Here is a 136670-nt window from a genome sequence, read left to right as displayed (position 1 = left end):
AAAGTGGCAGTGGCTTAATAGGACACTAAAGTTGGGGTCACCCTTAATATTCTATAGCTTGCATTACAATCACATAAATATTAATGCCTGCAATGTACAGCAGAAAGCATTTCCATGAGAGCATCCACCTAATGACCCAGGCACAGTTACCACAAAAAACAGCAAAATTTTCCCAGATGGGGTATTAAAAATGAACATATTTCCTGCTTTTGAGAAAAAAAAAAAATACGTACAAACAGCGTTCTGTGCTGTCCATTGTCAGCTGCCTTTGTCGATCTAGCACCAACCGTAAGGAATTACACCAAGTCACACAAGTGGACTTATAAAGGCCAAGGGTTACTTACCTATTTGTTTCTGCCCTTTCGAATGTGGAGAATCATCAATATCCATGACGAATGCCGGTGTGTAATAGGAAGCATTGCAGCCCAAGCGTGAATTTTAATCCACTGCGCTCTCTTATCGCACCCAAACAGCCTAATTTTAAGTGGAAAATCCTAGTGGTTGCACCCCCCCACACACTCCCCACCTGAATGTAGTTTAATTTTAAATACATGGCCCAAGGTTCCTCCAAAGAAGATTTACTAAGAATAAGATTGATTTGTCTTGGAATAAATCGATTGTGCTTGGCTTCTTGCCCTTGCTATTTATACTTGATTAATTAACGGGAGAATATACGTGAGCAGGGCCATGTGTGAAATTTGTGTTTGTCTCGGTATCATCACAGCATACCAGGTTGTCTTCAACTGATTTCACTGCTTCACAGGTAAACACACTCAAACAACACAGTTATTCTTGTAATTCTCAGATCCAGAGAGTGTGAGCTGGGCAGCACAGGATTACATGATAAAGACCATGATGTCTCATAACTGCTCTTTTTAAAACCCAGAATCTCAAGGTGACACGGTAACCTGGTTACCTACCAGCTGGATTCCTCTGAGTTCTTATAAACATGCACCTTAGAGATATCTCCTGGCTTAGTGGCAAATATGATGCCATGTGACCTTTCCAATTCAGGCACTTGTGAGACTTTGTCATTTCTCTTCGTAATCCCCTGTGATTGCCTTTACCAGGGTCCTCTCATGATATGAAACGTGGGAGATGAGTTATGAAAACTAAACATTGGCTAGGAGTCCTTAAAGGTGGTAAAGTCAGTCCTAAGCCAAACAGTAAACTCATTCTGTCCAAGACTCCTTGTGGCAGAAGGGGAAATGGGAACGAGATTATGTCAGAGCCTGCATTGATTTTTGCATCATACGGATAAAGCACTTTTGAAACTAAGATGAAAGGATTGATTGTGCTCTTCTCTTACATGAACGGTGTTTCTCCACACTCTGGTGTTATGGTGTTGGAGACTTCCATGCTTTCTATCAAGGCATTCAGCTTCAGAGTACTAAGGCAGTATGCAAGTCTAAGGAATATATATCCCCAAAGTGCCAATGCCTGCCTATGACATTGTAACAGAATTGATTCTCCCCCCCCCCCCCCCCCCCCCCCCGAGTAAGAGAACTCAGTAATACAGTCTTTCAGCAACAAGAAGTCAGTATGTTTCCCATAGCAGTTTAATTGAAAAATATTAAGAGAAAGAGAATGTTTTAGTGGCACTGTAGTCAATTAGAAAATCAATGATCAAAACATAGCAGTGGACATTTTTGAGGGTTTCATGCTGCATACATTTTGTGCAGATTGCAATATAATCCAAATGACTCATGCCCTCCACTATGCCAGCCATATCAGCCATTCTACCCAGCATAGTTATCAGCAAATTGTTACCACAGAGCCTTGCACATCACAGGGCCATTGAACACTTACATGGTGTACCGCAATGCAAAAAAAATAACCACAGTGCACCACAATGCTCTTCAAACTGACCACAATACCCACAAAAGAACCGTGATGAGAAACATCACGATGATACACTTTGTAAAGCAATCAAATAGCTAGCTTGTGTACTTGAAATATGACTATATGCATTTTGGTGGTTCCATTTTATTTAATCAATCAGAACTACAGCACATGCCACTGAGTAGTAATAGTAGAAGTAAGAACTGGAGTATCAGGAGTACTAGTGGTACTATTAGTATAAGTGGGAGAGCTCAGGTTATTATAATACTAATAACAGTAGTTCTTGTTGTTGTCTTACTGTAGCAGTGTCACGTGAATAATGCAAAACAAAAAGAAAAAGTACATGAACTCTTACACAGAGGCAGAAACAACAGAGTAGAGTAATGACTGTCTCTTGGTGTGAGATGCCACAGAGAGCTGCGGGTGTGTACTGTAGATTTCAGCTTCGGGGAATGACACAGAGGACAAAGAGCTCTATGGAGGCTGACAGACTCGGTCAGGGAGTCCCGGGCAGCTCCTCCGGAGCCCTGAAAGGAGAGGATCTCTCTGACATGGAGCAAAACAACTGCACGTCAGCCATGATCCAGGGAGTCTGTCAGTGAGGTGCTTCCTGTTTCCCAGAATATTCACTCACCTGTCCACAGAACTGGCCTCCAGGCCACTCTCTCACCACCTTAGCAGAGCTCCACGGGTCTGCACGGAAGCCACTGTCAGAACTCGTGGGCCGACACGTCTGTAAAACGACAGGGCCTGTTTCAGGGCTTTACCGTGGAGGTCAGAGCATTCTGATTGGCCGGCAAGACTCGTGAAAGGTCTCCCGGGGATTTCCATTCTCGACTTATTTACCTTCACACATTCATGTTTACCTAGAATGTTCCCCAGGTCATCAGCGCTTTCCCTGTCTTTGGGAAAGCACGGAAGCTAAAGTCTAACATGCAATAAATGAATCCTACTGTGACATCAGACGGGAAACACACAGCATCTAGTTTCGAGATGTCCAAATGGTCTACATTTCATAACAGGTTTGCTGTGCATGTGTAGGTAGGAGAACAGAAAGTGCCTTTACCAGAACCAGACATCGCAGGTCATCCCTACTGTTTCAAAATATATTTCGCATGCCACCATTCACCCACCACATGTTTCCCTCATCTAGCCACCCCAAGTGTCCCTCCCCTTGCCACAGTGCCTGTTTTTCACCTTTTCCGGGAACCGTCACAGTTGAGCAAAGCTTGCACTGAGGTGAGGCTGTAGGTTTCCGGGGGAAATCGGAAAGTGTATTTGCTACCTTTGTTAGCTTTGAGACATTTGCCTCGCTTGTACACTCCCCAAGACAGGCTGTCTGTGGCAGACCAAAGAGAAAAGCATAGCCCCCATCCAACCCCCCCCCCCCCCCCCTTGCATGTGTCTTTCAGGTTTCTCTTTGTCTATTCTTACTCCCACAAACCATTTGTCAAACGCTCTGTGAAATCAGCTTCAGAATATTTTTTGCTAATGTCTCAGTAACATAATTACCATTTCTGAAAAGTTTTCAAGTGTCCGCAAAGCATGCAACATTTACAAGACAAACAGAGTAAGACCTTTTAGGAATGTTTCAAACACAGAAATGCTGAAAAAAATTAAAACATTTTGTGCAGTGGACATGGCTATCCTCACATGGGGCACCATTTAATCTAGTTGATATGGCTGTCCTCACATGAAGCACTAGTTAATGAGGTGAATATAATATTCCTCATGAATATAAGTAGTCAGTCCTAAATTATGGCAGCACTGTTTCAGGAATTTCACCTAAACATTTAAAGGATTTATTCAAATTAGGAATTAATCTGAAGGGAGAGGACAATAAATTTGTGGAGCAATAAGACATCACATTTCATAAGAACAAACATTTATTAACAAACAGTTATTTACAAAGTACAATGTAAATGGTAGTGTGGTGAATCAGTGTTGTTAAAGATAAAGAGAAGGAGTTAAAGCCATTGAGAATCTTTCAGATTTCAGATATTTCACTATTATATTCAGACTTTGTCAGGCTGTCTCCTCAGTTGAGCACAGCGGGAAGTCTCGTATGGCACGCCCGTCTCTGCATGCTGGGTAAGGTTGGATTGTTGGTCTGGCTCTTCAGTGTGGGCAGGAGTAGGACACAGCTGGGTCCTTGTTCTTTGTCACTCTCTTACCAGGAGGCTGGATTCTTCTTCTGTTGATGTTTATGGTCCGTTTTAGTTACAGGCAGTGCTCTGTGTCTGTTGGAGGTCTAAGGAGCTACAGTTCATGTCTAACTTTTCACTGAAGCTAGAATGCTTCAATGAACAGAGGTTGGCACAGTTTCACTTGAAGCTTTCTACTGCAAGTTTTCAAGACTCTGGTTTTCCACTTTGTTCACCAGATCCCTGTTTCTTGTTCAGGAGACAAAGGAAACACTCACTATGTGCTGAGGACTAGGTCAATGTTTTCAAATGTTTCATAATCATTTCTTCTCTTTACTTGCTTGGGAATCAGATTTCCACATAAAGAATATGTAAAGATACACCTTTTCTAATCTGGTTTCCTATTGTTTGTGCAAGACTGAACCAACCTGTGGCTGCAGTAGCCTTGTACATATGTCAGGGATAAACCTCGATATCTGTGTAGTTTGTGATATCATGGTATGTTTAGGTATCTATTGGGAAGTCCTTTCTGTTCAAATATTAACCATTGTGGGCAATTGCTTATATTAATCATTTGGGAACTCCTAACATTTTGTTTACCCTACCAGTTGGGGGTGAGGAGTGCCACACTGGGCTACTCCATGCAGTAGATGTCTGAAATTGAAGTTGCTGGTCCAGAGCAAAGGGAAGACAGGTGCCTGTGTTGATACTGTGGGAGTCAGCCACCCTTCAGAAGATAAGGAGGCAGGAGAGCGAGAGTGTGTGAGATCAGTCTTTCCATCCTTATCCTTTCCTGGAAGATGGGCAGAATTATCATGAAGGTGTTCATTTGTTCCCAATAGACCAATCAAACTGCACCTTTTGTGATTAAGCAGCCCCAGAGCTCTCCTCAGAAGGTGATTTGGAAGGAAATGACTAACTGTAATCCAGACCATATCACAAATATACAAATTCAGTTTCCTGGTTTAATATTCACTGAAAACTTCAGTTTGTTTTCAGCCCCAAGTGAATATAGAGGAAAAATCACACCTGCTTGCATTTGATTTTGTGAGCGCCGTCTGTTTGTTGTACCCATTAATGTGATTGTGTTTTGACTTTCTATTTTTTTTCTATGTGTATAATTATCAATGAGAGTTAGTGAGATTTGAGGCTTTGCCAGATTCACTCATGCTGTTTACTCAAGGACCCCCAACTGCAGTTTCCTGGGGTAAATATCAACAGTATACACGCTGAACAGTGAATACATATAATTTTAGATTCAAGAAGAAAAAATTCTGGTTCAAAGAGAAGCGCTTGTTTTTGAATGGCTGCAGCTTTACAAACCATCTTGGAATCATTTTGAGATTTGCCGAGGCTCGTTTAATTTTAAGTGCTGCCTTAAGTGTCCTTGTATATTATACTGTATCATGGATGAAAGAGGGATTATTATTCCTCTTTACTTTCACTTATAGAGGGAGATACTGAGAAAACAAAAATGTATAGCCTTCATTCACTTAACTGGTGCCATTTTAATAGGCTTAATTTTCATACATTTTACTCTGTTTCTGGCTTGTGAGTATAACACCAGTGTCACATCCAAAATTCAAAGCTGAAAATATGTAGCTATCAACACAGGTCCATAACTACTCCATCATACTGCAAGGCTGCAGTAAAGGAAGGGTTCAGAATAATAAGGTAAAACAGGGAGCGAGTGGTTCAAGGAAAAACAGTAAAATACACACACAGAATGATTGCTAAATGCCGCCAGCATGTTTGGTAACGTGTACTGCAATGATGATGCCAGGGCCACCCACGGCATCTCAAGTTGAAATGTACCTTGGATTTTTTACAAAACCCCGCAAACCAAGGCTCGAGCGTGAACCGAGGCTTGGGCATGTTCCTCACGGGAAAAAAACGGCGTGGCCTTGTTTATTTATAGCCAGAGAACTGCATCGTGTCACTTCCTCGGTATGAATACAAATAACCCAGCCTTGCTGGGGAGCGCCAGCATAAAGCAGCTCTCCGGTCGCAACGACCGCTCAAGTTATGAAGTTTTCTGCAATTTAAAGCCCCTCGGCAGGGCAGCCATGAATCATAACCCCCCCCACACACACACACACCCCCCAAACGTCGCAGCGTGACTGCAAGAGCCGGGAAAGCAGCCTTATTAATTGCACTTGTTTGTGCAGCAGGGTGATCGATGAAGCCGGAGATCTACTTGCGGCCCTCTGTTATTGACAGCGGGCATATACAGTACTGGTCCTGGAAGCCAACCATACATTTTTTTGAGCTTTACTGCTCGTACGGGGAGACACAGCCCACAAAAAAGATTGAGGATGTCTCTGGTGGGAGTTTGTGGATTTAAGAGTGCGCACTTGACAAAGTTACTTCAACAAGCTAAAGTTCCAGACTCATTACTGAGGCCTGAAGCTGAATGGGTTGTTAATAAATCTCTCACCCGTCTGTAACATGTCCTTGAGAATGTGCGATTCCTGCACTTGCCGTACAACACAGTCGACTCATTTTCTATGCTCGCGGGTGCTGAGATGACAACTCCACTTTAGAATCGGCTTACAGCCACTTCCTCATAATTTACAGTACTGTGTAGCAGTGTCTCAGAAATGCTTAGCCAACAGGTTTCTCTGCTCGTTTCTCTGTCTTGACCTTAATCATCCCCCACTCTGTAACCAAAATTCCGGTTCTGCCCGCAGGGGTGCTACTCCCATCCCTCTAAAAAAAGAAAATGTCTACCCTTCAGTCCTTCTCAAATGTTTTTTTTTTAATGGACTTTTTTAAGGGTCCATCTCTTCTGGTCTCGTGATTCAACCACCATGGTCTCAGTGATTGGAAAATGAAAAGCTTTCTTTTTAGGATTTATTTTTCTGCCTCCCTGCAGTTGGTACTGAAATTTGGTGCAGGCAACCTCTGGAGAAATTTCATCTTATGTGGTATAAAAAGTAATAAGCAATAATAAAAGAAATATTAATCAAGCCTCACCCTTAATCAAACCTCCATATGATCACTCTTTGGGTGTTGAATAGGCCTGTCAAGATAATCTATTACTTTTAATATTAAAATGAAAACACTGACTTGACTGATTGATTGACGTGTACTATTAATTTGGACACGCACCATTATTGCTGTCGACTCTCACTGCAGGATTTGTGAATTCATAGCAGTCAATTTTCTCCCGATGATTAAACTGGCAGAGATATTTGACACACCATCAATTCAGATCCACTTTTTGTCTTTGTAGCCGACCGCTCTTTCGGCCCAGTTCTAATGGCCTTGACAGGGGAGGAGATAGGATTATTTCTTCCAGGCCGTGATGTAGCTCGCAAATCAGCCCATCACTTGATCAATCACATCATATTTCCTCTGCTGTGGGATCGCCACAGAGTCCTTTATTCTTCCCAACTGCATCCAGAGGAGAGATGTCCAACAAGCCACACACACAGTCCCAGAACTCAATATCCAATAGAATGCCTAGAGAACTTATTGCACAATCAATTAACTGCATAAACTTATTGCACAATAGAATATAAGTGTATCCTTTCAACTTGAATGGATACACTTATGTTCTGTTGTGCTGGAAGTCGCTCTGGATAAGAGCATTTGCTAAATGAATGTTAATGTAATGTAATGTAATCAGTACAGTGAGATGAAGAAAACATTTATGCCTGTCTGATAAGTCTCACAGTATAGTGCAATGTAGAAAAGTAAAGTAGAGCTGGGTAGGGTATAGCAGGGTGGAGAGGAGCATAATAGGATCTAGTATAGGTGGGTAGCGTAGGGTTTAGTAGGACAAAGAACAGCAGGGATTTAGGGCAAGGATATTCCACTAGACACAGCTTGGCAAAGACTTCCTGTTGGCCATTGCATCAGGCTGAAACAAACAAAAAATATATACTTACTAATATACATCAAATCTGATATGTCCTTGGAACTCCAGTGTGACCTTATTCTATGAACCTGGGATACTGTAAAATATAGCATATCAAATACAATCTGTAATATAATAGTTTTTCAGTTTTGAGTGAAAGCTGTGAACTGTTGTACATTTAGCTTTTACCTCACAAGTTATCACATGTAATGAGCATGCTTTATTATGAATATGAAGGCTGTTAACACCAAATATGCATATGTTGAATTGTGCATTGTTTGCAATCATTGTATTGCATGAATGCATTAGATGCATCTTCCCGAACATACTTGCCCTTTCTGACAGCCAACAAGGTGCATTCCTTTGAGTCAAACACATGCAGATGAAACGCAGACACAATTATTTTGATCATAATCAAATTCTCCCTGAAGTTTCAGACCTGAATCCACAGCATTCTTTTTTTGAGAGCATATTTACTTATACGAGGTGTTACCGACCTAGTCCAAAACACACAGGACACAGAATGAGATGACATCACCATTCTAGCTCCAAATAAGGGGGATGACATCACGACGTGAGTCATCGAAGTGCACCTCAGTGGCTTTTGGGCTAAAACTCCCACAGCAATCTCCAGGACCGTTAAAGAGGCCTGCGAAACTTCCCTGGCATTTTTGTGGGAGAAGGTTGATTAACAGGACGGCTAATGAGAGGAACAATGACAATTTTAATTACTTTTGTGGGAACCAGCACAAACCGAGGGAGGCGGATTACCGGGGCATTGACGTATCTCTCCCCCACCCCCACCCCCAAACCCACCCCCTCCTTGGGTGTCACTGACCTCACAGAAAGGAGTGACTCAGTGAATAGGCACTCATCAGATACCATTACTCAGCATGATTCAGACATTAGCACTACAGCAGATTGCTCATTACAATTGGACTGGCAGTTTGAAAGTTTCTGTGATATGGCTGTAGAGCCTATAACCTCCGAGCAACACCATTGTCCTCTGATGTAAAAAACATGCAGTAATATACTCATCAACATTTCTCATCATGATTCAGACATTAATATCGCAATCACATATCAAAGTGGACTGGTAGCTTGGAAGTCCCAGAAGCCATCAATCCCTATCAACACAACTGTCATCAGACAAAAACATTACTATGCTGGTCAACATTTCTTCCAACACATTAAATTAATATATGGAACAGCATGAGGCAGCCTAGTCAGACTTGGGCCTCAAGTATCACGTATACATAGTTTTAAATAAATGTTGATTTAAATTTCAGAGATATCTATCCAACCTAAGGAACCAGCTCTTAAAGAACAGAGTTTCCAAAGCACTAAAAAGTGTACCTACATTTATTATTTACAACATAATCCTGTCTGTCTGCTCTTAACAGCATGGTGCTTTTCCACAAATAGTAGTAATTGCTTGCTAAGTGTAATCACTACCTAAATGCTGTAGCCGGACACCTACCCTCCAGCTGTAATCCCCTGCATATCCAACTCATTTTAGGGTGAGAACCAAAGTGTACAAAAAGGTATTTGAAAAATAGTTACTCTACACAAAACAAACATGTAGCTACAGCAATGTATTTTGCGCATCCAAATGTCTTACAATATGGTGATACACCATTTAAGTGTATATCAAAGCATAATGGCACTGCAATTTAGGATGCTCACCTGTAAAGACACTAAATGTTCATGACATTAAGAGTGTTATTGTTCCTTTGATATCTTTCCTCATGAGGAAAAGCTTTGACTAATGATTTCTTCCAGCAGTGCAGAAATTTCATTTTCTTCAACAGATCTCTCATGGGCAGTGAATTCATTCCTCAGGAGGGTTGAGCTAAATTCCACTTCAATTCAGTCGGTTCAGGGAATTAATTGAAATTGAATTCATTAATTGGAAATACCCATTCTTCTGAAGATTTTTCCATTTCAATTCATTTCTTCTGAATGGAATTGATCCCAACTCTAATTCACAATTCTAACTCTGTCCTCAAATAAGAGTTATTCTTTTGTAAATAAAATAACCACAAACGAAGACATTTTTATAAATAGTAATAAACATGATAACTGTTAAGTGCTTCCTTTCCCCCTCCTTTTCGGGTAATTTGGTGTTGTAATACACGTATACAAAAATCTGCTCAGGCGTTAGAAGGCATCTTGAGCAGCATGCCACCAGCGGATTCGTGCATCTGTCTGCTGCTTGCTGCTTTTTAAAAATTGATGGGAGAACAGGACGTATCGATCGGTGGATTCCTGTTTTCCCCAAAGCTCTAACCTTACTCAACACTCTCTTCCTTTCCGGCCTCCCCTGCTGCCTTCGGTCATGTGACCGCTCCTTCTGGGAGGCACCCGCTCAGCAATGCAGAGCACCGGTCTCCGTGGAGACCCATCAAACTGACGCACGGCCACTGTAGAAGGGACACCTTCATGTAACCAACCACCCCGCCACACACACGCACACACACACACACACACACACACATGTGCGTGCACACACACATGCCAGGTTCTGGGTTCACACATGCACACGTGGACTTTGAGCTACACATCTCGGTTGGGGTTGTGATTCATGCATGATGGCCACTGGATATGAATGCTGTATCAGGGAAATGTGCAGTCATTGCTTCCTGCACTGAGGATGCTGAAGTAATACTTCTGTGATATTTTGTAATCACTAGCTTTGTCTTTTTCCTGGAGTTTGAGTAATCACGTGTTTGGTACTGTAGACTAAGTAAATAACAATATAGGTCTTTGTTTGGTCCTGGACTCAAAGGATATATCAAAACTGAAATAAAAAAAATACAGTTACTTACTGCTGTGTGTCACCCATTTTTGATAAAAGACTATGTTGGTCAACATTTCAGTTGAAGGCATTATTAGGAATATTTGGTTTAGTGCTGCAGACTGCATACAACTTATAACCAGCAAATAAAAAAATGTATTCTCCTGTTCCAATTAAATTACCTGACCTAGATATAAACAGAAGTAGATGAGCAGCCTTGGTAACTATTGACAGTAAGCAGAGTTGTGGGTCAATGCACCACCATTATTTAAGCATATTTCTCCCCTGGGGCAAGTGGATGTCATCTGGAACAAGAAAAGTGGCTCCAGCCCAGATCTAAATTTGGAACCTAGACATAAAAAGGAGTTGGCCGTATCCCCTATGGTTTTTAACTTTGCTACTCAGGTGCGTTAGGGGGAGCTTGCAGTTTCTGTGAAACAGAGGACACCACTCTGTCAGAAGCAGACCTCTGCCCGAACACAGCACACCTGAGTCCCTACAGATGTCTCTGCTGGGAAGGTTTATTTGAAGCTCCATCTTGATTTTCAGTTCATTGACCCTGGACTCCCTGTACCATGTCTGTGCCTTTCAAAACCTTAAGGAGTCCCAAGTGTCTGGGCCAATTCACTCTGCTGTTGAAGATGCACACTCTTATTATCAAAAGAGCAAGAAAAAAATGTTCGCAGATGTTCATTCTTTTAAATAAAGACAGCCGGAGATATGGCTTAGAGACAAAGCTACATAGATTTATTAACTTGTGTATGTAAGCGTAGCAGAAAATAAAGAGTCTTTGTCAGTGCTTCCGGAATGATGACTTCACCTTGTTTCCAATAACAGCCACCCCCTCTTGCACAATCAAAAATAACTGCACCTCAGTGGAAAGAAGTGGGAGGGTTTGTCTATACAAATGATGAAACTGCTTGTTTATGGTCATTTTACTGTGCATCTCTCTTGCAAAGTACACAAATTAACTGCATTTCACAGAAATCAGCAGCTACCTATAAAGGTAGCATAATCAAGTACAGCTCCATTCGGACTGCCAGTTATTATTATACATTATTACATTATTATTATGCATTATTTACACTTCACATTCTTACATCAGGCCAAGTCTTGTCTTTTCATCTTAGCCATCAAAATGCATATATCAAGTATGCTGCATGCAACACATAAATAATGGATTGTCCGTGCAGCTCTGGGAGATGGACTTACCAGTTTGATTTATCAAATGTTTGTGGGGTTTAACACTCACAAACCCTGCTAAGCAAAGCACAGAGTCTGAGGGTCTTCCTAAGCCTGAAAATTTAAATCATAACCATATGACAAGTGAGAGTAAACGCAGAGAACATGTTTATTGTTTGCTTGCCTGTATCATCTATGCGCTTTAATTTATACATTCATACAATTTTTGCCACTGTGACACCATCAAGAAAGACTTAGCAATTTACTGTGCTATGTAAGCAGCTGCGTGCCTCATCGTGGCATGATTTTTGCAGAAATGCAGCAGGCGAGTTTTGGGTGACAGGCCTCAGCTACAGGTTATCTGAGAAAGACTCACTTTGGGGAATGTCCACTGGAAGCTGCACTGGAAAATGTGCAAAGGTCATCTGTGAAAGCATGAAAAAGACCACTACTACTATGCTTCAAAATGTGTCTCAAATAATTAAGAAAACACTGTTGAGGGTTAGAAGGAAATTTATATCGATTGCATATTGATCTTCATATGAAACTTGCTCACCCATTCAAATGAGGAAACCTGTTATTGTGTATGTTACTGGTATGTGCTTTGATATTAAAGAGGTAAAATGCAGCTTGATTCATGCACTTAAGCTGAAAAAAAATGTGCTGCAGTGGCAAATCTGCTGTCATCCCAAAGTATGTAGCTACACAGCCCATACTTTGCTGTATACCTCTGGGATAGGCGGTGATTGACAGTTGTTTCAGAGAAACAACTGGCTAGACAGTTCTCCTCCCAATGACTATCCCTATAGTTGGTTTCACTTTAAGTAGTCTACACATCAGGGTTGGCTGAAGCCCCTTTAAGGGGTGGGCATTACATGGATGGCCATTTAACTACGATTACAGTTCCACCTTGCTGCTCAACAAATAAAGGACTCTACTTTCTAATCATTGGTGCCTTCTTTGGAAAAGATGCTTGAGCACTTTCACTTCCTTTGCACTCTGTTTTGAAAAGAATGGGAGGAACAGCACGGCAAATTGGAACATCTGATTCACTTAGAGAGGACAGGTCTTTGTTGGAGTAACCAGGTGTGAATTATTCATCGCTTTGCAGGCACTCCATTTTTCCAGCTTGGTGCGACTTTCTTTGCAGCAGAACAGACAATATTTTATTCATCTTCTTCATTCAACTTTCATGCTACAGACAGAGAAAGAAATCGGGGAGGAAATCCATTATGATCATTTCCAACGATGGGCTACCACTGTGGCAAAATTGAATGGAAAGGAATGAGAATCTGCTGTTACATTGCTTGGTTTTGGTTCAGGTGAAACAAAAAATTCTTGCAGTTCTGTCCTAACATAGATAGAAGTAAAACCTGACATCCAAATTGGGCGGAACTACAGCAAAATAGACAAACAGGCAGCGACCCTTTTTAGGACTCTATTGGTACTATTGACTCCATCTCCTGCCTGATTATCAATGAGAGGCAGCATAGGCAAATGTGAACACTGGCAGACAGCACTTAACTCTTGTTACAGACTTTTCAAAGGCTTAATCTGAGAAGGCCCCTGAAAGCAGCAGTTTTAACTCGACTCAGCACTTCTTCATGGGAAGAATATTCATGGATGTTGACATGCACGTGCCATTGGACACTGCCCCCCCCCCCCCCCCACCTCCCCCCATAGTTTGGGGAGGGGTCTTAGAGGTCTGGGGAAAATCCTCAGGGAGCGATCATGTGTGTTTTTGCTGCTGATGCCAAGCTCGATACATTAATGTCAATGGGTTTGTGAGCCAAAATGCATGAGTGAGGCAAACCGTTCTTTGGCGCATCTGCTGCTTCAGTTCCGTTTAAAGTGTTGAATGAAATGACTCCAAAAGACCCTCTGTGTACTGTATTTATGATTGGCCATATATTAAAAATCTGCTATGTAGCTATGGATTTGCTGTACTTGTGAGGACACTTTTTTATTAGATAACCTGCAGAATTTACTGAGATCTTAAGTCATCTCTATTATTCATCTTACAGGTGACAGCCGGTAAATGAAATACATAGCCAGGTGCTTAAGCGTAAAATTAATGGACATCACCATGCTGGGGCAATTTTTGAGATGGGATGCGTTCAATGATTTAGGCTCCCATGAATCACTTCCATACATGGGCCACATCTGCAGCTAATATGAAAAATGACCTGTGATGCACTTCTAGCTGGGGGACTCAGGGGTTGACATGGCAGGGTTTGGTTAACAATGCATTGATTCAAAGTAAATGCGAAATGAACCCTTCAAGCAAAGTGCAGGTATAGAGCCCGCACACATCAGAATGATGACCAAGTCTGACAGTCGAGACATGTCCGCTGAGAGTGTTAGTCTGGTAGAAAGGAAAAATCCACCAAGTACAGTTAACTCTGCAGGTCAAAGCTTTGATGCGAGGAATAAGCAATTAGCAGACTAGAGACTGATTAGTAGGCATGTCATTGTATCAGCAATGACAACACTTCAGCTTGTATTCAACAAGGTCAGCAGATACAGGAGTAGCCTGTGCCACTGAGTGTGACAGGAGTCCATTGATAGCATGCCTGGAGCTCACTTGTATCTGCTCTTACAGTATTACTTGCTTTAAAATGGCAAATAATATCCATTCTAAAGTAATTTGCTATTCAGCCCTATGGCAAGGTGATGAGCCATTCCGAGTCTCCTGTAGGCAAAATGTTAAAAAAAAAAATCTCCAAGACCTTCCTTATATGCCTTCCCAAATTGCCTCAGAAATGTTTTTAAGAAGTTTTAGCAATGTCAAGCCATTGTTTTGATGTGACAGCAACCTCAGAGGAATGATTCAGGCAACTTGTGTGTTAGCCCGGGTGACTCGCTAAAGGAATATTTGTTGTGACAAGAGTAACCATTCCATTTGTTTGCCCGCATCTGGTAATGCGATTCTGGCTCCATTCCTTGCCTCTCCACCTCTTCAACGGCCCCTAACACTGACTGACCAGCAGTAAATAAAGAAAACATTCAGCGCCGAACCCACTGGACTAGATTCAGGGTGGGTTTTTATGAGGCCTAATGGAGTCTGACTCCCCAGCCGCCAAAGGCTATGGAGGAGACCCCTCCCAGCAACGGCTGGCTACATAATGCACTCACCATGGGGGTATCAATTCCGGAGTTAACAGCCTTGTTGGCAAGGGACCAATTTGACAAAGAGCTCGCATTCTCGCGCCATGGTTGACGCCCACAGTGCCACACCCAGTAGGAGAGGAAGAGGGCGATTCACAGAAAATGGGGCCACTCACTAAATACAAAACAATAACAATAAGAAGTTGGGGTGATGAGAGATGGGGCAGAGTGATTCAAGTAGTGAAATTCAACAGGTCAAAGTTTCAGCAGGTCAGACGTTATAAGCTGCCCATTGCATTCATTCTTTCCATTCTAATGTAGTACTTGCTGTTCATTTTACATGTAATATTAGAATGTGTTACCTTAGGGTAGGGCTTGTATAGTGTTATGCTCACACTCACTGGTCTGGGAGTGTTGTTAGCCTGGTCTGACACTGTTGCTCATTTAAATTGAATGGATACTTATGTTCTATTCTGCTGAAAGTCGCTCTGGATAACAGCGTCTGCTAAATGAATGTAATGTAATGTAATGTTTTGAGGGCATCAATTGCTCTACTTGAAGATTTTACTGTCAGAGCACTTTCATAACCCAATTGCCCACTCTTCCAATCACCTGAACACTCATTTCACTGTGCTCAGACCCAGATTGCTATTGCAGAGTGCTTTGTCCTTAACTTAGACTTAGAGCAACACATCTATGCAAGTGACCTTCTTTTCATTTTCCATACAATTCATATTTGATGACGAAAGTGTTTGGAGATGGACAAAAAGCTAGAGGTACGTGGAAAAATCTCCTGGGCTGATCCCAATTTCAGTTACAGTTATTCCAATTGTGTCACGGCTGTGTGTTTGATTCACTTGCAAGTACAGTGAAATTGCATTCCTTGTTCTTCCTAGCAACACAGTCATCTAAGTATGGGTAGCAAACAGAATCAATCCAAGAATGATATTGTGTACTGCAGCAACTTTAATTAAGCATCAAACAGAAACATTTGTATAATCTATGTTTCCTGCTCCCTTGTCATTTCCTAACTAGTTCAGTAAAGTGGATCTACTGGCACAGTAAAAGCAAGCAGATATCAAACTCGAGCTATCCAAGATAACTCTGCTTATTACATAAAAAAAAAAAAAATCATTCTGAATAAATTAACACATTGTATTGAAAGGATTCATATCGTGGTATCCTACTTATTCATTTTTTGACATTTCTCCCAGCAATTTGGTGTTCATGAATAATTTTACAGTCAACAAGCTTAGCTACACATGTTAAGATGTTAAGAATTTTAAATGTTTCTAACCTGTGAAATGCAAATGAAGTATTCTCAACTGTAGCTGAAATGCCAGACCGCTGGGCATGTGAACACTGCCTTTAGCGGTTTGGTACATTTAACCGCCACCCTGCAGTTAATCGTGATGTGGGTATAGAGAGACGCTGGAGATATAAATGTGTTTTGAAGAGCTCCCCGCTGAAACCTCATCTATGGCTGTGAGCAAATGGACGTGCACAGAAGCGACATTCCAGGGGATGCCGCTTCTGAGAGAAGCTGTCTGCTACAGTGGGCTTCCCTGCACCCCTTAAGGTCGCATCAAATGGGTGATAATCCAGGATGCTAAATTCCACAGCTTTTGTCGTGTTTCTTTTGCCTTCGGATTGCTTCTGTCCAAGCTTCTGACAGTGAAGCAATCGTCGCAGCACAAACAGCTGTGCTGTTCTTTTACTGTGAACAAGTATGGTAGAAGAGCTTTTTTACTTCTGTCTTGTGTTTTTCATGCTCATCTGGGTGATCGATCAACTGGGGGCTTAATCAACATGGTATAAACTTTTCTGAAGCTCTTTTCTCCATGAGAGGGTTATACATTGGACCCTGCAGATTGGTTGCTGCTGTCTGTCACTTTTACAAACATACACACAACTGACATGCTTCAATTAGCCACCTAGAGCTTACACAGTGCCTGTTCTCTGGTTAATTTCATCAATTTCAGAGATAATTAACATATTCTGTAGGAATGTTTGCCTCATACTTTACCTGTAATCAAATCTCAATATTAGCCTATAACAGGGAAAATGAATAAATATCGCTAGACAATAGCCAGTGCTGCATTTTTTACTGAGCCAATGGCTGCACTCCTAAAAGTAAAAACAGGAACTCAAATTCGTTAATAAAAAGGTGTGGACAAAGTGCTTTGTCATTGAGCCATTTACCATGTGGGGGAGCTACATCACCTCAGTTTCAGTCCAGAGGCAAGCTTGAAAGTCTTCCTGTAGAGGGGTCAGGACAGTGAGGCCACCTGTCAATGCCCTTGCCAGAGGTTACAGCTCACTAAGTGGCTCTCGCCCATTCCATGCGCTGTCTGGAGCAGAAGCCCAGTCTCCTACCCCCAGGCTCCAAAAACAGTTGGGGGCAAGTGGGGCCTCTAAGCCCAGTTCTGTTCTCCCCATCTGCCACCGGGGTCTGTCGACAAAGGACTCCTTCACCGCCAGCAACAGAATGCTCACTCGCTGTCATGGCGACAGAGAGAGAAGGCGACCAAGCGGGAGAGGTGTGCCAGCAATGTTGGGAAGTCCCCGTGCAGTGTGTCCTTGAGGGAGGAAAGCAAGGGACGCACCAGGGACAGATTGACAAAGGACGGGTTTATAACAAACCTACCTTCCATCATTTTCCTTCACTGTAGTTATTTCTATGACCTTGTCCTGCAAGGCTACAAGTGTTCCTGACTCTAGCTGACCCAAGTGACTATCTCCACAAGAGCTGTCCTCGGGGAAAGTCTTTCCATCACACCCCCGCACCTCATTTCGGGCTTCCTAAAAAACTTTGACACTTTCGTGATAAATAACTCCCCTCTTGTTCCACTTTCGCAGCTCTGCTTGTTTGCAAGCGTCAGTTCAGAGCAGGTGCCGTGCAGAGCAAATGATCTTTAAATCATCTGGACAGGCTGATGGTGTATATTAACAAAGAGAGTGACACATCCATGTAATATAAAGACAAGTGGATCTGCATAGGGGCTGATCAGAACTGATGCCAGTGGACTGGCTGAATTGATGTGGGGGTCACCTTTAACTTTAACTTTAGTCAACATGCCATGCCCTCTGAGAAATAAGAGGCAATGAACTGTGCTGGCATCCGTATGTCTGAGACAGGTGACCCGCTGGGGATCTTGACCATCAAGGTTAAGTGTCTACCTCGCAAGAGTGACAAACGGCATATATGAGTGATTTTGACATGTGTGACCCACCCCCATAAATATCTTTTTCTTTCATTAGAACATGAAACTGTTGCACCTTCTGATCAGAGAGTATCTGCAGGCCATATGAGTTCTGATGTCTGAAACTACAGTATGCTAATTCCTAATCATGACTCCAAAAAATCCAGTTAGCATACAGTAACAAACCAAACTGAATTAATAATCACACTCCATATTTGCTCTGGGACTTATGAGAGCAGTTTCCCAAAGTCATTGACTTTTGTAATAAAACAGTTGTGTGTTTAAACTGTATCAAGAATGACAGGTGCAGTAAACCATATTTAGGGTGTGTGCATTCAAGGCCACAGAGTTGAAGTTTATTAACTTGGATTTGTATCTATTCACTTTCAGACAAAGTGGCTTCAGCTTGTATCTTTAGGATCTCAGATAGGCCCTTTTCAAGATGCACAGCTTAACATCAACCACCCATGACAAGGAAAACGAAACCTGTGCAGCAAATAATGAATAATATCAAGGGGTGCATTGGATCCCCGCAGTGACCGGCTCCTGTTGAGAGACACCTAATCTCATGGAAGGAGAAACCGTGGGGGGGGGCGTGGTGGCCATCAGCCACTTGAATAGCAGTCAGCCCACTGTGACCCCCCCTCAGTCCCTGGATCTATCCATCTTCCATCTTCCGGGAGATGAGGGTGGAGAGCCATCCAGACCGGGGAGGTCAGGAGGTGGGCAGGTCACGTGGATGGAGCGGCAGTGGGAGAATCGCACCTGGCAGGTGGAGCGAGGCTTCCTGCACGAGTCACCGGCGCGCCGATAAATCAAAGTGACAGGCTTGGGGCCTACGGAGACGCCCAGTGCAGCGGAAACAATCCCTCATAATGGGCAGGACACAGAGTAATGAAATTCCTTAGCGTGTATTCCCATTCGAATAATACAGCCATCACGACAAGAGGGTCTCCAGGGGGAATTTTGGGGTGGGGTTAAGAGGATTTTTAGAGCTGGAATACAGTCATTAAGTACCAGGTTCTTCACAGGTCCCAGGGATGATAATGGTGCTTTTAGAGGACATATTTGTAAGGTCAGAGGTGTTGGAGCTGCTGGATATTCATCGCTGTGAACATGATGGTGGTAGAATGCTTTCTCAGTACCAGATAACCTTACCCTGGGATTCAGGTTGATGGCTTATTATGAACATGTCTTCAAACACACACACACACACACACACACACACACACAATCACCCTGCATTAAACTCCAGCATAACCAGTTAGAATGATCATGTTCCTCATTTCACTGTAGCTTTATGCTTGTAGAATAACTCCGATAATAGGATCCTTTTAAATTAACCTCCTTCTTAAAACAGAAAATGGCTAAGTGAATCAAAAAGAAAGCTAAAAATATGGATGTTAATTGTGGCACCCTTTTCTGCATCAGCTAAAATACACCACTTGGAAATAGAGCAAAAATGCTACCAGCTGATTGGTCAGAAGACATTTTGCTCAGAGTCTTCCATCCAGAGGGATTACTCTCAGCATCTAGACATACCCTAAAAGGAGATTCACCCTCACATATTGCAGTGCACTCCGTGGGACAACATGGCTGAACACTGTGTGTCTCACATCAATAATTCATCAACATGTCATGTTTTTTCACTAAGATCCCTTAAAACTAGCTTCACGTGTCTTAGGCATTAAGCACAATGGCGGAGCGTTACTAGAAGTGACCCATGACTGTTCTCTAAAAAAAAAAAAAGACTTAGTCTGTCTAAAATCACTTAATATAAAAATCTGCTTGGAGGTTGAAATTAATTGTTATGGTTTAGAGCTTTACAGCATACCTGTATGTGTGCCTTTTAAATAGTCTGGACTGGTCTGATTGCATTATGTTCTCAAAATGTGTGTCTCAAAATCTACCTGCGATGCACTTCAATTTCAATGTAGTTTCGTGTTTTTTTTTTTTTTTTTCCTCGTTGCTTTAACGACATTTTTGTTATAAAATTCAGCAACCGCCACAGTGGAAACTTTTTGCAAGTAAGTAAAATAATCATTTGTCAGAGATACTTAGAGTTTACAAAGCAAAAATATCGCCGTTTAAATAAATATGGGTCATTTTTGTTCATGAATATCCTTCAAATTTAACAAACGCCAGAGTAATATTCAATATTGTTAAATGGGGTGGGAAACGGCTTCTCTAAATGTAATTGGTCAACTTGTTCTAATTTATTTGCTTCCTGGCATCCAGTAACTAATCTGGGCAATCGTTTTTCAAGCCCTGTCATAATTGTTTTATTGACCCCATTATGCTGTTAAATGAATCAGAAACAACACAGATGCAAAGTGTGTTATCTTTATAGTCTCAGAGTCACCGAGCAGAGTAGACAGAGTAGACCGAGCATTTGCATTATTTACGAATGAAGCAGGAAATGCGTTTGACACTTACGCCTGCAACTTCCAATGCTAAGCGATTTACTCTTCCGACCACACCGGTATTCTTGATTTAATGTGTGCAACTCTGCAGATGTCCAAAATGGTCACCAATTATGGAAGCTATTTTATGAGAACACCAGGCGAACAGGAAGCGTGTGTCATTAACCATTACACGTATAACTTGCACATTTTATATCTTAATGTGAACTCGTAAATCAAATGTGAAATTAAAGAGTTAACGTCAGGTTTTGCAGTCAACCCTGTGAAAATTCACTGCCATTTGGGGACATATTCTACAAAAAAAGTGTGTGGGCGTGTGGGGATTCATGATCATGTCACTTAACAGGAATCAGGCAATGAGTAAAGGGAATTGAGACGTACCAGGTTTACTACAGGTGATCTGTGGGATTTTTGCTCTCTCCCTCGTCTCCCCGGAGCGAGTACCTGCACGGCTGTGGCTGAAGGTCATGCGTGACGGAGACAGTTGGCATGAAATAAGGTCCACAGGGACAGGAGGTGTACTCACACGTGCTGATGCGCGCTGGAACATTGCCTGGCACACGGTGAGTAATGTGCAAATAAAGCTGTCGATCCTGCCTCGCCCGGAGTGAGAAAACAGCCCTCGTGGGTTTGAAATTTATAACCACTTTGCTTTAAACTCAAAACATGCTCCGCCCCTCCTCCTCCTGACTCACTGTAAATATTTACCATAAATATTACAACTTTCCTCGTTTTTAAAGAGTTTTAGAGACTTTAGAGGAGCAATCCAGGTAACAGAATCGACACAGCCTTGGATAGCCTCAGTCTCAACGACTGCTTACAGTGTGCGTGCGTGTTCATATTTGTGTTTCCTTATCGTTTGTGCTATAGGACTCCGTGAAAACGGGAAACATGAAATCAATTCCAAGACATCAAGAGTGATGAAATATTCGCGTGTTCCTGTTTTCTTCATTGTTTTTATCTGCGCGACACTTGAGATGCTACATTATTAGAATGTTTGCGTTGCCAGATTTTAATTCTCATTCTCTTCAGCTATTAAGTCTCATTTCCTGGTGAATTACAACGACCTTTTGCTGTGGTTCCATACCCCTCAACACTGCAGGACACAAGACCGGCATTCTCTCTATTCATCTCCACTGCGATTCTTGAGCTAGTGGCCACACAAATGCTGTCAGTAGTTTATAATGTGGAATACCTGAGGTGGCTGCCTTATACCGGCCCTATGAAAGCAGCGACGGGGGTTGATGGGATCAATCATAATACGCACTGACACCAATGTGAGAAGCTATTATCGCGGCAGACGTGATGAGCGCATCCGTCCGTCACCCCAGATCGCTTTTTGGCAACATGTCCTTGCGCGCTCCGAAGGTCATGGAGGGAGACGGGGTGCGACGAGGCCAGGGGAGACGGGGAGTCCGCCATTTGCTCTGTCCGCGATTTTCCCGCTAGACGCGGGAGCGAAGCATCCACGGCAAACAGGAGACAGACAGGAGGAAACGCGATCCCCACACTGCGGCGGGAGCTCGTTTAAACAGCGGGCTCCGCAAACGCTGAATCATTGATATGAAAATCACATCCAGATGAGACGGCTCGTGTTACCCATGCAGTCATTTGCGGAATCAATTTTACAAAACGGGCATCATCGACAGACGGCACTGTGGGTATTTATGGGTGCTACAACTTATGTGGTCCCACAGAGCCCACCAGAGGGAATAGCGTCAATAAATGCTCCGCTGCCTTGCAATCCATTAAGTGCCACTTATCATTTTACTAGAGCAAGACGTAACACCACTCACCAGTGCCTGTGTCCATTTCAGACAAGTCTGTGACTATTATTAAGTTCTGAAATGGCTGAGCTGCCCAAGGTAATGCACCTGAGCACTGATCCAGGACCAGTTCACTGAAGCTTAATCTTAACCCCCAGCATTATGTTGAAAAATCTGAAGCCAATACAGAGGAAGGATTTGATGCATTTTATACAACCTTGAGATTCAGTGAAGTCTTTTATTTGCATCTGGGACCAGTTAACAATTCGGTGTGTGTGTGTATGTGCATGTGTGTGTGTATGTGTGTGTTTAACCCTAGGAAATGTGTTTCCAGTGTAAACAGTGAATCTGTTGTGCTTTTTATAAAAAGATAATAGCGAGACAGATACAGACAGACAGGTAAATAGATAAATATACGCATAGATACATGCATACAGATGGAAAAAATAGTTTCATACATGCAAAGAGGGAGATAAATACTCTGCTGTATGGGACTCGACTGACTATCACTGCAGCTGTCTCCGGTTTCTGCTGCTTGTCATAAAGAAGTACTGTAGACTAACAGCCGCATTATTGAGTGCCATGAATTCCCAGCCACTGCCGCTGATGCAAAGGTGAACCCAGGAGGGGGGTGAAGGACAGAGCACCAGGCCTGACTGCCACGGGCCCGTCCTGCCAGAAGTGCTGATATAACTGTCTCACTCACACCCCCATGAATTATGCATCCTCCTCTCCATTGATTAAAGCTTCTGTTTTGACTTGGCACTGATGAGCAGCACGTGGCAATGGCCCCGCAAACGTGATCTTGTAAACATGACATAAATGATCACGGCTCAAAATGACCAGGGAGACGACATGGGTTTACGGCATCATCATAGGGTGACACAGAGCCTTTGATATGTTTACTGTCCTGCCCCGATACTGGATGAAGGGTGCCCCCCTCATAAACTGGCTTGCCACTTCGGGAATGCCTCTCAGAATTGCAAGCAATCAGTCTGACTGAAAACTGCACTGTGAAAATGTAAGCCGCGAGAGATGTTCTTTACAATCTATCAGATGACAAGCATTCTCTTTTTATACTTCCAGAAATGGGACAACTGTCAGTGAGCTAAATTTGCCCACGAGTCTTTGTTTGATGCTGTTTCCAGATCTTTTTCACCTTTTACATTGCATTATTGTTATGTTTAGTGGATGCTCTTATCCAGGGTGACTTACATAGGTTTCAGTTTTACATGTTATTCATTTACAGCTGAATATTTACCGGGGCATTTGTAGGGTAAGTACCTAGCCCAAGGGTACAACAGCAGTGCCGCAGCAGGGAATCAAACCAACAACCTTTCAGTTATGAGCCCTGCTCCTTACCACTACTCTACACTGCTGCTTACTAAAGAATATCCTTGCCTAAAGAACAGTGGTGTGGCTATTATGTGGCCCAGTGCATCTATGAAATACCCTACTGTGGTGGGACTTCTGGTTTGTGAAAGATAAAGGCTTTCATTTCTGAAACAATAATCTATCATAAGTGAAAAGTTGTTAATTAGGGGAAAGGCTGGGGTGAGGAGGACCACCCTGGCTGCTTAGGACGGCAGTTTATCACAAGAACAAGTCCTCCAGTTGCAGAGGGCCGACAACAGAGAGTCATAAAACAAAGAGCAGTTGGTGCGATGAGGAGGCACGATTTCAAACCACCAATTGGACAACTCTCACAGAAAAAGGAGGAAAGTTAATATGGGTTCACAAAATACCAAAGAAAGTCTTTCAAAGTGCACTGATACTTTGTTCTGACAGGAGCAGCTCCTTTTGATACAGCCTCGCTTTGTTTGTGCATCAGGGGTTAGTCTGAAAATTCGCCTGGACAAGCTTCGGGAGGGGGTTACGCGGCTTGAGTGAAAAACATCAGAAGGAAAAAAGTGACGCAGAGGGCGAGCCCCATTTCCAACAATTGCTCTCTGCAACAAAGTGGTTCAATGTGTGCGCTGCTTGCTGCACTCCACATCACAAAGACTCCACTGATGAAAAGCACAGACACGAGCACTAGTAGTCTATTGTATGTTGGATGTGGGCAGGTATTCCTGACTGCTGCAGATGAATCCAGATAATATTCCCTCACTTAATGTCACACCCACTCGAAATCAAAGCAAGATGTTTAAAAGCACTTGACCTGCCCCAACATGCCAATCATGATGTTTGTGGACTGCCCAGCTATTAAAAATGCAAGCTTTAACTAAAAACACTCTTAGACAGAGGGACATTTTGCATAGCCTGTCACAGGCTGTCAGTGGGTGGTCTTCACTGCATTTCTGAACCTCTAGGAGGCAGCCATTTGCTGATTTTCCTCAGGAAAGAATGCACAGCTCTGGCCCAAAGACAAAGAGAACACTAGATTCTGTCATTTTGACAGATTGATTACACCAAAGTAGTAATTTAAAGTTTGTATAAATTATGTGTGCATATTTCATTTATTTCATGCATTAATGAAAAAAGATTTTGTTGAGATATGCACAAATACTGTGCATTGTATAGCTGTGCATGGTAGAATTCTAGCTGGTTCTTCAGATGGATTATGTATACAATTTTACATCAAGGGTAAACTGCTTCATTCAGCAATTTAAGTAGCTTAATTACAGCAAACATCTTCTAGTCTTAAATTAATATTAATATATATTAATTATATATATTATATATATTAATTATATTCTAATTAACAATATTGGAAAGAGAAACTTGAACACACTGATAGACTTTGTACTAGCCAAAAATATATTTGTTATTAAATGTCTATTTCTATGTATAAAAGTATTAAATTACAGAGCATTGTTATTTTCATTTAACATTTCTGTTTGATGTACAACAGGAAAACAGACTCAACTACTATTAGGGATTGTGAAAATAAGTGGATTACTGAGTGTCTGTAGCTTTCTCTCTATCAGATAGACAATGACGATTTGTACAGTCCACTTACACATTACACTAAAAATATGAGGCTTTTGGTGTGTTGACAAATGTGAGCAAATCTCTGTCATATTAAAGGTGGAACCTCAGGGTCATCCTCAAAGTCTTCAGACTGGCATTTCGCCTGAGCTGCCTGGTGTAACTTCAGAGGGCCTTGAGTGGTAGGCTTCTCCCTCTGTACGATATTAGCCAGATCTACACTGGAGTGTTTGCTGGGGTCCACTTCCAGTTTCTCAGGTCCTTTTAACTTCCTGGAGAAAGAGGAGTCACATCATCAGACACTGCACACGTAATGGAATTTACCTTTGACTAATGGGTATTACCATCAACTGAGGATATTAAACAGACAGCTCATACCAATGCATTTGCGGAGTCATTATAGATGAGATGACATTTATTTTTAACTGGGACATAACATTTTAAGCATCGTTTCCCAATGAGTGTTTTCCACTTTAAAAATCACTCTTATGTGCAGTTCATCCTGAATGTCACCAGGAAATAACGCTGATGTACGGTGCACGGTGAAATATTCCTTTTACATACTTTCAAATCTTTTTGCAGAAGAGTTATACGCCATTACAGGAATCGCTTTCGTCCCATTAACCACTATTGATCCCACCGTTCCATACATCACAGCCTCATCCTCAAGATGCCTCACATGATGAGGTTATTCCCATCTCCCAGTTAGGCAATTAATGTCACTTACTTCCTAGCCCCTAAGTAGCCATGTTTAAAAGTCGATCAAACATGGAAGAGCGCCTTTTTTTTTCATTTCGCTTGGTAGCAGGGCTAGCAGCTAATGGACAGCCTGCACTTAAATGCAGATTACAGCTCTGATTGTGTTTTTTAAGTGACGGGGGGGAGGCATCCCAGCTAACAACAGCGAATGGGCGGAGCTTCCTGAACCTCCCACACGAGAGTCATGTGGACTGCACTTGTTCAATGCTCTTCCTCACAGAGTCAGCACATTTGCATAGTCTGTGTAAATCAAAGTGATATATTCAGGCTTGGGGTAATTATACTAAAAAAGATGGCCTAATGTTTGCCACCTGTGTGTACATAAATGCTCCCTAGAGACACTATGTTTTTTTTTCTTCATCTTCTTTGAAGCCTGGATTGTGGCTGTAATTACTTCTTTGTTTAACATTCATCACCCTCACCGTCAAACAGCTTCCAGTCAGCATTCTCGCCATCATGAAACTAATTGCAAGGACGACAGGTGCAAAGACCATGTAACAACAAAAAACGAAGCGCAGCTAGAGTTTAGCAGTTTGAAAGACATGTCAGGGTGCTTCTGATTGTGCAGACAACTAGGAAACAGACAGTGGGTCACTTATAAGTAGATCCTGTGTCTGTCACAATTAAAGGAAATAAACTCCCACGCACGATTCTGCCACAAGCTTATTAGAGTTTCTGAGAAAGGCTTTGGACTACAGGTTTCAAACAACTCATCTTTACTTACTGTATTTTTTTTTTTTTACCAATTAAGTCCACAGCCTCTACAGGAAATAAGGTATGAATACAAATGAATCATGTTAACTCTCATTTGATAGAGCACATCTTATTTCATGGCACTTGCGGTAGGTCTTCCAAGGTAAGTGTCAACATTTGCTCAAGAAAATACCACCCTGTTAGGGCTTAATCGTATTCTTTAATTCATACCTTTATCTGCTGCCTGACATTTTAACGCCTATTCTGTTTGAAAATAAATCAAAAGGAAATTTAATTAAATGCTAAGTATGTGTCTGATTGCCTGAATCATTGCGGAGATAACAATGCAAAAAAACATGCAATGGCCTTAACCTTTTCAAAGTTAACTAGCGTTGGAAGTCATCCTCCTGGCCTTTTCTTTTGAAGGTCGTCATTTGCCAGCGGGACACAGCCAGCATGATTCAGGAAAATGAAAGGCATAATTTACTGCTGGGTAACATAATTATGTTTAATCTCACTGAGGAGCTCCAATAACAAGTACATAGCAACTCTGTATAAATACCAGTAAGGGCCAAGCTACAGACTAAAGCAAGAGTGAGAGCATATCAATTTGCATTTTGAAACTCATTTTTGAAAGGAAATCAGGCCTGGAAAAGAAGCCCTAGTTCCAGTTATGTCAGCGCAGATTGATACTAATGTCTGCAGTGTAATGAAAGGGCTGCAATTACCGCATCATAAAGTCACTTAGGACCTTGAATGGAGTGCCTATTCAATTACGCCCTTAATTACTATTCAAAAACAAATATTATTTTCATTTTTGTTCCTTAACGACTTTGACCCCCTGTGTGTTATGCACAAAATTTAATTTGCAAAGCGATGAATTGAGCTGTCTCAGTGTCACAACAGCCCTCACAGACACTGGCCAGAGTGCCACATGCTCAGACTAGAGTACAATTTTCCTGTTTTGCGGTTTGGTGTAACTATGATTAATGAATTCAAAATATTTATGTATAATATATATAATAATACATTTTGTAATAACTGTATTTTGTAATAATATGTATTTTATGTAATTTGTTTTTACTTTTAAAACATTTGGCTCACAATATAATGAAATGCTACCTAAATAACAAAAATGTCAGCACTTATTTTATACAAAGTAAAGGCCTTACTTTAGCAAAAGACATTCCAAAAAGCAAAAAAGGGCAGGATTCTGACCTTATTCAACTCTGTGAGCACTGTTTCATGACAGAAACTGTCACACTTCAGGAAAAATGCGGGCAACACCAAAAGAACACACAAGGACCTGACAGGGCCCCTAAAGATTACTTAACATTATTTACACGCTATTCCTTCCCATTATTATGTTCCCCAAATCGAAAAAATTAAACGAATGAAGAATGATAATCCATTTTCAGTTCATTATCAGCCTTCTGCAAGATTGACGACACCTGTAAGAGTGGCCTAAGTTTAGCCACTCTCATCTTTGCAAAGGATGGGTAAACCTAACCGTCAGCAGTTTCCTCTGTGAGATGGATGAAGCCATTAGTTTGAGAAATCTATGAATGTTATCCCCACTAAAAAGGCAGAAGCCCATGATCTTGTGTAATAAGTAATTCTCATAGACAGTGGTATGGCTACTTACCCTTTTGCTCATTCTCTACATTGGTGATCATTGACATAAAATTAGGTTTTCGGTTCATTAACTCAGACCTCTCTTGCCTCGTGGACCTTTTCTTTAATGCAGTAATACCAATCACAATGAGTAAAGTTAGAACACAATCCAATATTTCTATGATTAATTAAGAAGTATCTTGAAAAGCTCAATAACCATAGTTTATTTGTTTTTGGTTTACCCCATTCTGGGATCACGGGATGCAAGACAATCATCTTGGCATTTTCTTTTTGTTCTTTCATTAACTGCCAAAGAGAAACCCATAACTGTGATAATCTGCACTTGTCATAGGATTCAATTGGCTCTTCACAGACAATAACACCTTTATTTTATGAAACGTTGGGTTTTTTTCCCAGAACACTTCCAAAGTTTTAAAAAATAAGAAAACCACGTTGACCCACGTGGGACATTAAGTGCTAGTGGTGCCAGTGTAGGGGTTTTATCTGTCAGGATGCACCTAATTTGGTTCCAGGGGAGGCCACAGATGCTGACTGCATAATTTGTAGTAAGGAGCGGGTGGGTCAAAGGTTTGCTTTAATCAGGCACAAATAATGTAATAACTCAGTTTACTGTAACATGTTCACACATCGCACTATATCAGCATTACGTCTCTTAGCATTTTTATTGAATGTTTAATTTAAGTGTACAAATTACGACCTGACCTTCGCTCGGCGAGCGGTATTAATGGGGCCACCTGAAGGACGGGGAGCGACACGTGGGTCGTAAAATGGTAATGTGACACTTTGTCAGAGTGCCGCACCTCCAGGGCAAGGCGGGGGAGCCAGGCTAGCCTTTTGCTGGATACTGCAGAAGGACACATGAAGTTCAAGCCTTAATGAAGGAGGTACGGGGTCTGAATCATTGGACAAGTCAGTGAGCAAATGGCGATGGTGAAGCGGTGCATGCGCCTATCCCTGCCAAAACGCGCCATGTAGCTATGTCACATAATAAATCAATTGCTGATACAGCATAATGGTACAAATAACTCTGGTTAAGTATATCACATGCTCTGATATGTATTTTTATGCATAATTTGTGAAGTACATTCAACATTATTTGTGATTGAACAATGTGTTCTACAGTGTACTCTACAATGAACTAAACTGCATTTATGAAAGTGCGAATAACTGATACATTTGTGAGCATATGCCATATATCAAAGTGTGATGATGACAAAATCTTTACAATTATGGACAATTATGGACTCATGAACCTGAATTTTCAGAACCTGACTTTTCAAAGTTTACAAACATCACAATGTGTATATATATATAGAAGCTTTTTTATTGTCAGGTTCACCTTCAGCAGTTTAAAAGCATGAGAATATGTGTGTGAATACCTGAGGCATTGGATAATTAGTTAATTTCTTTATTGATTGGCCACACCCATCAGGTGATAAAAATGAGAGGCGGGGCATGAGGGGAAGAGCAAAGATACAGCATGGTTCTGTTCGTTTTATTATTTTATGGGGCTTTTAAAGACATATTTTAGTCCTTGTTCTAAAAAAGATTCCCCCATGTGCACAAGAGTATGCTGTGCAGATGTACATTAATGCATTTAACGTGAAATAAAAGCAGCCGTAATTGCTGCTGCTTTGAGAAGGTGATGATTCTCTCTTCTCCTGTGCTGTCTTTAATTGAGCTCACTTGGATTGACTTTATTGTGCTTCTTTATTCATTTAGCTGTTTCTGTCTTAACTTACTAATGTGCTAGTAGGTGCCAAGAGCTTTCATGAATGCTGCACAGAGACAGGGCATTTAATGCAAGAACAGGTCCAAGCAAAAATGTGTAAATACATCAATAGTGAGAAAACCATTTCACAAGTGTGCAAGACTGGGCTATGATAACTGCCTACCCTGCCACATGGAAGCTATGATGTTCAATAAAATAAAACTTTTTCATGTTCTCTATGCTTCCCGTATAAAACCTATACAACCTCATAGAGTGCTTATTGCATGATGACCTGGTCAAGGTTACCTGTCCCTGCCGCAAATGCACTCATTAAAAGGCCCATTTTCATCACCGCTGCTCATATGAATCTTCACAGGGTGATCCTGACAAACAGCTCACTCCAGCAAACAGAACAACAGCCATTTGTGTAAAAGCAAACAGCGACCTTAACCTGGACCTACAGAGGTTAAGAGATTGGACTGAGGAGGGACACCTTGTAATCACATAAACCTACCAGATGGGTCTGGAACCACTGTAGCCTGTCAAAAGCCAAGGCAAGGGCACAGAGTGGACAATTTATGAATTGTTGGTAAGGCATTCATATGGGCAGTTTCACAACTAAGTCCAATTCACTAAACACACACCCAGTGAACCCTAGATAAAATATAGAATATAGATATATATAGAATATATAATTGAAAAGTTGGAGTAAGTATTATGCTCAAACAGCTGTCATTTGTTATGAGCAGGTCAATGCTTTACAGAATCCTGTCCCTGCTTCAGGAATTTACCCTGGTGTTTTGCCTGTTCATACACTGGCTATCGGATAGGTAAAAACATTCGGGTGCTTTGTCGTTTTATGGTAAGCTAGTCAATTAGCCAATCATGCACATGAAACAAGGATACAAGTACCGCCTTGTCAAAACAGAAAATTTTGAGGAGAATGGACGAACTTTCTTCTGGTTTCATATATTTTCTGGGGACTGTCCAAATTACTTATGTTTGCTAGTAATGTCCTCCATGCATACAGAGATTGCAAAATTTAAACAGTGAGAAAAAGGCATCAAACAAAGACACAAGATCTTACCATCCAGCTATGGAGTTGTGACATTGAGAACACACCAAAAAACCTTCATGTAATTACCTTGTTTTCTCAGCAGGTGCATCACCGTTCTGCAATGGTCTGGACAGACAAGGGACCCTAGTTTTTGCTTTAACTTCCCCTTTGGCCTGAAAAAAAAAACATAAAATTTTACATTAATTTGCTCTTTGAGGTTTTCATGAAGTTGGAAAGCACTACTTATCAAACATTCTGAAGTAACTTGGTGGCATTGGCAAACTTATTATCACTACGCTCTACTACATCATAGTACAAACCCTGACTGAATTTCCTCCTCAAAATTCTGAGATTTTTCAAATTATCTCAATATCTTTGAATCAGTTACTAGAAACTTCCAGTTCTTTGTTAATCTGTTGCTAAACCTTCCTTTCTTTACCTCACAAGTAGAAGAATGAACATAAGACAACATCAGAATCAGTCTCCTATTATTCAAACCTTCCTTCTCCATTTTATGTCCACTTCTAGTCATTTTATGGATATATTGTCTTTGATCACATATGTATCTTCTGAATAACCTGTCATACTTCCCTTCCAAATACAGTTCATCGGTTTGTTTGTAATCTAAACCTAATCCAATTGTAGTGTACCCAGATCACTATGTGCAAGTATACTACATGCAGCAAGGCAAAGCATATACAAAGAAATGCTATAAACTGTGCCATTTACACTTGAGAAGAACATGCCTGGATTACATTGGACTTTACCATACCACATACCACACAACAGTGATTACTATCATTTCATGCTCTTGCTTTTTCTCTAAAATAGGTGGCCAATCGAACTGTAAACAGATCTTCCTCAACCATCACTCCACTGGTCTGTAAATCAATCACAGAAAATCTAGAAAATCACATTTCGCTTTGCTCACTCTATTCCTTAGAACTATGTAACTAACATATAATCAATTCATAAAGCTGGATGTTTACTGTAGCGTTTTGGGTCAAGTACCTTGCTCAAGAATACAACTCCTACAGCCCAGCTGGGATTCAATCATGCATTCCTCTGATTACAACTCGAGTTCCCTGACCAATAGAATACATTTCTATGTGATTGTTGCTCTTGTCAGGGTAGTAATTTGCCCTAAAATACAACAGAAACAGAAAAACAGAAACAATAGGAATTTTTAAATATATATTTAAAAATTTCTACTGTTTATATATATATGATATAATATAATATGATATATTATATAAACACTCAAATTCAAATTAATGTAGCAGCTATTCACGGTTTCCTTCAGTGGTCATCACAGAAAAACACAGTAACCGACACACGGTGTGGAGGGCAGTTATTACTTTTTTCACATTTTATTCATGAGCAGCAATTGCTTCATGGGGATGGAAGTAATGAACTGCTGATTATTTCATTGGATCCATGTGTTACTCTACACTAAATCAACTAAATCAACAGATTTCATAAACAGGGCAATGAGTAGTATGGCCATGCTGTATTGGTACAGGGCCCGGCTTGCACCAGCGAACCATGTAAAGGGTCCGCTGCACCTTTTTTTCTTTCCCTTTCTTTTGCTCATTCTTTCCTTCATTCTTTCTCTGTGTCGTGAACAATCTCATACGTACATTTGTGGTTGGATTTTTTTTTTTTTTTACCTTTGTTAATGTTCTCATTGATGATCCTAGGAAATCTGATATTGTGCAGAACACATCCACTAAAAGCAGTAGAGTAACAATAACTTGAGTATATGACAGTAATGATGTCCCTCAGTGTGATATAGTGGTTATGGAACTGTCTTAATCCTGGGGCGAGGGGCTGATTTTATGTCCTTGGCCAGAGCACTTAACCTGGATCTCCTCACTGGCAATCACTGCCACACTGCTGTGCTCAGCGGTGATGCTGCCCAAGCGACCATGACTGTTCTGGGAACAGTAGTAGTAGTAGTATTAGTAGTAATTTAATCATTAAACAATGCACTGTGAAATGCCAATGATGCATTATATTAAACACTAGCAAACACCCCTATGACAATAATTACACTGTGAGAACAGACCCCGGCTCGCTTTTGATTATTTGGCCCTATTGTATTGTAAATTAACTATTGATTTCACTTTAAGCGCACTGGTTCTACCCCAGACCCCAAACACCACCAAATTAATCTATGTTAATCCTACAAATACGAAATGTCAAATTCTTGCCCAAGACTTTTCTATCTCCATTAAAACCCCAGGGGGAGGCATCGTTTATCATGGGTCTTGCTGCTGAGCCAGGACTGCTGGGGTCAAAGGGCATCCATACAACCAGAGCAAACCTCAAAGTATAGGGCATGCACTTAAAGCAAGCAATCTCATTGAAATCACCAGCACAATATTAAGCTAAAACACTGTAAATGTGATCATTAAACCTGCTGCTCGTAACTGTTCATATGTTGATTGACTGAGTTCATGTCCTGGCCACTGACAGTTTTCAGATATTACAATGTGCTATTGATGTATTGGATAACATGAAATGGTTTTTTATGCTTTTGTGGGTGTAGGGTAGAGTAACCTTGGAATTGTATTGCGCTGAGAAATGTCAAGCACAGTACTATAAAACAGAAGTGTTCTGTACAAGGCTCCTTGTTATGTGAAGGATAAGCTTATGTGACAACCAATCAACTCAACCACTTCATACACTAAATATGCATATTTAGTCTCTGTGAAATGACCCATTTTCATTTCTATATCCAAGAAATAGTATGAACACAATGAAATGAATAAATAAATATAATCAACAGGCAAGACCAAACGTCTTGCATAAGAGTAAGAGAAGACTTTGCCATTCACACAAGTGGAAAATTTACATTCAATCTGGGAGTCCATAAACAGGTGATGTGCAGATTTTTTCGCAGAGGTAGGCGCTCTTGCAAAGGCCTGACCTTGCAGAGGGAGTGTACCTTTGGCATGGTGACAACCAGGTGTCCGGTAGTCTGAGACCTCTTTGCTGTGGAGCTGTCAGGCTTCACTTCTGCAGGAAGTACCAGCTGAAAAGTCTGCAAGATAAATTCCTTATTGTAAGGACCACTGCACTGCTCCTATACTCCTATACTCTCGGGCTTAGCAAAAGACTTGGAGAGTACTTGGTACAAGTGAACACTTTCCCTAGGTTTCAGTATAAACTACTTACCTGTTTTTTCTTTTGAGTGACCTTACAATGAATTTCATACCTCAGTTAGACACACATATTAAATGATGAACTGAATAGTAAGTAACTGGCTTTCACAAAAGACAGAGGTTCCCTTCAAGAATGGTTAACGAAGGGACAGAAGGCAGCGTAAGCCTTAACTCTTAAAAATGTACTGTCTCCTCAAATGCAGTGGGATGAAACATTTTGTGTGAAATTAACTTCGCTTCATTGACAAAGCATTTTTTTATTTAAAATGATTGTCTCTGAACGAGGCTAAATAAATAAACCTATTCATTCAAAAACAGTTACGCACAGACTATCTCTGTGGCAGCATGTGGAAGTGTGTGTAATGCTGATAACAGCTGTTCTTATGAAATCATTAAGGTCTGAGGTGACGTAATACATCAGCCCTCATAAGACCTTGAAGAAAAGCAAGTAGACCATAAAAGGGAGCCCAAAAACGCTGCACCAGCAAATGCTGCCCTTTTTGCAGCCCCGCATCACAATGGCCACCACCAGAGAAAAGCTGTATAACTGCCAAAGTGTAACAGGTGCCCAAACGGGCAGGGCAGACTTGATTTACAAATCATGAATGACCTCCTTGATTAATTTCACCGCCGTGAAATGAGTTCATATTAATAAGGGATTTTAACGCCCTCCATCATCTTGAAGTTGATATATAAAGGTATAAATCCCGCGGTCTAATCTGAGAAGCACTGGCATAAAACATAGATCCATAAAATAACGTGACAGCCGAAGCACACAGATGACATTCTCAACTTGGGATATCTTCGCCAGACCAGCTGGAGTGCAAAATATCAAATGGAAACATTTAACCATATTAGAAGAGCAGGCTTGCCACGCGAATGTATTTTGCTCATGAGCGAAAACAAAACAAGTGTGAATTTACTGCCTGCGAATCTGCTGGTTAATGAAGCTTTAAGGTCACGTCAAACGGTTCATCAAAATCATGGTCTCCAGCGACAGGAGAGGAAGTAAATGTTCCCAGCTTGTGCATTAAGATAAAGAATATTGTGTGAAAAAAGTGAAGTTCTTCAAGTTGCAGATTGATATATGCTGACTGAATGGCTGTTATTCGCTAGATTGAACTTCTGCATTTGTGGACAAGAAACTCTGCAACATCCGAGACCAGAGTGGGTCTGCATTCAGAATGCTTACACACTCATGTGATAATTAATTAATTAATTTCACACTTGTCTTAAAACCTTTTCAACTGCTACGTTTTCTGAAACATTATGTTTGACAGTCATTAAAATGCAGGATTTTAAAAGAAAAGGGAAAAAAAAAACAATGAGATGTGCTTAAGTTTGTTACTGTTAAGGACAATGCGCTTTGCCGTTAAGATAAATGGAGCCAAAATAAGGGAAAGAAAGGGAAAACAGCCAAAGCAACTGCCACAATATAGACAATTTAAAGCTAATTAGAGTAAGTATTTGTATTTGTATGATGGAGAACTGCAACAGCGCTCTTAGCCAAAGCAAGAGAGAAAAGTGCACCCAATGAAGCTGCAGGAAAAACGGTTTGCTTAGGACACAGCTGACCACCTTTGAGGTCAGAGGGACGAGCTCACGTGTCTCACCAGCTCTGTCGCACTCAAAGAAAAAGCTGCGCAGCGCCCGGGTGGATTTACAGCTCGCAGAAATATCGGCGGCCTGCAATAATTCAAAATGTAATTCCGGATCTGGGCTCCCCGCCGACAGGCTTCCTGGCAACGCGCCCGTTGTTTCTCGCTGAAAAGTGTAGGTTTAGCTGTTGCGGTTATCACGTGCAGCGTGCCCGACACTCTTCCATGGGGTGAGACTATTACGGTACACACTTCCACGTGCCATCACAGAGACAGCCTATGTTTCTGAGTACCCCTGCTGTAAACATATGATCTGTGTAAGGGAAATATACGCACATTAATAATACAGCAAAGGGCAGCTGGCCAAAAGATATGGCTCATTAAGACCCCGTCAGACACTGCTTTGCCAAGAAAGGAATGACAAAGAGTGATTCCTAATGGAGAATGTACGTGTACCCGCTAGTAGAATGCATATAAGTATAATTAACACACTTTTGCCACGGCCTTCAATTACCTTTTACATTAATGTCACCATTTACAGGAGGCTTATGATGAAGTGTAAAGTATATATAATACATAATCTAAAACACAGGGATGTATAGGCAGTCCCTGTTACACAACAATCTGGTTTGCAATGATCTATGTTTACAACATTTACACCATCTTTTTTTTTACACCAGACTTAAATTAATTGGAGATTCCCTCAGAAGTATTTTAGTTGGTGTTTTAGTATTTTAGTTTTCATTGAGTGAGCTCATATTTTGGAGCTAAAGATTTCTTCATTTCATCTCTAGAGAGCTCACACTGTCTCACTTGCCCTGTAAATAAATATCTGTCCAAAGACTGTCATTGCATCTCAATGTTCATGTCCTGCATTCTCAAAACGGTATGCAGTGTGAGTCACTGAATATTTCTACATTATAAATGTTCTGCGATATATACAATATTGATATCTTATGAAATTTTGACCTAATTCCATATTTATCTGGCTTTTTAATGAAATACTGGATCTTCTGACTGTGTTCAAGAATGTAACCCCTGCTTATAACACTAAGTCTATGGAAAAATAGAATTTAATTCCCGTCAGTCTAAATTTATAACACATTTTCCAAAAACACATTGTGCTGTAAAAGTTGGGACCACCAGTATTTCAAATATTTCTCAAAATATCAAAAAATAAAATAATAGCACTTTCTTGCATGTCATTTCTGCACGCTGCATATTGTACGATGTATGGTAAAATTGCCTTCATTGCAAAATATACAATATGCAGAAATATGCATTTATGAAAGTAGTAATTGGTGTTTCATAAAATATTCATTCTGTATGTTCTTGATTTCACTTTAATTTATAGAATTCCATATTTAAACAAACACAAAGTCATAAGGGAAGAGAAGACTGTAGCTGAGATTTTCAAACAGCCAAGAATATAAAAATGTACTTTTCAATTACCTTTCCTTTGACCGTCACTCTTATGTACGTTGGTTGCACATCAACATCCAAGAGGGACGTGTCCATATGTCTGTAAGTCAAACCAAGATGATTGCAAGATGATATAATGATCACTGTTCCCTTTGGTGGACTGATTCCTAGTTTTCTTTTTCCCTATAGAGACAAATTCGAAAGTGCATGCATGCGGAATAGCTCACCTATAAACTGCCAAATCCAGGACGATGTTGTTTTCCTCGTCATTTTCAGACAAGCAGAAATCCAGCCTATGAGAGACAAAGCATCAGAACTTAAGAGACTATGGTAATGTGAACAAGTCATTCACCCTGTCTTAGCTTTCCATCACCTTGTAAACCAATATGAATCTGCCAAAATGCAGAGTATGGTCTTGAAGGAATCCAAAATCTATGAATTCACATAAAATTCTGGAAAGCTATTGCAGTTGTAATTCTCTGTGTGAAAAAAAATCTTTCATATAGTATACAAGGAATTTACAGTTACATGACTTCTACCTTTGTCATCTGGTTCTGTTCAAAGAACTTAATGCTATCTCTGTGGTTTACCTTGACCCTTAACAAGACTGATATCTGCTTATTCTGACACCACTTGCAATCTTTCAAGAAGTTTCTCACGCCAGTAGTCAAACTGCAAATGATAGATGTGCCTCTTGTGCAACACTGTCCATGTGAAGTAAAAATATTAAAGAGCTCAACTTCATCAAATCTGTGAACATACAGTATATGCAATTCTATAGCTATCTTACATATATGTTATGATCATATTGTTTCTTTAGAACCATTGCATCATGTGTAGCATGGAGTGCAGACTTAAGATTCCACAATGCAGGCAAATAGCACATGCCCTTTTTTTCCCCACTTCAGCATCTCTTCACCCTTACTGTGAAATTTTTCCCTTGAAATTCACTTCAGTCCAACATATGGAAACATACAAATTCTGACAGCTTCTGAATTTATGCATTTCAATGATCAATGATGGCTTCTGGCTTTTCCAGATTTTGACGTGACTAACTAAGCTAAAAGTGAATTCCATAGGTCAAGCTCCTTATCAAAAACCATTTAAAGGTTTAAAAAAAATCAATCTGGTGCCACAGATGAAGAATGAAGGACACAATTTACCAATCAGTGTTGCTGGTGGCTTTTTAGTCTGGCCCAACAGCCATGCCTTTTCGCTCTTGGGAGCAAACAGCCAAACGATCGGAGTGCAGCAAAACAGGACAAGGTGAGGCGTGACCTTTCGAATTTTACTGAAAGCATGGACAGCATCCAGTGATTGGCCACACTTCAGTTTCTCTCCATTCTTGCAGCATAGCTGAGAATAGCACCTTTTGCCCACCGGTGCCAATTATAGAGTGAGTTCTCCAGAAATTGAGTATGACCTCCACAGACTACAGCCCATTACTGCCACCTTCTCAGGACATTAGAGGACTCGCTTCCAAACAGTCAAGTTTCCTATTAACAGTGGCTGAGCTGAAACGACCATGATTCAGTTGCGCGCAATGTCAGGAAAAAGGAATCACATTTGCCTGCTATCCTGCCTGCTGTAAATGCCCCCAGCTATGCCAGGAGAATGGGTTTATGAACTGGAAAAATCTGAATGGCTAACAGCTACTTAATTTCCTTTCAGTAGCTATGCTATAAAATCACAGGCTTTCCAGAACATTTCCCCTACACCAACAATATATTCCCTTCATTATTTTTACTGCAGTCAATCAAACCTAAAATGCCCCTTCTTGATATATGATAATTCTTAATTGAAATATGAAGCAATCCTAAACTGCAATAAACTCAAAGTCACTCAAAAACGGCAAGTGCTAATTAACCACTGCACTTTAGGCACAAGGTTGTTATTATCTCAGATTACTCTACAACCCCCGACAGCCAGAGATAATTGCCACTTGTTGCATAAATATACCACAGTGATCGCATCTGATTTGGTGCACGTGCACTTGATTCCCGCGGCCGGCCTCCATGTGACACCTACTTGGGTTCATTGACATTCAGGACCCGTCCCTCCGCTGTGATCAGTGTCCTTGGTGCCTTGGCCTTCTCGTCTTTTTCCCTGAAAGAGGAATCGCGGGACGAACAATATGAGCTCTCCACCACAAATCACATCTTGGAATTATGGGCCATCGGTGTGGAAGCTGAGCCCCATGGGCACGATGCCAACCATGTTTGCAGAGTGATATTTCAACACCACAGATGGTACGCCATGCGCACTGTGGGAAGAATCAGCATTCTACACAACGAATCTAAAAGGCCGACTTTTTACTTGCAAAAGTGTACATAAGTGATTAAGACGGAGGTCTTTCTTAATCACTTACCTAAGCCTTTTTTAGTCGGGACTCTGCTCAATCTAACCATAATGCAATGTGTTTTGGATTTTGTGATCTAGTGACTGGAATGTATGATAGTATACTTGGCTTCCCTTGTCTAGTCAGGTTGCACAAGTTAACTTGTGGTAGGGCTTGAAAGTCTTCTGCTCACACTCACTGGTCTGGGAGTGTTGTTAGTGGTCTGACACTGTTGCTCATTCAACTTGAATGAATAAACTTATGTTCTATTGTGCTGAAAGTCACTCTGGATAGGAGTTCATGCTAAATTAATGAAAGGCAAGGTAATGTAATGTAATGTAATAATGCACTTTGTCCCTAATGCTAAGTAAAGAATTTAAAGAGGAGGAAAACCAAATTTCAACCAGGTTTGAAATGACACACAATAGGATAAAAAAAAACCCCACTGATGACATGTTAGTAGCTTAAATGAAGATGATGCTTCCTTCTTTCCTTCTCTTGGAGTTGTGACCTAGGCCCAGTGAGCTACAGCTAATACAGGGACTTAGCATTTAGAGACCTGGTAGTGGGTCACAGCAGTGCATTCATTAATATTTTAGCTCTTCTTTTGGTAAGGCACATTTCAAAACTGTGGTAATGGGTGAGATTTTTATAAGATCAGCATCAATCACACGTCACCTACTTCTCTTTTTTTCATCTGCAGGTCTTGCAGAGAAAGGTCATGCAGAGAAAAATCTAGATTTTAGACACAGGTGACACACAGCAGTAGATATACCAGAACTTATGGGAAGACTGTAATCGGTTGTCACTGACATTAATGAATGTGAATAATGTGTAAACAATTACAAAACACATTGCTTACATATGTCACTCAGACATAACAATAAATACTGAAGCATCAATCAAGGCCTCTTTGTTTCAATATTATAAGATATCATCTCTCATGGACATGAAATCTGTACCAGCTATCTCTACCTTTAAGTTGCATATGTGCCTGTCTCTTGCATTCCTACATTCATACAAAGTTAACAAAAACCAATGAATGGCTAAGAACATGGGGCCTGAGTACAGTCATCCTCAGTGATGTTCCAGCAGATGCTTCCACTCTTAGAATGGCAGTATCTAATCAAGACACTCTTAACACTAAGCACCTAAATGTTCTCCTTTAGGACCCTACTGGGAGATGGTCATTAGAGGTATTACCATGGTAAATCACTGCTCTGGAAGAGGACAGCATCCTCCCGGTGACAGCTCCTTACCGCCAGCGCTCCTTCATTCATCAGCCTCTCGGATTTTACAATTACAGAATTTGCTTCTTCATTAATGCGGAGGATCTTTAGCTCCCCGTGGGTCATTGCTCATTTCTCATTGCATGGGTGCGGGGGGGAAAATACCCTATAAATAGATTCACCTTGAAGTTTGTTCGATATTAATAGATATCATGCTCTCCTCTCCCACACTTTCCTTCCCTGTGATCCATGAGTGTGATCCACACATGTCAGCCTCCCGGAGGTTAAAGTGAGGTAAGCGCAGCTCTAAAAACCTTCCCGCTCAAGTTATGGGCCCGCGTGTCCGTCAAGCCCAATGAGCTAGAGGGACATTAGTCTTGACAGCACTGGCAGCTCAGTGAGTATGACTTAAGAGTACAGCTCGTCCAGACAGTTACCTAATTACGTCCTTGGGTTATGCGAAGAGGGTTTGCCGGAGGATGTGTTCGTTGTTCCTTATTGCTGAATAACCTGCAGAATCGTACATCCATCTGAATATTGTGCTCGGTGAAACAAACTTTGGAGCCGTTTTACAAGTGCCTCCTCGTTCTTTGCTCCAGTAAGTCAAGGGGAAAGTTTAAAACTTGTGCAACCCTTCCATTTCATAACAGAAAGTTGTGAAATATCTATGACTTCCAAGCGTATCAATACTATACAAGTAATAACAAAACTGAAGGATACTGATTGATAAATAGAAAGCACTTTCATTGTACTGAAACATTGTTTTTCCAGATAATAACCAGATGTACATATCAATAATCTGCAAAATAAGGATAATATGGAGTATCTGGAAATAAAGACTTTACATAAGATGCCCTAGATAAGGACATCCACATAAAACACGTAATTATGAAGGTGTACAATGTTATATTTGTCATTAATTTAAATAAGCTCTGAGGTTCCACTGGACCTCTGCAGCATGCCACTGGTGATAGTCAAAAAAGCTTCCCATGTCATGTTTGCGGTCAGATTCTAAAACACATATAGACATGAGGGAAAACATGCTGTCCTGACTGAGCTCAGTTAAACACTATTAGCAGCTCGATTTACGAATCCAAGAGCCTTTTCTGTAACTTAAAGCCGAACTAAGCCTGGGAAGTCTCCTCCATATCAATATGCATTAAAATCTACATCCGCCACTGCAGTGCTTCAGAGAGCAACATGGCGCCTCCCTGTCCTGGGAAAACATCCTCCGTCAGCACAAGATCCTAAACTTTAAGGTGCAAACATGCATGTATGATTTATTATTTTTAAAACAGGGAATTAAAATGGCTGTCTTAGTCCATGAGTTCAATATGGAATTTTCTTTCTCCCCTGAGTGGAAATCCAAGGAGATTTATCAAGACCCCCCCTCATTACCATGCAAAAAAAACAGAATGCCTTACCTTCAGATAGAATTATGCTGGTACACACAATATCAGGTGTTATATTACAGTTACTTAGCAGAAACTGTTATCCAGAGAAACTTGCGTAGCTTTTTTTTTTACATTTTATCCATTTATACAGCTGGATATTCTACAGGGGCAATTCGGGTTAAGTACCATGCCCAGGGATACAACATCAGCAGCCCTGGGAATTGAATCACCAACCTGCCGACTATGAGCCCTGATCCTTCCCACCATGACACACTTTCTAATGACAGCTCACAGCTATGCTTCGAAAGAATCACAGGGATTTTCCCTTTCAATGGACAGTCCTTTAGGCAGCTGTTTATATCTAATGCATAACTCAAGGTAACCTTCAAAGAATTACTCTGGTGATTATTGAATCACTGTAAATGCCCTTCTTATTAAGAACGTCCCTTTGGGCATTTTCCAACATTATGAGAATTTTGCAGGCATTCTGGTTCCATTCCAGTATTTCAGAGATCATTCAGAGCTTACTTTGGACAGGGTATACTTAAACACTCAGTGAAGTTTCCTTTTCTTACTGTAGCCTTTTCGCAAGTTACTATGAAGACCTCAAAGTGATGTCTCCCTCACATCAGAGAAATGACACAAGCCTTGCGTTCTAACCTAGGCAGGTGTAACACAGGGGTTAGGGCACTGCGCTGGTAGGTCTAGGGTCATATCCTCTGTGAGACGTGCAAACACTCAACCCAAAGCTCCTCTGCAAATGTCCAACGGTGCAAATGGAAAACAAGCTAAACGCTAACACGCAGTCAGCCTGTGTTAGTCCTGTTAGCAAGTCCTCCCATTCTGTTTTCCACCAGTCATAGTTTGTGTACAGCCTCACTTGTCATCTGTCCCCGTCCCCGTCCCTGCGGTGAGAGACAGCAGTTGATAAGGGAGGACGAGACAAACACGATGATTAGGGGCTGGGTGGACAGCTGTGAGGAGAGGCGCAGGTAGCCCGGAGACCTCATTACCACATGGCAAGTGGAGCACCTGTAGGCTGAGCACCCTGTAATTAATTAGCGGCAAAGCCAAAATAATTAGGGCCTATTTACCCGCAGAGACTGTGACAATTGTATCTTAAGATTACCTTGAGCACTCTCAGGTTTTGGGAAGAGGCGCGCTTACTTTGGTTTGACAACAGCTAGTTCTGGAGCGTGCTACCCAGGGCAATGACAAAAGACAGGGAGAAGGTGAGGAGAGAGAGAGACCGTGGTGGGAATGGGTGTTTTTTTTTTTTTTAAGATGGCTTGATGGCGAGCAGGTATACTGATGGACAGAAACAGATTGCTGGTAATGAGTGGCCCCTTGTGAAAATTCCCCGCATCTGCTAGGTTGTCAGAACAGGCAAGAATAATCTATAAGCATCAAAAAGGCCAGGAGCACTAACAGCGGGATTCATCTTCAAAGCATTCTTAACCCTTCCACATGGAAAACGCACACAGCTAAACAGAAGAAAAACTAAAATTCAAAACTAAAAACAGCCTAATTAAAAGGCATCTCAAGAACAATCAATGTATCATAGAAAACGCAAAAAAAAACTTAAAGAAAGTGTGGCTAAAATGAAAGAAGATGTTGCCATAAAATCTGTGTTATAGCACCAGCTAGTGGCACAACATCTGTACTGAGCTCTCTCACATTCCATGGAGAGTCTGGTTTCCATAGCATGTTATCATAAGAATATGTGTCAAGGCATGGTGTTAATGTCAAGTCTGGACAAAACATTTTTCATTGCAAGAGAAAGATTGCAAGAGGGCTCTGATTAAATTGGAAATATTACTTGCAGAGGCATTCTGAAGATTAATCGCTCCGCCAGTTAATCTCTCCTCAACCGCACAAAAAATGGTTATTAAACCTTGATTCACAGTCTATAGCCCATTTAATACATCCAGCTTTTCTGGGTAATCATACATCTAAATGACTGCAGATCATAAAATGGAGATCAAGATGGCATGAAATTATGACAAGGTGGCATGATTTTTTTTTTTTCTTTAAGGCCACAGCTGACCGGAAACAGCTCAACCCAAGCATTAGCAAATGATGTCTCCTTTTAAACGAGCTGTACGCGCTTACTGACGAGTAAAACAAAGCTTTGTCACTGCTTTTGCATAATCTAATTACACAAAATTTGGGAAAAATGAAAATCTGTTTGAGGCTATCTTTCTGTAATTGGGGTGATTGGCTAATCGGATTGCTACATCAATTTTAGAGCATTACAGCCCAAGCTCATCTGCCAAGAAATTGAATTCCTGATTAAACACCGCCTTGGAGGAAAATGTGGGGAAAAGAGATTTGTCTGACAACATTAACAGTAATGTCCATTTGTAGTATTCCAGATCAGCTGCATGCGGAACTCCATTCTGTGCGTCTGTGGGGCCGTGTTGAACAATGGTTTGGACACCAGACTCGTGACCAGAGGGTTGTGGGTTAAAACCCATTTGTACTGTATGCCTTGCTCAAGTCCTTTATCAATTACAAGCCCAGCTCAGCCATTTGATGCAAACCCCATGAACTTGCAGCATCTTTAACCAAAGTCTGATGTTCCTAAAACAGCACAATTTGGGTATTCACAGGAAGCTTAATTCATCTGACATTTTGGGGAGAATAAGCCAGTGTTTTTTAGGTACACATCAGTTTTCAGGGTGTTGAAGATACCGTAAACACATTCCCATTTCCCCCCTCACCTAAGAATGGCGAAACAACAATATTGCCATGAAACCAGGACAAATGCGAATGATAGATACTTTGAGAATTACAGACACAACATATAACAAATAACACCTTCTAGACTAGCTGGAGAGGGCTGACAACAGGACTCACTGATCAGAGATACCCAATGAGAGTGCCACTTAGGCAGTCTGAAGCATACCATTACAGTAACAAATTATTTATCAAATTAGTGTATCAAATGGGCAGCAGTCTAGCAGAGTGGTACAGGAGCAGGACTCGTAACTCGTAACAGGACCTTGTAAAGAGGTTGCTGGTTTGATTCCCTGCTGGGGCATTGCTGTTGCACCCATGGGCAAGGTACTTAACCCATAGTTGCCACATGTAAATATCCATGTGAAATTGTACAAGTCACACAATCTATCTAAGTCACTCTGGATAAGAGGGTCTGCTAAGTGACAATAATATAATAACAATAATAATGATAATAATGTAAAATTTCTTCAAAACAGCAGGCTCACAGGGTGTCTGCCAGGCTCATGTGAAGACATGCATCTCACTACAGATCTAACGTAGTGGTTAGCACCAAGGTGTGACTTGAATGCGCAAATGCTGATACAGGTACCTCTCTCTGTCCTTTGCCTTTCGCTTCTCCTCCAGGTGCCGATGGGCCTCCAGTCGGGACTCTGGTGTGTACGCACAGGGCTTTTCCCAGAATTCCTTGTCCTGATCGTCCGTGTGGGGGCCGCTCCTGCTCTCCTCTGTGTCTGGCTTCTCCTGATTCTCTTTGTTTTCTTCTGAGACTGGACTGTAGTAAACAGAACAGAGTGAAACTAACCTGAATATTTTTAACAAAAATTTCCAGTTTGCCAATTATGATTTTTTTTCAATGTCCTATAGAACTCAGTTACTATAATATCACCATAGACACCTACTATTTTTGTTTTGTTTTTTTCAGGGATGAGGGGATTCATGTATACATCTGTAATATTTATTTTATGCCCATAATATTGTTCTTGGAAAATTTTACAGAAATAATATGTGTATCTTATACATTTACATTTACAATTAATCTTGCTTAGCTTACAATTCCTTGGAAGCAGAATATTCCTTAAATATTCCACACAGACATGTTATTGTTCTCCTGTGCTGGTACGTACACAGTGTTGTTTATATCAGTGTACCAGCGGCCATCAAACCCTGGTTTCCGCTCCTTAGCGGTCTCTTCCTCCTTCTTGTGCCTCCCCTGGGCCTCCTCCTTCTCGTGGGCTCTCTTCTCCAGGTACGCCCGCTCCTGCTCCAGGACTCGCTGCCTCACCGCCTCCAGACCCTGCCCCGCCCGGATCCTCTCCGAACGCCTGATCTCCTTGCCGTCCAGCCACTGCCAGCCCGAGACAAAAACCTGCATTTGAGGACTCTGCCTGGACACAGGGCCTGTCACCAAGCAGACCCTTACCAGCAAGGCATACAGCTAATGCTTATGTGTTTCATAGCTATGTTGACAGCTATGAGTTGCTTTCTAAAGTGTGACATTGTTACAGTGAGATTAGAGGTGCAGTTATAAAAACATAGATGATTTATTTACTGCAGTGTTCACAATTCTCTAGTTTAATTTTTAGTTTAATTTTTAAAGACTATCATTTTCAATCACTATCCTACTTTTTATACCACCATGTCTTTACCTAACTATATTTCCCCTGTGTTTGTAAAAGTCCTCTTTATTTACATACAGATGGCGAGAAGAGAAGAGATCAGAAGAGATCTGCAGATGAGCGTGCAATAAGAACGTTCAAATGTGGAACATCGTCTACTTGATTTTGTATCTTATGTCATGTGATTTGTCTTATTGTGTGCCCACTTATTCGCATTGTAGGAAATCACACTTTTAAAAAGCTCATACATTCACTCCCAGGTTGCTAACAGCAGGTTATGCATTCAGTGGCAAAAGCTTTTTATCCACTGCTGTATGTGAGTGTTGTGTTTTTTGTTTTTTTTTTTGTCAGCGTGCTATTGGGAAATCATTTTCATCTTATTTTTACAAATTGGCTGACGTAGGACCTCCATCTGGATTGGTGTTATAGAGGCGAAGACAGAAGACTAGGAATTTGACTAGGAATTCATACAAAATCTGTACCTGCAACTGAGGCAATGAGGACACCACATACTGCCTGTAGCCCTCAAAATCCGTGCAAGGGTTGCCCACCAGAAACAGCTCTCTCAGATGGATGTTGCCTTTCAGAGACTCCACGCTGCTCAGCTGCCCCACAAAGTTCACTGTCAGATCAAGCTTCTGTAAGCTTTCACAGCCTGCAAAACAGAACACGTCTTCTGAACCCCAAACAAAGCGACCTGATCCATCATTACTGCATTGCACAGTTTTAATGGTTTCATCAGGGTTCCTTCTAAAGTGAAATAAGATGATGCGTTCCCTTACCGATAACATCATCCATGGAAAGGATACATAAAAAATGATAAACACATTTCGTGTACGTTAAGTAGTACTTGCACTGATGCAAAAAGCTGACTTTTAAACACACAAAGACAATAAGTTTTCAGAACATACTGCACATGTAAAAAATATAAACAAAGTACTTACCTTCCAGATTTTCAATGACTTCAATATTGTTTAAGGCTAAATTTAAGTACTCCAACTTCTTCAGTTTGCTCACATTTTCTAAAGGAAAAAAAAATCTAATTAAATTAACAAGGTGCAAAACAGAATCGAATAAAAATGTTACTACGCTAAGGGCACGTTGTAATAAACAGACCAATGTAACTGTGCTGCTAGATTATTGCCTCGGCATGCAAACGGTAATTAATAAGTTTGCTCCATGCTCATTTCACTACACCATGAAGGCATGCTGCCAATGTTTAGAAAATCTGCCAGACATGTTGGAAGGAAGACGGAATTTACCGATTCTAGAGATGAGATTATTCTGCAAGTAAAGTATTCTGAGGTCCCTGCACCACCTGTCAACATGTTCAATCTTCTCAATGTCTTGCTGATGCAAAGAAACTTCTTCCAAGGAGAAGATCTCGCAGTTGTTGTGCTCTGCACGGCGACGGATCAAATCTTCGCTTACTACAGTTGGGACACAGATACACGTTATATACGACATTGAATTTAAATCATTATCTAGACAGACACCTGGAGTAAGACTTGCTAGCCCATATGAGTCTATTCAAGCCCATGCGAGAGAAGCAGCCAGGCTGAAATTCACTAAGATAAGCTACAGTAGCTAACAGGACCACTGTCTTGCTGACATACAAACCTGAGTATAACTATCGCTATTTTAACAGCTGAATTAATTTCTCAATAGCTCGCCGCAGTCTGCAGTGTGGGTCGCTTATACAGCAGCTACCTTAGCACCTTTTGTTAACGTTAGCAATCATAATATACAATATATGTAAGCGAACCAACTGTCACGCGTTTACGGAAAGTCGTGCTTGCACACTGAAGAAATTTTTCACAAACTTACTCAGGACCATTCTTTGCTCGGTTATTTTTTGCTGGATACTGTGTACGAGAAGATGTGACACGTTGCTATAGAAACTAGCTAATCTGCACGGAAACTGTGGAGGGCCAAAATACCTTAGGCAACGGCAGCGCACGTTGTCACTGATTTCGCACTGACTTGTCAGGAAAGGAAAAACAGTATTTTCCGATAAATAGCATCAGATTTACTGGACAATATATAGGATTGTTGGTCACATTTAAAACATTTGTGACACTGTTACATTGTGTCCATATTAGGCTAGTCACTATGAACAGTGACTGCTTATCATTGCCCGTACATGCTGATCCTCCAGCCTCTAGATTCCCCAGCCTCAATTCCAACCGTAACCATAATAAACTACTTTTGTCAGAAGATGTGTAACTAGCTAGACTAGTTACATAATGTGGGCTCATGTTTATCTCTAAAAGATATCCCATTTTATGTTTGGTCAAGACGGCAATCGCAAATGCGAAGTGGACATAACAGAAAGGCATGTTAAGGTTAAAATAAGGAGTACATTATTTTATGTATTTTGCACAGCAGGGGAAGGTGATGGCCAAACATATATTGCACTTTTGTTAATTATGGGCTTCTTGTGAGGGAAACCTGAACATGCTTTGCTGAAGAGCTGCCTCCGTGGCATCAGAGGCCATTTGTCCCCTTAGTCTGTTGAAAGAGGGCAGTTGGCATTTCCGTCTTGTATTATTGTTTTCCAAAACGAAGACAAGGGGTCGTGCCATTTATGTTGATCATCTGACAATTTTGACTTATTTGGCTGTAGTGTAGATGACATCACGTTGGCTTTCGATTTTGGAAAAAGCATGGCAACCTCATTTCATACTCCAGTGCAGTAGGTGGCAGTGTACCGAGTGTTGGCGAGGGCGCCGCGTAGAAACACCACTGAAGAGCAATGAGGATGTGGGATGTAGTTCAGTAGCTAGTGTACTGCATGGATGTGACGCGGTTCGTCATAGTATAATTGATTTAATTTTGTTTTATATATTTATCGTTTAAGATATTCGCTGATTGGGAATCGAGTCTGGAAAGAGGACGCGAAGTGACCGTATAACCCGTTCACAATGTCAAATATTTCGACTTTTCATACGCAGCTCTCCTCCATCATGGAGGTACTGGCTAACGCGGCCGTGGCAGAAATTTGCGAACTTGTAGACAATGGCTATGCGGTTTTACATTTGGAAATATCTCGAAACCAGAAGGAAAACAAAGCCCTGAAAAAGAAATTACACATGCTTGAACTAAGGATTGCGCGAGAATCAGAAGAGAGAGAATCACTGGAGACTCCTGTAAAGAGTTGCTCCGAAACTGTTCAGAAATGCGAAGAATCTAGACACACAATGAGAAGTAAGTTACCTAGACATAGGTAGAAGGCATGCAGCTGTTATCAGTTACTAGCTAGCGTTATGGTAGTGGGTTTCGGTCATGTGGCATATTTTCCAGTGCACATCTGTAATTCTTGTTTAGCAGCAGCGGTTAGCAAGCTAAGTATGTTCCTGGTCAGTTAATTTACCTAGCTAGTTGTCCTTGATAACGTTTGCTAGTTGGCTGCTTTGTCGCATTTGAATATTTTCCCTTATTGTTTCAGTGGAAGGTCATTTTCCTGCCACACCGCGAGCCACTGGCAGTCAATCGGGCGTCGGTCTGTGGAGAGGCGGACAGCCCACAGCTGTCAGAGATGAGGAAGAAACTGTAAGAGAGTCTTCAACAGTGGAGCAGGTCAGTTCATGTAGAATCAAAGCTCACCTTTGTTTTAGAAGTGCTGTCATTATCTAATGCATGAGCTAATTTGGCCTGTGGTGGGCAAATGTTGGGATTAATCATAACGTTGCATTTCAACAGACAGCAGATAAAGAAGAGCTAAGGCCCGAATCAGTGCAAATTAAAAAGGAAAAACTGGAAGAGGATGTGGAGAATTGTGACTCAGAGGGGGCACTGAAAATCACAGAGGACAGTAAGTCAAGGGGATGAAATGGTGTCACCAGGCTGCCTTTAAGCATGAGTGTTGCTATTAACTCCAGGTCAACAATGTAGTGTTCAGAAGGTTCACAGGCAGAAGTGTGTGAATTTATACTCCAACATACACTTGTGTGGGATGGGGAGGGGGGGGACTATGAAGGACAAGTACAATTACAATGGTACAACATGTAATGAGAGCAGTATGTGTCAGAATGAATCAGTATGCTGACACACAGTAGTTTCTTAACCAGATGGTTGCAAGGGCTTTCAAAGGTTCTCAGGGCATTTTTACAGTTATTGGTGTTAGTGTGGTATTTTTCCTGCATGTAAACATTTCTTATGCATGAGACAACCAGTACAATGAGAAAATGTTTCCAGATGTTGTTTGTAAATTCTCAATTGAAAACAGTAGTTTTCCCTGTTTTATCTTTCCCTCCAGGAGCTGTAGAGTCAGGATCTGATGGTGGTGATAGGGTTTCCATTGCAGACACACAGACTGCACCTGCTGTAGAAACAGAGGAGCTCACTGAACAGAACAGGACCAGACACAGTGTGTGGGAGGACAGTGGACTAGACACTGCCCTCAAGGCTGAGCCAGAGAACGATAGTGTGTGCCAGAGACTCCAGGATACAGGATGTGAACTCGGTGCAGGAAGACTGAACAGCCTGGGCAATGAGTATGTTTTGTATGAGAGACCTGGTCAGCTGGACACACTCTTTTCACAGAGAAACGCAGAAGCAGAGGCTGAGGGCACAGTGCATTCTTACTCCAGCAAAACCAACTCGGACAACCTGTCTGTTCACCCCGAGCAGCTACTTTGTCAAGCATCAGACACCAGTGTAGATCACCATCTTTCCTCTTTAGGATCTCTTGGTGTGGATATGATTGATTCTGTATCCAGTAAAATGGAGGTCGACATGAGCGCCTCTTGGAGTAAGGAGGCTGTATCAGGAACAGTTCTGAAACAACATAGATATTACAAAGAAGATGGAAAAAGAGGGACACTGCAGCATGAAAATGTTATGAATATCTGTCCCTTAGTAAGAGACGATACAGCAAGCACTGATGTTCCAGACATTATCGGGTATGTCCCCAGTGAGGAAAATCTTAATGCATCAAGAAGTATTCCAACCAGTCAAAGAGTTGGAACAAGGGAGAAGCGGTTCCTCTGTACTTTTTGCTGGAAGAGTTTCACTTGTCCAAAGAATCTTGAAACACACCAGAGAGTTCACACAGGGGAGAAACCATTTGGCTGCACACAGTGTGGAAAGAGGTTTTCTCAGTCTGCACATCTGAAAAAACATCATAGCGTTCACACAGGGGAGAAACCATTCAGATGCACAAAGTGTGGAAAGTGTTTTTCAGATTCAAGTAATCTTAAAAGACATCAGTACGTTCACACCGGAGAGAGACCTTTTCGCTGTACTCAGTGTGGGAAGAGGTTCTCTTTCTTAGGTAATCTTAAGAGACACCAGAGTGTTCACATTGGGAAGAAACCGTTAAGCCACACATCGTGGGAAGAGTTTACCTTTTTCAAGTCTCCCTAAAATGACAGCAGAATTAACAGGGGAGGTATATTGCCAACCTGCACGTTATTAAAGATTCAGTCTGTCATGCACTCTTCAAATGTACCAGTGTTCTGACTGGGGTGAAGCTATTTAAGGTGCACTGTTTTGAATATGTTAATAAGTTGTAACTGTAGTATTGCACGCCAGTATAGCGTGGGCAAATGTCTTTATTCACATACACTACAACATTACCTCTAAAGACAAGAATATTTATCGTGAAGAAAGATGAAAACATTAAGTAAAACTTCAAGTGACACAGTGTGGAAGGAAATGTTGTCATGTAATGGTTTGAACGAATGAATACTCTAGGAAAAAAAAAAGGAATCGTAAAGATTTACGTGACCCAGCAATTTTCTGAATAGGAGTAAATGTTAATCTGAAACAGTAAATTCACTGGTGAACATAAATTTGTGAACTCCAAGATATTTCCTTAAAGGGGAATGTTGGGACATTTTGGAAAAGGACAGCATATGTATGTGCAGTAAGTATTTTTATTGGGACAGTGAAGGAGGACTGATTAAAACAATCAAATAAAGGTCCTCATCTTCCATGCACTCACACAGAGAATACAAGGCTAGGCCATGTGACCTGAGCATTAATGAAAGTACTTCTGATTATGTCCTGTAAAAATCCAGCATTGTGTGTAAAAAAATAAACATTTTGATGTGGAAGCAGTGTAAATGTTTGTGAATGAGACTGTGTACTATACAAATCACTAATGTTCTGAAATGAACACGCTTCTGTGTTGTGAGGTATTCTACTGGTTTCAGCCCTGTTAGATTGATTTGAATTATTTAGTAGTATTAAAACATTAATATATTTGTTATTTTTATAGCATTTATTTAGTAAGGAATGTGTACCTTTGATGAAATTGCAGTGAAATGCTGAATGATTTTCCATTATAAAAAAGTGCAAGGCTCAATCCATGTGACATAGACCCTATACAAACAAGACCAGTTTTCTGGAAGTCCCCAAGGGTACCGATTCTTCACTCACCTCCACAAATGCAATTCAGTGTGAATTTTCCAGGCAGGACAGTTTCCCTGAACATTTCCCCAGACTATTTCTATACTGGATGTTTTAGCACCTCTAAATAATCCCCAAGACTATGTGCAGTTCATGTAGAGTTTGTTCTTCTCTCTGTGGAAAAACAATCAAGCGAAATAATTGTCCCCTACGTTGTTTTGCAGTAAATGGTGAATGGTAATGATCTTTTCCCATGCTTTGCCATTTTCATTCAGGTGTAACTAGTAAGTAAGCATATAGAAAAGGCTCCAGTGTAAATAAAACAAAAATAGGTCCCCCTTCCCTCTCCTGTGCAGTGAAAAATGTCACTGTCTCACAGGACATATTACATGCTTACCTCAAAAATAATTCCTATTTGCAAGAACCCAGTATTTACTTGCTGTGTTGCCAGGATACTTTTCAGTCCCATAAACAGGCCTAATTTTGGTAAACAGATTGTAACCATGCCCTTGTCACATAAAACCCATATGTACCTGGGAAAACCTGCCTTCAACTCCACCTCACAACTAGCTGTGAGTGGAAACGTACCTCTTGGGGTGGGAGCACTGTTCAATTAGAGTTGAGTGTGGCTGAGCAGGAAATGAGCAGGTAATGTTACCACACCTTGCCTACATGCAGTGTAAGGTAGAAAGCTGTATTTGGAGCTTCTCGCTTTCAACCCCATCTCTTCTAGAGTTAGCTGTAAGTGGAAACTTCCTTTTATCATAGTCACCATTCAACCAAAGTTACTTGCAGTCATGGAAACTCATGAAATTTGCTGTTGCCGTTAGGAGTAATCAAGAGTTGAACGTTGAACATATATTGTAGCGTAATGGTTAGTTAAAATATGGAATTCCGTGTGAAATATTTTAAACAATAAATACAATGCAACACGCTGAACTTTTTAGCAATCATAATTACTTGACTGGGTGGCTGAAACTAGAATGTTTACGGTAATACATTAGGGTTGTCACACAGATACCTCCTCTGTCCGGAAGTAAATAGTGCGATCGTTTTGTGTGAGCAGGTAGGTAGGTACCTTTAAACACATGTTTTGCTACCGCGTTGTTTACAGTTAGTTTCCCATCTCAGTTAAGAACTCTGCACTTACTACATCTACAGAGCTTACCCAAAAAGGGTTTTAAACGAAGCGGGGATGTCAAGCAACATGTCGAACTGTGTTGCTCTTCGCTCGCAGCTAGCCTCCATCATGGAGGTATTAGCCAATGCAGCCGTAGCAGAGATTTGCAAACTTGTAGAAGACAGCTATGCGGTTTTACGTTCGGAGATGTCCCGAAGCCAAAAAGAAAACGAAGCCCTGAAGAGGACGTTGTCCATACAGATGCTGGAGCTGAGGATTGCCAGTAAGTGACGATAATGTGGAGCCAAAGAACAGTAGCATGAGGCAGAGAGAGCAAAAATATACAAGTCCCTCTGGTGGATTACAGGTTTGGCATTAGTTGGAAGGAACAGTGAAATGCAACCCCTGCACAGCGACTAATTTGTAACTGTCAAGTTTTGGCCATACTGCATCTGCCTGTCGTTAATAAAAACTGTACATTGCTTTAACTCCCCTGTTATACTCGAGTTAAATCATATGAATAACAACTTTCAATTCACTTCCCGTTATTTCAGAGGAGGGTCATTTTCCAGCCGAAGATAGAGCATTTCACAGCCAAACCATTTCGTGGAGAGATGGAGAGCTAACAACTGTGGAAGAGGAGAACACCACAGTGCAGTCTGTTATGAGGGAGGAGGTGAGTGGATATAGTCAGCTCTTGAAGTTTTCTTTTTGTTGTTTGCGTTAGTATTTGCTAATTAATTTCAGGTAACTATTGCTTTTCTGAAAGAGTGTTGACTGCTTGTCCATGAAGCCATTTGTTCAAACTTCTTGCTCACCTTAAAATTGTGATTTGCATCAGTCCTGTGAATCAGCCTTTCCAAAGGACCTGCCATTTGCAGCCATGTTTCTGTGTCAGAGATGTGGCAGCTATAATACCTGAGAAATCTCCAGTGTGCAATGAACAGTGTGCATACAGTGTGGGATACCTGTCAGTAACATAACCTTTTTGAAAGTAGGGGAGGCTGGCAGATCAGTTGCTCTTGATACCCTAGCTAGAAGGGAGAGCCGTGATACAGTGTAATGACCTCAGTCCTTATACAGTCTGCAGACATGGACAAGAGCATGCCTCAGTCGCTGCTTATCAAAAAGGAGGGACTTGATGAAGACTTAGAGAACAATGATCCACAGAGAGGACTGAAGACCAGAGAAAAGAGTAAGTCTATGCATGAATCAGTCCATGAGTTAAATGCTCTTAAGACAAAAAAATCTAGCGTGTTATTTCTAAAATTTCTTTTGCTCTCAAAAACATTTTCCAAATATGTGTTTTGTATATATCTATCTGCAAGGGCACCAAGGGTTTTCTTTCAAGCAGAAAAGACAAAAAAATCCTCAAGTAATTCTTGAAAATGAACAATCACAGCAAATGAAATTCTCTTTTTAACGCCATAGAAAAGTGATGGAATGATTACATGGACCCACCCCTTTAAGTGCCTGGCTATCAATCATTATGCCTGCTAGCGGTGGTTCTATTTTTTTTTAAAAATCACAATTTGGTAAAAGCTTGGGGTTTATTAAGCTTGCTCATCTTAATTAGCTTATTCTTAGTGAATGGTTTACGGACTGTGTATAGCTGTAATCACACACGTGCAATTGTCCTCAGGGTGTCTCTCAAGCCAGCATCCTAAATAATAATGATTGTCTGTTTCATAATAAGCTCGGCAACTATGAGGCAGATAAGCTTTCTGAGAAACGGTGAGAAATTGTTTTTTAAAAGGCTGCTAACAGTCATTCCTGCACGAGCATACTTAATCTATATTTTCCTTTGAAGATTAAAAGTTGCTTTCAGCTCCTTACAGGATATAGTGTCATTTACTAGATGAGTGCAGTATTTATTATGTGTACTTACAAAATTAATGGTTGTTGTTGTTGGTTCTTACCTCCCCTCCAGGAGCTGAAGATTTGGGTACGGATTGTGGGGAAAGGATTCCTATGGCAGACACACAGACTGCCCCTGCTAAAGACACAGAGGAGCTCACTGAACAGCACAGGACCGGACATAGTGCTTGGGAAGACAGTGGACTGGACACTGTCCTCAAAGCAGAGCCAGAGAACGATGTTGTGGACCAGAGACTCCAGGATACAGGATGTGAACTCCGAGCAGAAAGACTGATCAATCTGAGCTATGAGTATGTTACATATGGGAGATCCAGTCAACAGCAGGCTTTCTTCGGACAAGGGATCACCACAAACGAAGATCCAGCGTGCTCTTATGGCACTGTAACAGATTCTGAGAGCTTGCCGGTTGACTCGGGCCTACGGACTGTTGAAAAGGATGCTAATATCCCCCCTATAGGATCTCTTGATGTGAAACCAGGGGCTGTAATAGTAGACTCTGCACCAAATATGTCAGAGAATGACATGATTTCAGGAACTGTTTACACAAAGCACAGACATTACAAAGAACACAGGGACATTACAAGAACAAGAGAGGAATTACTGGCAGAAAGTGTTACTCTTATGTGTTCACCACATTCAAGAATGACAGTGAAAGAGAACATTGCACTGTCAAAATCAAATGCCCAAGATGTTATTGGATATGCCCTCCATGATGAAAGCTTTACTACATCAAAAAAGGATATGGCCTGCCACAAAGCTAGTGCAAGAGAGAGACGTTTCATTTGTTCATATTGTGGCAAGAGCTTCACGTGTCCAAAAAATCTTGAAACACATCAAAGAGTTCACACAGGAGAAAAACCATTTAGTTGCACTCAGTGTGGGAAGCGATTTTCTGATTCAAGTAACCGCAAAAGACATCAGATTATTCACACTGGAGAGAGACCATACAGTTGCACATTGTGTGGAAAGAGGTTTACTCAGTCAAGCTGTCTAATAGCTCATCAGAGAGTCCACACTGGAGAGAAACCATTTAGCTGTACCCAGTGTGGGAAACGGTTTGCTGACTCAAGTAATCTTAAAAGACATCAGAGTGTTCACATTGGAAAGAAACCATTAAGTTGTACACTCTGGGATGAGTTTAATTGCCTCCAACCATCATAAAATATCACAATTAAGGGAAAGTATTTACTGGTCCATTTTGGGATGAGATCCATACACCACTGTAGCCTCAGCCTTCACTGAAATTGTCAGATGTGACCATTGACAAACTTGTGTTCATTTTCTCCACAGATTATTGGGTTATTTAACATTAAATACAGTGACTCAGCATGTGGACCAAAAACATGCACAGACTAAAAAGCCATAAAGGCTCATAAGTCCCCTCACAACAGAAATAAGCAACAGAGGTTTGCCATTTCTTTGGTAATTACAAAATAAGCATCTCCAAAAACACAGTAATGTTCACACTGGACAGAACTAAAAGGTAGCAATTGTGTAAATATAACTGTTTCCCTGAAGGTAACACCTCCGTTTTTTCCAAAGCTCTTTCCAAATGTAATTTTTTGACTGAGCCTTATTGTTGGATGAATCTGTCAATTTTTTCAAAGGTACAACAAGATGCACCAGAATTTAGCTTTGAAGCTCTGAAAGATTGACCAGTTTCTTGTGAATGCTGCTACACACAATTTGAGCCAAAGTATTTTGTGTAGTGAATGATGGGGTAACAGTTATATTAGGGATGCAGAAAGAACGCACATGTTCAAAGTGATTAATAAGCTCAATAAAGAACATAAAACTGGAGAGCTGGAGCACAGTGGAAACTGTACTTTGTTCTTGGAACATTAGTGGAATGTCCACTGAGGAGGAGAGGATGGCATTCTGTTCTAATGACATCTTAGTTGTGTTTAATTTACATGGGCGAAATGTCTTCCTATCGCCAATTACTACAGTCTCGTCATTGAACAGTGAAAGCACATTAAATTGCCCAGGATTAGAGACTCTGCTAAGCAAGTAATTTAAAGTTGTTATTGTAATCTATATGTTATGTAGATTACATGATTGTCGTATCCATCAGCAAGAGTAGATATGTAAAGGAAGGTTTGCAGTAGTCAGATTTACTGTTACATACCCATTACACCTCAAAACCTGACAGTCAATATATGTATTGTGATTTTTTGTTGCCATTTATTTGATACATGTTGACACATTTTTGTGACTTGGAAGTTTGTAGATTAACATACTTTTGATGTTTGAAATAAAAATGTGTTCGCACATGAAAAAGGAGGATCAAATATTTGTTCTCGTGATTTGCAGTTATGAACGAATGAAGTATTCTAAGTTATTCCAAGTTCATTCTAAGAATGGGTATCTCACTAATTTTTCAACCAAGCACAGCAGGGGGCTTTTTCTCTGTCAGTGCTGATAGAGTGCAGCATGACCTGCCTTCCCTTGTATTGTCTGAATGAACAGAATTAGAGACAATTAGGCCCACTTCTGTTGTACCCTTCGGTAAGGCACTTCCCCAGAATATCCTCAATAAATATCCAGCTGTATAAATGGATAATATGTAAAACTGTAACTTCTGGAAGAGTGTCAGCTAAAGGACAAAAATAATAATAACATCTGGCTTAGGAGTAGGGGAGTAATATCTATTATTCACAAAACAGATCACTGTATATTGTTGTTTTAAATGCCACTTTCTCCAACATCTTGTTCTCTTGCTTCTCATACACATGCATGGTTCATTACACTGCCTGCCTCTCAGAGGGTCGAAAATTTGACTCTGTTGGTGAATAGCAACCAATAAAAACCATCCTGCCTTGATCGCAAAGAGCTGCAGTCAAGCAAACCTTAATTTCAGAGTATTTGAGTAATTACGGTAGGTTAGCAGCATGACCTCGTGACCTAAATATTCCGGAAGTATACGGTCATTCTTAGGTACCCCTTACATCAGGTAGTGTTGGGTACCTTGTGAAGCATGAGGACCATTTTTTGTGTACAGTTTAACTAGCCAAATAATTGCCCTTCTGCTTCACAGCAAGCAATAATTTTGATATTTCGTTTGATCGCTGTAGCCAGCTGTCATTTATTTAAACTGGGGAGTCTTTCTGAAAGACTGCGTAAAGCATTCTGGAAATAATGTCCAGTTGTGTCGTTTTTCACTCTCAGCTAACCTCCATCATGGAGGTTTTAGCGAAAGCCGCTGTGGCAGAAATCTGCAAGCTTGTAGACGACGGCTATGCGGTTTTACGCTTGGAAATATCTCGAAGTGAGAAAGAGAACCAGACACTGAAGCGAAAGCTGCAGATGCTGGAGGTGATGGTTGCACGGGGATATGCAGACGCCGGACTGCGAGACAGCTCTCCCGAGTGCCGTCCTGACGGGGTCCAGGTTTGCGATGCATTAAGAGGTAAGGTAGACAGGTAGACAAGGCAGGTAGACTCACTTTTACAGGTTTAGGTGGTGTAACCTTATTTAGTTGGGGAGAAACACCTGCGCATTGTTTGGGACACAGAAGAAAGCTTGCTGTACTAGCTAACTAAATAAAGCAACGAAGACAGATAACACTCTGTGAACAGCATGCATACAAAACTATTTGGGACCTGTCGTCGTTCAGTGTTCCAGATGTAAGTCAGCTGCTGGACTAAAGGATTGTGGATCTCCGAAGCCACTGTTGGACACGGATGCTGTTTGCATCCTTAATGCAGATGAAATTATTCGACTTCAGCTAGGACTAGGATTCAAACTTCAACTAGGAGCTTACCCAAACTATTTTCACGTTGCTCATCCGTTAGTCCCTTGGAAAAAGGGTGATCAGCGCAGTCAACATATCTAACGAACTAGCCAGCTACGTTATCGAAAGTGATCATGAAACTTGAAACAAGCCAAGTTTACGCAGCTATACCGTACCTTTAAGTAATCGGTCCACCTAGGGTGCAGGGTCTACAGGGTTTTTGCGCCTTAATCTCTGTGTTGTTGAATTCAACTCCCTGTTGGAAATTTACTCACCTGTTGTTCATAGCGTAAGTCACTTACGTATTGAAAGGCAACTCTCAAACCTGTCAAAATGGCCTACACCAGACCAGGATGTGCACATTATTGTTGTGGCCATTAGGTATTTGTTTGTGATGTCAGTGCCTTCAGATGTATCACTCTGTTCATGGTGTGAACATATTTAGCCCAGACAGCTATTACAGACAGTTATTTACTTTCTGGTTCCTTTCCTTATTTTATCAGAGGGACATTTTGCAAATTCAGAGAAAGCCTTTGGCAGCCGGTTGGGCATTGGTCTGTGGAGAGCCAGAGAGCCCACAACTGTGGATGAGGTGGACACTGTAATGCAGTCCATCACTCAGGATGAGGTGAGTTTTTATATGACATCAACACACACATCTTCTCAATATCAGTTCACTTTCAATATCAGTGCAGTACCTTGAATATGAACTGTTTTTTCCCCATTGTGATCTATGTTAATCTTTTAAGAAAGGCTTTTATTTAATATTCATGAAGATGTTTCTGGTTAGTTTCCTACTCATTATGTAAATATTTGATTGATCCAAAAAGGAAATTGCCTTGCCAACAGTCAATTATGTTGAAACAAAGGTACACAGCTTACAATAAACATAGACCATAGGGAAATATGGGCAATAAATAGAGCAATAAATACTGCCACTGTAAACCGCACCATTAAAGTGACAGTGTCCATAGTGTGCTTCTTGCATGTATTGCACTTAATGTATTGCACATGAGTGTTAAGGGGGAGACTTTGAACAGTTTTATGGCCACTGGTAGGAAAGATTGCCTATGACGCTCCGTGGAACACTTTAGAGGGATGAGTCTGTTGCTGAACGTGCTCCTTTGGAGAGCCAGTGTGACGTGGAGGGGGTGATCAGGAATGTGCATGATACTCAGCAGCTTGTGGAGCATCTTCCTCTCAGAGACCTCCACTAGAGAATCCAGCCCTGCTCCCAGGATGCTGCCAGCCCTCCTTAGGAGCTTGTTGATCCAGTTGACATCAGCTGTTTTCATGCTACTCTATCCGTTCAGATGAATGAAACCTTTTGATTCATGTAACTGGCTGTTGAGGAAAGAAATGCATTTTTCAAACGCACGTTGCAGTATATATTAATATGGCATTCAGTATAATATTTCCAGAAAACTGTTAGCTAGGCTAAAGCTATTAGGCTTGCTTGCACGGTAGTTATGATGTTATAAGGTGTGAAACTAGCTAGATATAACCAAGACAATATCATTGTGCAAAGTCCACAATCTGAGCCAACATCATCGGGTATGGTACATGGTAATCACCTTGGCTCTGTACATATGGGCAGTTGAGTAAACGACTCGTGGCCACGGCTCCAGGCCAGTAGTATCCACAGAGATAATGCTCTTGAGAGTAACTAACAGTTGTTATAAACCTGTAATGCTTTTGAGTTTGACAGTTGAAGAGCTGTGATCTAATCACCTGCTTCCTCTGTTTACAGGCTGCAGACATGGAAGAGGGAAGGCCTGAGTCACAGCCCATCAAAGAGGAGGCTCTTGAATGGGATGTAGAGAACAGTGACCCACAAGCACAACTGAAGATCAGTGGAGACAGTAAGTGTGATGGAGGATTGGGGTCCTGTGGAAATCATTAGTGCTTTGAATGACCTTCAGTGAGCAGTCATCATACAGCATTCAAGGGAAAAGTAGATTTGTAACTTCACTGTTTCATCTCCAGCTATGCTACTGTGTCTGGGGATAATGTCTGTGGTGTTTTTTTTTAGTAAAAATATTCAAGCATAGCATGTTTTATTTCTTTACATTATTTCTTTACCTTTTCCACACTCACTGGTTTGGGGGTGTTGTTAGCCTGGTCTGACACTGTTGCTTATTCCATTGTAATGGATATACTTCTGTTCTTTTGTGCTGGAAGTCACTCTAGATAAGAGCGTCTGCGAAATGAATGTAATGTAATGTACATTGACACGTGGAATAAAATGATTATAAAATGTCTTTAATCTTCCCTCCAGGAGCTGTAGTGTCGGATCCTGATGGTAGTGAAAGGGCGGACACACAGACTGCACCTGCTATAGACACAGAAGAGCTCACTGAGCAGCACAGGACTAGACACAGTGTTTGGGAAGACAGTGGACTGGACGCTGTCCTTAAAGCAGAACCAGAAAATGAGACCGTAAACCTCCAGGATGCAGAATCTGAACTTGGTGCCCAGAAACTAAATATTTTGGACTATGAGGACATAATTCATGAGGGACCCTGTCAACAGGAATTTTTCATCACTCAAGGGGTCACAGAGAAAGACAATGAGAATCCAGCAGTCTCTCGCACTACAGAAAGTGACACAGACAACCTGTCTGTTCAGTCAGAGCTGCTTTCTGGGAAAAGTTTACCCTCTTTGGGGTCTCTGGATGTGAAAAGAGAGGAGGAAATGATCGACTCTGAACTCTTGAAAGTGGAAGCTGAGGTGCGTTCTGCCTGGAACAAAGAGATCATGTCAGGAGTAGTTCCCTCACAACACAGCTATTACAACAAAGACTGGGAGAGTGAAGGACTGCAACTTGAAAGTAATAGCAATGTGTGTCCTTCAAATACTGAAATGACAGTTGGGGACAATACTGCTGAGATCAGATTCAATTCCTCAAACATGAATGGATGGGCCTCTTACGGTAGAAGCTTAACAGCATCGAGCAACAATGAGACTCCCTGCACAGATGGCACAAGAGAAGAACGGTTCATTTGTACACAATGTGGAAAAACTTTCAACTGTCAAAATGTTTTAGAAGCACATCAGAGAATTCACTCATTAGATAAACCATTTAATTGCTCACAGTGTGGGAAAAGGTTTGCTCAGTTAAGTAATCTTATCACACATCGTAGAGTACACACAGGAGAGAAACCTTACAGCTGCACACACTGTGGGAAACAGTTTGCTCAGTCACGTTACCTTGTAACACATCTAAGGATCCACACGGGAGAGAAACCATTCAGTTGTACACAGTGCGGAAAGCGGTTTGCTCAGTCCAATAACCTTGTACGACACCAAAGTGTTCACACGGGAAAGAAACCATTCAGGTGCTCGCAGTGTGGGAAGAGTTTCACTACCTCGAGTCACCGGAAAAGACATGAGAGTGTTCATAGGGGAGGGAGACCCTTTGCCTGTACACTGTGAGTGAAGCCTAACATTTGTCATAAAATGTACTGTACTGTACAGACTAGAGTGAAATGTAAGTTTCCCTATTTTTGAGATCCATGTTTCAGTGTAGCCTTTCTTTTGCACCAGTATGTAAATCAGATTTATTTACTGTGTCCATTTACCTCTGAAGACACCACAATATTCACTCTAGACCTGAGGAAACCCCTCAGTTGCACTCATTGTTTGGGGAGGGGGTGAGTCTGTGAAAACATGTAGAGTAATAAAGATTCTTTTGGCAGGATGACTCAAGTGTCCTAACAACTTCAAGCAGAGAAAAACAAAAACAGCTGAACACATTTGGAGTTTTAGACTGTGACATACTTTTAGCAAGCAGAGGACATAGGATGGAAACTGTTTCAGTGGAGGGTGAATTGCATTTTATGATTAAATGACCATGACATTTTACTCTTCCCCTATGTAGATGTAACAGTTTAGATTTGTAGTTACAGAAAGTAATACAAGAGTATACAATATTAAGAATGGACTGCTGTTGTACACTTGAACGGGGTATTTTTCTTAGCTAAAAGCTGAGCTGAATGGACCTCAAAATGAGTCTATATGCATGTAAATTAAATGGCTGTGGATGAGCTCTGCTGATGAAACGAATAATGTATAGTCTTGTGATATGCTTCTATACCGTGTGTTGTTTCATTTAGACACTAAATAATTATCCTGATCATGTTGACCAGCAAGGTTGTCTTTGGACTTTTGTGGAATGTTTGCAATAACCAATGTAGTTTACTTGTAATTAAGACTATATATACTACACTAAATTGGTAACAGGAAAACTAGCATTTAAAAAATCCATAAAATTTCTAAGATGTCTGGTGATAGAAAGGTACACTGCATGGCCAAAAGTATGTGGACACCCCTCCTAATTATTGAGTTCAGGTGTGTCAGCCACACCGATTGTTAACAGGTGAATAAAAACAAGCACATAACTATGCAATCTCCATAGACAAACCTTGGAAGTAGAATGGGTTGTACTGGAGAGCTCAGTGACTCTGGAGCAGTGGAAGCGTGTTCTCTGGAGTGATGAATCACGCTTCACTGTCTGGCAGTCTGATGGACGAATCTGGGTTTGGTGGATGCCAGGAGATCACTACCTACCGGAATGCACAGTGCCTACTGTAAAGTTTGGTGAAGGAGGGATAATGGTCTGGGGCTGTTTTTCAGGGTTTGGGCTAGGCCCTTTAGTTCCAGTGAAGGATAACATTAATGCTACAGCATACAAAGACATTTTAGACAATTGTATGCTTCCCACTTTGTGGCAACAGTTAGGGGAAGGCCCTTTCCTGTTCCAGCATGACTGTGCCCCTGTGCAGAAAGCAACGTCCATAAAGACATGGTTTGACGAGTCTGGTGTGGAGGAGCTCCAGTGGCCTGCACAGAGCGCTGACCTCAACCCCATTGAACACCTTTGGGATGAATTAGAACCAGAGCCAGGCCTTCTCATCCAACATCAGTGTTGACAAATGCTTTACAAATGCTCTTTTGGCTGAATGGGCACAAATTCCCACAGACACACTCCAAAATCTTGTGGAAGACCTTCCGAGAAAAGTGGAGGCTGTTATAACAGCTATGGGCAACTTCATATTAATGCCAATATTAATGGTCAGGTGTCCACATACTTGTGGCCATTAGGTATTTGTTTGTGATGTCAGTGCCTTCAGATGTATCACTCTGTTCATGGTGTGAACATATTTAGCCCAGACAGCTATTACAGACAGTTATTTACTTTCTGGTTCCTTTCCTTATTTTATCAGAGGGACATTTTGCAAATTCAGAGAAAGCCTTTGGCAGCCGGTTGGGCATTGGTCTGTGGAGAGCCAGAGAGCCCACAACTGTGGATGAGGTGGACACTGTAATGCAGTCCATCACTCAGGATGAGGTGAGTTTTTATATGACATCAACACACACATCTTCTCAATATCAGTTCACTTTCAATATCAGTGCAGTACCTTGAATATGAACTGTTTTTTCCCCATTGTGATCTATGTTAATCTTTTAAGAAAGGCTTTTATTTAATATTCATGAAGATGTTTCTGGTTAGTTTCCTACTCATTATGTAAATATTTGATTGATCCAAAAAGGAAATTGCCTTGCCAACAGTCAATTATGTTGAAACAAAGGTACACAGCTTACAATAAACATAGACCATAGGGAAATATGGGCAATAAATAGAGCAATAAATACTGCCACTGTAAACCGCACCATTAAAGTGACAGTGTCCATAGTGTGCTTCTTGCATGTATTGCACTTAATGTATTGCACATGAGTGTTAAGGGGGAGACTTTGAACAGTTTTATGGCCACTGGTAGGAAAGATTGCCTATGACGCTCCATGGAACACTTTGGAGGGATGAGTCTGTTGCTGAAGGTGCTCCTTTGGAGAGCCAGTGTGACGTGGAGGGGGTGATCAGGAATGTGCATGATACTCAGCAGCTTGTGGAGCATCTTCCTCTCAGAGACCTCCACTAGAGAATCCAGCCCTGCTCCCAGGATGCTGCCAGCCCTCCTTAGGAGCTTGTTGATCCAGTTGACATCAGCTGTTTTCATGCTGCTCTATCCGTTCAGATGAATGAAACCTTTTGATTCATGTAACTGGCTGTTGAGGAAAGAAATGCATTTTTCAAACGCACGTTGCAGTATATATTAATATGGCATTCAGTATAATATTTCCAGAAAACTGTTAGCTAGGCTAAAGCTATTAGGCTTGCTTGCACGGTAGTTATGATGTTATAAGGTGTGAAACTAGCTAGATATAACCAAGACAATATCATTGTGCAAAGTCCACAATCTGAGCCAACATCATCGGGTATGGTACATGGTAATCACCTTGGCTCTGTACGTATGGGCAGTTGAGTAAACAACTCGTGGCCACGGCTCCAGGCCAGTAGTATCCACAGAGATAATGCTCTTGAGAGTAACTAACAGTTGTTATAAACCTGTAATGCTTTTGAGCTTGACAGTTGAAGAGCTGTGATCTAATCACCTGCTTCCTCTGTTTACAGGCTGCAGACATGGAAGAGGGAAGGCCTGAGTCACAGCCCATCAAAGAGGAGGCTCTTGAATGGGATGTAGAGAACAGTGACCCACAAGCACAACTGAAGATCAGTGGAGACAGTAAGTGTGATGGAGGATTGGGGTCCTGTGGAAATCATTAGTGCTTTGAATGACCTTCAGTGAGCAGTCATCATACAGCATTCAAGGGAAAAGTAGATTTGTAACTTCACTGTTTCATCTCCAGCTATGCTACTGTGTCTGGGGATAATGTCTGTGGTGTTTTTTTTTAGTAAAAATATTCAAGCATAGCATGTTTTATTTCTTTACATTATTTCTTTACCTTTTCCACACTCACTGGTTTGGGGGTGTTGTTAGCCTGGTCTGACACTGTTGCTTATTCCATTGTAATGGATATACTTCTGTTCTTTTGTGCTGGAAGTCACTCTAGATAAGAGCGTCTGCGAAATGAATGTAATGTAATGTACATTGACACGTGGAATAAAATGATTATAAAATGTCTTTAATCTTCCCTCCAGGAGCTGTAGTGTCGGATCCTGATGGTAGTGAAAGGGCGGACACACAGACTGCACCTGCTATAGACACAGAAGAGCTCACTGAGCAGCACAGGACTAGACACAGTGTTTGGGAAGACAGTGGACTGGACGCTGTCCTTAAAGCAGAACCAGAAAATGAGACCGTAAACCTCCAGGATGCAGAATCTGAACTTGGTGCCCAGAAACTAAATATTTTGGACTATGAGGACATAATTCATGAGGGACCCTGTCAACAGGAATTTTTCATCACTCAAGGGGTCACAGAGAAAGACAATGAGAATCCAGCAGTCTCTCGCACTACAGAAAGTGACACAGACAACCTGTCTGTTCAGTCAGAGCTGCTTTCTGGGAAAAGTTTACCCTCTTTGGGGTCTCTGGATGTGAAAAGAGAGGAGGAAATGATCGACTCTGAACTCTTGAAAGTGGAAGCTGAGGTGCGTTCTGCCTGGAACAAAGAGATCATGTCAGGAGTAGTTCCCTCACAACACAGCTATTACAACAAAGACTGGGAGAGTGAAGGACTGCAACTTGAAAGTAATAGCAATGTGTGTCCTTCAAATACTGAAATGACAGTTGGGGACAATACTGCTGAGATCAGATTCAATTCCTCAAACATGAATGGATGGGCCTCTTACGGTAGAAGCTTAACAGCATCGAGCAACAATGAGACTCCCTGCACAGATGGCACAAGAGAAGAACGGTTCATTTGTACACAATGTGGAAAAACTTTCAACTGTCAAAATGTTTTAGAAGCACATCAGAGAATTCACTCATTAGATAAACCATTTAATTGCTCACAGTGTGGGAAAAGGTTTGCTCAGTTAAGTAATCTTATCACACATCGTAGAGTACACACAGGAGAGAAACCTTACAGCTGCACACACTGTGGGAAACAGTTTGCTCAGTCACGTTACCTTGTAACACATCTAAGGATCCACACGGGAGAGAAACCATTCAGTTGTACACAGTGCGGAAAGCGGTTTGCTCAGTCCAATAACCTTGTACGACACCAAAGTGTTCACACGGGAAAGAAACCATTCAGGTGCTCGCAGTGTGGGAAGAGTTTCACTACCTCGAGTCACCGGAAAAGACATGAGAGTGTTCATAGGGGAGGGAGACCCTTTGCCTGTACACTGTGAGTGAAGCCTAACATTTGTCATAAAATGTACTGTACTGTACAGACTAGAGTGAAATGTAAGTTTCCCTATTTTTGAGATCCATGTTTCAGTGTAGCCTTTCTTTTGCACCAGTATGTAAATCAGATTTATTTACTGTGTCCATTTACCTCTGAAGACACCACAATATTCACTCTAGACCTGAGGAAACCCCTCAGTTGCACTCATTGTTTGGGGAGGGGGTGAGTCTGTGAAAACATGTAGAGTAATAAAGATTCTTTTGGCAGGATGACTCAAGTGTCCTAACAACTTCAAGCAGAGAAAAACAAAAACAGCTGAACACATTTGGAGTTTTAGACTGTGACATACTTTTAGCAAGCAGAGGACATAGGATGGAAACTGTTTCAGTGGAGGGTGAATTGCATTTTATGATTAAATGACCATGACATTTTACTCTTCCCCTATGTAGATGTAACAGTTTAGATTTGTAGTTACAGAAAGTAATACAAGAGTATACAATATTAAGAATGGACTGCTGTTGTACACTTGAACGGGGTATTTTTCTTAGCTAAAAGCTGAGCTGAATGGACCTCAAAATGAGTCTATATGCATGTAAATTAAATGGCTGTGGATGAGCTCTGCTGATGAAACGAATAATGTATAGTCTTGTGATATGCTTCTATACCGTGTGTTGTTTCATTTAGACACTAAATAATTATCCTGATCATGTTGACCAGCAAGGTTGTCTTTGGACTTTTGTGGAATGTTTGCAATAACCAATGTAGTTTACTTGTAATTAAGACTATATATACTACACTAAATTGGTAACAGGAAAACTAGCATTTAAAAAATCCATAAAATTTCTAAGATGTCTGGTGATAGAAAGGTACACTGCATGGCCAAAAGTATGTGGACACCCCTCCTAATTATTGAGTTCAGGTGTGTCAGCCACACCGATTGTTAACAGGTGAATAAAAACAAGCACATAACTATGCAATCTCCATAGACAAACCTTGGAAGTAGAATGGGTTGTACTGGAGAGCTCAGTGACTCTGGAGCAGTGGAAGCGTGTTCTCTGGAGTGATGAATCACGCTTCACTGTCTGGCAGTCTGATGGACGAATCTGGGTTTGGTGGATGCCAGGAGATCACTACCTACCGGAATGCACAGTGCCTACTGTAAAGTTTGGTGAAGGAGGGATAATGGTCTGGGGCTGTTTTTCAGGGTTTGGGCTAGGCCCTTTAGTTCCAGTGAAGGATAACATTAATGCTACAGCATACAAAGACATTTTAGACAATTGTATGCTTCCCACTTTGTGGCAACAGTTAGGGGAAGGCCCTTTCCTGTTCCAGCATGACTGTGCCCCTGTGCAGAAAGCAACGTCCATAAAGACATGGTTTGACGAGTCTGGTGTGGAGGAGCTCCAGTGGCCTGCACAGAGCGCTGACCTCAACCCCATTGAACACCTTTGGGATGAATTAGAACCAGAGCCAGGCCTTCTCATCCAACATCAGTGTTGACAAATGCTTTACAAATGCTCTTTTGGCTGAATGGGCACAAATTCCCACAGACACACTCCAAAATCTTGTGGAAGACCTTCCGAGAAAAGTGGAGGCTGTTATAACAGCTATGGGCAACTTCATATTAATGCCAATATTAATGGTCAGGTGTCCACATACTTTTGGCCATATAGTGTATTTTAACTCCATAACATGGGATCTATGACCAATGAAGTTGCTGTGTATTTTGTTAGTTGATAACATTAAAATGGAGTGAATTTCTTTTAATTTCAGCCAGTTAGCTAGCCAGCTCACATCACAGTACCATGTTCAACGCATAATGACACTTGAAGATTTTCCATTGATGAACAAAACATGACTCATACGCATAAACACCCTCATTGTCAAACATTACTGCCATCATTCTCCTCACTTACAGTACAAAAGCACTGTATCATTGCAACTCATACAATACAACATAAATATCTAACAAAAAAACAAAAAACATTCAGCACACAGTTGCATACGTAACCTGCAAATACAGGTCTGCCATTACTATTATCGATATCAAAATTAAGCCAAAACACAATACACAACTTATTACTTAACAGATATCAAACAACCACTCTTCAAAGCCAATGCTAGTCAATGTTTACTAAATTCGTTTGTGTAGCTCAGTCCAGTATTTTGAAACTTCCAGATTTTTAATCGTAAAGTGAGGGCATCTCACCAACAGCGTACCCTCCGATCCTCTAGGTGGCAGTAATGCGGATTTTGTCGTAAATACCCAGACCGCTAGGAAGCAGCGAAGTTGCAGTAATGCCGAGATAATGTAGCTGCACACCACTGTAACAGCTGATTAGCTACCAGCAAGTGAATTTACCTAACACGGCATTTTTGCCGCACAACTAGCGTGATCCTCTACTAACTGGCAATCGTTATATAGACTGAAATAGGGTGTGAAGTGGTCTATCGTTAACATGTCCACTTCAGTTGCTTTTCAAAGAGAGCTTGCCGCCATAATGGATATCTTATCTAAAGCGGCCGTGGCAGAAATTTGCAAAATTGTAGAAGATGGCTATGCAGTGTTGCGTTTTGAAATATCTCAGAGTCACCGTGAAAACGAAGACCTTAAGAGGCAGCTGGCTTCGATGCAGATTGGGACGAAAAAGGGGATAGCGATCAACTCCGTGAACAGTCACTGTCGTGGAGCTCAGCTGTACGATAATTTCCAAGCAAGAGCAGAAGGTAACATAGCTAACAAGTGTTATAGCTACCTGGTTACTTTGCAGGAAGCGTGTGCTAAGCTCACACTCCGTGGTCTGGGAGTGTTGTTAGCTTGGTCTGACACTGTTGTTCATTCAACTTGAATGGAGACACATGTTCTATTGTGCAGGAAGTCGCTCTGGATAAGAGCGTCTGCTAAATGCATGTAATGTAATGCAAGTTAATGCATAGTCGGTTCTGGCATTTGCCCTCTTGTCTAGCTCTCTAAACAAATACATTCAGATGTATGGCTAATTTTACCTAGTGAGACGTCCGTTAATATATTTAGCTAGCTTGAATTTCACTTTCCGATTCCTTCCATAGCTGTATCGGAGAGTTATTTTCCAAACTTGGAGGGAGGCGACAATATCGACCGGCGGGGACACGCAGAACCCAAAAGTGTGAACGAGGAACAGGCGCCGATGCTTTTGGTAAGAAGAACGTAACTGCAGTCAGTGCTGTCACTGCTCTGGGTTTAGGTATTAGATTATTATTCGTTTTTATAAACCCTGTTCTTGTAAGATAAGATGCATTGTGTTGCATTCTACGGGGAAGCTGATCTGCAAACTACATGAATACTAGAAAAGTTACTCTGCCTGGGGAATTGGCTGTTGACAGTTCAGATACAGGCCTAGGTCAAGTGTAATTGATTACGTGGCTTTCCAGTTTGTGATGCCTGAGTTGCGTGGTCTGTCGAGAGTAATTGCTATAAACCTTTTTAGCAGTCTGCAGACAAAGAGAAGCGAAGGCCAGAACTGCAGCTTATTAAAAAGGAGAAGTCTGAAGAAGACTTGGGGAGCGGTGAACTGCATGGAGGACTGAATATTCACGAGGAGAGTAAGTGAAGAGGATGAGGATTTAAGTATTGGGAAGAGTGTCACCAGGATGGCACTGAGCATGATTGAGCCTTAATACAAACTGGCACTGTTCCAAGTGTCAACCACTTTTTTAGCAATTAGTTGATTCCCTTTAGGTAAAGGAACACCGAGCATGTGATGGTTCATGCTAATGAGCTTGATTTACATGCATCATGGCAGTGTATTCAAATTAACCTGATCTGCATATACTGGTGCATGGTGTTGAACTTGAGGCAGTGTATGTAAATGAGCTAGATTGGGGATGGCTGAAATGAAGGTGCATGACACTGATAACAGGTGTGGCACAACCACAACCAAGCATTAATATTTCAAAAGGAAAGGAAAATAAATATAAACATGTTCCCCTTGTAATATGAATATTTAATTGTTTAATATCAATTTATAATAACTGTGATGAATCTCACCAGGAGCTGTGGAGTCTGATGGTGGTGAAAGGTCTCCCATTGCAGACACACAGACTGCACCTGCTATAGACACAGAAGAACTCACTGAGCAGCACAGGACCAGCCACAGTGTTTGGGAGGGCAACGGACTGGACACTGTCCTTAAAGCAGAACCAGCAAATGAGACTGTAAATCTCCAGGATGCAGGATGTGAACTCAATGAAGAAAGACTGAACAGCCTGGGCAGTGAGTACATTTTGTGCGAGAGACAGTCTCAGTCAGACATTTTCTTCACGCAAAATACCATTAAAACTGAGACTGAGGATGCAGCTTGCTCTTATGCAACAGAAACCAACTCGGAGAGCCTGTCACTTCATACAGAACTACGGCTTGGGCCTACCACCGCAAAAGACACTGGCAAGAGTTTGTACTTGGGATCTTTTGATGGAATAGACTCTGTACACTTTGAAGTGGAGGATGATATGTGCTCTGCTTGGAACAAAGAGGCACAGCTGGAATCAGGAACTGCAGGAAGGCTGAGCAAACTTGGATATGACAACTTCATGTTTGAGAGATCCAGTCAACAGATGCCCTCTGGTGTTCAACAGGTCACTGACACAGGGCATCCAGCTTGTTCTTACATTACAGAAAGTGACCCCAAGAACTTCTCAGTTCACTCAGAGCTACAGTCCCATCAGACTTTGGCCTCTGAAGGATCTCTTGATATGAAAAGATTGGTTGATATGTGTTCTTCATTGCACAAAGAGGCCCTGTCAGCAACATTTCACACACAGCAAAGGCATAACACAGAGGACTGGGAAAATGATAAATTACAGACAGAAAACTTTTCCAACCTCTCCACAAACACTCAAAGGACAGCAGAAGAGAAAACAACAAGGGTAAATTCTGACGCCACAGACATGAGTGCTTACGCCAGATCGAGTTTCAAGAATCGGGGCAGAGAAAAGCATTTAATTTGTACTTACTGTGGGAAGAGGCTGAGTTGTACTCAAAATCTTGAAATGCACCTGAGAATCCACACAGGAGAGAGACCATTCAGTTGTGCACATTGTGGAAAAAGGTTCAACCAAAAGAATAATCTTAAAACACATTTGAGGACTCATACAGGACAGAAACCATACTGTTGCATACAGTGTGGAAAGCGGTTTGCTGATGCTGGGTATCTTAAAAGGCATCAAAGCGTTCACACAGGAGAGAGACCATTTAGATGTGCAGAGTGTGGGAAGAGTTTCTCTTTTGCAAATAATCTTATAAGACACCGGAGTGTTCACACTGTAAAGACCATTTAGCTGAAAATGTGATAGGAAGGTACACTTTAAGTCACCCTAAAAGGCATGAAAGGGGTCACACTAGATTAAAACTTACAGTGTGGCAGCAAAGGTTTACTCTGTCGTAACATGAAAATGGAGGGAAAGCATATTGCATGGTCTTTGCTATATCTGAATAGTTTATCAAGTATAGTGCCAAATTTCACAAAAACTCTACTTGCAAATTTGTGTGTAATAAAGTAAATTGCACCAGAGAACTCATGGATTTGTTCCAAAATGTTTACACCAATTAAACATCTTGATGAGTAGATATTTCTGTTAATCAAAGGCCACCTCTGATCACAGTTCTTTCCACTGTGGTATTATGGCTGCAACTATAAGTTCCAAGAATAATGTTGTGATTGCAGATGAAGCTTTTGTAGGATATTGATTCAACAGGTTCTGGTTCTTTAAAAAATCAATTGGATTTCTTGCTGGACATAATCAATGATATATTTCTATGAAATATAAACCAGGTTCAGTCTGCTTTGTAAAAATGGGAGGAACTAATTTGTTTCCTACCTCTAACTGTTATGTTCCTGTTGAAATATCAATAAAATTTGGCAGACTAAATGCTCCAGGGGAGAATTACGCAAAAAATTGAATATCAGCGTGGTTGCGTTTTTTGCCAACATAATTTGATTAATCAGAGGGAAATGAAAAAAAAAACATTTTTAAAAGAAACTTACGTTCTTCTCTAAAGAACATTAAACTCTGGCAAGGTTTAGTTTGGCTTTCCAGCCTTTTCATAAAAAGGTAGTCCTGCCATAAGTCATGTTAACTGCTACCAAACCAAACAGCTTCCCAGAATTTAGTTTTGTAATATTCATAAATTGTTGCAGGTATATCTCAAATTTGAAATATATGGATTATCAAAAGAAACAAGTTGTTGTGTATATTTTGAGAAAAAAGACTGTACTGATTTTTGAAATGAAATGTTTTTGATGTCAGGTTGACTAACTGATCATCCATCATTCACGAGTGACCACGACATGCTGTGATATGACTGATCTTTGCATAAGCACTACATCTCTTTCATCTGCGAGGTGGTAATCAAGCTTGGAGAAAATGCTTAGAAAAAAAATCCAGCGTGGGACCAATTATTCTTCCCTTACAAAGTCATTGCATTTTTACTATCTGCCATCGCCAGTATTCAGTGTTCCTGAAACCAACCAGGCTGTCTGTGAGGCACAGTTTTGGAGACCATGAATCATCACCTCAGCTAGACTGAGATATTATGTTCCATCTTTGTAATCAGAATCTAAGAGCAAAGGCACAATGTCTGAGTCCAACAGCAGATCTGCTCTGAGTGGGCAGTTACGCAGCCATTGTTCGCAGGCGTAACAACCACACAGGCCTGGTTCATCGACGAAAAAAAAAATATGATCGTAATATGGGTTTCAGTGACACCTCAAGTAGACTTCTACCAATGGATCCAAGGCCTCTTTAGTGATTATTCAAGGTTTACTGTATCTAGACCCCCCTCACAGACCTCAGCAAAAATGCAGAATATTGCAGTAATGTTTTGCAACAGAATAATCAATGTTTTGAGCAGGACTTCAGAGATAAACCTGAGAATGTAGTAATACAAGCAAAATGTCTACAATGTGTGCATTGTACCAGGTCACATGCTGGCTAGTTGCAAACTTGTAGAACCTGGACAAGAATCCACCTGTTCACTGATCTCTAAACCTTAGGTGCCACACGTTGTCCAGTACCTCCCACAAATACTCAGTTTTAGGTAAATAGCCACTCAAAGTACAGACGTCAATGTGATGAAAACTTATTACTAACAAATCTACCCATATCATCTCACTTTTTAAGAGACACTATTCCAAATATACCACCCAAAGTTTTCAGTTTTAGGAGATGTTAAATGATCCAGGTTTGGCCATTTATTGTATGACCATAAAAAATGTATCTAATTTTGGTGTGTTGAAGTGTTATGGTTAAAAGAATAATAATAAAAAAAAACTGTAAGGAGTTACACCTCAGGGACATTGTAGCCGTTACTGTTGCAAACAAAAAAGGCTGTTAAAAGGTATGAGTGTTAGTATTCCTGCTATCGCTGTAAAAAAAATACTTTGTCAAGAGTGAAGAGTAAAAGCTTTACTTTTCTTCAATGCTTCTGTTTAATCAGAGCAAACGAAAGGTAAGCACATCAGTCTGTGGTTTGCTAAAAACGAAGGTGACTCCTTTATTCCACAATGGAACGGAATGTAAAGCCCTGATTAGTTAAAACAGACACATGCGTAGTGAAGCCTCTTAGGATTGGACGGTATCGAGGCACAACCATCCAACTCTATTTCCATGGCAAAGCACTGGTACCGTTGCAGATCACCAACAGGGGCTAGTTTGCTAGCAGAATAGATAACTGGAGCCTGCTAGTTTTTTATTTTCGCAAGTCTGAAGGCAGTAGCATAGGCTGGTTGTTGATTTAGAAAGAAGTCGTAAACTGCATAGACAGGATGTCCAATTGTGTCTCTTTTCATGCACAACTAGCCTCCATCATGGAGGTACTAGCTAAAGCCGCCGTGGCAGAAATTTGCGAACTTGTGGACGATGGCTATGCCGTTTTGCGATTGGAAATATCTCGAAGGCAGAAAGAGAACGAGGCTTTGAAAAAGAAATTGCATATGATGGAAATGCGAATCGCGAGAGGTTTTATCCAGAGACCACGAGCAACAGAGAGCCCTATAAACGGTCAGTCAGGTGGCGCTCGTGTTTACAATGAATCAAGAGGAACAGCAAGTGGTAAGTTGTATGGCTAACTAGCTGGGTCGTGTGTGGCGTTTTTTACCATTTGTTTCCTTGTCGTAGCCACATCATTATCTTCAGTAAAGCCTGAAATCAACGCGTTATTGCCACGGTATCATGCATCTTCCGTTTTCACAGTTCAGTTTCCAGTCGTTGATGATCTATTCTGCAAGCAACCGAGCATCAGTCTATGGAGAGATGGAGAGACCACGTCTGTTAACGAGGAACAGTCACCCATGCAGTCAATCGTAAGGGAGGAGGTGAGATCAGGCTGCTCGGTAGCCTCGGTGTAGCTGGCCTGAACAGTTCATTACATTATTGTCATTTAACAGACGCTCTTATCCAGAGCGACTTGCAGGCGTTGCAGTTTTAACTGTATGGGCTAAGTACCTTGCCCAAGGGTACAACAGCAGTGCCCCAGTGGGGAATCAAACCAGCAACCTTTAGGTTAGTAACCCCCTCTCCCTACCACTACACCACACTCTTGCCCCTACACACCCCTCATTCATTCAAGGTTAATGTTTTAACCTTTGATGAAATGAATTAACTGTTAACCATGCTGTAGACTTGTTGGGTAGCTTGCTGTGAAATCTATCTCAGCTTAAATGAGAGTTTAATTTATGATTATTTTTTTCTGTATTGAAATAATGCCACGGACAGCTCATTTACATGTTGGACCCAGAAATGCATAAATTAATAAATGTAGAAATGTTTAAATAAATTAACACCATTTATCTGTTTACTCATTTACTTATTTTTCAATCAGTCAGCTTTCATCCTCCATTGATGATGCCTGAAATGTGAAACACTGGGATTCAATCAGAGTAAGCACTTCAATCTTCTGTTCAATCAGTCTGCAGATTTGGATGATGGAGTACCTGAATCGCCGCTTATTAAAAAAGAGACGCTGGAAGAGGACTTGGGAAATGGGGATCCCCAGGGAGCACTGAAAATCAGTGAGGAGAGTAAGTGAGGGGATGAAATCCTTGTGATGTTGTTGATGTTGTTTTTTGGCTGTTGTACATGGACACCCAAGCATGTTAAAATAATACAGCTCCAGTGTGTCTCGCTACCACTAACTGCACTAGCTAGCTAATGTAGTGTTAAGATTTAAGGAAGAACACAATAGAACAAAAAACTGTAAATGTCATCTGAATTCACAATGGTAAATGGAAGCAAGGGTACGAAGTGAGCCAAAATTGCTTTGTAAGCCCATAACAGATTTCATGTATTTGGCCACAGTTGTTTCGGTCGAGTTAGGCAAATATTTAGATGATTAAAAAAGAGTAAAAGTTAAAATGAATATACAGTAGATCTGTGTTATAATATGTTATAATATTAATGCTGTGTGATAACAAGGATGCCTGTTGATCGTGTGATTTTAAAGACAGTTTTCTTTCATGCATGGCCATTTTCTCTGAATTTACAATTAAGTAATGTGACAGGGGCTGAATTCAAACCAAGGACAAGAGACAGGGTACAGATGGAAGTATACGCAGTCAAATAGTTTTAATGAGCTTTTGTTCAATATACATTTGTGGAATCCCTTGTAACAGTTGTTTCTTGCAAGATAATATGATTTCATGAATTATTTTACTGGATTGTCATTTTACATAAATTGTACATAGAGAATTTACAAATTACATGACTTCTCTAAATTATAGTAACTGACTATTTTCCCCACCCACTTGGTGTAGCCCATGTTGTGTACCTCCTCTGTTCTTTTTTACAATTGCAGTCTGGTCATCTTAACCTAAGGCTGTGGTAAAATCAGTTTCAATTCTAAGTGTGTAGTATATTCATTTTTTTTCAGTTAGCCATCAATAAATTGCATGGTGATACATTTTCGCTTTAAACTTCTCTCCAGGATCTATTGAGTCAGGCACTGATGGTGGTGAAATGGTTCCTGTTGCGGACACACAGACTGCACCTGCTGTAGACACAGAGGAGCTCACTGAACAGAACAGGACCAGACACAGTGTGTGGGAGGACAGTGGACTGGACACTGCCCTCAAAGCAGAGCCAGCGATCAATGGTGTGAACCAGAGGCTCCGGGATACAGGATGTGAAATTGGTGCAGGAAGACTGAACAGCCTGAGCAATGAGTATACTTTGTATGAGAGACCCTCTCAGCTGGACACCTTCTTCCCCCAGCAAACATCTGAAACAGAGACTGAGAGTCCTGCATGCTCTTATGCTTCTAAAACCACCTCAAAGAGCCGGTCATTTCACACAGAGCTACAGCTTGGGCCTGCTGCAGCAAAAGATGCCAGTAAAAGTCTGCCGCCTTTAAGCTCTCTTGATGGAATGCACTCTAGGGCATTTGAAGCAGAGGCTGATATGCGCTCTGTATGGAACAGAGACCCTCTGTCAGGATCAATTTATACACAATGCAGACATAACAAAAAAGACTGGGAAACTGAAAAATTGCATCCAGAAAATGTCACCAACATTTATCCCCCACACATCCAGATGGCACCAAGAGAGGATACAGAGGGTTCAAAATCCAAGCCAGCAGCCTTGAACAGGTATGCACCCTGTGATGAAAGTCTCACTACATCAATATGCATGAATACCCCTCGCAAAGTTGGTTCAAGAGAGAGACGTTTCATCTGTACCTTCTGTGGGAAGAGTTTCTCCTCTCCGCAGAATCTTGAAACACATGTGAGAGTTCACACAGGGGAAAGACCATTCAGCTGTGCACAGTGTGGGAAAAGGTTCACCCAGTCTGGTCATCTAAAAACGCATCAGAGTGTTCATACTGGAGAGAGACCATTTATGTGTACGCATTGTGGGAAGAGGTTTGCTGGCAAACAAAACCTTAAAATACATCAACAGAGATATCATCCAGCTGAATCTGTTGGATGAGCATCACACTCAGGGGTTATGAATAAGTTGCTTGTTATGTAATTCTCAGAGTATGGGATGATGTTCATGAGAATGGCCTTCTGAAAAACACATGTAGCATTTGAAAATGTAACAGATATATTGATTGATGTTTGAAATGTCTCATGTCAAACAAACTATGAAGCATGACTATTTTGCTAGTCTTTTTTTTCTTTTTTGCTTTAAATATGTTGAATGGACTCTTTTGAGGACACCAGGCGTTTATTGCTTAATTTATTAGCTGCAACTATACTTTTAATGAACAACCATTCCACAAATGTGTAAAAGTAATTAATTGACCCTGCTCAAAAGTACTGTGTAGCTTAGTTCTCCATTTGCAAACTAAGCAGCTCAGCTGTAGAACAGTTCATTCAATTTGGACATCCTCTGAATACAACTATTAAGTAGCTCTGCATTTTTAAGCAGTGAGTGACTATTTATTTTGATGTGATTAAGTGAAATATTGATTCTGTGTAAAGAATTTTATATAACTTTTTGTAGTGTGTGTTTCTCACAGAAACATAAAATAATAAGCAAGTGCATTTCTTTGTTCTATGGAGTGTGTGTGTGTATATGACTACCTGACTTCTTCAGTAAAACGAACAAAAAAAAAAAAAACTGAGCACTAGACCAAGAAGTGAGGCAGAAAGACCACTTCCAGGTGGGACCGCGCCTGAATGTACTGTATGTGTAAGATAATATACTTTAGACACTGGGCCGACAGGACACTGACCATGAAGGGTGTAGTTTCGGGTACTTACGGTAATCCAAATACGACATACGATCGCTTCCCCGTCAATCCGGAAGTAAATAGAAGCGAGATGGTTGGCAAGGACAGCGCGTAGCAGATGTGATTAATTTTGCATCGTTTAACTAACTACCATGCTATCCTCTCCATACTATGATAGCCATTTTTGCCAAGCTAAGTATTTGTAGATAGTAAGTGGTAGTTGTAGTACTGTTGTCCTACAGTAACTATAGTGTTTCCCAAATATTTTGAATGTGATGTGAACTGGTCTGGCTGTTCGCTAGCTACAATGGCGAATTATGTTGCTTTCCATACACGGTTAACTTCCATCATGAATGTATTAACTCAAGCGGCCATCGCAGAAATTTGCGCGCTTGTGGATGATGGCTATGCGGTATTACACGTGGAACTCTCTCGGAGTAAAAAAGAGAATGAGGGACTGAAGAGGAAACTGCAGATGATGGAGCTGAGGATTGCGCGAGTGTCTGTGGAGTCAACAGGACGCTCTGGTGGTGCCGCTCAGGTTTGCAATGAAAGAACGTTAAGGGGTAAGTTTCAGTGTCTGCGCAGTGACGTTTTCCTTATGTCTGTCCAGAGTTGTGTTAATCCTCATATTAGATAGCTGCATTTATATGGATATGACAGTAATTAAAGACATGCATTTGTAATGGGCACACTCGAAAACTGCGCTTGAACTTTCTTATCCCACTCCGACAATTTGTATTTGTCTTTCAACACTTCTTTGGGATTTTGACACATCTGACACTGTACCAGAGGAGGGTCACTTTCCAGCCACAGACTCTTCTGTTGGTGGTCAGCTGGACAGGGGCCTTTGGAAAGACGGAGAGCCCTCAGCAGTCAATGAGGATGCTCTTGTTCAGTCAGACTTGAAAGACAAGGTGAGATTTATAGCAACAGTACACAATGATTATTCTAATGGCTAAAATGGCTAAAATTATCCCTTCAGACCTTCAACTTTACTGCCATGCTTGTGGTGATGTCCATGAAGTGGTTGGGAGCTTGGATCTAGTCAGGTAAAACAGCTTGTTCCTCTGTTGCAGCCTAAAGACATAGAGGAGGCCGACCCTGAAACACTTATGATCAAAAAGGAGGGACTTGAGGAGGACTTGGAGAACAGTGATCTACAGGGAGGACTTAAGAGCAGACAGGAGAGTAAGTGAAAGCAATTGAAACCATTGCCGTTGTGTGCACAGTTAACTCCTTCAGTCCCAATATGTCCATATCCCCTTGGAACAAGAGTTTTCAAGATTACAGCAAAGTTGTCCTCTTTGGCTGTACCCTTAATTAGTTTATCACATATTTCCATGTATTTTCATCAGTGTGCCTAGATACTAGATACATTGATCACTTAGTAGCCATAGCATGGACTTCCTGTTCCCAGCATTAATGATGATATATGTTTGTGGCTAAACACCAATTCAAATGTAACATAATGATTTCAGTGTTTGCAAAGACGTTTTACTTCACAGTCAGCTGTGGGAACATCATTATGGCTGTGAGACAGCAGCCTTGGACAGCAGTCTGGTGACAAGCAGTGCCACTGTTAAACCAAAGACTTCCATCCTCTCCAAAATGCAATTACATAGTGATGTCATCTCCACCTGTGGTTAAGCATAAGGAATATCACCAAATGCAATATGGTGTAAGTGAATGCTCAGACCAAATGTTGTGTTTTCTCCACGCAATGCAGTTCATTTTCGATGCATTCTTATGGTGTTGTCTCTTGCTTTCCTTTCAGGACCTGCTGAGTCGAAAGCTGAAGATGGGGAAAAGACTCCCGTTGTGGACACAAAGATTGCACCTGCTGTAGACACAGATGAGCTCAATGAACAGCGCAGGACTGGACACAGTGTTTGGGAAGACAGTGGACTGGACACCGTCCTTAAGGTAGAGCCAGAGGACGAGACTGAAAATGTCCTGGACACAGGATCAGAACACAGTACAGGAAGGCTGAACAGCCTGGGCAATGAGTATGCTTTGTATGAGAGAAACGGCCAGCTGGACACATTCTTTACACAGGGAAACAGTGAAACAGAGACTGAGGGTCCAGCGTGCTCTTACACTACCAAAACCGACTCGGACAGCCTGTCCATTCACTCAGAGCTACAGCTTGGTCCTACTACAGCAAAAGTTACTGATAAGAATCTGTTATGTATAGGCTCTCTTGATGGGAAACAAGGTGTTTTACTTATGGACTCTGTACCTTTTGAAGGAGAGGTGGATATGCGTTCTACATGGAGCAAAGAAGCCCTGTCAGGATCAATTTATACACAATACACACAAAACAGAAAGGACTGGGAGACTCTAAAGTTGCATCCAGAAAAGGTTTCCAACATTTATCCTGCACATACCCAAATTGTTCCAAGGGAAAGTTCAGTGGCTTTAAAATCCAAGGTGCCAGCTATGAATAGATATGCATCTATTGATAAAAGTTTTACTACATCAGTATGCATGAAGACCCACAGACCAGGTACAAGAAAGAAACGGTTTATTTGTACCTTCTGCGGAAAGGGCTTTCCGTCCCTGCACAATCTTGAAACACATGTGAGAGTTCACACAGGAGAGAGACCATTTAGCTGTGCACAATGTGGAAAGAGGTTCACTCAGTCAGGTCATTTAAAGGCACACCAGAGTGTTCATACAGGAGAAAGGCCATTTATGTGCACACATTGTGGGAAAAGATTTACTGGGAAACATAACCTTAAAGTACACCAACAGAGAACTCATTCAGCTGAATCTAATGTTGGATGAGCCTCAAAATCAGGGATTAAAAGGTACACTTTGAGTATCATTTAATGCTCAGAAAATGGGAAGTGGCTGTTGTTTCTTTGCCTTTTGGCTATGACTCTGGCTGGGTTGCTTTAGGTTACATTTGATTAGTCTAACTGGAGAGCTGAGAGGTGTGTGTGTGTGTGTGTGTGTGTGTGTGTGTGTGTGCGCACGTGCATGCATGTCTGTATGTATGTATGTATCTGGCTTCTCCCTAACACTTTGTCAGGTCCTGCCTTGTTGGGGTTCTATATATTGTTCTCCACTGAGCCCCCAGATCCACTACTGTTTGTGCAGGTCAGCCTAGAGTTGCCAAGTTTGTTTGATGTATTTATGTATAAAATTATTAAAAGGGAAGAATCTTCTAGAATACCACACACGGTGCACCACAACAAACCACAAATATATTAGTTGATTCTTGAAATATATGTACACTAACGATGAAAAGGTGAGGCATCATTTTTTATCATGAAATTCCTTTTTTGCCTGGATTTGCAGAGTCACCTCTGTTAACTGTACTTCCTTTTTCACATATTCTAGTTGCAAAATACTACAGTCTGCTATTTGGAGAGAAACATAGTGCAGAGAAATGCCCTTGAGACTGGTGGGAGGGGGTGTAAAAAGGGGTCAATACCTGTGCTCTTTGAATCAGAGTTCACTAATAAAGTATCCCACATTATTGTTTGTGCCTGTGTGTAACGGTTGGCTTTGAGGGACGCCAGCTAATGCCCTTTTCTCAATGATGATGTTGCATAGTGTTCATCATACTTAGAGCTAGAGGGCTTCCAAAGAAGCTGTTTAGCTTGCACTGAGTGAAACCTCCCTCCTGCTGACAAAGGCTACACCGGTAAAAGAATTAAGCTCATTGCCCAGCATTTACATCAGTGAACAGAATTTTTTTGTGGCCAACAAAAGACAGAGTGCCAGAGGCTCCAGCATGTTGATTTAAATATAAGAAAACTGTACAACAAGAGCTGGTCACCTGGACACCGATTTTAAGCGAATTTAAAATGAGGTCGCTGTAAGAACATTTAATGACATATTCAATAATGTGTTTAACAGAAACTTCAAAAATGAAATCTACAGTCAGGAGTGGAAGCTTTGAATATGATAAAATGAATCATTGAACCCCATGACAATATGACATCCACAGCTCAGCGTAGTTTACTAGTAGCAGGATGGATACGACAGGTGTATCAGCACAGTTTGTCAGTGGTTAGTGTCGGATATTTACGGTAATTCATTTCCAAAACACTTTTTTTCATCCAGTCCCTATTTGCGATCTGTGGTCGCTTCCTTCTCATTCCGGAAGTAAATTGTAAACGTTTGCCAGTCAGCCAGCAAGAGATGCAGTAGTTCGGTAGCAAGCTAAAGGATTGTATGTTTCATCGCAGAGGCAGCTAGTTAGCAACATAGTTAACTGGGTGCACATTAGGGCAGCGGTTGCCTATTTGTATTTAGTGTACGGTGTCCGCTCTGGAAGTCCACTAATATTGCAGTTTCCACTGAATATTTTGGACGTGGAGTTAACCGGTCCGCGATGACGTCGAATTATGTAGCTTTCCATACACAGTTAACCTCCATAATGGAGGTATTAACTAAAGCTGCCATCGCAGAAATTTGCGAACTTGTGGACGATGGCTATGCGGTTTTACATTTGGAAATATCCCGAAGTCAGAAAGAGAACGAGGCTCTTAAAAGGAAATTACGAATGATGGAGATGAGGATTGAACGAGGGTCCTGGGCGAGAGCGGTGCGGGAGAGCTGTGTAAACAGTCGCTCAAGTGGAGTTCAGCTTTATAATGAATTTAGAGCAACAGCACGGGGTAAGTTGCAGTTAGTGATGTGTTACCAAGGGTAATTACCCCGCAGTAACTTCGTAGTAACGGAAGACCTGCAAAATACATAATCTGGCAACAGATTAATTATTAAAGTTAGAAATAAATACGAGTGAATCGTAAAGAAGTTATGTAAAAGCAGCCATGCTAAGCAATAAAGACATTAATGACATGACCTTTTTCTATTCATGTATTGATATATAAATAAATTTTGTATTTATTTCTGCATTTTTATTTATCAATTCATTTATAATTTTGGTTTGGTATGCTATAGTTAAATATGCGCATTACTATTTGCGCGATGAAATATGCGCAGATACTAGTACAATTACAGGAGGGAGTGTTACTAGTGTAGTTAGCACTATTTGCCTTTTTAATAAATGGCCGTATTACTCCCCGCCTGATAACGCTGGAACGCTGTCCAAGTCGACGCCCCCAGACCCGCCGCAGGACTTTGACTGACAGATTGGCATTGTTTTGCATTTATTGTGTATTGCATTTCATTTGCATTTCGTTCACGTGTATTCTCTTTAATCATGAAATGGGCAATCATCCATGTTCCAGAGGAGAATCACTTTCCCGCTGCACACAGAGACTTCTCTGTTGGCAGTCAGCTGGGCATCAGTCTTTGGAGAGATGGAGAGCCTGCAGCCTTGGATGAGGAAGACACTGCAGTTAGGTCTGATGTGCAGGATAAGGTCAGTGTATGGATCAGCACAAACAGTGTGATTCTGCATTCAAGAATAAAAGTTATGTAATCCTTTCTTTTCTGGGGAGCTTTTTGGTGTTAAAGCTTCATCACTAAAACACATTCACGAACAACATCAAGTTGATGCTTCATGATGTTTTATTATAACATGCATATTGTATTGTTTGTCCACTGAATGATGTATAAGGCATTGATAGCAAAGTAAAACTGTCATTCTATCTGCATTAACCATTTACAACATATTGTGATGAGTAATGTCATATTGTATATATATGCTGCAAAAATTCACAGATTTAATACATCTTTCCGTATGATGTATTTACTATCAGAACAAGGCCAACTGCTGTTGGACAAGGTCTTTTACAGAGACCTTCAAATTAATTCAGACAATACTAGTTAATGTGTGCTAGTATGCTTGTGGGAATCTTTTTTTGGTTAGAGAGGAAACCTAGAATTTATTAAAATGAAACCTGTTGTTCCTGTTACAGCCTGCGGACGTTGAGGAAGCAATGATTATCAAAAAGGAGGGACTTGAGGAGGATTTGGAGAACGGTGACTCACAGGGAAGACTGAAGAGCAGAAAAGAGAGTAAGTGAAAGGAATTATAGAAAGGAGCCATAATTAACCCCTTCAGCTCCGTCGTGTCTATGTGTCATCAGAAATTGAGAAGCATCCGTGGGACCAGCAGAGGTCCAAACTGTTTTACTCTTCAGTTTTCTTCACTTACTTCATATGTGAGTAATTGACTTTAAACTATTCCAGTTTATAACTTGTAATGCGAGGATATTGATAACATGTTGTCTCTAATATTGCCCCAGGGGTTGCAAAGTCTGGATCTAACGATGGTGAAAGGGCTCCTAATGGGGACACACGGACTGCACCTGAACACGCAGAGGAGCTCACTGAACAGCACAGACCCAGAAAAAGTGCTTGGAAAGACAGTGGACTGGACACTGTCCTTAAGGCTGAACCAGAGGACGAGACTGAAAATGTCCAGGATACAGGCTCGGAGCACAGTACAGGAAGGCTGAACAGCCTGGGCAATGAGTACCCTTTATATGAGAGAAATGGACAGTTGGACACCTTGTTTTCACAGAGGAGCACTGACACAGAGACTGAGGGTCCAGCGTGCTCTTATACTACCGAAACAGACTCAGAGAGCTTGTCAGTTCACTCCGAACAGCGCCTTGGTCCTATCACAGGGAAAGGTGCAGTTGACAGCCTCTCTCCTTTAGGGTCTGCTGATATGAAACCAGATGTCATAGTTATTGACTCAGAACCCGTTAAAGTAGATGCTGAGGTATGTTCTGCTTGGAGTGAAGAGGCAACGTTAGGAGTGGTTCACACACAGCAAAGGCATCACAAAGAGTATAGGGGCAGAGATAAACTACTGCCAGAAAATGCAGCCCAAATGCCAGTGAGAGAGAGCAGTACGGAGTCAAATAGGCTTTTCACTTTACCAAGAAAGGTTAGAGTTGGTGTGAGAGAGAAAAGGTTCATTTGTGGATACTGTGGGAAGAGTTTCACATGTCCCAAATATCTCCAAACACACCAGAGAGTTCACACAGGGGAAAAACCATACAGCTGTATGCAGTGCGGGAAAAGGTTTGCCCAGTCAAGTTACCTCAAGAAACATCAGACAGTTCACACGGGAGAGAAACCTTTCAGCTGTGCACAGTGTGGAAAGCGATTTGCTGATTCAAGTAATCTCATTAGACACAAGAGCGTACACACAGGAGAGAGACCATTTATTTGCATACATTGTGGGGAAAGATTTGCCGGAAAACATAACCTTAAAATACATCAACAGAGGAACCATCCATCAGTGTGGAGTGTGAGGTAAAACTTGAAAATGAAATGGAAAAATCATTCTACTTATTATATTGTGCACATATGGGCAGTTTTTTTTTGAGAAGGGAGTCATCCTAATAGCATTTCATAGTGGATAGAAGTAAAAGAATATATTGACTTTTACTGTGTCATACATATATAAAACAATCGTGACACCGTACCTCATTGTTTCATTTTATACAAATACTGATTTTGAGTCTTTTTAAATGTGTGTTACTGTTGTTTATAGGAAAGCTGTGTCATTTTGGAGGAGAATACTCCCCAATTTTAAAAATGTACTCAGACAGTCCAACTGTCATGATAATGTTGTAAATTCATCAGTTTTGAACTAACTTAAGACATTTCAGAAATATTTGTACATTTTACAGTAGCCATGCTGTAATTACACATTTGAAATGTAGAGGTAGCTGTTGTTGTACAATGTGGTACTAATGGTATAAATGACTTAGATGAAATTAAACTTTGGATTATAACCTGTATATTATGCTGTGATTTTGGACTGCACCATAAAGATGAATTTTTGCGACGTTTTACTGATGATTTAAATAGTGATTACACTTTACACATCAAAGTCAGAGTACATAGACATATGTTGATTTAGTTCTAATTCTAAACATTGTGCACATTTTCATGTATTTCTCTTAACACTCATTAGGAATTATAAATGAAGTAGTGGAAAAATTAAAAAGTGAAAATAATTACTTTACCAATAAATTCTGAGCATTATGGGAATAATAAATGTACAAAAATCATTGTAATCAATGAACTGTAAGAAATAGCCTACATAACTTTGGAATTACTGGCATAATTGAATAGTAATATTTAACTTTCTTTTATAAATTGTTCCATAATACATCCTGTCATTTTATGCTTAAAACCATTTTTGAAAGAAAATTCCTGGATTTTTTCTAAACAGCTGTAACTCAGCTGTTGCTGAGTGTTACCTAGGTATAGCCTAGGTATTCAGTAGGTTGGTTACACTCAGGGAGATACACAAAGGCATCAAGAGACAGGAGATATCACCAGGTGAAATAGTCAAAGGAGAGAAGATCAGAGTAGCCAAAATCTTTGGCTGTAGATATTAATGGAAAGGCCCCATGGGATGGTTTTGCCAAACATTCACCAACATGTAGAAAATACACATTTGAGTGCATGAGAACAATTAAACTTGTGCAAATTGTTTTGCAACAAAACGGATCAAGAAACCCCATGATATGTATCTGCTGATTCAGGTAATTTGAAAATGTGTTCCTGTTCAAGCAAGAAGAACCACTGGATGTGCACAATTTGGGAAGAATATGACTGTGTTGCAGGGTGTTATACTATGCATAACTCTAGGAAGATTTATTGAATATATACCCTTTGGTCCAAACCAGTCATAATAATATGGGATTACTATTACAAAAACAACTAGGCAATTGAGACCTCTGCTGAAGCCAGAAATATAACGCACCGGCTATTTATAAAGTACTGCTTCCCGACGTTTTGCTACGGTATAATCACACAAAAGTAGCCTATAATAGACTTGTAGATTTATTCGCCTCATGTAGCTACACGTCCACAAAATTAAATAGACAATTCCGTCAAGTATTCTTGCAAGATGGGGCGGGGGTTGAAGCTGCAGAAGAGCTATTCGGTCGTCGTGCACAAAACGTTCACAACGCTGCGGATATTGGGTGCATCAGGACAGTGCTGTGGCGACCCTCCCTCTCAGTAGGCTATCCCCGGAAGTACAATGTGCGCACCGCACAGACTAGTTTTTCAGTCGTTTGCCAATGTACACCGCCACGTTAATGCTTGGTCGCAGTCGCGTCGTTTCCCTCTATGAAGAAAATATCTTATGAAAGAAAAAGCATCTGATCTCCGATAACTGTAGTAGAAAATGAATTCCGTCAGTTTTCAAACACAGCTGGCCTCCATCATGGAGGTACTGGCTAATGCGGCAGTAGCAGAAATTTGCGAACTTGTAGATGATGGCTATGCGGTTTTACATTTGGAAATATCTCGAAGACAGAAAGAGAATGAAGCTCTGAAGAGGAAATTACAAATGATGGAATTGAGGATATCGAGACAGGGTGTGGAGAAAGCACGGGTTCAAGTTCGCAATGAATTAAAAGGATCCGTGCACGGTAAGAGTATGACCAGAAAATGGCTTGCTGGCCTTGCGTTGTATTTTCGACTGATAGAGCTTTTGTTTAGGTTGGTTAGTGTACAAATAATGTGAGTAAATGTGATGTTTATGTTCCTTATCTAAGTCTTATTGCTATATTAGCGTAACGTTGCCTTACAAAATATGTGTTGATCTGCCGGTATTTGTTTTGAAAACTAACTAGCTGTGTAACCGGGTAAGTTTTTCATTGTTTTTCCAATTTATTTCAGAGAAGCCTCCGTTTCCAGCCGAAGACAGTGTCAGCAAACAGTTGGACAGCAGTCAGTGGAGAGATGGAGGTCCCGCAGCGGAGCGTGAGGAAGAGGCTTCAGTTAAATCTGACGAGGTGTCACTTTTTGTTCACCTTGGTGTAACTGTTGGAAGTCCTGACAGAAGCTGTATAGCAGCAAACACTAAAATGTACAGACAAATATATATATATATATATAATATGTATAGATGGAGCCCAAAAGGTTGTTGCAAACTGAATGGCTATTGAATGGTTCCAAGTTGGTTTAAAGTCTTGGTCTTAAATTAAAAACGCATTTAACATTTTTCAGTATTTTTTTTGTTGTATGTAGTCTGAATCTTCTCTTCGCTTGTTAACAGTCTGCGGAAGTAGAAGGAGTTAGGCCTGAGTCAGTGCCTATTAAAATAGAGAAGCTTGAAGAGGACTTGGAGAACAGTGACCTGCAGGGAGGACTGAAGATCAGAGAAGAGAGTAAGTGTTCTAATTGTGCACCACCAAATGCAAATAGGTTCGGCCACATTTCCAGACACATAACCATTTCACCATTTCAGCTCCAGGTTATCTGTGTCTTAAGGGATGTATTCAAGAACACAGTACATATTCTAAGAGATCATGTTTGTACATTTCTCCAATGGTTTTACAGCATGACTGCAGTATTGTTGTAGGTTTTGAAGTATTGCTTTTGTAGATATTGAATGTACATATTTCTTATACACAAGCAGTATACCCGCATATGTCAGCTGTACTCCCAAAGATGTTTATTGTTGCTCTAACCCTTCCCCCAGAAGCTGTAGAGTCAAGTACTGGTGATGGTGAAAGGGCTCCTGTTGTGGACACGCAGACTACACCTGCTATAGACACAGATGAGCTCAATGAACAACACAGCACCAGCCACAGTGTTTGGGAAGACAGTGGACTGGACACTGTCTTTAAGGCAGAACCGGAGAATGAGACTGCAAACCAGACACTTCAGCAAAGGGGATCTGAACTTGGCATGGGAAATCGGAACAGTCAGGGCCACGACCACGCCATATACGAGAGGACACTTCAACTGGACACATTCTATACAAGAGGGGTTACTGGAAAAGAGACCGAGGACCCAACCTGCTCGTATGCGGCCACCACAGACTCTGGGAGCTTTCGGGGTCACGGAGAGCTTCCTCCAGTCTTTTCTGCTGAGAAAAGAAAGATGGCTTCTGTATGGAACAAGGAGATGATATCAGGAGCTGTTCCGGCACAGCGTAGACATTACAGAGGAGACAGGCGGAGGGAACAGTTGCCATTGGAGAATGTTGTGTTTCCCTCAGAGACCCACGTGTCTTTGCAATCAAATGTGGGGTCCAAGTCTAGTGCTGCTGACGCAAACAGATGGGGCCCCTGCGATGACAGTTTCACCAAATCCAAAAGCGTCAAGCCCCCCTACAGAGTTGGCACAAGAAGGAAGCTGTTCATTTGCACGTACTGCGGGAAGAGCTTGGCTTGTCTGAAAAATCTGAAAACGCACCTGAGAGTTCACACGGGCGAAAAACCGTTCAGCTGCATGCAGTGCGGAAAGCGTTTTGCCGACTCCAGCAACCTTAAGAGGCACCAGAGTGTTCACACGGGCGAGAGAAAATACGGCTGCACGCACTGCGGAAAGAGGTTCGCCCAGTCTGGCTCCCTCAAAGTTCATCAGAGCGTACACACAGGACAGAGACAGTACAGCTGCACACAGTGTGGGAAGACATTTATTTCGTCAAGTCACCTAAAGAGGCATGTGAGCGTTCACATTGGAGAAAACTTTTAGCCAACACATTTTGAGGGAAGAAAACACCCAATTGTTGATATTGACTTGATAATGTCATACTGTTTACTTTACAGACTTGACAAATATATTTTGTACATCTCAAGCGTCTGTGAAATTAAGTTATTCCTGCCAGAACAAATGCACAACCTGCAATATAATTAGAGATTTTTTTCTGTCATCCTGTCATTTAGAATCCATTTCTATCTGTTTGCATTCTGCAAATTCACAAAGAATAGAATACATGGTGCAGAATGCAGTGTGAGCAACAATGAACTATGTTCACTTTAGCATAGCCTGAGTGTTATGTCACAATGGGAACAGTTTCCAGTGGGCGGTGAACTTCACTGGGTTTCAAGGCCTTAAGGGCACATCAGAATGGTTTCTAATGTCAGTTGTACGAGGAAGTACCGTGTAGCTGAAAGAAAGCATATATGAAGATGTTTTTACAGCATGAGAGAATTAACTTTTGGAATGTTATTTGTTAATCCTGACTCCATAATCCCAACAATTGCCTGTTAAGACATGATGTACAGTGTTCAGGATGGTAAGATACTGCACAGTAGGTAGTGTCTAGGTGGTGCACCTCCCTCTTCACCTTTAGAGAAAAGGGAGAAAATACTGCTTTGTGCCCTGAACTTGTTTCTGCAGCATTAGCTTGATTTTTACACAGACCTTTTCAAAGCTTTTTTCATAGCTGTAACAGTCAAGTGACATGATTTTCAGAAATTTTGTTGAACCATAAAGCACATTGTCCTGAGACTTGAGCAGTATGTTTAAAGACCGGTTATTTTTATGAAAAACAGATGTTTAAATGTTCGGAGACACCGTATTGGAAAAATGTTTATGAATGATTTAACGGTGGGAATTGAAACTGAAGAACAAAAAACACAAGAAGAAATATTTGTCTTTGTGCTGGCTACCTTTTTAACAAGGGACATTTCATTTTGTGATGCGATATTTTGCCGGTTGCTGATATTGAGTTTTTATTGTTTTAAATAGTTACACTAAAACAAATGTGTTTTACCTGTGTAAATCTTTCATTTAAATACAGTACATACATATCAAATACATTTTCTGTAAAATCTGGGCACATTTTTTGATTTAATTAAAATCAAAATGGGTATGACAAAAACATAATTAAGGAATGGCAATTTGGGAGTATTCTAGCAAAACATTACCATAAGGCTGCACTCAGAATGGAACCTCAGGCATTTTCAGGCTTAGAGAAAGTATCCATATCAAAGAGAGATGGCACTGCAATGAAAATACTTCTTTAGAATGAAGTTCAGTGCACATTCACTCCAAAAATAAGACCAGTAATTATTCAGCCACAAAACATTAATGAAAAGTACACAACATTATGCATATAAAATAATGACAGAAGCTAATCAAATTTCACAGATTTAGTGGATCCTTTAGATACCTATTGTGGTACAGAGGATGCTATTCCCAGGTATCTCTGGGAATGAAATTGTTGCTATGGTTGAAAGCTGCAGGCCTTCCAAAACCTTCAATCCTGCCCACTTTCACATTCCTGTAGACAACCTGTAAAAATGTAAGCAGTTCACAAGTGCTTCCTCTTAGGTGTAGTGTTGTCTATCCTCATTTGACACCTAATTTAAAAATCAAATGTTTGAATGGATCATTCAGATAAAATCGGTCTTTTTTATTTACTGACCAATGATACTTTGAGCAATCTAGCAGTACTTTAAATGCTAAATTCATGTACTTGATCACTCGTACCCACTGTTCGTGATGGTCATATTGAATAGAGGATCTATGATAACTAATTTACATTCCATAGATCAAACTGCAAGCTGTCATAGTCTTCAAAAATTAAGTGCCTCTACTAGCTGAGACAAAAATGAGATGACTCAGAACTGTGGACTAGCAGGATACAAACTGCATGAAATCACAAAGTTTAGAAATTAAAAATAAGAATTATCCAGTGTTACATTTTATTCTACTGAACATCAGCATGTTGTTAAGCTGCAAATTTTGTGGGTATAGATGCAACATAGGTGTTGTCTGTCTTTCTGAATACTGTACAAAATCTGTACAAAAACTGACATGAGTTCAGTCCAAAAACTGACATAAGAGTTCAGTCCATATATTTGGATATGATTTTATTTGATTTGGTTTCAAATGGACGTTACTTGTAGTTGTTTGTATAATCTTTTACCTATTTGGATGATTGATTTGGGATCTATTTTGTATTCTCTGTATTTACCTGTTTTATATCTGACTTTTATTTATTCATTTTTATTTATTGCCTTTTTGTGCTGGAAGTGTGGGAAGGGGAATGATTATTACTGAAGACACTGAGATATCTGTATACCATGCCATTTTGACATGAGTTAAAATTTGTTGGGGTGAATGGTTGAAAGCATATTAAACGGATATTAAAAAATATATATATTACCATAATGTATTTTGTACTTCTTCATAACTGCTTCCATTGTAATTTATAAAGCATTGAAGATGTGTGAGTGCAGAAGAGATGTGTCTTCAGATGTTTCTTGAAGACAGTGAGTGACTTAGCAGAACGGATGAAGTGTGGAAGTTCATCCCACCATTGGGGGACAGCAGCGGAGAAAGTTCTGGATAGTGATTTTGTAACGCTTTGTGACAGGACCACCAGACACCATTCGGTGGCACAGCATAGTGGTTGGGAGAGAAAATAGGCTTGTAGTAGTGAGTTCAGAATAACCATGAAGTTCTCAACTTTCCCTCTGGTTGTAAATGCATTGCAGTTACATTAATGCCTTTGGTCTGAAATATCAGCAGATGAACTGATATACATCATCTTACATCCAACTCTAAAGCCATGCAGCTGCTCCAGTTGAGTAGACTTGTTTCAGCCAAACAAAATTTGACATTTTGTAAACCGTTTCACATCTCCTGGTGTTAAAATTAAAGAATTGTTGCACATAATTTTATTGTAACTATTTACATTACCTTGAAAGAACAAAACAGATTCTAACCTTTGTTTCTGACCTTCCCACATGGAGTAGATGAAGTGACACAATCACTAGTATTAATACGTGTCAGGGAATTTAATAGGACCATGATGCAAATGAATTCAACAACATTGTGAACAAATGCTTGCAATATCTTGTTATGCCATGTTTAGTAACCACTTTCATAAAGGAGCTGTACTCAATGTTTTTTTTTTTTTTTTCAGTAAAGTTGAGGCTAAAGATTCAAATGTTTCCACATTACTACATTCATCAGTAAAAGGGTGTTGTTCTGATGGGAATCTTATATACCTGTGTGAAGATTCAGTCTTCCCAATGGACATTTGTTCTTTCCTGTTTTTTTCATGAATGTGTGCAAATGTGTTGTGTTAGGGCCTTGTGTGTTGTTCATTAACAAATCTTGCAATATGAAGCATTTTGCCATGAAGCTGACGAACAGTTAAGCATGAGAATGTGTATGTTACTGGTAGGGCATTGGATAATTGGGTAATTGTTTAATTGAGATGCCACACTCCAGGTGTTAAAAGAGAAGTGGGTTGTGAGGGTGGGAGTAAAAAGAACATTTTTTAATCAAAGAAGTGGGGAGGGTTTATTATTTTATAGGTTTTTTTTTTTTTTTTTTTTTTAATATGTTTTAGTCCTTGCTTTAATTGTTTTACTGTTAGTTACCTAAGGCATAGTATTTAGGAATAGGCCTTACTAGTAGATAGGAGCAAGGAACTAAACTAAAATTTGTTTAAATTTATGTGACCTGCTATATAAGTGGATAATGGGTAAAATGTCATCTTGTAGAGTCAAGATGTACAATTCATCTTCTCTTCAAAGAATGTAGTAGGAGTTATAGTAAGGCCACACCACAGAACCTTGTGGTGTAGTTACTCTTGCACCCTGCATGCGTAGCTGTAGTGGAGTGTTAATGTCCACACCTGATCTTCATCACTGTGTGTTAAATAGCTGTATGGCATTACGTCCATATTACACCACAAGTACATAAAGAGGTTTTTGTTAAATTTAGAACTGTATTGTACCAATGCTTTCAACAACCTTGTTGAAGCCATTTTACTGAATTTCCCCGCAAAAGAGATCTCAAAGGACAGGAAACAAATACCTCTTGCAGTTCATTCATAGACCACATGAGGGTGCATTTAGCTCATAATGTTGACAATAGTCTGTAAATACCACTTTGTCACCACTAGGTTTGTGGGACTTGAGGGCGATTCTACATTTCTCAATGACTCTACTCAAACAAATGAAGTGGGTCTTTAATTGTGGCTTACCCATCTAGCAAGGGAATTTAAACGAACACATTTTCCAACATCCAAACATTTATTAGTGAGAAAAGCACAAGTGATTAAAATATTTTGCATCTGAAACCAAATAATGGTATGTCAGTAAAGCAAAAATTAAATCTTAAACTGCAAAGACAATGATTAACTGATCAAGATAAATCTGACATTCAGTTTACTTTTTGACAAGAGATTTCCCAATTGAGTAAGATTGCTATTTTGACAGCAAAACATTTAATTCAATTAGCTTTAATTTTTAAGATTTAATTTTTTCAATGATTGAAAGCTTTAGGCATAACACGTACAATGTGGGACTAAAATATAGAGTACATACTTGAATTACTGAAAAGCATATAATATGCATCTAATGTGTTCTTATTAAGCCACTAAAACATGTTAGGATTTGTAATATATATTCACAAAGAACTACACAATGTTTGCAGACCAGCAGACTGTCACATACTAGCACATATGTGAGAGATAATCAAGAACATACATGTATGGAAAGTGATATATTTAAAATACAAAGCTACATACATTTAGACTATGGAACTTAATGCAATAGTAAATATCTTTGGAAAAATTATTTAATATACCAGCTGTGAAAACATCAATAATATGGCTACAAAACTCCTAGTAATAGAGCACCTATTGTCAAAGTAAAAACTGTCCCTAAAAGAACAATGAAATGGAATATCATGGAATTTTAAAAAGTATGAACAATATCAAAATTAAAAAAAAAAAAAAGTTTTAACAGTCCCAAAGACAAGAAAGTAATGCATATCACACAATTCTCCAAGAACCTACATTCAGCATTACTTCAAGCGCTAAAAATTAAACATGACATGTTTTTTGGGGGCCAAATAAAACCCCACTACGTATTGTACATGGACATGAAAAAAAGAAATCATAGTTCTTCCCTCAAAGCAGAAGTGCAATTGTTGGACGTTCTCAGTACGACAAATATAACTAAGTGAACCTCTGAAATGACTTAAATGGTTTTGCTCATGCTTGCAGTGTAGACCTATCAAGTACCTGTAACTCTTAATTCAAAAGTAAGGAAAGCAAATATGAACTGTGATTTAAAGTCAGATAAGCAAAGTATACTTTATATTTGGCATTAACAGTAGATAAATGCAGAGGAACGTCCACAATTCACTTATGTCACGGTGCATAAAAAATAATCAGATATGAATGAAGTATATAATCAAAAAATAATTCAGCCCCAACTAAAATTATACTAATGTTAAACACTGATAATTTTTCATCATGACATTTATTTAAAACTAGTTACTAATAACAGTATTGTTTATTCTTTCTGTTAATCTCACTAAATGTCTACAGTCTTGGCATTGTGGGAGGCCCAAACATGTTTTTGTCCTTTTCAACCACAAATTATTTTTAGAGCACATCTAAATTCTGAAGCGCTGCCAGTGTCCTGCACTAAATATCTTCCTTTTTAGAATAATTAATAATAATAAACTTGCCTATAAATAGTAATCAAGTGCTTACAAACTCTCTGAGTGCCTATGAAAGTGGTAGCTCTAAAGCTTTTAAACCAAATAGGTACCATTCTCCAAGAGTGATATGTCTTTCCTTGAATTTATTTTACAAGAAAAAAAACATTCTTTCTAAATTCTGTACACTTAAATGGATCCCATATAAATGTCTAATAGCCCTGCATTACATACATTATTCCTATTGGTGCCTTGAACTATTCCCTTTCTATTCTAGCAATAGAACTGGAATAAAGCTTATTGCAATTATCACACTACATTACAGTGCGTGAACAAACATTTAGCCCTGTATTACTACCAGGCACATAGTGGCATTTAGGGCAAATGGTCCCTGCATCGATATGCAATGAAAAAGGCACTTTACCTTTTTGTTTTTCCACAGGAAAAAAAAAAACCACAAATTGTACTTTGCTATTCTTCAATTACCATTAACATCCAGTTTTTTTTTTAAACTATTACAGTGTTCACCTTAATACTCAGCCACTGTGATTGTGCAGTTGTTTGGCTTCTATTTGGCATTTCATTGCAGGCTGGAATTTTAATTCTGCTTTTTCTTTTACTTTTTTGAGATAGATTTCACAAGACACTAAGTCACGCTATGGCATTTTTGCTTAGACATACCCGTGTATCTACATCGTTGCTTCTTAGAAACTTGAGGTAAAAAAATCTAGTCATGTTGGAGGCCCCATAACTGCCAAGGTATTCTATCTACAATAATATTTATTTTAAGGACACAACAAAACACTGTTATTCCTTATACTTTACCTTCTGTATTAAATAATGAGGTAAATAACCAATCAGAGGTTTTTTCTATTAATCTTCTCAATAGAATTGGCAGTATATTTTTCAATACTTTTGGTAAAGTATCTGAAATACGCTTTCACTAAGTCAGTGCTCCATCGATCTCAGCAATGCCATGTAAAACAGTCACCTCTTTAAACAGCATGTTGAGACCATGAGCAAGCTGCATGCATTTCACTTACAAGAAGAAAAACTTCAAAATGTCACAAGCACTTTCTTTTTTCCTTTCTCTTCTTCTGCTTTCTTTTACTCTGTCCCTTTCTTCTCTCTTCTCTCTCTCCAATTCAATCCAATCCACGGACCTTGCTAAGAAAGAAGAGACTGAAATCATATTAAGCATATGAGTTTATAATTTGGCTTTTGTGTGTTTGTGTGCATGTCTGCATGAATGTGTCTGGCAGGTGTTGGCAATGTAGGGCAATTAAGGAACGTACCTTTTTGCCTTCATCTATTCATTCCTTGAAGTGATATCCTACAAAACAACAATGTGAATCATGAAATCATCCACAATTTCATGGGGAAACTTCACACACAAGCAAACAACTACAAGATTTTACAAATGGGAAGTCACATTCTAAGAAGGGACTCACCTCGGTCTTCGCCTTGCGCCATCTCCCCGTAGTCCTGAATGAAGACTTTGCGAGGACTATGAGAAAAAACAGAGTGGGTGAAAATGCATGAAATAATTCATCCTGGGTTTCCCAGGAAAATGTCTGGTTATTTCAGTAATGCTCTAGAATATGGTTTGAAGTTTGCATCAACACTTACAGACAGATGTCAAAATCAAAGTGAGGGTGATGGAAGCCACAGCCAGCCCTCCCACAAGGCACCTGGAGGATAAGCAACAGCACCAGATCAAACTCTCTCAGTGACAGAGCAGGCTGCCCCTCACTGTGGTGTTCAATGGTCCTATTATTAGGATATTACTACCTACTGTAATTCTGTCTGTTTTCATCTTGCTGTTCCTGTTGCTCTAGTGATACATCATGCCATGTTGTCATCAAAAATATAAACCCCCCCACAATGCTTTACTGTTTATTTTGAAAAGTAAATAGTCATTTTCTCATATGATCAAAACTTTTCTTTACAGTTTTGATTAACGTATACCTAGCTAGAGCTTGTTAACAATCTTCGGCACTACAACAGACGGCTGATAAAGTGCTGGACTCACCATGCTGCCTTGAAGAAAACAGGCAAAACAGCTTGCCAACTAATATCTATCCCTGCAGTTTATTTCTCATAGACTAGCCCTAGGTGCCTTTGATAGTACAAACTATCAATATCTAATTTAAAATGTAAAACAGCTTTATATTGTTACATCCAGTCAAACATACTGCTTCTTGTGGCATTTCTGCCTCAATTATTATTTGATGGCATTAATACACATAGTTTTGTTGTGGTAATGTACTAATTTCTTTATTTATAATCCACCCTGCAAGTAAGCCATCAATGTATCCCAGAACACATATTTCATTTGTGCTTGACTATTATGTTACCATCCACAGACTCACGGTGAACTGCACTGAAAGTGTACTCGTATACAGTTTATAACCTTGTACATTTTAAAGAAGAGCTAAGTCTTGCTGCTTGAGTTTTACCCAGCTGGATGAGGTCACTGTGCCATTATGGTTTTCTCCTGTGGAGCCTTTGGTGCAGAGTAGAGAAGGGCATTTGTTACCTTGAGAAAACTGCTGTGAAGAGGCAGACAGTCAGGATGATGAAGAAAATGGCCCTCACAATGGCGGATTCTGAAACGCACAGTGACATATTCAATCCAGTGATACATTCACATCCAATGCGCTATATCATAAATGCTCTATTACTTGACTACAGCATTTATCCAACTCCTGATTTTAGGTCAGACATTTTTAATACTAATTTGTTTACAGTATACAGTAAAAATCATTTTTTTAGTGGCGTGGAATACTGACTTAATTCAGCTATTACTCTAGGACATGGTTAAAGGAAAAAAGTATTGTAGACTGTTGGTGAGTAAGAAAATGGCAGCTCCTGTTTGCCACTCACCTGCTGGCTGAGGCTTCTGGAGGCAGCAAGTCTGGGCAAGGAAAGGAGAAGGGGGCGGGACATCCAGAAAGCCTCCCAGCGATTGGCTGAATTGCTCCTGAGAGAAGCAAGCCTCTGTGCAGACCTCTTCCTGCACCCAGCGTTTCTCAGCTGACTTGTGAGGGGGGGTCACGGGCGGGCTGGGGTCTGGAACAGACAAACACCGAGCATGCAATCCAGGCCACACTATTAAACTTAACTACACTGACCAAAGGTAACGGAAAAAGTCACTAAAGATGGAAATAACTAATTCCACAGCTGGATTTTTGTTATTCCCTTATACTGTGTTATATTACTGTCCAAATACTGGATACCCAAACCTAATCAGAACTTTTCAAATAAACTCATTACCACAGCACACAATTATGTGCTCATTACATGTGACATCATTACTTCCATTTAACACCACGGCATTTCTACCATTGTCATGTTGGATCAAGTGAAAAAGTGCACGGACAGAACAGGAAGCGTTACGAATCAAACCACTTCTTTCGAAAATGGGCCCAGCTATGCGCCGCCTCCCTCTCTCACCGTAAGTGAAGTCGCAGGGGGTGCTGAGCTCGGTCATGCTGTCCTCCGCCCAGGAGGACTCAGCGAGGGGGCAGTGCCTGACCCCTCCGAACACACTGCGGTCCAGCCAGGACTGGCAGGTTTCGCTCATGTTGAAGAGGCTGGCCAGTGACCTGCGGGGCTTCCGCCTACGTCGAAATATTCTGTTTAGAGCAAGGAGAGGGGGCAAACACATGCACATGGTTATGATGGAGAGTGTGGCCCAGAAATATTCCATTACTGTATTTATTTGTTACGTCACCATTGAGACTTGGATGTTTTTGTCCATTTTAGGGGCACAGTAGTAGAATTTTGCTCAGGGTTTGAGCCCACAACCTCCTGGTTGCAAATCTGGGCCCCTCACTGCACCACATGACACAAGGATATAACCATGCTAAATATTTGCTCAAAATTTTAATATTTAATTTTCAAACAATTCTACAAAACAAAATCTGTACAAAAACAAGTTAAGCTACCAGGAGGCTAAATTATGAGTCAATGAAATTTGTGAAAAATGAAGGCTTATGGCAATAAGTGCACAATGAACAAAATTCTCATAATGTGGCAATCGCAGAGCGGCAACATGATAGCATATTAACAGTCTTTAAGAAACACTGAGGGAAGGCATATTCACTGGCTTTAACAGACAGAATGAACCTCAATGGAAAAGCATCTGATCTGATCTCTGAAATGAGAGAGGTCTAATCTGTTTTAATAACCTATGGGGAGAAATTAGAAACATGCTGAAGCCAGTTCAGTGTAACTTGATAACCAGAGTCAAAAAGAGGCATTGTGCTGATATGTAGCAGCCTGGACCGTTTCTCAACTGTAAATCTGGAAATCGAAAGAAGACCACGGAATTTCCCCACAGGAATTTAACAGAGGTGGAATCCGTAAAGCCTTCGTTGCATGATAGCGCCAACCTGCTTCATATAACTCACTCCTCCTACGCAAATCACATTCTCTTACATTACTTGATTCAAGAAAGAGGTTGATTCTTATTGGTAGAGATTTTTTTTTTTACATTTCTGTGGGTTTATCTGAAAGATTTTAATCAGTATAAGCCTCTGACTCTTGAGATGATCACATGTGGAAGGCACCCTTTCTTTGAAGACTATTCATCATGGGCTTCTGTACTGAATTAGTCTTCTTGGCATTACAACCTACTTAATACCATAATCATACAGTTTGGTTCATTTCTATTTCTGTATTAGGTTAGACTTTTCTGTTCTACTTATTCAGATGTGCAACACAAAAATCTCAGCTGTTGCACATAGGAACTATATGTTCAAAACACCAGAAGGACAAATCAAATCAATTTCTGTCATGGTAAATCCTGTGGCAAAGCAACTGATGTTTTTAAGAACAGAAACAAAGCCTTCCTTGTCTTTATATTCCCTTTCCACGCCAGATTTCCTTAGCAACGAACACTTAGCTTGTCAGTGAAGCACCAAAACACTGACATCACTCGATAACAATGAATTTATGAGACTTCACGAGCACCAGGGCACCCCACCTCACACGGACTGTCCAAATATTACCTCACCCCAATAAACCAGGCCTGAGCTTCTGTTCAAACACAGCGCTGCAGTGCTAACTCACATGCAGCCTGCACACTTCGCAGTTGCATAACCTTGGCAACATTTCCAACCACAACCATCTCATTTACAACGACATTCAAGACGGCTAATGTCATAATGTTCTCACCTTATTTATTTGTTTAGTATATGCCCTGGCCCAAGGTAACATACAACACATTTTATATATGACAAGTAAAGGTCTATACCTAGACACTTGCTGAGATACAATGTTCAATACTACCTCCTCTTTTAAAATCCTCTTTCTTTACCACTAACCATAATGTTTTCAGTATTGTGTTTGTACTCACTATGTACTCATATGCATGATAACAAGCTGAAAATTGGACAATTTTGCCTTTAGTCTTTACTGCCCTTCTTTTGTGAAAAAGGGTCTACAGATAGTGATGTAACAGGACTGTACCTGTGTAGAAGACAAGTGATGCTTCATAATGGAACACCAAGCTGATGGGGGATCGTGTTAAACTGCTTTGCACTGACAAATACAAATAAAGTGCTGGTGCTATGCCTTACGAAATGGGTGTGAACTTGCTGCTTTTTGTATTCACACATTGTCAGATATATTGACATACATGTCATCTTTATCAAAAATGGAAAAATAAGACCTTCATTCTCACAACTGTCTTGCATAATTGTGCCAAGCAGAACAGCACGCCATGTTATTAAAATCTGCTTTTGAACTTTTGTTACAATATGATATCAATTAGCTAAGTCCTAAGGATAATGTTCTTTAGCTTTTTATCTTCGGCAAAGGAGACAGAACAGGACAGACATAGTTCTTTATCTCCTGTCCTTGTGGTTACTTGTTGTTTTCTCCAAAATAAGGAATACATTGTATTAATATTCAAAGACTACATGAATGTTTGCCGTCACATCCTGTCTATGCATCAGATGGGAAACACATTAACTAAAGCTGACTGGGACCAGAAAGTCCAGATTTTAACAGAGAAGACTTTTCATACAATCATACTGGTAAAAGACATTTCCATGCATTTCACTCACAAAACTGCACAGAAACACAGTTAAGTAGAGTAAAACTACTGTACTTTCAAGTGAAAGGAAAGCTTTCCTATTTTTAAACTAAAACTTGTATTTCTGATCCATACTTCCTTTCTTACATAACATTATTGTAATATAATTCCAGGAGTCAAAAGCTGTTTTCTCTAGCTTCAGGGTACTCAGAAAAATGTCCTCTTGGACAGGCAAACTTCCTGTAAGATACAGAATACATTTTTTTTCTACTTATTCACTATTTTCAGCGGTCAGGGGACAATTTTTTAAGGGTTTTCTTCCACCAGGTGGTTTTGCTATGTCAGAGTCCATTAGTGAAAAGCTGTACTGGAATTGTGCTGAGGTTGTGCTAGAACTGTGCTGAATCTGTCATGGACCCTATGTCTCACCTGACCAGTCTCTCCTTATAGGAGACGTTGGTTTTGGAGGGGGTGAGGGAGAGATTGCCCTCGTCGTCAAACATGAAGCTGTCCTCGGTCAGGACATAGTAGCCGTTGGAGAGGAGCCGGGGACTGCGGCGGCAGGAGCAGGGAGAGCCGGTCAGGGGGTTGACGGAGTAGCACTCATAGGACAAGTCCGAGGACAACAGGGACACGCCCAGACTAGAGGAGACAAAAACATGGTCATAAGACGCGTTTGCTGGACACTTTTTAAAGGACTCGTTTAAATAATTCACTTGCTTAGCAGACATCCTTTTGTAGTCAAGCTTAGAAGTCTTTTTTATGTTGCCCACTCCCATATCTAAAGCCATTGGAATGACAGGTATGCCATCTGCCATCTGCCATGTGTTGGCAGGGCATATCCCATACACATCTACTCACACTTGTGAGTCATTCTTGATAACAGTGTCTGCTAATGGAAAAAATGTATGCAATGTAATATATCCACCTCTGTCTAAGGGTCTTCGACTGTAGTGTCCAAATCAGGATTCAAACCTAGTTCTTTTTGTATATGAACCTAGTGTTGTATTGCATTGTCCACTTCAGGCAATGTTTTGTTTGTGTCTTGAGGATGATTGATTGATTATTGCTATAGCTGTAACATACTGTGGAGGCAGGCATCCATCAGTCTGGCTGTATGCCCAAGAGGGCCCTCAACTGGGCATAGCCTTTAAAAGTTTTATTTATTTTTTTGGAAATTTGGTTTGTTGCTTTCATTCCAAATGTTGTTCAGTTGGATGAAAAGGACCCCAGGGGCACTAATCTTTCCCCATGTAAATCCCTGGGAGTTTTGGGGGAATTTCTGCTTTCACCCTTGCCTCCCAGTTTCAAGCATTACAAATTGCTAAGATATGATGCCAAACAAAGAAATGTTAAATTGCGTTACCAGCAGGTGTACTGCAAGTGCTAAACTGTAAGTGCTATCTTACTTACATAATACTATCTTTGCACACTCTTCTATAATTATTTTTATAGGTTACACTATTACATTATTTACTTGCTCAATAGACCATTATCAAGGATTACCTTTTCAATACATTTATGTATTTTTACAAGTAGATATTTAATGGCAATTATATACATTGCTCAAAGGTCTTACAGCAGTATAATACCCAAAACCCAAACCCACAACCTTTTGGCTAATGCTGATTCCTGAACTACCACGCCATGCTGCTGGTTGAGACTGGGAATATGTTCAGGGACAGGGGTAAGAGAACATTTAATGACATTACATGTGGCTTTACAAATTCCTATTCAACACCAGTTTACTGACAGACAGACTTTGCATAATAATCAATTATGATTACACAGATATCTTCCCTGCTTCAAGCCAAGTTGGTCTTTCGTTTATATCACTGACAAGAGGCAAATGTGACACCTTACCTGTGACATGACTGGTCAGCCAGGGGTTCCATTTTTCTTATTGGTGAACCTGTCATGTTACAGGAAAAAAAACAATTTTACTTCCTTGTAATACACATTATATTAACAAGCAAGCAATTAAGCTATATACCGAATGTCAACGTACTTGTAACAGCTCCAGAAAACAGCAGCGCCATGCCTGCCACACACAGATGAACGCCTTCTGGGAAATTTGGCACGGGGGACAATACCTCGGGCTTCGTCTCTCACAGTCTGGAAAACACAGAAACAATCTGGCAAATTCAAGGGACTTCCCAAACAGCTAGTGTGGAACAGATTTCTGACAAGCTTTAAATAGTGTCAGGAGAGTGCCTGCAAGCCTACATAAGAATCAATAATTTTACATCAATTTGGAACCATCAGAATTTTTCAAAGGGCTTCAAATAGTAAAATGCATTATAAATGACTCCATTATACTTAATACCACATAGTATTTCTACAAGAAACAGCTGTGTGTTATGGCATACTGTGGTTTTATTTAGCTGCATTCCTTGTGAAGACACAGAGTGTCAGTCTGTCAGGTACTACCAGTTCTGGATGCCATCAAATCTTTGTGTTCACAGGAACACATAACACTGATGCATCTTGCAGGTTGATATGTATGCAGATGGAATAGTCAACAAATACAGACACATATTTTCTTTGCTGTTTTTTAGTTGTTTTTTATGTGTGTGCCCATGGTTGTGTTTCAATTGTTTACAAACCTTGTAAATATGTAACAATAACAAAGCTTTTTTGCCATCAATTTCACCTTTGTCAGGTTGGAGGCATGAGAAAGTCTGAATAGCTGTACAGGCATTGGGATTGTGGATTAATTGGATACTTGACTGACCATACCCACCAGGTGATATAAATGAAATGGACTGTGAGAGTAAGGGGAGTCAGGACAGAGCTAAGGAGGATCGTCTGTGGTTTACGCTTAGGTTTAAACAGTTCTTCTTTCAACCGCTTTATCCCTTTTATGTATGCTTATTTTAAACCTGTCCTATTTATGCTTTTTTATGCTTTTTTCTCCTTTCCTGTGTTCTGAAAAGAACCTTTTTATGTGGTAAGTGTCTGGTCCATTTCTTCACAGAATAAAATACAACCTTTACCAATATGCTAGCCACAAATGTCACTGGCACCAATGCAGCAGGAGTTTTAGCTAACCAAGCAATATTGTCTTCCTCCTCAAATCACACCAGCCTTAACCATAAGCTTATTCTGGCTCTTCACCCTAAAAGCTTGCCCTCTTTGGCCTGTGTGCACCACATACAGTAATCCTTCCATTTGGATAATCAACTTACCCCCATCTGTTCTGCTCTGCTCTGCTCTGAGGTATGATGCAATGGGACCAAAAGCTGCACCAAACTTCAGCAAAATTAATATTGGCAGTGTACTGATTACACAGAAGACATGGTTAAAGTCAAGCCACTTTTCCCAGACAGATGAAATGACTGCACCGCTTGTATTATGCATTAACTGTTAGACAAAAACAAAAGGCCTTGACGTAATTCCAGAGAACCAGAATTTGAGCTAAGCATGTGATTTTTAGCAAGGCAAATGCAACTTGATATTCAGTTCGTGGAACAAATGAAATAATTTATCCAAAGGCAAAGCACAACAGACACAACTTTAACAGAATACTTCTGTGTGTAGAAAATACATGTAGGATACATATCAACAGAATAGCATTCATGCTTACTGATATCTTATTGTAAGACATGTCTGAACTTGCACCACTTGGGCACCTCATATCCAAACAAGACCATGGCATTTACTTTATTTGCTTGGTAGATGATATTCACTTATCAAGTATGCTCTATTGAAATGCTTACATTGTGTCGTGCACAGGCTACAACCTACTAACACATCTGAATGTTTATTGGAGCAACTCAAAAAAACCTGTCCCATATAGGTTTCCAGCACAACACCATCTCGTCCAGTGCTGTAGTCCTTATACTGACTTCTTTAAGCACCTTAAATCCACCCTCAAATCCATAGTTACCATAAACATTATGTGTTTCAACAAGAATGTATTTAGCATTAGGTCACTGAAAGGGGTAGCTAAGTATATTTCACTCCAATGGCAACCATGATAACATTCTGAAAGACTCTTTAGAAGAAGCTTATCAGTCTCGGTTACGTAATGTGGACATGGCTAAAGTACGTAATTCCAGTCTATTCTGAGTGGTCTATTTGGAGCCCAGTATTCCTTCTGTTAACCTTACAGTGAGTGTGCATAAATGAAGATATTGAGGCTTGGGGGGGGGAATGTAGTCCCTAATGTTAGTTATTAAAACTAAAGTTTCTCATTTGCGAGTCTGATAGCTCCCTTTTGTGTATGACAACAAAATGGCTTCATTTACTCTTAAGCTTTTGCTCTGAGCCGTTAAGCTTTGACTACACTAATAAGCAGCTTTCTGTGTATCAAGTAAAGACTGATGTCAAAGTGGAACCATATACAGTGGTGTTCAATTTCAGAACTGGCTCTCAACCCCTTGTTTACCCACAGAAGTATAAACTGCCAGCCATGTCAATGACAAGACAGTTCACTGTATGTAGCACTAAGAAGCTTTTCCGAATGGGTGCAGACTCTGGTCAAAATGCCTATGACACTGGAGTCCCAGTGTGTAGTCTTCCTTTGCACCAGTTGCTATATTACAGGAAACCTTAAAGTAAACACAATCAAAGAATTATCGGGCAATCCCTCAATTAGTTGGTACCCCCTGAATGAATTAAGAAAAAACATGATTCTCAGTGCAGTTATGTTAAGGGTTGAACATCTTGCTGGTTGGACACAGCTTGAGCGAGGTAAAATGTTGTCCTCTTCTCTGATAATTCTTCCCACGCCACAGCAGCTGTCTGGTAAAGCTCAGCAATACCCCCTCTCACAGACCCCTCGAAATCTGCCCTGTGATAGGGGCCCCTGCAAGCAACTTCCCTAAAAACATCAACACGCAGAATCACACAAAAAAAGGAAAAGGAAAAAAATACCAGCATGAGGTCACTTTTCCTGTTAACCCATGCCTCACCAGGACCTCAAAAGTCATAATCCTCTTTTCATATTACTGGCTGTGTGGCTGTGTGCCTTTATCAGCACAGATGCTCTTGAACTTTTAATGAATCTGCCACCGCAGAAAGTGCAGTTATTACTGCAGATGAAAAAGACTGGAAGAAAATTAAAATTGAGATCCCCCAAATGCAAATGCTCATGTTAGGATTTTCTGGAAAGTAACCTCTCTAAGAAGGCTTACACCAAATTCTGTGACTGATTTACTTTGTAGTGGAGACTGCTTTTACTAAGACCAGAGGGGAAGCACTTAACATTATTGTCATATAAGGACATTTTTTTATCTGAGAAAATATTTCCCCTCAACAGTCCACTAACAATAAATATGGTGGAAAAAACATATTACTTCTAGAAGCATGAGAAAAGGAAGTAAACATAACAATATATATCATTCAAGAAATAAAAACTCATCTGAAATATATAGGTTGTGACACTTAAATAATTATATCAACGATAATTCTCAGCATTATTCGGGATCTGATTTGATGAAATACTTCTCCTCCCTTTCCATTCACATAGACTGCAGCCATGTTGCCTGCAATCGACCCAGCATTAGGTTGCCTGCTGCATCTTTTTCCTTTGTTGCTCTAGAATCAGCCTGGTTAATTCCTGATAGACTCTTGAGACATTCTGGCCTTGGCTCACAATGGCTGATCTTACTGGAGTCTTTGAACAAAGACAAGTATCTGCTGTGTTTCATAGACTGGAAGGAGCAAGCGAAACACAAGAGGATTGTCATTGTGTAGGTAGACCTCAGGGGATCGTTTCTGCGAATGAGCTCAGAGACAAGACTGAAAAGGCTTTCTGTTACCATTCTGAAACAGGGAACAGCAAAACCAGTTGTGTCAACCATAACACTGTTATAGCTGATTGACAAAACAGCTTAAATTGCTACCAGTTTCTATCTCCTAAGTTTTGTTCTCTGGAAACATGGAAGTATGAAAACTGCACTTATCTGTTTTTATATACATCTACTAGCACAGAACCTGAATGGAAATTCTGAGCTGACGTGCCTTCACGCCAAAATTAGCAGGTCTCAATATCAAGAATTCAACCAAATACAAATCAGGCACTCCCTTACTAATTGACTCTGATGCATGAAATGAGTTGTCATTTGAAATAAAGGAACATGGCACAGCCACAGAGTCAAGGCGACACCGCATAATTACATATTATATGTTACATTTCACATTTCAAAGGACACAAATTTTATATGGAGTTAAACTGTCAAAAAAGTGAAAAATGCTTTATTAGGCCCACTATGTTCCATTTACCGATCATTTATCTAATTATATTCAGTTCTTACTTGCTCCTTTGTTTTGTCTGAATAACCCTACAGGAAAATACATTGTGGAATTCAGAAAAAAACTCCATTTCCCTCCCTACTCCCCTTCCATATATACTACACACACTTATGTATGTATGTATGTTTTTACTGTCATTGACTTTAATTTTAGTTGCAAAATTTGACAATATTCTTACATTATGAAGGCTGACAATGGGGAAGCTGTAACATCATGTTTATGATCTTGCATGAAATGCATTTTGGCTTTATTTTACATATGGGTATTGAACTTTTTTATTCATGTTGTCTATATTCTTATATGCTATGTTTTTCGCTCCATTTATATGCTTAAAATATATATTACATAAATCAATAAATCTAAGCATCCCGGTCTGCATATGTTGAGCATAATATTCTGCCACCATGACTACCTGGTGTCCTGTACAAATACAAAATGGATGGTATGATAGGCTGGAACAACATGCAACTGTAAAGTCACTGAACTGCCGGTCCTGTCCATATGGGCAGCTGATACAGACAGTAGTGTCCTTTGTGTCAGACAATGAGGACCACAGCCAGGCCTGGCTGCTTGCTAGTCAGTCATGTGATCAGTGCTCTGTTTCCTTTCAAACGGCAGAAAGATGATGCCTGACCTAAAAAAAAAATTACTGTTCAGATATCCAGACCAAACAAAATCTTCCTGTGTGCTTTATTAGATGCAACCATGCCAAATCAGTCGACATATCCACAAATACTGTTTACTAATACTGTTTCTAATTCTAAGAAAGATGTATATAGTTATATAGGAAGTATATAGTTCAACATATGAGCAATTACACAGCATATTACAAAAGCACTTGATGGATACACAGTATATGAGCTTTCACAAAACATTCTGTAATACATGCACACATTACATTGTATTTTCACATGTATTACTAAGATTATGCATTTTTACATATGGTTGCTTAATAAGTGTACATTTTTATATGTATACATTTTATGCGTACATTTATGTGTGTATGTGTACATTTTAACCTCTAAGGTTCTGATTTATCTATTATCCAGTCTTAATATTCTTGTTCAGTAATGGTGTCCTGCTTAAATTATTGTCAATGCTGATGGTTTTTTTTTTTTTTTTTTTAATAACTGACAAAATGAGCTGAGGTAACAGAGGGTGGCAACAACGCGCGGAGGAAACCTCGCGAGTTTCATCCACAGGAATGCTTGCTGCCTCTCTCATTTCCTCCACGTCACCCCCAAGGTACCAGGCCGAGGCGTTATCACACCGCAACGCAAAAACCCACAAAGAGCACAAAGACCTAGGATAACGCTTCACTGCGGCATGCAGTACATTAAAGTGTTATTTTAGATGAGCTCATTCTGGCAAAATCGGCAACGATGTGACTGTGTGACTGAATAACTACAGTAAATAAACAATGCGTATTAATTGTAGGGTAAAGTAGAGGATTAATGAAGGCATTTAATACAGAAAGGCCGGCAAAATTAAAATACCTTAAGAACTACCTTAAGTCTTTAGCCCTCAAATATCAATGACAATCGGCAGAGTCGATTTGCAGATATGCGGATGAATATTAATAACTGTGACTGTTTGCTTCATAGTTTTCACTAGCTCTGATGCAAAAAAAAGAAAAAAAAAACCTTCTCAAGAACAACTTTTGTTAAGGATGGAAGAAAATTTAAATCATCATACTGACCCAACTTCTGAATGTAAAAATTTATTTTAAAACAGCATTTAGATAATCGACTTAAGTGCATTTTATTCATAACCATTTATTGTACAAAGAACAGTGCCTTCCTAAATTGTGCATATGTCGCTGTATCATGAGCTAGAGATGCTGAGAATTCCCCGACAGCTGCTTGAGCACCGCTGTCACAACAGAGCTCAAAAACTGCCAACAGCGGCATTGTAGCAATTTTTGTCCCAGGATGCAATATCTGTAGCATTAAATTTAGGTCGTGCCATTTTACAAGCAATGGCACTGAGCAGGATGTACTTTTTCTTGCTACTCAAAAAAGAAAAACAACTAAGACTAAAAAAGACAATGCTGTCCATAATCGAAAATAACGGTCATTAATGCTGCCCCCCCCCCCCCCCCCCCCCCAATTTCGACAGTAGTCAGCACCACAAAAACCCACAGATCTTTCCTGAATAGTTCTTTTGAATTGTAGAATAAACTAATATGCTTAACATTCATAATGTAAAACCCAAAGCAGTTCTTTCAGTTTCAATCGAAGAGGAAATGCCCTTGAAAGAACAATAGAGAGCGATGGTACTTACAGTCGATTCCTTGTACAGCCACTTTTTTTTATTCTTGATTGTGTGCACAGTTGCTCAAAAGGATGCATGTGCTCTTACTATGTGTACCTAACAAAATATGCGCACAGATACACACTCTTCGTACATTGCCTGTTTTGATTGTCTTCTTGTTAAAATCTGGTGGCTGTTGACGCCTCAGAGCCGCGCCTACAGAATCATCACAAAACTCCGTAAGGTCCTAGTGCCGAGAACTATTGGCAAGAATCCAGGTAGCACAAAGCGGTACGGGACAGTAAAAACGGAAGAAAATATATGCATTTACGAACGCAAGTTTACGTTCTGTCGTCAGGCGATACACAGGGCGGTTGTATAGATACGTTTGCTTCAGGGGTCTGGGGATAAATGAAAACCACTGGCAAACCAAGATTATGTTCTTAGATTAACTAAACCCCTCCCCCCGATTCTTTTACGACTCCACACACTGTCATGCAGAATAACACGTTATAATTGAATACAGGCATTTATTTGTGCGAGCGCTCAGCGTCTCATTTAATTTTGTTTGTTTTAATAATCAGCATAGAGCATCTCTCGTTTGAACCACATAATCTGATAGATTATTGTAATTACTCTGTATTCTTTATTTATTTTTTGTGGACAATTGAGGGGGTTTGACTCCAACGACAGATTTCTGTCCTTAAAACATTATGGTGTGTTTTGTTTAATGATTGAAATTGCATGATTTATTTTATTGTTGCACGGTTTATTTTATATTTAGAAAAAAATACGAATGGTGTTCTTTCTATGAGCTATGCAAAACGTAACATAAGATTTCGACCCATCCATTCTGTTTAAACGGATTCAATGCACAATGTCAGTTAGACCATAAACTAAAACCTGCTCATTTGTATCAAGCTTTTTTGACGTCTGACATTAGTCTGCAAATCTATAATGCTTCAGGTTCAGTCAATGGATGATGGCTTTCCATAGACATGACAGTAGATTTACACTCTGTGCGCCCAAGGCGTTTGGCTGTATCCTGTATCCATTCTGACGTTATTATTTACATTGTGGGGAAAGGCAGAAAGTGATGCCACAAGCTGCCCCTGCATTAGGCTGTCACTTGTCATTGACCTCCATGGATGATGCGTGTGGGCAGACCCACACACATCGAGAAATCTGCCATCTCGGAGTGGGATTGTGTGTAAGTGTACCCCATGTCTGTTCAGAGCTGGTCACAGAGCTGTTGTTGATGTCTCATTCTACACATTGCAGTAACATTTAGGCCACTACCATTTTTCAGTCTGGAAATTGATATATTTTTTCACGAGTCATATTTGGCAATACCTTGTGATTCAATACTTTTTCACAACCTATTTAAGAAATGGATGCGTGTATTTTTAGCAACGTTTTGAACCCCGCAGTTTGCTAAATCTCAACTTGTGATTTACACAATTTATGACTGAGGAAGAACATGTGACAATGAATATGAGCTAGAGTCAACATCCCCATGTGGGAGTTGAATTTACTGTCAAGTCTCTCACTAAACAGAAGAGCATATGCTGCCCAGAGAGCAAATCATTCTGCATAATACCATACACAGTACTTGTTTCTAGAAATAGTTTTTAGGTAACAGATTATAGTCTCCTATTAGATGTGAACTACATATTCTTATAATTTCAATCACGTGACATGATTTTGCCAGAACAATAGAGAACAGTGCTGTATGCCAAAGGTACACAAACAGGTAATCCAGTCAGGTACAGTACCAGTTAAAAGTTTGGATACACCTGATTAAGGTAATGGGAAACAAGATTTAAGATTAAATGCTTGAAATTTGTTTCCCAGACAAATCTAAATAGTTAAGTTAATGCATATGCATGTATTTCTTTCCAAACTAGCCAAAAAATATATTTTAAACTTTAATGTATAATAGTTTTGACTTGTTTATAACACTTTTGGTCACTGCATAATTCCATTTGTGTTTTCATAGTTTTGATGGCATTACTATTATTCTAATATGTGGAAAATGGTAAAAATAAATAAAGAAAAGGGTGTCCAAACCTTTGACTGGCACTGTGAATTAGCTGAAGCTGAATGTCAGCCACATAATGTGGTTCTGTATGCAAGTACACAGTGCATCATAACTGGGTATTTCTTTTGCCTCAATCAGTAAAAATAATAATAAAAAAAAATCCCATTGAAACATTTACTTTACTCCAGATTAGTGTTGGTTTATAAAATGTTTGGATAATTACTGAATGGATCTGATGTTCAACAAACTTGATTCACATGCATCCCCTTGTCTCATCCTCTCAAGTTCTTACAGTGACCTCTAGTGGTTATGCTGACTCAAAGCTAAATACCGTAGCAAGAAAACTACAGTAGATTCCCCCTGAAACTGCATAACCTCCCTACATTAAAAATAGATGGATCAAAAAAGTATCCTCTATAATTACTACTTACATTTCTCAATAGATCATTCATCAAAGACATTTCAAAAAAACATCTTAATACAATCACACTTAATTCAAAATTCATTGCTGCCATCTTTCAGTAAAAAACATTTTGTTTAGAAAACTGCTCTACAGCCATGGGTGTGAATACATTCATTTCCATTTTATCCATTAGTAAATTCTGAGAACAATTTTCTTACCTCAACATACTTTATTATTAGCATTGCTGAGTATCTTTATTTGAAAAGAATACATACATAGTTTGGTGTATTGATCTGAAAATACAAAAGTATGTACAAAGTATAATAAATAAATATTTGTTTTTCAAAAAAAAGGCTACACTGTATATGAATTCATGACCAGAAACAGACCTCAACACTATAAAGTTGAACTATTCAACATCTAAAAACACAGAAGTGCCTGAAAGTGTCATTTTCATGTTAATATCCGCCGATAGCAGGCTCGGGGATGTTGGTGGCGTGCATGTCTCTGGTCATGTTGGACTTCTCCTTTAGCTTGGCCTGCAGTAAGGTGTGCTCCACCACCCCCATGCGGATGTCCATCTGAACGATCTCCTGCTTCAGTTTGGTGAGGCTCTGCTTGATCTTCACCACAGGGGCTGGAATGCAACAACAGACAAGAGCCATGCTGTGCATCTCAATGGACAGGAAGATGGCTTCCATTCAAACTAACAACTAACATGGCTTCAGATTCAAATTTAGCAACCCTCTCACACAAATGCAGTGGTTATGGAAAAAAATTAAGAAATGTACGAACACAAACTCCTCATTAAAGATAAAGGTCAAAGCACACTGTGGTTAGAATGAGAGGCTGAAAGACACACAGATACAGATGTAGCCTACATAGCTGGTAATTCCAATACTGTAATCTATAACAAAAATTTAATCTGTAATCTATGCAGTTTATCTAAATCAATAAAACACTACTATTGGATTATAAAGAGCAAGTGCTGTACTTTGCAACACACAACAACTAAGCAACAGTACATTGCTAAAATATCAGTATTTATCAGTATTTTGTCACTGGATATATCCTAGGTCTAGGAGTTTCAAATCAACTGTAGGATTTCTGGTGTAAAGCCAGGACGTATTTTGAAATGGATTTTCAGGACACATTGAGCAGAAACCAAGTAAACAGCTGATTTATAACGACTGGTATGTCCAGTCAAACCCTCTCCCTTGGTTTTATTTTCCTCATGCAACCACATTCAATGCATTTTATAGGTGGTCTTCTTCTCTTACCTCCATCAGTCATGCTGCTCCCTTTCTCCTCCATCTCCTGCTTCACCTTCTCCAGCTCCTCACTGATCTACAGACACAGGATCACAAACAACACGTTCAGCTTTTTATTTATTTTTTTTTTTAAGTGTTCCCACTCAAATTAATACAATATTTTCAATTACTTATTAATCTTTCAAGGATAAACGTATGACATTTGATTGTACTGTAATAGACAAATTCATGAAATGGGACTACTTTAAATTGGGAACTGTTAGAGGAAATGCTTAGATAGACTTTCTTGAACACTTTGTGTTAGCACATGCCAGTTTCCAATGACATTTTTCAGTGCATTTAGAGCTAGCCACTTAGTTATCAATCTCAGCACACCAACATTAATTATTTTCACTTCTTTAGGAATTTAGGGTTAGGGACTTTCCTTGATTTTTCAAGGAAACTGGAATATCTGACCACTTCCCATGGCTGCTTTCCAGGCTGTCCAGCGCCCATGTGATCCTTTGATCTTGAGAATGCTGTGTTTCTCACCTCAGAGAGGATTCTAGTTCTCTCTGTTACTCCACCGCTTCCTTGCTGGTAGCGCTCCTTGGCCTGTAAAAGCAGACAGAACAGAGAACTGGATTGGTCAATGCAGTCTCCTCACATCGCATTTGGAGATCATGCCTTTGACTTCAATCTCACATTGCTTCAGTTACGATGATGTTACAGTGCCAGTCTTGGATCCCCCATAACCAAGGCTGACTTCAGACTTTAAAATGTGAATGGGGCCAGGGTGATGGGTGGTGGCTCCTAAAGTCATATTTGTACGATTTGGACTTGGTGATGTGGATTTTGAGCTGAAACCTCGCTGGCCTTAGACTGGGAGGTATGGAATAGGTGGCCATCACCTCACTGTGCTCAGACTGGGCAGCGTGTACTTTTGAGCCAGTTACCTCGCTCAGCTTGGACTGGGCGGTGCGGTACTCCTGGATCAGGTGCTCCAGCTGGTTGTTGATGTACTTCTCCCGACTGCCCACCTTCTCCAGCGTCTTGCTGATCTCCTCCTGCAGTTTGTTCAGGTAGCCCTGGGGAGACGCAGGTCACAAGCTGAGCACATCTGCACATCGTGTTCTGTTTCTTTCAGGATATGCTAACTTTGAAATACCCTATACTCATTGAACAGTAGGTCAGTGTTGTTACATTGTATGGGAAGCACGGCTAAATTACTGCAGTGCCAGCCTTGAAATATTCACATATTAACATGCCACATATTTACACTTCTGTATTACCTGAAATATATTATGGGTATCTTTAGCTATTTAACATTAATTAACCGTCTGAATAACTGGGTGAAGTAATTCATTATTAACAGAGCATGGTGCAAAAACCAGCATGTGCAAGGTCTCCAGAATGTTTGCTTTTGTTGAGTTAAAAGGAAGCAGAACAAGGAAGTCCAAAAATAGGCCAGACACCACACACAGCGACATTGTTTTGGAGTTAGGCCCACCAACCTTGCAGGACACTAACTACGCTGTACCTTGGCCTCTTTCAGAGAGGACTCGATTCCTTCCTTATGCTGATGCATCTGGTCCACGTGGATTCTCCAGTCCTAGAAACAGAATTGAAGATTCTCTGTAGTTTTGACATAGATTGGAATAACCAATGCTTTTATTTTTCAGTAGGCACCAATCAACAAAGTACACTCATGCTGCCATTTCATTCCCATACCCATGCTCTTCATGGAATTCACAGCTTACACAAGTTTCACTTTATAAATAATGTACTTTTGGTCCTCACCTTGTTGTCTGTCCTGATGGTCACCTTCAGCTGTGGAAGAACTCGCTCCACTTCCAGGTTCCATTCGGCTGCATCAGTGTTAGATTCTAATATATCCTCTGGTTTTGAGGATGTGTTGGCTTCCTAAAAGAAAATAAAACAGATATTCATCTCTTGGGCTTTTACTCTGAGGTTTTCATATTGGTCAAGTTACAGGGAATCATTTAATGTGGCAAGGTTATAATTTTTGCACAGTTCTTGACAAATCTGGCATCAAATCATTGATGGAAATTTGCATTTGTTAGACAAAACTCACACTCTGATTGGTCCTCGCCTTCAGTGCCTCAAGATCGATGAGATTTTCCTCTTCATAGTCATCAGGTTCTTCCTTTATGGAGAAAGTATATATTTGCTAAGTGTTTTTAAGTTCACATAATTGTCATAGTCCATATTTACATAAAGAGCATATAATGTAATTATATGTAATTCTATGCGGCCCCCCCCCCCCCCCAAACACACACACACACACACACACACACAATATAAAGGTCTTTGCGATCCATGAATGGTACTATATAAATGCGGTTCACTTTCTTATGAACTACTGGAATGTCCTTCATTAAACGAGCAGCATGTTCATGACACACACCGTCATCTCCTCCTCCACTTTGCTCAGCGTCAGCTCAGCATCATCCTCCATGACAGACTCCTCCTCCAGCTCCTCTGTGGGATAGCATGGCCTGGAACAGAACAAAGAGGAGAACACTCGTTTGGGTCTGCCGCCAGACTGGACGTCAACCATGCACCCCAGCAGGAGTTCCAGTGATTACTTAACTGTTGGGTTAATATGGCATGCTAACTATTTGACTGAACCCAATATAGAGTGTGCATTTTGAAGGAGTTCTGTAAAAAGTCTGCCAAATACCAGCCCTCCCTGTATTCTGGATTTATGGCTTACATGCAATACCACATTCTATATGGACAAAAAACTGCTTGAACACAGGATACCAATGATGTAGCTATGGCACAGAGCACTGTCTACTAGCAGAGTGATACAGACTTCTTCCAGATGAAGCCCCTCTTTTTCAAGGCCTCCTCAGCCAACCGATCCAGCACATAGCAGACATGCTCCCCTGAGCCCGTTTTCAGCTTGGAGGGAGGGAAATCCACCTGTCCACCCTACATCGAAAGAACAAGGATCACTTTCCAGTAATGTGTGATGCATGGAAAACCACCCAGTGACATCCTAGCATTACAAACAATCCATTATGCTTCGACGGAAAAGTCTACCAGAACATTTTTTAAAGGAGGGCAGTTTTAAACTCAACAACCATTTTAAGATGTTGACACTGTCCTTACAAAAATGTCCACGTTATGCTTCTCAGGCTATGTTACTGTCAGTCTACTTACAAAAGCACGTAGCTCAGCAAGGATATTTGACACAGTGGCGTTAGGATCATCGTATTCCTGCGGCTGCTCAAATGGCCTCCCTGCCTCGTTGATGAGCCAAGAAGCGATGATTGTAAACATGTAGAATTGTTCGCCTGGGTTCGAAGGCATGTAGGCGTTCGACGCAAAGTAATGTCTACGAGAGACATTACACATTAGTGTGGTTGCATCAACCCGCAATCATACTAATCATACTGTCACACTAATCTTTCTAGCTAGCTGGCGAGATTGCTGCCTAGCTAATATTGTCCCTACTTAACGTTAGTTAACTGAACTGCCGGTGCAGTATCTTATAGACACAGGCAACTAGTAATGATTTAATATTTAGAAGTAACGTTATTATGAGTTGCAGCCAGTTAGCAAATTGTAACAAGTTACCTGGATAGAGCTTTCATGTTGTGTTTCGCTAGCACGTCTTCCTCGTAGTCGAGAAGCTTTAGTTTATCCAACAGATCCTCCATAACCACAAACATCTGATAAGCAGCTCCAGGTCCACGCTCTTCAACCTCCCCTCTCTTGTTGTCTTCTGCCATCTTCGCTTATTGATCGCTCGAAGGATATGATTTAACAAAGCTATTCCAAGGACGAGAAAGTTAATGCAGTTAATGCAATTAATGTTATCTAGAAAATACAGCAAACGTTAACGTATCACCAATCTTGCACCTCGCTTCTGATTCAAGCGTCGTGAAGGAGTACCTGTTTTTCCCAGATTATAAAATGATGGTTAGCAACCTAATGAACGATCTACGTGCATTTTATGTGGGGTTTAAACGAACGTTACCAACTATTAACGTTTTTCACATTTCTGAAAGCTGATTCCATAAAGCTTCAGAGCGCATAATAATCCCGGAAGTAAATAATAGGTATCCAGGAAGCTCTTTACCATGGCAACCATCACACGTGTTCAGTGACGAGCCCGGAACACAAACAGCACAGTGGACTAATTTATTACATTTTTCACCCACTCCTACTCCTTTGCTCAAAACAACGCATTATTGCATACATTTAACATTGTTTAATATTCTTCAGTGCATTTATCTAATAGCTGAATGTTACAGCTAATGTAATGTAATGTATACAGCTTTCCACTACAAGTATTTTCAGTGTTTATTAATTTATCACAGAAAAGGCCTTTTTTTCTAAGACAGCCAACGTTACCTGAGTTCATTGACACCCAGATTTTCATTTAACCTCACTTTTCTAACATGAGTCTAACTTTGCTGAGATTTAGTGGGTGGTAGCAAGCATGAAGAGACCTCATCATTTGTCTCAACGAAGAGACTTCAATTTGTATCCGTTTCCTATCCACAACACTGCATATCATATTATCTAAAGAAATTTTGGATCAGTCTTTAAAACCCAGTATCGCAACCTGACCACTCAGTTAACAGAAGTATTTAACAACATGCTGGCACGCTAGATATGTACTTGTATTTCCCAAACATATCTAGCAAATCTGTACAGCTAGATTGTTAACTAACGACAATAATCATTATTTAACCCTTTATCCTCTATTTTAGATAAACAATTATGTTGTCCTGTAAAATAACCTGAGAGGTTATCTGATTGTTTGTAACATTTAGGAAGTATGTGGTATTACCATAAATTGATCTGACATCCTAGTGTGCTTCATACAGGTGTGTGCATGCACAGTGTTCAGGAGCAGACCTCTACTGGGTTAGTACTTGGTATACTACCTTCCCTCCTTTTAAAAGCCTGTTGATGTTGTGCTTTTTAACCAGATCCCCGTTGATCACCGTCTATTTCCTGCCCATTTGTGCACGAATAGCTATTGGGCATTTAGCTAGGGGTTATCCCTATTTTTATTGAGGCTTATTGTTAGTGCGTTTCGCCCAGGCCTCATTTGGCTTACAAAGGTGGTGGCAGCACGCATACCTGAAACCCAATCAATTCTACAGTACCTTTATGCTAATGGGATTTCTGGATAATGCAGATTCAGTGCTAGCTGGATGGCACTACAGTGTTCTCAGCACGCTTGAGGCAGAAAGATGCCTGTATGCCAATAGTAGATGACAATAATAACGACAAAGAACCGGTTTAGTAAGTGTCTTGTGTGAGGCTTGTCTTCTCATGCGTTGTCCTCCAGAAAAGAAAGTAAAATGATGAACGTGAGCGTTCTTTTCAAATTCCTCCTTGGTCAATAGGTCCTTCAGACGTCTTTGAAGATCTTTTTTAAGGGTAATTCCCAATCTGTGTAGTATACTGGGAAAATATATTCCCCTCTCTCCGTTTGTCTGCAAAGTTGGGCTTTTCGTTCGATCGTCTTGGGAAAAAGATAATGTCAATTGTCTACGGCTTGTTCTCTGCGCTCCTCACCGTCCACACCGAAGGTACGTCACGTCGCCTTTCCTGGTTCATAAACTTTGTATCAATTCAAATACAGAACATAAAACAACCGTTTTGTCCCTGTCGTGTTTGCCATGCATAAAAGAACACGATGGAAGGAAAGTTCACGAACCTTCATCCTCTTACAAACTCAACGATGATAAATTCCAACACATGGTATTATCTAAAAATGATTCATTTGCATGTGAACTAATCAAGTAGTGAAAACGGCAAATGCTGCTTTGTACAAGATGACTTTTCGTTAGCATGTACACAGAACGAATGATCGCAATATCATTATATTTATTTTCAGTGTTAATTTGAACGATCCTTAAGGAAGGATTAGCATCACAATATCAGTAGCCTATTTTAGGTTGACACTGTTTTTAAGCAACAGATTTAAACGTAGACTGATTGATTGTGTAGGCTATATTATTTCTGAATTACGTCTTTCCTTGTAGAAATCGGTCATATCTGAGATGATTAGTTTGTATTGCGGTTCTAGCAAATTATTGCTTTATATAACTGGACCTGAAGCTAGGGCTAGCCGGGGTGCTTAGGGGGTGCATTGCACGCCCCCAGACGGATCTCAGTACAGCCCCAGTTACCTCTTTATCCCGGTGACTACGTAGTATTTAATAGGTTTTTTTTTTTTTTTTGTAAGATTGAACGTTTTTTCCCCCCTGTGCATTGCAGTTGCAGAGTGTAGCTTCCCTGTGAATCTGCAAATATCTGGTTACAAACTCAGTTCTTCAGAAGATGCTTGGTTTGGTCTAGGTTTTTCCATGCAGGGCCCTGCTGCAGGGTCTACTGTGGCCCAGCTGGGCGGATCTGTGCTGCTGCCCTGCTCTGTGGACAGGCCCCTGGCCCTGGAGGAGTTGGAGGTGGAGTGGAAGAGGACAGACAGTCAGACCCTGGTGCACCTGTTCCGGGAGGGGGAGAGCAGGCCTGAATCACAGCCGGACAGTTACAGGGATAGAGCCACATTCTTCAATGAGCTGATCCCCGAAGGGAACTTCTCTCTGCTGCTGACAAATGTGTCTGCTGTGGACAGAGGGGTTTATGAGTGTGTAGTTCACACCAGCCTGGAGTCAAACAGAATATCCATGGAAATAAAAGATGTGGGTAAGTGACAATGAGCTGTATGTTTTTTTATTCATTTATGCAAAATCAAAGAAATATATTACTTTGCAGATTTTGGGAGTTGATTAAATTAAGTTTTAACAAATCTTTGGAGAAGACCAGGTTCCCTGAACTAGGGAAATAAATGCATATGCCTTTTTGGTGCTAAGACACAGTTCTGGTACTAGATCTAAGACTAAGTGGGGTGCGTGAATCTGAAAAGAATGCATGACTCGGTATTAAAAACATACACACAAACTAGAAGAACTAGATGCCATTGCATCTCATTACGATCTTATGTTGGGGGGGATTTTTAAAGCTGTATAAAGCTCATTATGATCTGTTTCCTGCTTGCATTTTTCAGAGTGGCTGGTAGTAACAGGTTCAGATCAGCCCATTTCTGCGCATGCTGGTGAGGAGGTGATCATGAATTGCTCCGTGGACACACACATCCCCGTGCAAGAGCTGCAGGTAGAGTGGTTAAACACGGACCAAGATATCATGGTTTTGCTGTTCTCAGAAGGAGAAAGCAGACCAGAATCCCAGCATGAGTGGTACCAGGGACGAGCCCAATTCTTCCCTGAGGAGATTCACAAAGGAAACTTCTCTCTGAAACTGAGGGATATCAAAACTGAAGACAAAGGGGAGTACATGTGCAGTGTCCACAGTGACAGCCAATCGGCAAACACAACAGCAAGGCTACTGGAACTCGGTGAGCCACTAGAGGACACACTTGGGTTTACATGTGCTCATGTACAACACAAGTGGGATAGCAAGTAGAAAGAAGCGCAATGAGCTTCATGTCTGACCCATTATAAGCCGTAATTTCTGTAACTGTTATTGCATAATTCCATAATAGAGAAATATTTAACTTCATTAAATTCATGTTGATGATTCATCTTCAGGTAGTACTGCTACAACTTGCCTTGAATATTAATGCAATTAAAATGTACACCCTGTAGGTCTCTCTTCTCTACACCTCTCTCTGTTGGTCTTCTCAATATCTGCACCATTTGTAGCACTTGGAACCAGTGTGCCAGCTCTCCTCTGTATAATCAAGGAAGGCAAGTGTGTTTTATAGGTTTCTTTCTTAAATAGTTAAAGTCATGTGTCTGTACGAGATTGCAAACTGTGACTTTGCATTATGGGGTTTCTTGTCAAATAAACAACTATTAAAGTATCTCAAAACATATTTTAAGTTGTATTTAAATTGTGGCCTAATATATCAGTGTTTATGTAAGATTTAAATGAACTGAGTTTTCCACAATTTTTAGGTGATTAGTCTCTCTCTCATCTGTCCTGCTTGACTAAGTAAAATAATTAAAAAACTTAAATAATATCATGCAGAAATCCAGCGATATGCGTAATTTATGCATGTTTATATTTCCCCTTCCTAGATGGAAGTAAAAGAGCTCTGTTTCTGCATGGCTTTCATGTCATAGCTCCATGCATCATGAACTTCTGTGCATTCATCCTATGGGGTATAACTGAAGGTAGGCTTGTCAACTTTTTATGACTGTAGAAACGATCACACAATAAGAGCAGTATAAAATGTAACTGTTTAGTGAATGTAACTTTGAGCAGTGTCCCCTGTTCTCCTAGTCGTGGTGCAAGGATTACCACAGTTACTTTCTCTTGTGTTTAGAATGCATACTTGTTTCCAAATACAGTGAACAGCTGTAACATGTTAATGCACTGTCCTTGTCCTTGTATTTGTCCTTGTGGGCAGTCCCATTATAAGATACAAGGCACACTATTTCTGCCTACATGATTAACAGGTATGCCACTACACTTTTCCTGCTAGGGACCATCAGCTCATAGCCATAAACTTTTGCATGTATTGCATGGTTTTGATCCCTCTGCCACCAAATAATAATGATTTTTTCTGTTTCTTTCATCATTTTTCACACAAAAAGAGTGTTATGGACTTTAACAGAAGATTGTTGAAGTCCATAACAGAAATTGTTTTGAAAATAAGAAAAAGCACTGAAAAGAGAGTTACATAGATCTATATGGATGTTTATGACATCAGAAAAATGATGACAGCGGAACCTGGTCATGTAAACTCACTGTGTCCTGATACCATGCTTCAATTTCAGGTTTTTTTGCAGAGGCTTTTACTTGCAGTGCTGTCAATCTCCTGAGGATCCTATTGTTAATTAAGATGGCTCCATATTTGAGTTTAATCCCAGGTAGGTTTCAATTATTATTTGCATTGGGCTCGTGTTGCTCTGATAGTCTTTTACTAGTAGATATTGGAATTAATAAAATATGTGAATATATACATGCAATTTATTGGTTGATTAATCAGCCATTGCAGTTGATCTGTTAATGGCCCTGCATAAGACATGAGACCTTCCTGTCCAGTCAGATTAAAAATGAGCTCCTTGTAATATTTTTTACATTTACATATAATGTCTGACTATCTGTGATTGGTGATCATCTAAGTCTGTGAGGACCTATTGTGCTATAATGTTACAGATTGCACTTGGAGACAAATGAGGAGCTCAAGTGAAATGATGAGCATAGGTGTTACAAACAGTAACCCACTGCATCATAGAGTGATTATCATTTAATTTTACAGATCACATCTGTGTTCTGATAGTAAAAAGGAAGGCTGTCCACATTGAGGTTTTGGTGATTACGATTGGCACATTTTCTGGTAAGTGTAAATGTGGTTCCAGTCGTAGCCATAAAACATTTTATGCTAAAACTGCATAATTTCTATGTTGAATTTATTTATTGCACAAGTAAAGACTGTAGGGATATAAGGGTGCCTATGGAAGGCTGTTTTTGAGGCTTCTCCCACTCCTAGTGCAGAGGCCTCAGGAATGCTCTCTTTGAGAGAGATTTTTAAAAGTGATTCCTCAAGTGTGGGTGAGCTACTATTTTTGCACATAATTAGTAATATCTCTCTTTATTTTTTACTAGTTCATCTCTGGGAGTACCTGACAGACCGTTCCCCAAATGCATGGGCTAAATTAGGAATTGGACTGGGTTATGGATTTTCAATGCTGCTCTGTATTGTCGCTCTCTTATCCTTTCGGACTACAGGTAAGATTTTTATTTTCATTTTTACATGATTCCACAAATAAAACCTAAAATTGTAAATGCCATCAAATTTGTGTGGGTTGTTAGCAGCATATAGCAGTTGAAATTTTTATTTTTATTTTATTTAATAAAATATTTTTATTTTATTTATTTTCCATCTCTTATTATTGGTCTTAAAAATTAAGAAAACTATATCATCTCAGGAACAGGAAACTCTCCCCTTAGGTTCTCAGTTTCTGCTCCTGAGTGAGTACATGAAGTTAGTTCTCAAATATGAGTCTGCAAAGCGGATTTAGGTGGCTGTCTTGAACCAGACCCAGTTATTTTTATAAAGGGATTTTAGTATGTCACACAATTTCAGTTGAAGCGGGTAGCCCTGCCAACATTGCTGCTCATTGACTTTGATTACCATACAGTTCGGCCTGAAACCAGAGATGCAAATACACACCTGGAGACACAGAGATCACAATAAAGCAAATGCAGCTGCATCAGGCTGGGCTCTGTGAGATTTTCAGTGTTGAGATGGGTAGAAATTGGAGGGGGAGTGTTTGTCAGGTATTGTGGTTACAGTGCTGAATGGGAAATCTGCATATGGGGATCTTTTTGCAAGAGAGAGGCAGGAACCTGCATGCCTGGAGAGATTTGGAGAGGGTTTCTCCCCAACTGCAATTCCTCTTTTCCCTTTGTATTGCCATAAGAAATCATGGGATGCAAACCAGCTGTGTGCAGAGGAAAATTAAGAACAGTATCCACTCTCTGCCTTCAGGACTGGCGTTGCCACGTGGAACTTTGAGCCACCTCCTTATTTCCATCCATTGTGGACTGGAGCAGTTGCTGGACTGCCAATCAGTCACCTTATCCTGATCTGAGTCAGAGCAAAGACAAACTGCTTCACATAAAGTGTAACACTTGGCACAGGGATGGGTCAGGATGTGGCAGTGGTGCTGGTGCATCAAGCCATTTCATGGGACAGAAATCAGGATCATTTCTGACCTTTTGAACCACCCATGCTTGGTCATGATTTTCACAAAATATAATGGTGATTTTTTTTTTTTAACCTGGAAAGCATTGAGACATATACTTTTCTCCGTTGTTTAATCTAGCTCACAGCTCAGAAATTGCTGCAAAATGAACAATAGCTGAAGCAACTAACATTCTCCCTTTGTCCTCCATCAGGTGTGTATTCATTTGAAATGTTGGCAGTTGGCATTCCCGTTCAGATACTTTCGCTAGCTCAGATAACATCTGCAATCACAATTGGTAAGTTATATGATGTCTATGTTTTAATATGTACTACTAAGAATAACTTCAAAAGAACAGAAATATGGTCTTGCATCTTCATTAAATTTTTAATAGAAGAGAAACCTGTCCTTGTGTACCCCTCAATATGACATATAAATGTAGTACTGATTAAATAATTTTTTTTTAAATTTTAAATTTTTCCTAAAAATAGGAAAATGGTGATGACTTGTTAACTGCTGTTTTGATTTCATTCATTTCAACCTGTCTGAACATAAAACTTTTAAGTTCTATATGCATATACTGTATAGTTATCCAGTAGCAAGTTTAACGCAACTTATTAATACAGTGGTCTCTGCTAATAGGAAATAAGAATCAACCTCTTTTGAGATTTTTCACATATTTCGGTTATTCCATGTTTGTTTAAAGCTCAACGACTTGTATGTGTACCATCTCTTTGGTAATGGAGCCTTCTATTTTCAGAATATTTTGCGGCCATTGCAGTTACTACTTTGGCAATATTAGCATTATCGTTCCTGAAGCCCTGCTGCATGTTGGGTAGAAAATATGCATGTAAGTATAATACTGTACAGATTTACTAAGACAAAGAGTAAGTCTTGTTCCATATCTTTACAATAGCTGGGGTACAACCTGAAAAGGTCATTGCTTGTTTTAATAGCTTATACAAGCTTGTGTGAAGTTCTTTTGTATTTTGGCAAACAACCTCATTACTATCTATCTAATCTTCATACATCACAAACCCCAGAGTGCATTGCACCACCTATCCCATCCTCCTCTCTGTATTGTAGCAAACTATATTTTTAGCTTGTATTGTTCTTTCAAATCCAAAAACATAAACCTAAACCTAATCCCTCCTGAAAAATGGAGGCTTTTTCTTTTTCTTTCATCACCGCTCCCCTGACACAGACACTGTACCTTTGCAAATGCTCACTCATGAGGCAATAATTGGAGAGGTAAAATGTATTTTATTGGCATATTATTGTCATAAAGCTCATAAAGCCAACAAAGCTCATATGGACTTTTTGTTTACATTCATATATTGGTATCAAAACCTGAGTTCAAGAAACAAAAACAGCCACCAATTTAGTCTGTATGAACTGTTCAGAACATTGGTGAACCACTAAGAGACTGCCTTCAATGAACAGGAATTGTCATTAAGGAAGTTTTCTTAATTTTTAGATGACAGTGCCCATATTCTCTACACTAAGTCTGAAATGTTGTCTCTTTCCACTGATTCAAGTGTAAATTAAACCAAAAGTAAAGTATTCCTCTTAACTTTTATTTTTTGCATTCAGATGGATGTCTGCTTGGCATTGTTTTCCTGCTTCAAATTGCAGCAGTCTTTCGACACTTCCATATGGTTCACCACAAAAATAAAGGTCAGTGAGCATTTTAGCAATCAATGAATCATTTCAGGTCATATTTTTCTGAGGACTTTCAAGTGAAAACTGAGGTTGCAGGTGCTGGGGATGCAATGGCTGTAATTAATGTGAATTTATGCAGTTTGCTTCATAACCCTTTAACCAAATTGGACTTTTATCGTGATTTGGCATTAATTTTGAATTAGTCCAATTTTTGAAAGAACAAGTGAGTCACTCTTATAATTAAAAAGCGACAAAATATAATCTAAATTTAATGTACCGGTCAATAAAAATACAGATAAATTCAAAAGATGGAATCATATTGATCAGAAGTTAGCCGTGTGCCATCTTTACTGAGAGTGATAAAGTGTAATTTCTTTCTAAATACAGAGAGCCCTGCGGTGATGTCTGTGACTGCATACCTCTACACACTGACAGCCACATCAAGCTTCCAACATCGCACCAATTTACCTGGTACACTGTAGTTACTTATCATATTGAGAAACATACACCCTGACACATTAATTGGCACATTCATTAAAAAAACAAGAATACCACATTTAACTGTTTTAACTTACTAGGCTGAAACAGCTGAAATGGGATGAAAGATATTTGAATCCTGATGCAGGTTGAAGCTGGTGTAGCCAGTGCCATAGCCAAGTTGACAGATTATTACATGCTATCCACTGTTGGCCAGTGTGATAACTTTGGTTAAAAATGGAGGATGACCACTCTGCCTTGTTTAGGCATTCTGAGTTGTCATGGCAACTTTTCATTTATGTTCAGTGAAAGACACTTCACGCGATATAGTAAAACCTCTTAGTGTGCTGCAAGAAACTAAGCAAAGCAATCATATATTGCAGTGGAATTGCAGTGAAAATACAGAATATGAATTGTTAATTTAACATTTTTATATTGCATATTATATTGAAGTGATAAGATACTAAAGTCACGCCTAACATGCTTGGTGGATCATGCCAACAATACAACAGTTATAGTTATATATGTGTACCTGAAAAGGGAAAAAAAGTTCTGTGTTGTGTTACATATATTTGTATGTTATATATTTTTACCTTTCAGCTATTCCTCATTCGATTGTGTACCTGTTTGGGGCTACAGGCCTGATTGTTGTGAATTCTGTCATAGTTGCAGTGGAATTAATTCAGAAAGCAAGTAAGTATGGTCAAAAGCACATAAAATAGTTAAACAAGCCATGTAATTATTTGCCTTTTCTAATAAAAATGTTTGAAATAAGACAACATGAATCCTAACTGAGTAGCTGTGCCATGGATATATATATATATATATATATATATATATATATATATATATATATATATATATATATTATATAATATATATTCATAGACTGTGATTTTTTGGTTTTTGGTTTGGTAATGTGAAACAGCAGCTTCCAATGTGTCTAGGTAGAGGGTTTCCTAGCAATACTATGTATTGTTATATTTCAGAAAAAGGCCAACGAACAATAAGAGATCTTCAAATAATTCTTCTGCCAATTGAATCCCTCTTTATCATTGGCTGGGTCACTTTACAGATGTATGCATTATGTAAGTATGTCAAAATCATATTTGATTTTGAAATATGCAAATATTAAATACTAAATAATTTAAGATATAAAGCAAATCTTACTGAACTTTTGTATTTTATGCATTTGAGACATTGGTCTTACATTTCTGTTACATACTGAGCATTGTTTTTGCTTTATGAGTATTACATATTGAGTTTTGTGTGGCAACAATTGTGTTATTAATGTGTTTCTGTTCTTGTAATGTAGGCATGGAGATAAAAATAAAGTAAGTAAAAATATTTCACAATGATTACATAACAGAATAAGTTTGCATCTTTCTCACTTAAAATATTTTGCATTGGTTTCTTTACCTTATAAATGACTGTAGAATTTGTGTTGTTCAGTATCATAATGTACAATGTGACCCTCATGTAAGGGTGCTACAACTTTGTGAAGGAAACAGAAATTTCAGACAGTAATAATTTTTAAGAGTAGATAAATATCTAAAAATGTCCTAATAAGAGGCCTTATTGCTTTTATCAGAAAAAAAAAACATGCTTTTTATTTTCTGCAGGATAAGAAAACGGGAAATGAACAAGAATAAAATTGCCCATACAGACAAAAAGGAAGACAACATCCCAAGGTCACCTCTGGGCTCACAGGTATATTATGATACAAGATGCATAGAAGATGCACAAAAATACAAATGTTATCTCTTCTGAAATTGTTTGCTTCATACAAAGAGTTGGACTAAGGACAAGGACATAGATGTGTTACCTACCCAGGGCACAACATTACTTGGTGATTTTGCCATCTGTTTTGGTGTAAGTCATTCTGCGATTAGTTCAGCACTTCAGGTATGGAAGGAGAGAGATTTCAAGGGGTTTCTCGATAGGGTTTCAGTTGAGAATTAGTTTAAGCCAGTGTATAAGTATTTAACTACATTATTGTATCACAGTCATGGATATATAATCCGATGGAAGAGTTCCTGTCAAAAGGAATTCCTAATTGTTGCCACTACATAAACAGATCCTTTACAGTATGTTTCTCGCTGTAGGTCTCACATGAGCTTCATGAGATGGAACCATTGTCTCCATCTGATTGCAGAGGAGCAACCTTACTGGAGGTATCTGTCATAAAGCTGTTTAATGAAAACATGTCTACACTGGAAGACAGGAGCCCTCCAACTTTCACACTATCACTAGTGCAGTTAAAACTCTCTTCTAATTCCAGACTCACTATGTATTACCTGAATATGTGTTCCAGTGAAGCGACAGATTAGAATCATAACATATGTGAGCATAATTTACTTGCTTTGCATGCATTTATATGAAGAGATATAGATATTTCTAGACTCACACTAACTTACACAGGCTGTATTCCAGATGGAGCTATAAGGTCAGACGTTCTCTGATTGATACTAAATTTATGTCTCCAGCCTTGTGTTCAGAAAGTTAAGTTTACGTTACTTCCCATTGACAACTGCTTCATTCAAATGCTACATATCATTTTATATGTATTAATACATTTGCTAGCATACATTTTTGGTAATGCTACTGTTTTACTTCTTGGTTTTACAGGTATCAGAGAGTGACACACATTAAAGCACTCTGAATAAACAACGTGTGAAGACACTGTGGAGCACAGAATGACATGCTGTCGATCATACTGTTTACTGTATGAATGAATTCATTTACATGTCCATTGCATAAAGTTGCATGACATGAACAGCTGGTGTTAGAATATAGAATATGAGTAGCCATGTTCAGTATAGTAAGAAATTACCACAAGGAATGAAAAAGCTTTGTCTTCATGAAGTTGAGTAACTGCACTGCCATTAAATATCCACAAGGGGGAGAACAGAGATCAGTATGTATGAATGTAGGACTTCTTGCTGATGTGTTCATTTGATGATACTAACCTCACTTCATCGCACTTAACTTCCACGATCTGTCTTCAGCTGCATGGTGGATTTCAGACACAGTTCCATGGTAGAGTGATATGCAGCTGAACCAACACAACAAAGGAAGTGTATTTTCTGTGTACTTTTAGGGCAACAACTCAGTGATGTGTCACAAATATGAAATAGTTTACACAAAAAGTATAAATGAAATCTTACTTAGGACCACTGAAGACCCATAAAAACCTTTCTATAAATTATATGACTAGCTAATCTGTCCATTTTCATGTTAAATATCTCCCTGATTGGGCAACCTGCGAAAAAACGAAATGAAAGTCTAAACAGCTTCTTCCAGTCTCTTTTTAAAAATAATAATTAAAACAGTTTACAACAGTTGGATTACATTACAACATTGCAAGTATTACATGAAGCCGTTTTATATATGGAATGCACTGATGCTGTATATTTATGGGACCAGTTATTGTAACATTGTGTGACATATTGACAGTTTATCAGGTGTGTTTCTGTGTTATTCATTTATTCTTATTATATTCACTAATGTGTCTTTGCTTTTATAAGTACTCTGGATAAAAGCACCTGCCATGTTAATAGATGTAAATGAATGCAGTGAACTTGAAACCCATTTTATGCAAAAACATTGGAAGGGTAACCTTGTAAGTACAGTTTAAGGCACATTGCTTTGATGCTTAGGTTGCTTTTTGTTATAGTAAAATCTAAATACCTTTCTTTTAAAAAAGCTCAAAATAAAATATGTTTTTCAAATGTGAAAAAATTATTTCTTGTCAGATATTTGTCTGGAAGCCAGCATTTTCAAATTATGTACAGCGGCCTTCAAATTTAGTTTGTCAGTGTTCCTGCAGCTCTGATAGTTGCTATAGTTAATTTTCATTTAGTTTATTCTATCAAATCAACTTCTTAGTAACAGTTTACCAACGGTGTGATTGAATGTGGAGGCCAATGCACAGATCACACTTTAAGTGTAATTTGTAATCCAAAGAACAATGTTCATGGGGGCTTTGCGGGTACAAGAGAAACACATTTAAAAGAGCCAAGTTACATGGTCATGCTGTTATTAAAAACACAAATTCCAGATGGTTTGAAGGCGTAAATGGGAAGATTTAATTCTTTCAATAAGATTTATATAAGATGTACTTCATGAATTATATCAGCAACACAGGTAAGGACATGTACTTTACATTTATATATTATTCCAGATAAAAAAATAAATGCATTTTAAGTGATCATAAGGTTTGGCAAATAGAAAAAAGCAGGGAAATTCAGGTATGAGCCCCCATGGCTTGACTTATGTGATGGCCATGCTTTCAAACACATACAGTGCTTTTCAAAATGACCCTATACTATAAATGTCTAGGTGTTCATCACTTGGGGGGTCAGTGGGGAGGGCTGCTGAGGATTTAAACATATTGCAAACACAATTTTAAATGTGGATTTTCTGTTGTTTTAAGACTGTAAAGTCTTTACTCCATCTAAGAACTGAGCCCATGTCCTTTCCCCACTCTGTTTATGAACTGAACCCAGATCAGAGATGTGCTGCGCCTACGCACTTGCAAACACTCCTGTCTCTTTCTGACATCTCACCCGTGATGATTCAGTGCAGCTGAGTGACAGAGTTAGAGTTGAATTGTCCCTGTGGCAGTTTAATCAGCTCATTGGTAAGTTGCCTGTCAGAGTCAGATAGTGTTTCACTCTTTGGGATTTTCTCTTGGTGGTCTGGAAGGCTTCATTTTTGTGCTTTTGGACTCCTGCCGAGTTCATCGCTTTCAAATCTTTTGGGATCTACAGTTCTGGCTGATCAGGGAGTGCAGCTGACTGATTTGGGTTCTGAACTGAGTTCCTTATCCTTATCCTGAATCCTCATCTGCTATTTCAGGGACACAATGTATGTCAAATTTAAGTATGTGTTTTAAAAATGATAAAGCATGTCAACAGATTCCCAACAGGTGAATGCTAAATTAAAGGTTTTGAACCACCACAAGGCATTTAAATCTAATGGCTGATGACTTTGTGCTATTATCAAGGGTACTTACAGTGTAGAGACAATTGCTGTAAATATTAGCTGAATGTGTGAATTGTGATAAAACATGTAAATTGTACTCAGCCAGGGGCCAAGAGCTAGGAAACCCAGTTTCTGCACATCTAGAGGCAACCCCTGTGTGCCAGATGGAGAGCAAAGACAAAGCTGTGAGATTCAATGCAAGAGTGTGGAAAACACATTTGGTGTCCATATTGATTTGAGTTCCCTATGTCAATGCAAAGTTATTCATGCAGACCCAGACACTATAAGCCATAAGCCTATTACCCTCTCTCTGGCACTTCTACCATCATAAACATAACACCCAGATCAAAGGTTTTGATGGCAGCGTTTACTGCTCTTGGAAACAATGGGCAAAGGTTATTTAGGCACACTTAAATTGCAATGTATTTGTTTGACACATCTTCTCTTGCATCTAAAACAGCATTAGCTGGAAAGCAGCAAATAATTAATGTAAAACCGGGCTTTGAAATCCTTGCATGTAATGAGTGTGTAATAGCCTCAAAGGTCTCAGTAAAGATCGTCCAGCTTAACACACGTTCATAGCGGTCAAGTAACTTTTAAAATGCCCTCAATGCCAAGCTGCCAAACTGATTACACAGCCACTGAACATTTAGCGCTGCGCTGGCCATGTTATAATGGGCTGTCCATCATCTTAAGTACCCTTAATGATTTTCATTCTCTTTGCAGAAGTGCCAATTTATGTATTTTCCTGCAGACTATGTTCTGCCAGCGCTTGGCAGTAATGGAGGCATTGTCTTCGACAGGATCATTTAAAATAATGGAGACGCTTCCAGATCGGAGGCGCGCTTAATGATAGTGGCAGTGAGAGTGCTTTAACGCGGCACCTTTCATCGGAACAACCTCAAAGCATGTTTCTACGGTGAGGGCGTACCCAGCCTCAGCCATCAGCAATGCGGACGTGGGCCTGGGCGATGCACAGCGGGCAGCTTTGAACCAGATTGCTCATCTTGCGTTATACTGGATAATCGTGTCTTTATCTCCGTCTCAGCAGAACGTTATCAGGCGAGATTAAAAGTTATGGAAATGATTTCCGACACTCTTTGAAGCAGAAAGGACTTGAATCTAGCCTGGCTCCATCCTCTGAAAATGATGTAATGTGCTCGGCATTAAACAAATAGGGGATAATTACATTTTTATGGCTGTAATACAGTGTGGAGTGGTGTTATCCTCATTCATCCTCAGGGTGGCAGCAGATGACAGGCATCCTGTTTGAGGGAAAGAAAATTATTTTTACTCTTTCTGTGAAACAATAGAACCAGTTAAGATTGTGTCTATGGCCTTACAGGGTATGCACCCACATGGCTACTGTTGTTGCTAAGTGCATATTGGGGCTATTACATCAAAGACTGAACAACGAACAGGACTTTTTTTTGGTCAGGTTAGGGTTATATATAATAGTTTATGTGGTTAATAGTTAATAGCAAAAACAAAGAAAGAAATAAAGAAAATGACAGGATGTTTACTTTACTTTAAGAGCAAAATAAAAGCTCTTTTTTTAAAGATTGTTCATGGGTGTTTTTTATTTTACTTTTATTTCATTTTTAATTTATGATCCTTTTTTGTTGCATCAGCTTATTTGTCATGTCTTTTATTACTTTTATGCAATGCAGTAACTGTTCAGCTGTATAAATGGATAACATGTAAAAATTGTAACCCATGAAAAATGTTCTGGATAAGAGCATCTACTAAATGGCAATGATGTAATGTAATGTACTTTTATTTACTTTTCATTACTTACTTTCATTATCTATTATTATTTTTAATATGGGTGTCTGCTTACACATTTCTATACATATAACTGCCCCAACCACCCTTTAAACCACAAAAAAGAGAGGTGTAGACTGGCATCAGAATTGACTTCTGGGCTTAAATGGATTAAAGCTTGTTTCATCAGATGTACACTAGATATGCCACAAACCACTTCTTTATGGTGAATGATTATGTGTATGATAATGAGCAAAGCTTAGCATTGCAATCCTCTGCTCTGTAGAGAATGTCTGTGTTAGAGTTAGCACTGTTATTTCCCTGTAAATACATTCAATATGAGATTCAATTAGCCTTCAGTAAATCCGCAGACACGTTGCATATTTGTCTGAGTTTATGCATATGCAGCACATTTAATTAACTTTCCTCTTTCATATGAAGAAAAATTCTCTCATTAACTTGCAATTGCAATAGTTTTTTTGTGTGTTGTATTGTACGCTACATATGCTCCGAAGCCCGCCTAAAACTTCTCTCAGCAGTTTGTTCTCCAAAGAACATCGGGGACTGCACGTAGTTAACTCTGCTTTTCTGCTTGTTCAAATGAGCTTTTAGGCACCTCTCTCCTTTGTTACAAATTTTGGAATACAGGCTTCTATAAAAATCAAGTTTAACCCAAAATATCCTCACTTCTGAATATTCAGTTTCAGGCTGAATTACTTTGGCATTTCAATGGAAATATCTGAGATAAGAAGATAGGATTTTTGTAGTGCTCCTAAAAGATTTCAAATTTAATTTCCATTGCCTTGCCCTCCTAGTAAGTCTAAATTCTGGGTCCGTAAGCAAGTATGTATGTCTTTGTATTTTGCGCATGGATAATTTTAGAAATTCAAAACACACAGAAAGGATAAATATGATCCTGAATGTGTATTTCCTGTCTGTATATAATGTAAAGGCACTATAGGCACTACTGAACAGGAAATATTCCTTTTTTACTGCTGCTGTGTATAAAAGTTCTCTCAATCAGCCTTAAAATCACTTGACAGCCAGTCATTACTTGTCTAAAACTCCACAGCTGGCACTGAGACAAAGCTCTAGGAAACCCTTTTTACCACCCATAAAACTGCATTCACAAGCCACTGTGGCGTCATTTGTTCTCTGAGAAAGCCCCCTCCAACAGGAAATGTGAGGTGGTTGCATGCTTACTGAACATCAAACCTTGTGTGACCATAAAAAGAGAGAGAGGCTTTGAAGGAGGGCCTTCACCTGTCCCTTAGACACTGAATGTTGTTAATTGTGAAAATGTTAAATGCTCAAGGGCCCTTTGTCTTCAATCCAAATAAAACCTACCAATGACAGATCACATTTCATCAATTTCATCCAAATCTGTTAATTGTTAATTAATTGTTACTTGTGTAAGTGTTTGTCATTGTGTGCATGTAAAGCCATTGGTTAATGGAGGCACATTAAATACAGGTGTGTGAGTGCTGCTAAGCTTACTTTTGTGAGCAGCTTGTGGTGCTTGTGTCCAAGGCTAGGTTTCTTTGCGTTTGGCTTAAAATAAATATTTTTTTTCCCAAGTTTGTTCCTTCTGTTCTGTTGTTTGGTGAGACAGTTACCTTACAGAGGCCATGAAAACATGTATGACTTTATAGCAAGAGGGACTCAAGCTTAATGGATCCCTCAGACAGTGAGAGAACTCAGAGGTGGTGGGACATGGAGACCTAAGACAGATGCCTAAGGCTGTTCTCAGAAAATTATCAGCAATTGAATTTAGTTATCTAATCATAACTAAGTGTAACCATTTACCTAAAGCTCTTAATCCTTGAATACAAACCAGAGGGAATATGGTTAGTTGAACATTCCAAATATACAGAGCTGATGACCCCATGAGTGCCGGGTTATAAATGCCTTCAATAAAACACTTTTCCTGACCTTTATTTTTCTCAAAGTAGATCCACCTTTGGAATGTTTAAGAGTTTTGTGGGGCATATGGAAAATCCTCAGAGCAGAACATAAAGCATATCTCATTTCTCAAAGGTTAGGCTCAGACCAGATGCTGGTTAAAAAGGATATTGTATTTTATCTAATGAGCAGAGGTTTATCATACAGTTAAACAGGTATGCAGTGTATTTTATTGACACTTTAACG

The 136670-nt window shown here is 40.1% G+C and overlaps 12 protein-coding genes across 15 annotated transcripts; 9 read left to right on the top strand and 3 right to left on the bottom strand.

Annotated features, from left to right (window-relative positions):
- Positions 1-25346: 25346 nt before the first annotated feature.
- lrrc6 (leucine rich repeat containing 6) lies at positions 25347-48477 on the bottom strand. The gene is made up of 13 exons (XM_036519562.1): positions 48447-48477; positions 47882-48049; positions 47564-47641; positions 47102-47274; positions 46128-46348; positions 45593-45775; positions 39329-39406; positions 37528-37593; positions 37331-37400; positions 34064-34159; positions 30571-30595; positions 29048-29189; positions 25347-25530 (listed from the first exon to the last, which is right to left on the bottom strand). The coding sequence occupies exons 1-13, from the start codon at positions 48454-48456 to the stop codon at positions 25347-25349; spliced, it is 1494 nt and encodes a 497-aa protein (XP_036375455.1). The 5' UTR covers positions 48457-48477.
- Positions 48478-55198: 6721 nt separating this feature from the next.
- Positions 55199-57347, top strand: LOC118771005 (zinc finger protein with KRAB and SCAN domains 1-like). The gene is made up of 2 exons (XM_036518830.1): positions 55199-55288; positions 56024-57347. Exon 2 carries the CDS (start codon positions 56065-56067, stop codon positions 57130-57132), a length of 1068 nt encoding a protein of 355 aa, XP_036374723.1. The 5' UTR covers positions 55199-55288; positions 56024-56064; the 3' UTR covers positions 57133-57347.
- A 1803-nt stretch (positions 57348-59150) lies between these two features.
- Positions 59151-66329, top strand: LOC118771553 (retinitis pigmentosa 1-like 1 protein). The gene is made up of 5 exons (XM_036519561.1): positions 59151-59380; positions 60208-60332; positions 61455-61566; positions 61983-62434; positions 66177-66329. Exons 1-5 carry the CDS (start codon positions 59152-59154, stop codon positions 66327-66329), a joined length of 1071 nt encoding a protein of 356 aa, XP_036375454.1. The 5' UTR covers position 59151.
- Positions 66330-70156: 3827 nt separating this feature from the next.
- Positions 70157-73396, top strand: LOC118771001 (zinc finger protein 226-like). 2 transcript variants are annotated; one of them, XM_036518826.1, is made up of 4 exons: positions 70157-70584; positions 70927-71033; positions 71328-71439; positions 71888-73396. In XM_036518826.1, the coding sequence occupies exons 1-4, from the start codon at positions 70317-70319 to the stop codon at positions 73171-73173; spliced, it is 1773 nt and encodes a 590-aa protein (XP_036374719.1). In that variant the 5' UTR covers positions 70157-70316; the 3' UTR covers positions 73174-73396. The 2 variants fall into 2 exon arrangements, with proteins under 2 accessions (XP_036374719.1, XP_036374718.1); XM_036518825.1 differs by having other exon boundaries at positions 71325-71439.
- A 2118-nt stretch (positions 73397-75514) lies between these two features.
- LOC118771552 (oocyte zinc finger protein XlCOF8.4-like) lies at positions 75515-79064 on the top strand. Its single transcript, XM_036519560.1, has 4 exons — positions 75515-75945; positions 76087-76208; positions 76802-76913; positions 77816-79064. The coding sequence occupies exons 1-4, from the start codon at positions 75660-75662 to the stop codon at positions 78814-78816; spliced, it is 1521 nt and encodes a 506-aa protein (XP_036375453.1). The 5' UTR covers positions 75515-75659; the 3' UTR covers positions 78817-79064.
- A 529-nt stretch (positions 79065-79593) lies between these two features.
- Positions 79594-82538, top strand: LOC118771003 (oocyte zinc finger protein XlCOF29-like). Its single transcript, XM_036518828.1, has 4 exons — positions 79594-80130; positions 80357-80481; positions 80644-80755; positions 81342-82538. Exons 1-4 carry the CDS (start codon positions 79872-79874, stop codon positions 82352-82354), a joined length of 1509 nt encoding a protein of 502 aa, XP_036374721.1. The 5' UTR covers positions 79594-79871; the 3' UTR covers positions 82355-82538.
- A 1205-nt stretch (positions 82539-83743) lies between these two features.
- Positions 83744-86838, top strand: LOC118771002 (zinc finger protein 286A-like). The gene is made up of 4 exons (XM_036518827.1): positions 83744-84198; positions 84775-84908; positions 85408-85507; positions 85738-86838. The coding sequence occupies exons 1-4, from the start codon at positions 83913-83915 to the stop codon at positions 86760-86762; spliced, it is 1545 nt and encodes a 514-aa protein (XP_036374720.1). The 5' UTR covers positions 83744-83912; the 3' UTR covers positions 86763-86838.
- A 1792-nt stretch (positions 86839-88630) lies between these two features.
- LOC118771004 (zinc finger protein 658B-like) lies at positions 88631-91130 on the top strand. Its single transcript, XM_036518829.1, has 4 exons — positions 88631-88899; positions 89150-89265; positions 89529-89640; positions 89955-91130. Exons 1-4 carry the CDS (start codon positions 88653-88655, stop codon positions 90953-90955), a joined length of 1476 nt encoding a protein of 491 aa, XP_036374722.1. The 5' UTR covers positions 88631-88652; the 3' UTR covers positions 90956-91130.
- Positions 91131-97188: 6058 nt separating this feature from the next.
- tmem71 (transmembrane protein 71) lies at positions 97189-111439 on the bottom strand. 2 transcript variants are annotated; one of them, XM_036519141.1, is made up of 11 exons: positions 111261-111439; positions 104728-104834; positions 104583-104631; positions 103149-103361; positions 100133-100314; positions 99563-99748; positions 99216-99285; positions 98306-98367; positions 98128-98183; positions 97972-98009; positions 97189-97858 (listed from the first exon to the last, which is right to left on the bottom strand). In XM_036519141.1, the coding sequence occupies exons 2-10, from the start codon at positions 104756-104758 to the stop codon at positions 97986-97988; spliced, it is 873 nt and encodes a 290-aa protein (XP_036375034.1). In that variant the 5' UTR covers positions 104759-104834; positions 111261-111439; the 3' UTR covers positions 97189-97858; positions 97972-97985. The 2 variants fall into 2 exon arrangements, with proteins under 2 accessions (XP_036375034.1, XP_036375035.1); XM_036519142.1 differs by having other exon boundaries at positions 97189-97843.
- Positions 111440-114112: 2673 nt separating this feature from the next.
- Positions 114113-118983, bottom strand: ift57 (intraflagellar transport 57 homolog (Chlamydomonas)). Of its 2 annotated transcripts, XM_036519255.1 has the most exons (12): positions 118849-118983; positions 118531-118725; positions 118114-118288; positions 117764-117882; positions 117353-117443; positions 117020-117091; positions 116725-116847; positions 116465-116536; positions 115881-116012; positions 115477-115539; positions 114955-115021; positions 114113-114311 (listed from the first exon to the last, which is right to left on the bottom strand). In XM_036519255.1, exons 2-12 carry the CDS (start codon positions 118683-118685, stop codon positions 114133-114135), a joined length of 1248 nt encoding a protein of 415 aa, XP_036375148.1. In that variant the 5' UTR covers positions 118686-118725; positions 118849-118983; the 3' UTR covers positions 114113-114132. The 2 variants fall into 2 exon arrangements, with proteins under 2 accessions (XP_036375148.1, XP_036375147.1); XM_036519254.1 differs by having other exon boundaries at positions 118531-118983.
- A 1294-nt stretch (positions 118984-120277) lies between these two features.
- Positions 120278-123027, top strand: LOC118771551 (butyrophilin subfamily 2 member A2-like). The gene is made up of 5 exons (XM_036519559.1): positions 120278-120503; positions 121276-121623; positions 121985-122332; positions 122583-122688; positions 123018-123027. Exons 1-5 carry the CDS (start codon positions 120452-120454, stop codon positions 123025-123027), a joined length of 864 nt encoding a protein of 287 aa, XP_036375452.1. The 5' UTR covers positions 120278-120451.
- A 15-nt stretch (positions 123028-123042) lies between these two features.
- Positions 123043-131032, top strand: LOC118771452. The gene is made up of 14 exons (XM_036519459.1): positions 123043-123113; positions 123720-123812; positions 124205-124282; positions 124552-124674; positions 125848-125931; positions 126394-126483; positions 127227-127310; positions 127683-127766; positions 128373-128465; positions 128762-128860; positions 129088-129106; positions 129395-129482; positions 129878-129946; positions 130401-131032. The coding sequence occupies exons 1-14, from the start codon at positions 123074-123076 to the stop codon at positions 130422-130424; spliced, it is 1068 nt and encodes a 355-aa protein (XP_036375352.1). The 5' UTR covers positions 123043-123073; the 3' UTR covers positions 130425-131032.
- Positions 131033-136670: the final 5638 nt, after the last annotated feature.

Source organism: Megalops cyprinoides, chromosome 24 (genome assembly GCF_013368585.1).
Source record: "Megalops cyprinoides isolate fMegCyp1 chromosome 24, fMegCyp1.pri, whole genome shotgun sequence".
NCBI classification, from domain to species: domain Eukaryota; kingdom Metazoa; phylum Chordata; class Actinopteri; order Elopiformes; family Megalopidae; genus Megalops; species Megalops cyprinoides.
This window is presented reverse-complemented; position numbering and strand designations above follow the sequence as displayed.

What these genes read in the sequence shown, in the direction of transcription:
- LOC118771452 (XM_036519459.1), top strand. Translation starts at nt 123,074, where the DNA reads ATGAACTTCTGTGCATTCATCCTATGGGGTATAACTGAAG. An exon ending in CCTATGGGGTATAACTGAAG is followed by an intron (nt 123,114 to 123,719) that starts GTAGGCTTGTCA and finishes CTTCAATTTCAG; the next exon opens with GTTTTTTTGCAGAGGCTTTT. An exon ending in CTTATCCTTTCGGACTACAG is followed by an intron (nt 124,675 to 125,847) that starts GTAAGATTTTTA and finishes GTCCTCCATCAG; the next exon opens with GTGTGTATTCATTTGAAATG.
- LOC118771003 (XM_036518828.1), top strand. Translation starts at nt 79,872, where the DNA reads ATGGCGAATTATGTTGCTTTCCATACACGGTTAACTTCCATCATGAAT. An exon ending in CAATGAAAGAACGTTAAGGG is followed by an intron (nt 80,131 to 80,356) that starts GTAAGTTTCAGT and finishes ACACTGTACCAG; the next exon opens with AGGAGGGTCACTTTCCAGCC. An exon ending in AGTCAGACTTGAAAGACAAG is followed by an intron (nt 80,482 to 80,643) that starts GTGAGATTTATA and finishes CCTCTGTTGCAG; the next exon opens with CCTAAAGACATAGAGGAGGC.
- lrrc6 (XM_036519562.1), bottom strand. An exon ending in ACTGATATAAACAACACTGT is followed by an intron (nt 45,776 to 46,127) that starts GTACGTACCAGC and finishes TGTTTACTACAG; the next exon opens with TCCAGTCTCAGAAGAAAACA. An exon ending in AAGGCAAAGGACAGAGAGAG is followed by an intron (nt 39,407 to 45,592) that starts GTACCTGTATCA and finishes TTCCTCTTTCAG; the next exon opens with GGAAAAAGACGAGAAGGCCA.
- LOC118771002 (XM_036518827.1), top strand. Translation starts at nt 83,913, where the DNA reads ATGACGTCGAATTATGTAGCTTTCCATACACAGTTAACCTCCATAATG. An exon ending in GGTCTGATGTGCAGGATAAG is followed by an intron (nt 84,909 to 85,407) that starts GTCAGTGTATGG and finishes TTCCTGTTACAG; the next exon opens with CCTGCGGACGTTGAGGAAGC. An exon ending in ACTGAAGAGCAGAAAAGAGA is followed by an intron (nt 85,508 to 85,737) that starts GTAAGTGAAAGG and finishes ATATTGCCCCAG; the next exon opens with GGGTTGCAAAGTCTGGATCT.
- LOC118771001 (XM_036518825.1), top strand. Translation starts at nt 70,317, where the DNA reads ATGTCCACTTCAGTTGCTTTTCAAAGAGAGCTTGCCGCCATAATGGAT. An exon ending in AACAGGCGCCGATGCTTTTG is followed by an intron (nt 71,034 to 71,324) that starts GTAAGAAGAACG and finishes AAACCTTTTTAG; the next exon opens with CAGTCTGCAGACAAAGAGAA. An exon ending in ACTGAATATTCACGAGGAGA is followed by an intron (nt 71,440 to 71,887) that starts GTAAGTGAAGAG and finishes GAATCTCACCAG; the next exon opens with GAGCTGTGGAGTCTGATGGT.
- LOC118771552 (XM_036519560.1), top strand. Translation starts at nt 75,660, where the DNA reads ATGTCCAATTGTGTCTCTTTTCATGCACAACTAGCCTCCATCATGGAG. An exon ending in ATCAAGAGGAACAGCAAGTG is followed by an intron (nt 75,946 to 76,086) that starts GTAAGTTGTATG and finishes CCGTTTTCACAG; the next exon opens with TTCAGTTTCCAGTCGTTGAT. An exon ending in ACTGAAAATCAGTGAGGAGA is followed by an intron (nt 76,914 to 77,815) that starts GTAAGTGAGGGG and finishes ACTTCTCTCCAG; the next exon opens with GATCTATTGAGTCAGGCACT.
- LOC118771004 (XM_036518829.1), top strand. Translation starts at nt 88,653, where the DNA reads ATGAATTCCGTCAGTTTTCAAACACAGCTGGCCTCCATCATGGAGGTA. An exon ending in ATTAAAAGGATCCGTGCACG is followed by an intron (nt 88,900 to 89,149) that starts GTAAGAGTATGA and finishes AATTTATTTCAG; the next exon opens with AGAAGCCTCCGTTTCCAGCC. An exon ending in CTTCAGTTAAATCTGACGAG is followed by an intron (nt 89,266 to 89,528) that starts GTGTCACTTTTT and finishes GCTTGTTAACAG; the next exon opens with TCTGCGGAAGTAGAAGGAGT.
- ift57 (XM_036519254.1), bottom strand. Translation starts at nt 118,685, where the DNA reads ATGGCAGAAGACAACAAGAGAGGGGAGGTTGAAGAGCGTGGACCTGGA. An exon ending in AGGCGAGGACCAATCAGAGT is followed by an intron (nt 116,848 to 117,019) that starts GTGAGTTTTGTC and finishes ATTTTCTTTTAG; the next exon opens with GAAGCCAACACATCCTCAAA. An exon ending in CCTCTCTGAAAGAGGCCAAG is followed by an intron (nt 116,013 to 116,464) that starts GTACAGCGTAGT and finishes GCGTCTCCCCAG; the next exon opens with GGCTACCTGAACAAACTGCA.
- tmem71 (XM_036519141.1), bottom strand. Translation starts at nt 104,758, where the DNA reads ATGGCGCTGCTGTTTTCTGGAGCTGTTACAA. An exon ending in GCTGACCAGTCATGTCACAG is followed by an intron (nt 103,362 to 104,582) that starts GTAAGGTGTCAC and finishes TGTCTCCTCTAG; the next exon opens with TCTGGGCGTGTCCCTGTTGT. An exon ending in TTCACAGCAGTTTTCTCAAG is followed by an intron (nt 98,368 to 99,215) that starts GTAACAAATGCC and finishes CTTATCCTCCAG; the next exon opens with GTGCCTTGTGGGAGGGCTGG.
- LOC118771553 (XM_036519561.1), top strand. Translation starts at nt 59,152, where the DNA reads ATGGAGGTTTTAGCGAAAGCCGCTGTGGCAGAAATCTGCAAGCTTGTA. An exon ending in AGTCCATCACTCAGGATGAG is followed by an intron (nt 60,333 to 61,454) that starts GTGAGTTTTTAT and finishes CTCTGTTTACAG; the next exon opens with GCTGCAGACATGGAAGAGGG. An exon ending in TCTTGAAAGTGGAAGCTGAG is followed by an intron (nt 62,435 to 66,176) that starts GTGCGTTCTGCC and finishes CTCTGTTTACAG; the next exon opens with GCTGCAGACATGGAAGAGGG.
- LOC118771551 (XM_036519559.1), top strand. Translation starts at nt 120,452, where the DNA reads ATGTCAATTGTCTACGGCTTGTTCTCTGCGCTCCTCACCGTCCACACC. An exon ending in CCTCACCGTCCACACCGAAG is followed by an intron (nt 120,504 to 121,275) that starts GTACGTCACGTC and finishes GGTTTGGTCTAG; the next exon opens with GTTTTTCCATGCAGGGCCCT. An exon ending in CATGGAAATAAAAGATGTGG is followed by an intron (nt 121,624 to 121,984) that starts GTAAGTGACAAT and finishes TGCATTTTTCAG; the next exon opens with AGTGGCTGGTAGTAACAGGT.
- LOC118771005 (XM_036518830.1), top strand. Translation starts at nt 56,065, where the DNA reads ATGGCAGACACACAGACTGCCCCTGCTAAAGACACAGAGGAGCTCACT.